General features: G+C 48.7%; 3 protein-coding genes across 10 annotated transcripts in view; all 3 read left to right on the plus strand.

Moving 5' to 3' along the window:
• Positions 1-65,215: 65,215 nt before the first annotated feature.
• Positions 65,216-66,843, plus strand: ID3 (inhibitor of DNA binding 3). Its single transcript, XM_082392319.1, has 3 exons — positions 65,216-65,603; positions 65,718-65,800; positions 66,351-66,843. Exons 1-2 carry the CDS (start codon positions 65,304-65,306, stop codon positions 65,775-65,777), a joined length of 360 nt encoding a protein of 119 aa, XP_082248445.1. The 5' UTR covers positions 65,216-65,303; the 3' UTR covers positions 65,778-65,800; positions 66,351-66,843.
• A 3,492-nt stretch (positions 66,844-70,335) lies between these two features.
• E2F2 (E2F transcription factor 2) lies at positions 70,336-106,494 on the plus strand. Of its 3 annotated transcripts, none has more exons than XM_082351147.1 (7): positions 70,336-86,345; positions 91,760-91,865; positions 93,473-93,686; positions 94,508-94,666; positions 96,536-96,650; positions 98,083-98,275; positions 103,262-106,494. In XM_082351147.1, exons 1-7 carry the CDS (start codon positions 86,094-86,096, stop codon positions 103,528-103,530), a joined length of 1,308 nt encoding a protein of 435 aa, XP_082207273.1. In that variant the 5' UTR covers positions 70,336-86,093; the 3' UTR covers positions 103,531-106,494. The 3 variants fall into 3 exon arrangements, with proteins under 3 accessions (XP_082207273.1, XP_082207272.1, XP_082207274.1); XM_082351146.1 differs by having other exon boundaries at positions 70,337-86,345; positions 93,473-93,692; XM_082351148.1 differs by lacking the exons at positions 70,336-86,345; positions 93,473-93,686.
• Positions 106,495-128,564: 22,070 nt separating this feature from the next.
• ASAP3 (ArfGAP with SH3 domain, ankyrin repeat and PH domain 3) overlaps positions 128,565-129,777 on the plus strand; it is a 46,543-nt gene continuing 45,330 nt past the window's right edge. For 5 of the 6 annotated variants that reach the window (XM_082367028.1, XM_082367030.1, XM_082367029.1 and 2 more), the window contains exon 1: positions 128,565-128,824. In XM_082367028.1, the coding sequence (XP_082223154.1) occupies positions 128,696-128,824 (129 nt within the window). In that variant the 5' untranslated portion in view covers positions 128,565-128,695. The remainder of the gene's footprint in view (positions 128,825-129,777) is intronic. The other variant, XM_082367032.1, reaches the window with a different exon arrangement.

The following is a 129,777-nucleotide window of genomic DNA, read 5'->3' on the forward strand; positions in this document are numbered from 1 at the left end:
TTCCCAAAAAACTTTGATTTTGTTATTAAGCCTTGTAGTACAAACCTGAAAAGCAAACAAAAAACTGGCAATAAACAACATGAAGTCTTCCCTTTGAGGGGGGGGCGGTGTGCAGGGCAGTGCTCAAGATTTGATTTTTAAAATCGTGTATCTCAAATTCGACCTCTCTCCCGAGTCCCGGACCCTCTCTCCAGAGTCCCCCGGACATTGCCACATGGCTACCCCTGGCCCCTCTAATGCAGAGCACCCCCAACCAAACTCATCATTGCCTCCCCTTCCCTTCCTCTCTTCCATTGTTTCCCACTTCCCTTCTTGGCTTCTCCAGGCCAGCAATCCTATCTTTTTTCTCTGTGCTCTCTGTGCATTGCTCAGGACCTGGCACTTAGTAGGTGCTCAATAAAAGTTTGCTCTCGCATGAATAAAATAATCAGCACCACCCAGTTACTCAAGTTTGATTGCTCTCCCCTCACATCCCACCTGCCAGCCACCCTGTTGAATGGAACCTGGAACTGTCTGGCTGGGGTCCACCCCTGCCGGAGCCCTGCAGCTGCAGCCTCGCCCTCCCACTCTCCCCTCCACTGTTGCAGTGGTCTCTCCCCTGCCTGTCTCCCCACCCCCTCTGGCTTTTCTCTGCCTGTCTGGTTCTACAGTGACTTCTCAAAAAAGCACATCTGATCTCATCATCCTCACCCTAAGAACGTGCTACCTATTCTGCTACAATAAAGTCCAGATCCCCCAGCCCCACACATGCAGCCCTTCAGGGTTTGGTCCCAGCCCATCTCTCCAGCCTCGGCCTCATCCCTCTCGCTTCTCCAACTCTTCCAGCTCTAGTCACCCCAAACTACATGAGCAGTTTGACCCCATGGCCCAAAGGCAGGTCTGGGGTCAGCCTGGTTGGAGTTCATGCCCCAGTGGCAGAGCCTCTTCCAGCCTCAGTGTCCTCATCTGTAAAATGGGAATGATAATAACACCGACCTTGTAGGGTTGTTGTGGGGATTAAATGAGGTGGTGAAGGTAAAGCATTTGGAATAGGGCCTGGCCAAACGGCCAGTACTCAATTAATGTTAGTTTCATTTCACCCCCAGATCCCCAAGCACACACAAGTTTTGCTCCATGGGTTCATCTGTGGAGACTGTCCTTCCCCTGTCTCTCCACCAGGGGTGCTGCAACCCATTCCACAGCCCAGGGAGACCCGCTCCACCTGGGAAGCCTGCCCCAGGCCCCTCAAGTCCGCTTTAATCAGAACTTTCTTGCTCACAGAGCTTCTCACACTAGGATCCCTCTTGCCACCTCCCCCAGGGTGAATCCAACACCAAGTTATTTACCTCCCATACAGCTCTCACATCTCTCCCCTGGTCCACATCCCCAATGCCACCTCCCTTACACCAGCCACCCTTGTGCCCACCCTGCCCCTTCAGTGTTCTTCCACGAATGGACGGCTACCCTCACTGCCCCTCCCCTCAAACCCTTCATTGGCTCCCAAGCATGGTCCACCAGACCCTGTGGGCTCTGCTCTGTCCCCAACCACATAATATAGTCCATCTGTTCTGCACACTGGGTTCCAGCCACACTGGCCTCAGGAACGCTCTTCCCCCTCCCACCTCGGGCCTTTGCACATACTGTTTCTTCCACCTGGAACCTCTTTCCGCACCCCTTCACCTCCTATTAAACTCCTTCAGGTCCTCAGAGACACCTCTGACCCTCCCACCGCCACTGAATCAAGATCGCCCACGATATGCCTTCATAGCACTCTGTGCTTCCTCCTCTTACCCGTATCACAGTTCGTAATTGTATATTTGGGTGGCTATTTGATGAATATCTGCCTCTCTCACTTCCTTTGAAAGCTTCCTGAGAGCGGAGGCTGCCTTGTTCCATTGCGTCCCCAGTGGCCTGGCATATACCAGTGGAACGGCCGAATGGAGTTCGTCTGTCTCCTCGTGTCCCCTCTGCCCTCTTGTCAGGTTTCCAAGGGAAGGGCCATAATCCAGGTCCGTATTTCCAGACAGAACCACTACCCCACCTTGGCTTGGAACACCATAGGGGATCAGTAAATGTCCCATGGATGAACGGTTACATCTTTTTCTGGCCTTCCTAAGGTTGATATTTCAACTATGCTTAAAGAAACTATGGTGTGTTGTGATCAAATATTAACAATAATAATACCTACAGTGGGCATTGAATTGGCTGTCACTGCCCACTTATTCCCCAGTAGAGAATGTTCTTTGACCATAAACATCTCCGCAGGCCTTTGCAATTCACTTTCCCAGCCCTGATCAACCCCGTGGGATCAGCAGGGCAGTGTCACTATTTTCCCACTTTTACACAAGAAAAAAATGGAGGTTTAGGAAGATGAAATGGCCTGCCCAGAGGAGGCTGAGCTGGGGCCCGAATTCAGGCCTTCAGTGTCCATGCCCTGTGACTCTCCACTCCATGCCTCCCAAGCCTGACTTTAATCTCCATGTGGGCAGATTCCACATGCCATGGCCCCTCTATACCTGGGGCCTAGTGCAGGGCCTGGGCAGCAGGGAGAAGGTGTGCAATGGCTGTTGAATGAATGCATGAGTGAATGAATTCCTCCTTAGGTGCAGAGGCCAGATCTCAGGACACCCTTCCCCACTTCCAGGAGCCACTCAGAGATGCTTTCTGTCATCGGGGCTCCATATCAGAGCCCAGAGGTGGGGAAGAAAAAGGGCCCAGGCAAGAGGAAGAAGAGTCATGTACAGAAGCAGCTCCTGAGCACAGCACTCTACAGTCTGTAAAGCCCTCACACTCACTGCCTCTTGCTGAGATCTCAAGGGAGCTCTGCAAGCAGCATGGCAGAGCAAATGAACAAACAAAACAAACAAGAAAGAAAAGCTCTTTTTCCTCTTTGCAAAGCCTATGCGTGTTCCTTGTAAACACTTCAGAACTGTGCTGCCCGATGCAACAGACACTTACTACACGTGGTCATTTAGATTTAAATTAATTACAATTAAATAAAATTTAAAATTCAATTCTTCAGTCTCACTAGCCACATTTCAAGGGTCAGTAGCTACACGTGGCTAGTGGCTACCATATTGGACAGTGCAAATATAAAACATTTCCATCACCGCAGAAAGTTCTATTGGACAAAACTGACTTATGACATACAAATAAGCAAAAGGAAGGGGGAAAAAACAACCTGTAATTCCATTTCCCAAAGAAAACTACTGCTAACATTTTGGAGTGGATATTTCCAGTTTTCTCTATGGGTGGGCATTATATATATATTGTTTTTTTTGAAAATGAGTTAATACTGTACAGACTATTTTATGGCCTGTTTTTCTGCTTATCAAAGTACTATAAATATCTTTTCTATTACACCTTTTTAAACAGTAGCACAGTATTTATATGACTCCCATGATTTATTTACCCAATTCTCTATTTGCAAGTATTGGTATTGTCTTCCTTTTTCTTTTTAAACTATCAGGGCAGCTATTATTTATTTCTTTTAATAAAAATTTTTTTTTGTATGACAAGAGCTATTATTGATTGATTGATTGATTGGCCGCACCGAGCGGCTTGCAGGATCTTAGTTCCCCGACCTGGGATTGAACTCAGGCCACGTCAGTGAAAGCGCTGAGTCCTAACCACTGGACCACCAGGGAACTCCCAAACTATCTTTTATTTTGAAATAACTTCATTATTTTTGTAAAAGTAGTACATGCTCATTATAGAAAATTCAATGAAATACATAAATTACAAAGAAGAAAAAAAAACTCCCCAAATCATTCTACTCCAAAATAACTACATTTTCTTTCAACTTTTTCTTGTAAGATTTTTTCAAACACGCAGAAAGTTTGAAAAAGTAACACAATAAACACCCACACATGCACCACCCCAATTCGATAACTGAAACCACCCCATTTCAACATGTGGGAGCTGTCCCTCTAGACATCCTCCTGGAACTAAACACATACAAATGTGTGTATATAAGAATAACATACATGTTGTTTTGCAATCTGTTTTTTTTAAAATAAATTTATTTATTTATTTATTATTTATTTTTTGGCTGCATTGGGTCTCTGTTGCTGCGCGCAGCTTGCTCCAGTTGCGGCGAGCGGGGGCCACTCTTCGCTGCAGTGCGCAGGCCTCTCATTGTAGTGGTTTCTCCTGCTGCAGGGCTCGGGCTCTAGGCACGCAGGCTTCAGTAGCTGTGGCTTGTGGGCTCTAGAGCACAGGCTCAGTAGCCATGGTGCACGGGCCTAGCTGCTCCGCGGCATGTGGGATCTTCCCGGACCAGGGCTCGAACCCATGTCCCCTGCACTGGCAGGTGGATTCCCAACCACTGCGCCACCAGGGAAGCCCTGCAATCTGTTTTTAAAAAATTTTTTTCTTTTAATAATATATTGCAAATATCGTCTCAAGTTTCACGAAATATTCCTCCACAACCTCATGTTTATGGCCTCTTAGTATCCATTGTATGGATCTATCATAACTTTCATAACCAACCCCTATGGTTTGGACATTGGTGTTTCCAACTTTTCACTATGATGGAAAAAAAAAAGTTCAGTGAACTTCCCTGTGTCTTTTTGTCTTTGGGTGATAATTTCCTGAGGGTAAATTCCTAGACTGGAGATTCAGGAGCAAAAGGACCTGCCTTCCACAAGGTCCTGCCGATTTACATTTCCACCTGTGATGTTACCCACATCCTCACCAATATTTTTACTCTTAGGGCAATTGTGTGTTTACATTATACCATTTTCGTCTCTGCCTCTCTCTCCAGAGATGATCTTATTTTGAGCTCTCCTTTCTGTTTTGTTTGTTTGTTTTTTGTGGGTTGTTTTTTTTTTTTTTTCGCCACTCCGCACCTTGCAGGATCTTTTACTTCCCCGACCAGGGATGGAACCCGGGCCCACAGCAGTGAAAGAACCAAGTCTTAACCACTGGACCACCAGGGAATTCCTGGACTGTTTTTGAATTTCAGACCCTGGCACAATAGTCAGCACGTGACAGATGCTCAACAAATTCATGTTGAATATATGGTTTCTGCATCTCACCGAAGGAACCTAGGGAGGGCCATGACACAGAGAACACGGTGGAAATTCATCTTACTGGAAGTTGGGTTTTTAGGTTGGCACATAAATAAAATACCCCACAAAATGTTTGTTGAATGAGCAAATGCTTGAAAATCCTTTAGGAAGATGCCCAGTGGATACTAAAAAATAGCTTCTGAGTTATTCACACACTTTCATTCATTTAACATATATTTATTCAGCAGCCACTAGGAGCCAGGCACTGTTCTGGATAATACAGCAGAGGATGAAACAAAGTCTTTGCTTTTGTGGAGCTGACATTCTAGGGGTCAGACATACAATAAACAAATAAACAAGAAAATGCTTAATATGTCCGCTCAATAATGACGAGTGCTATGAAGAAAAGTCAAGCAGGAGAGGGGGCTTGAAAGTGGCAGAGGTGAGTGGGGGAGGACAGGGAGCTATTTTATGTAAGGTGGCCAGGGAAGGCCTCTTTATTGATGAGCAGAAGTGAGCCCTGTGGATGGATAAATGGGCCAGAGGGAAGGGAACAGCAAGTGCAAAGGCCCTGAGGTGCAGTTGTGCTTGGCTGCTCAAAGAACAGCAGGGATGCCAGGGTAGCTGAAGTGAGGGAGCAGAAAGCCAGAGGAGGTAAGGTGAAGAGGTGTGCACAGCTCAAGTAGGACCTTCTAGGTCTCGGTAAGGTGTTAAGATTTTCTTCAAGTGAGAAGGGAGCCACTGGAATGAAGTGATTTGACTCATGTTTTAAAAGATGATGCTGGCTATGATATGGAAAATGGAACATGGGGGGAGGGGCAAGGAAGGAAGCAGAGCCCCACTGGGAGGCTTTTACACAAAACCAGGCAGGAAAAAACAGTGCCTTGGACACAGGTAGTAGCTGTGGAGAGGGTCAGATTCTGGACATCTTTTTTTTTTTTTCCTTTGGCCACGCCACGTGGCTTTCAGCATCTTAGTTCCCCGACCAGGGATTAAACCTGGGCCCTGGCAGTGAAAGCACCGAGTCCTAACCACTGGACCACCAGGGAATTCCCTCTGGACATCTTTTGAAGGTAGGGCCGGGGTATTTGTGCTGAGTCAGATGTAGGTGTGATAGAGAGGAGTCAAGGATGACCCTCATTGTGGCCTGAGCAACGGGAAGGATGGAGTTGCTACTTGCTGAGACGAGAAGACCAACAGAGGGTCAGGTTTGAGGGTAAAAGTGAAGAGTTCCATTGTGCACATATGGAGTTTGAGTTTCTTGCTGAATATCTGAGTAGAGATATATGATTCTGGAGTTGAGTGGGAAGGTCTGGGCTGGAGAAACAAATCTATAGTCATTAGTATTTAAGAATGTATTTAAAGTCTCAGGAAGGATGAGGGCACCTGGAGAGTGAGCCAGAGGAGAGGAGAGGTCCAAGGGAACTCCAGCATGTGGATGTCGGGAAGATGAGGGAGAAGGAGACTGGAAAGGAATCCTCTGAGTTGGGAGGGGAACCAAGAGAGTGGGATCCAGGAGGATCCAGGAAGGATGTGTACAAGGAGGAGGGCTCGATCACCTGGTCAGATACTGCTGAGGAGGACACTGAAAACTGACCATTGCATTGGGCAGCAGGAGGTCATTGATAACCTTGACAAGAGCAGTTTCCATGGAGTGGTGGGGGTGAAAGCCCAACTAGAGTGAGTTCAAGAGAGAAAAGGAAAAGAGCAATACAGAGTGTCAATCTGGAAAACTCTTGGAGAAGTTTTACCGTAAAGGGAAGCAAAGAAAAGTGTGTGTGTGTTTGCAGGTGCGTATGTATGCTTAAGACCAGGAGAATTGCAGCATAGTTGTGTGTTGATGGGAATAACCAGTAGAAGGGGAGGAAACCCGACGCTGCAGGAGAAACAGGAGGAATTGCTGGATGTGTCCCGGCGTCAGCAAGAGGGACAGTGCAGAGCCCAAGTGGAGGGTGTAGTCTTAGAAGTACCCTCGAGGCATCCGTGCAACGGGGCAGAGGCAGAGAAAGGACACAGAGGACAGCAGGTGAGCGGAGGGTGAGGCAGGAGTCTGGGGAAGCCTCCTTCTGATTGCTTCTGTTTTTCCAGTGAAACAGGAAACAGGGTCATCCATCAGCTGACGGGGAATATGGGGGGTTCATTCTTCTGTGTTGTTACAGATAGCTGTGGCTTCCGCTGACCACCAGATGAAAAGGTTGGCTTGTATTTAGGGCCACACAGTATAAAAACCCTTTGAATGCCAGGATCACCCTGGGCATGGTGAGAGCTCACACTTTGCTGGATGTGGGGCAACTAGGACCAACTGGGGGACCAGGGCAGCTCACACTAGGTCATGTCCCCATGAAGGTGTGAGTGCTCATGGGATGGGATGGGAGTGTGACTCCGTAGCCGTGATTCCTGCACACTGCACTCTCTCTTCTCTCCTTCTACGTGTGTGTTTAAATGTAAGTTAAAGGCACTGTGGTGAGGACTCCGGCATAATGGCACAGCCGGAATCTCAGGCCTCCTGACTCCAGGCCAGTTTTCTCTCTGCCAAGCTGCTCCATCTCTCATCACATCAGTAGGGAACAGCAAAATTGCAGGGAGGAGAGTGACCAGGCTGAAAGGAGGAAGAGAGGGTCTAAATCAGGGAATCCTGGGACATCAGGGCAGGGTGGGTCCCCGCAGACCATCTGGTCCAGCACCCTTATTTTACAGCACCTTGATTTTATCTTATTTCTCAGCTCAGGCTGGAGAGGTTCAGTGACTCACCCCAGATCGTGCAGCAGGATCCCCACCACCCCCATCACTGCTCTCATCATCATCATCGCCATCAGCACCATTATCATCTTCATGGCAGCTAGCCTGCATCGATCAATCCCTGTGGCCAAGCTGCATCTCGCTTCATCCTCACAGCCTCTCTGAGGTGACCACTCTCATCCTTTCCATTTCACAGGTGGGGAAACATCACAGAGCAGGTAAGGAGCAAGCTGGGAGACCTTGCTCTCAACCACTCTAAAAATCTTGACCGGAGATCCCACATGGGGCCCAATAACCCTCAGATACAAGGCAGAAGGGGGCTCCCCTTGAAACCTGAAAGCAGTAAATTTAAGACCAATAAAGGGAAGTTTTGCTTTGCACAGAGGGGGTAGTGGCTAAAAATACTAGTGGCTACAAGAACTATTTAGATGAATTCATAGATAGTTGATCTTCACGCAGCAGTCAGAGTCATCTTTTAAAAACGTAAACAACACTTTACTTTCCAAAACCTCCCACTGCACTTGTAGTAAAACTTGGACTCTTCACGCTGGTGGTTTCCCCACCCTCCTCTCCTGCCCCTCACCTCCTTGCTCACTTGGCTCCAACCATGCTGCTCTCCTGGCAGTCTTTAGGACATGCCCTGCTCTTCCTGTCTTGGAGACTTTGCATGTACCCTTCCCTCCGCTGGGCTACTCTCCTCTCTGCTCTTTGCCTGGGTGGCTCTTTCTCACCCTCCACACCTCAGCCTAAATGTCATCTCTTTCAGGGGGCTTTCCCTGCATGACCACACAGCTGAGTCAGTGCCTGGTCACTCTGTCTTGTCACCCATGCTTTTCTTCCTTGCCCTTATTATAAGCCATAATAATTAATTGATTGATTGATTGACTGATTGATTAATTAATCAGCTTGTTTTGTGTCTGTCTCCTTCTGCTGGACAGTGAGCTCCATGAGGTCAGTGTCCTTGACTGTCTTTTCATCCCCACGTCCCCAGAACAGTTACCCTGCCAGCTTAGTGCCTAGCATGTGCTAACTATTTATTCAGCACTGACTGTGCTGGATATAGTCCTAAACCCTTTTGTATGAATTTACCCATTCAGTCCCCACACATCGACCCTGGAAAAGAGGTACTGTTAGTATCATCCTTATTTTATAGTTAAGGAAACTAAGGTACAGATTGGTTAGAAATTTACCCAAGGTTATAGCTAGTGAGTGGTAGAGAAGAGATTACAATTCAGGCAGGGGGGCTCCAGAGTCTACACTCTTAACCACAACTCTCTCCTCCTTCTCCAATATTTATTGAGAAGGTCATCAGTAGACAGTTGAAGAGTGAATGAATGAATGAATGAATGAGAAGCAAAGGGATTGGTACAAAGGGTCCTGGAATCAGATGGGTGTGGGATTGGGACCCAGCTCTGTCCTCTCTGAACTTGGGTCTCAGATTCTAACTCTATTAAGGAACAAAACCAGGGGCTTCCCTGGTGGCGCAGTGGTTAAGAATCCGCCTGCCAATTCAGGGGACATGGGTTCGAGCCCTGCTCTGGGAAGATCCCACGTGCCGCGGAGCAACTAAGCCCGTGCGCCACAACTACTGAGTCCACATGCCACAACTACTGAAGCCCGTGCACCTAGAGCCCGTGCTCCACAACAAGAGAAGCCACCACAATGAGAAGCCTGCGCACCACAACAAAGAGTAGCCCCTGCTCGCTGCAACTAGAGAAAGCCCATGTGCAGCAACGAAGATCCAACGTAGCCAAAAATAAATAAATAAATTAATTAATTTAAAAAAGAAAAGAAAAAGGAACAAAACCAAGAAACTCCCTGAGAATGCCTCAAAGCAATAAGAAAAAACAACAAAACAACCTAATAGAAAAGTGGGCAAAAGGCTTGAACATGCAGTTCACTGAAAAAGAAACCAGGATGGAAAATAAACAAATGAAAAGATGCTACATCTTATTAGGGAAATGCAAATGATGACTGACATATTGGGCACCGTGAAGATGTCTGGTGTTGGCGAGGACCTGTTAGTAAGTGTTGGGGAAGACGTGGAGCCACTGGAACTCTCATCCTCTGTGGCAGCAGGAGGGGAGAGTGTTCATGGGTATAAGCACTTTGGAAAACAACTTGGCACCACTTGTAAAGTTAAACATGGACATACCTGGATGACCCACAATTTCAATCTCAGATATGTAGCTTAGAGAAACTCCCACATGTGTGCACCAAGAGACAGGTAAAAGAATGATCACGGCAGCCTTAGTAGTTATAGCAAAAAACTAGGAACAACCTACATGGTCATTGACTGGAGAATGGATAAAGAAGCTGAGGTCTAATTTAGACGATGGAGTACAAGACTGCTGAGAAAATGAATGAATGTCAGCTAAAATGCAAAATCATGTATGTATTTTAGAAACCTAGTGATGTGTGAAAAAAAATCAAGCCAAAGAGGCATATCTATGCATCATATTATTTACATAAAAGTAAAAAAGCCAACAAAACAATATGTTGTGTAGGATCCATTCCCATAGGGTGACAGTATTTTTTTTTCCAAAGCAAGTGAATGGTGATCACAAAATTCAGGATTGTGTTGAACTCTGGAGAAAGGCAAGGAAGAGAATTGGGGAAGCACGTAGCTGGCTTCAACGGTGCTGGTAAAGTTCTAGTGCCCAAGTTGGGGCAGTAGGTTCATAGTTGTTTGTCTTCATAAACCAGACGTTCATCACACATTTTTTTGTATTCACGAAATATTACATAATAAAGGCTTCTTAACTTCTGCAGTTTTCAGGGCTGTTGTAAGAATCAAATCGGAATGTGGATAGAGTGGCTTCATTCATTCAACAAGCATCCACCATATACCAGTCATCCTCTTGGAAGACACAAAAAATGAGAACATGACCCAGTTGGGAGGAAGTAGCTCAAGATCAGAGCAGTGCAGAGCACCAGCTTTGGTGGTAGGGAGACTTGGGTGCAAATCCCAACTTTGCTATTTACTAGCTGTGTGACCTTGGGTAACATACCCAGCCTCCCTCCTCCTCAGTTTTCTCATCAATGTCAGGAATAACAGTCATGGGATGCTATAAGGCTTAGATAAAGCTTTAAAGATAACTGGCTCGCCATGATAAAAGCATTTAGTAAGAGCTCAGTCAATGTTGCTGTTTGTGCAACATGCTGAGGAGGTGGGGTGGAGAGGAGGGTGTCAGTCTGCCCACGTGAGTGCTGAATGGGAGGAGAAGGAGTTTGGATTGAACACTTAAGGCTCAGAGGGATCACTGAAGTTTTGAGGCAAGGCAGGGACAAGATTTGTGTCTCAGAAAGATCCCCCTGGCTAAAGCGAGGGGTAAGACCTGAGCCAGGAAGCCTGTTTAAGAGGCTGTTAAAATAATCCAGGTGAGAGATTATAGAGTCCTGAACTAGGGGGTGTGGAGTGCACAGGGACAGGAGGGCTGGAAAGAAAGGGATGGATTCTAGAGCTATTGGGGAGATAAAATGGATTGGACTGAAGACTGTATTTGGGGGCAAAGGAGCAGAAATCACATGCAACAATATCTAGGTGTGATGCCCTGAGACAGGGAGCCGAGAAGGAGAAGCAGGTTGGAGGGGAGAGCAGGAGGATGAGTTCGGAGTTGGTTTAGTTGAGTTGGGGTGCTTGGGAGTCACTAAGTGGAGATGTCTAGGAGGTGCTGTATTTACACACTGGGAGCTCAGGGCAGAGGTGAGCTTGGAGAAGGTAACTAGGAGTGAGTGAGGTTGTCTATCTAGAAAGGTAATGGAGGGCGTGCAGCAGGCTGAGTTGCCCACATTCCCAGGGGCAGGAGGAGGAGGAGCTGCTAAGGGGGGAGGAGGAAATAGGACTGTGAGGTCTCCTTGAAGCTGAGGGAGGTTCTCACCTTGAAGGAGGAGGGGGTGGCCTGCCCCAGAGTCACAGAGAGACTGAGAAGAGGCCACCAGATCTGGCCATAACGAGTTGTCAATGCCCTGGGCAGGAACATTTTGTCGCATTGTGGGGACTGAACTTGGAGAAGCTTTTCTCAATGTTCCCAGAGTGAATTATGGCCCCTTTAATGCTCCCCCTACAGCTCCTGTCTATCCTGCTCACCCCTTAGGTCTCACTCATCATATTTGTTCAATGTCTGTTCCTGGTTGGTTGTAAACTCAGGAGCAACCACCAGGAATTGTGCTAAACATGCTATTTCATTTGAGCCTCGTTTCAGTTTCAAGAAATCTGTATTATTTTCATCCCCACTTAGCAAACTGAGGCTCACCTGAAGGCCCTGAGAGTGGGGTGGACTTACTTGGCTAAGATCGGGGCCAGGTTCCATCCCTAACTCATGGGTGGCAGACAGGAAAATAAACTCATAGCATCTGAACCTCCAATACCTGAACTCGGTGGTTCTCAAACTTTAGCCTGCATGCAAAACACCAGAGACTGGTGTGAATTCGCAGATTCTTAGGCCGCAAACTGCAGAGATTCTGATTCAGCAGGTGCGAAGCAGTGTCTGGGGACCTATTTTATTAACCAGCACCCCAGGTGATTCCCATGCAGGTGACGGAGGGCCACCCTTGAGGAAACATTAACCCAGTGGTATGCTGCACACATGGTCCAAATTCAGGCAGCAGAGTGGTCCTGGACCCCGAAGCTACTGGTTTCTGGCAATCGGTTAGGGCTCTGGGCTGCAGCTGGGAGCGAGCTGGGGCTGGGGGAGGCAGAGGGTGGTAATAAAGAAACAACAGGAAGCTCAGCTTTTATTAGCCCTGGGTAGTCGCAGCTGCAGGTGAGTAATCTGATTTCTGCGGCGTCCTGTTTTCTCTGCTGCCTGGCGGTTCCTCGACACCCACTCACCTGCCACCAGCCACGGGAGAAAGGGCTGGTGGGAGGGAGGATGGGCGTGGGGCTCCGCCTGCTTGCGTCCCTCGCCCGCGCCCACACGGGCGCACCCGCTGCGCCGTGCCCACCGGCCACGCACCTGGCGCGCGTGCTGCGGGGCGGCGGTGGGGGGGGGGGCGGGGACACCCACTCGCGGCCCTGCCGCCCCCCCAACCCCGGTTGCGCCCCCTGACTCCGGGCGCGCTCCCCCGTCAGAAGGCCTGGTGCTGTCTCCCAGCTCCGCCGCTGACTGCTGAGCCTCAGTTGCCACCTCTGTAAAATGGGAGAATGCCCACCTCCCAGTGTCAGGCTGGTGAGATGGGGAAGAGACGTGAACGTTATAAACTCTAAAGCGCTGTACAATGCGGAGGCGTCAGGAGGAACCTAAGAGAGGCAAATCTAACTGCTCTGGGCCTCAGTGTCCTCATTTGTGAAATAGGTATGATTAACCCTTCTTCATGAGCAGATAATGCTCACGAAGTGCCTAGACCACGGTACACAGTGAGGGCAGCAGCTATCGTTGGGGTCAGCATCTCTTACTGCCCAATCCAGAGGCAGGCATTCCCTCCTCTCACTCAGGTACTCTGGGCTTCCTTGGTTCTCAGCCCCTATCTGGGAAATGGGGAGGATGGGGGAGGCTCGGATGGGAAAAGTCTGAGGATCTGAGAGAGTCAGGCGCTTGCCCAGGCCTGGGGATTGGTTCCATCCCTAACTCTCTGAATCAAATTTTCCATCTGTAAAATGGGGTTGATAACGTCCTCCCTAACGGTCCACCGAGATGTAAAGACGAAATGAGAAAATAAACCTGGAAACACTTGTAAATTGTGAAGTGCTGTCCACATGCAAAAAAAAATTTTATAATTTTGTCCTACAGGGTCAAGGGTTGGTCAAGAACCAAACCAGATTCAGCCAGTGAGTTACCGAGCGTCCCCTCGAGAAAGGCCACTGGACTTTACCTTCGCTCATGGAGCCCACCTTGTCATGCCACACTGGCACAAAGGTGGGGAGGGAGATCCTACCATCAGGGGGTTCAGGGTCCAGTTAGCCAGAGGTAAAAGTGTTGTGGAAGCACAGAGGAGAGAGGAACGGGTGAGGCAGGGAAGGGGTGACAAGGAGGAGGACTTCCCGGAGGAGTCAGCCTTGAGAGGACTCTTTGAGGGATGGTTGTGGTTCCCATGAGGAGAAGGGGAGGTGTATTCCAGGCAGAGACAAATTCCAGCAGAGAAATCCAGGGATGAGAAAGTGTGTAGTGTGTTCAGGGAAAGGGCATGAAATGTGGCTGAAGACCAGGGCGGGAAGGAGGGAGGAGTTCAGATGAAAGCAAACTGGGCGGGGCTTCCAGTGGCTCCCTAGGGAGCTCAGACTCTGTCCTGAGGTTGATGGGGACGCATGCAGGCTTCGAAGCAGGGGAACCATGTGGTCAGGTGTGGGTTCTAGAAAGATCACTGTGGTAGCTGCAGAGAATGGATAAAGGCAAGAAGAGGGAATAGAAGACAGACTGAAGCTGTGGCTTTGAGTTGAAGGTGGCCTGAACCAAGGCAATGGCAAGGGACAGATGGGCGAGAACTTTCTGAAACAGAACAGCAGTACTTACAGTAAAATGATTTGAGGGAGAGAAGGTAAAGGTGACTGAATTTTCTTTCTCTGGAGCTTGAGATGGTTGGGGACAAATTAATTGTGATGGGGAACCCAGGAAGGGAGCAGGGTGAGGTCATCTTTGAGGTATGGGTCAGACATCCATTTCTTCAAGGACTGTCTGTGCTAAACCCCCAGATGTGGGAGTAGATAAGACCCAACATCTTCCAGGGAGAGGCTAGAGAGAAGAGAATATTAGTCAGGAATCTTTTCATTATAAGTGACAGAACTCAATTCAAACTAGGTTAAAAAAAATTTTTTTTAAGGAGAAAGAGAGAGATTAAGAATCTAGTGGCTCTGTTTTCTTGGAGTTTCAAGGGAGTGTCAACTTCAGGCATTGCTGGATCCGGGATTCCTGATAATGTCATTGGATTATCTCCCCACCACCTCCATCCATCTATTCTGTGTGTTTCTGCCTTTCTTTAAGAATGGGCTTTCTTCTCTTTCTCTCCCATGGCAGACGGGCCCTCTCCAGTCCCAGGAAAGATACTCACATGTTCACATTCCATCAGCTCACACTTCAGAAGGAGAAAGCCTATGGTCCCCACTAGCTGCATCGACAGTCCCGGGGGGCCCTTAACGGACCAGCCTGCATCACACATCCAAGCCCAACCCAACCATTGTATCAAGGAGAATGGGGCCCGGTGATTGGTCTACTTGCCTTTCCCAGTGGGTAGGAACCTGTTTGGACACCCCACCAGCCCGCAGGTTTGAGGCCAGAACCCTGGGGAACACCAACATTTCCAGGTTGGACATAACTTGGGAAGGAAACTGAGGAGTCTGAGAGAGGTTCTGGGAGAAGTAAGGTCTTCAAGGGAGGAGAGAAGTTCTACAAGGAAGCAATGGGCAAAGGCTAATTCTGGAAGGGGTGACAGGCTCCCACGGTTCTGGGCTCCAACAATCCACCCTCCCCCGGAGTGGAAAAAGGCTGTGGGCCCTGATGGACCAGTACAGATTCTACCACTGCCCCCAGCAGAGCCCATTTCCCTATCTGTGAAATGAGGAAACTGACAGAACACCCACCCCATAGGACGAGTGAGAGGTACAAGCAAGATGGCACTGAGAAATGCTTACCCCAATGCCTGGCACATGCTAAATGCTCAATAATTGGTAGCTACTTATTGGGCTGGTGGAAGAAATAGTTAGTAGTGGCAGTGGTCCTAGTACCCAGAAGCCTGCTACCCTGATAGGGTAGAAAGTTTAGCTCATACATTCAGCACCACTGAGGCCTCATTCATTTACCCATTCAACAGTCCTTAACGGAGCACCTGCGGTATACCAGCCGCCATGCCAGACACAGCAGATGTCAAGGAGGCTAGAACACAGGCGTCTGAGGCAGCATGGGATATGATGTGATGGCGAGTAGCTACCATGCGGGGTGATAAGTGCCGCAGGGACTGGGCTGTGAGAGCCGGAGAAACGCGGTCCATATGGAGGCACTGGGGCAGCCCCACAGGAAGGCAACATCTGAGGTGGGTCCAAAAGAAAACTGATGAGGACAAAAAAGCTGACATTCTGTGCACGTCACAACGGGTCAGGTGCTGGGTGTCCTGAGTATTTCCACATACGAGGTGAGGACTGCTGTCCCCATTTCATGGATGAGGCAGTAGGGGCCCAGAAGGGTTAGGTGGCTTGCTCAAAGTCACAACGTTTATAAGTGGGGGCACCAGGGCTGGCCTGACCCCACCGGATGAGTTTACCAGGTGGAGAAGAGAGGAGGGGCAGGATGGCGGGCAGAGAGAGAAAGAAAACATGACCCAGCCTCTGGGACGGGGAGAGGGAGCCAGGGGTCCCACACTGGGAAAGCCCTCACCCGAGGACAAGGAAAGATGGGAGAGTAGGACACGGAAAGATGGGAGCCGTGACCTCCAGCAAGCTCTGTGCCTCCTGGAACCTCAGTCTCCTTATCTGTACAATGGGGATGAGCAAGTCTAGTATCTCCATCCCCATTTTACAGATGAGGAAACAGAGATTAGATCAAAGCCTTCTGGCTGCGGAGCTCACGGGCCGGGGCCACAGCACTGTGGCATTGCTGCTACCAGTGCAGATGAGGCGTGAAAGTTCGCTGCAAACCCTCCTCTCTGTCTCAAGGCTGGTAGCCACAAGCAGCACCCCAAGAGAAGCAGGAGCCTCCATGGGAGCAGCCCTCAGGGCAACCCAGAAAACAGTCCTGTGCTCCTATTCAGAAATTCAGTCTCTTAAAGACCTTCGAGAAAATTTCATTCATGCACTGGGGAGAATGCATGCAACTTGCAGATGCAGAAACTGAGCCCAGAAAGAGGGGAGCATCTTGTTCAAGGTCACACAATGAGCTGTGGTAGAGATCCATCCAGAGTGCAGCTCGCCTGGCACCTGGTTCTGTGCCCTTTCTCCATTCCGCACTCCACTCCTTACCAATGACCTCTCACCTTGCCTCTGCGATAGCAATCTCTACCGGTCCTTAACAGTTAATATGGACCAGGCACTTCACCTTTCTTTATCTCTCGTCCTCCAAGCCACCCTGTGGAGTGTTATCCAGGGCAGCCATAAGGTCTAGAAACAGAGGCAAATATACATACACAATATATGGTTCATTGATTGTATATTAGAAAACATGTCAAATAATGATCAATGCATCAGGACTTCCCTAGTGGCGCAGTGGTTAAGAATCCACCTGCCAATGCAGGTGACACAGGTTCGATTCCTAGTCCGGGAAGATCCCACATGCTGCAGAGCAACTAAGCCCGTGTGCCACAACTACGGAGCCTGCGCTCTAGAGCCTGCGAGCCACAGCTACTGAGCCCCCCTGCCACAACTACTGAAGCCCGCGTGCCTAGAGCCCATGCTCCGCAACAAGGGAAGCCACCGCAATGAGAAGCCCACACACTGCAACAAAGAGTAGCCCCGACCTGTCGCAACTAGAGAAAGCCCACGTGCAGCAACAAAGACCCAACACAGCCAAAAATAAAAAATAATAATAAATTTAAAAAAAATAATCAATGCATCTAGACTTTATAACCACCCTATAAATTGTGCAATCCTGTCTTACAGATGAGAAAACGGGGGTTCAGAGATGTGAGAAGTCTGCCTCAGGGACTCACAGCTAGGAAGTGACAACGTGGGGATTAGTATCCAAGCATCTCTGACTCCAAAGCCAGAGTCCCCACCCCAAGCTGCTGTTGGATAAGAGATGGAGGGACCTGCAAAGGGAGGTGAGGAGTGATGACAGAAGGCTCTGATCCCCAGCGATGAGGGAGGTAACAGTTATTGTAGTGGCTAAACGTTAGGCCCCTGCAGTCAGGCTGCCTGGGTTTGAATCCTGCTCTGTCCTCAGGCAAGTCATTGGTCCTCTCTGAGCCTCAATTTCCTCATCTGTATAATGGGGATGGTAATAATGGGCTCACCTCATTGGTTCATTGGGAGGGTTAGATTAGAAGAGTGTGTGGCACATGGCGAGCATGGTGGAAGTGTTGCCTCTTATTTGCTGGCATCTTGTATGGCATTTTGCAGTGACTGCCTTGTCTACCAGCAGTACTGCTTTTATAACAACTGTGGGTTCTGGAGCTGGCCGCCTGGGCTCTGCCACTTGCTAGCAGGGTGCTCTAGAGCTTAAAGGGAGATTTAGGGTGGGGCTCGTGAAGTTTAAGCCTCAGGTCTCTCACTTGCATGACCTTATACCTCATTTTATATTCATAATTTTATATTCTTTTCCTTAAAGGGACCCCACAATATTGTGTAAGCTCTACTGACATCCTGCGAAATGTGGATCTGCCCCTGTGTGTGCAATGCATTTGGCCTCTCCGTGTACCTCAGTTTTCGCATGTCTTTAGTGAGGAAAGTGTTATTGTGCTGATTAAATGAATGAATATGTGTAGAATGCTTTAAAAGCGCCTGGCACATAGGAAATGCCCAATAACTATTGACCTCTTAAGTGAATCTCCAGCTAGTGAATATGCTAAGTGCTAGTAAATGTGCTAAATGCTTAATCCTGGCCATGTTATTTAATGATGTTTAATCTTCACAACAACCCCTCCCATTTTACAGGTGAGAAAACAGAGGCTCAGAGAAATGAGGTCACAGAGCTTGGAAGCTAAAGGGATCTGACTCGAGAGCCTTGCCTGGAACTGCTGCCCCACCACCTCCCTGTTTAGGATGGACCCCAGCCCCCTGGCAGCTGAACCGGGAGGACCCAGGTCCCACCTCAGGCAGGCACTGTCTGCCAGGCTCTGATCACCCGAAGGAGGGTAATAGGCTCCCCCAAGTCCAGCTGGGCCCGGGCCCTGCCACACCTAGTACCATCGTCCCGCCTGCCCCCTAGAGCTTCCTCTTGAGCCCCCGTCACCAGAGGCGCTGGCCCAGGTGGGGCCGAGGCCAACGGGTGACAATGACCGATTTAGAAAGTAAAGTTGCTTCTCAAACAAATAAGAAAGAAGAGGAAAGAAAGAAATGGCCTGCCCGCTTCCTGCCCCACTCTCTCTCCCAGCACCTGGGGCCCAGCTGCAGGGTTTTCACTGCTTGTTTTTTCATCCTGCCTCTCTAGGAGCCTCTTCTTAAAGCCCCAGGTTCCCTGCCCATGGGTGGCAGGATGATTGTGGAGCCAATGGAAATAAGCACCCTCCATGATTGTCGTATTGTTATTGTCTCGAGTATTGTTTTGGACAACAATACCAATAATCATAACAATTTGGGTTTCCTGCAGTTGGGAGAAGGGGGGATTACCAGCTTGCACTTGGGAGCGGCCATCCTGGCTCTGAGATTTCTGAGGTGTGAAGGCCTGGCCAGGTCATTCCTTCTCTCTGGGCGTCAGTTTCCTTGTCTGTAAAGTGGGGATGGGGTCGTGGTGAGGGCTGGATGAGGCAAGCATGAGCACGGAAAGCACAGGCACGCCCCGGTGGGGTGGCAGCTACTCAGTCAGTTACTATGAAAGCCAGGATCACGCAGGAACACAATTTTAAGAGCTTCTGCAGGTGGGGTTGGAAAGCTCAGTGGACTGGGAGGTAAAATAATCCTAAAGCCCTTGGTATGTTCTAGCCAATGTTTTGTGGTTTTTTTTTTTTTTAATCTTATTTACTTATTTATTTATTTTTGGCTGCGTTGGGTCTTCGTTGCTGCGTGCGGGCTTTCTCTAGTTGTGGCTCGCGGGCTCTAGAGCGCAGGCTCAGTAGTTGTGGCGCACGGGCTTAGTTGCCCCGTGGCATGTGGGATCTTCCCAGAGCACAGCTCGAACCTGTGTCCCCTGCATTGGCAGGCGGATTCTTAACCACTGTGCCACCAGGAAAGCCCCTAGCCGATATTTTAAGTGCTTTTACATAGAGTAACTCATTTCATCCTTAGCACAACCAAATGAAGTAGATACTATGTCGTCCCTATTTTACAGATGAGGAAACTTAGATCCAGAAAAATGACTTGCTTGAGGTCAACACATCCGGTAGGTGCAGAGCCAGGATGAGCTCAGCCTGTCTGGATCCAGAATCAGTGCTCTGAGCTGCATACACTGCCTTGGGGGCAGGTCTGGCTCTGTAGGGTCTGATTTGCTGTGTGGACTTGTGACCGTGGACAAGTCCTTTGCCTTCTCAGCCTCAGTTCTTGATCTGCAGAGTGAGCAGCCTGTAATACCTGCCTACAGGTATCAGACCATCCTAAGGGAGTGTTGTAGCCAGATTTAGTGACAATGTAGAGAAAGACAATGAATGAATATACCAGAGGCTCAGGAAGCCATGGCTGTCGCTGCCATAATTATTATTAGTTTTAGAGTCACGAGCAAGCGCCAGCCTGGAGGATGCTGAGGACCCTGCCCAGCTCTGAAAATCTAAGTCCTGTGGTTGCAGCTGGGGAGCGACTCCAGGAGGCACCTGGTGAGAGGTGGCTCCACCCGTTGGGTCTAGTGGGGCTAAAAAAATCCCTGAGGCTGCCACCGTGCAATCTGCCAGTCACCTGCCCCAGTTAATGGCAAACTCTTCCACCCTGCTTCCCTGCCCCACCCCTACCTCCCACGAGCTGTGCAGCTCTGGAGAAATCACTAGACCTCTCTGAGACAGGAAAAGGACATGACCTACATGAGAGATAACGTAGACAGAGTGCTTAGCATAGCGCCTGACATGGAGTCACGAAGAGGCAACGAGAACCAAAATTTGGAGGCCGACCTATGTTCCAGTCCTGGCCGTTTCCTGCTGTGTGACCTTGGGCAAGTTTCTTAAGACTCTCTGAGCCTGGAAAAGGATTAGCACAGCACCCAACACACAGTAGTTGCTTAACTAACGACTGTGGTTGGCTGTGACCATTTCTTGTACTTTCTAAGGATGTCCAGAGGCCCTCAAAGATTCTGGGGGCCGAATGTTCTCTCTAGTGCTGGATTTCTCTGTTTGTCCCTCCAGAACTGTCATCTGCCCATCTCCATCTGTTCTGTGCCTGGTAGGTGACCTTTGTGGGTGGTATCAACGGCCTCCTTTGCCCTCTGGCTTCTGGTTGGGTGGGGCAGGAGGGCAGAGGCAGGTGGACAGCGAGGACAGCTTATTTATCCCCCCAGCCCCTTCCTTCAGGGTTCGCACAGGCTGTCTGGGTCCCTCACCCAAAGGCTACAGCTCCTGTCAGCGGCCCTGTGCATACATGTCTGGCCCTGGGTCCAGGTAAGCTCTCCCTCCCCACCCTTCAGGCCACGGGTGCTAACAGCCCCACCTTGTTGCCAGCCCCGGGATATGGCGCCACCCCTCCTGGTTTCCCTGCATCCTGCCCACGTCTTTGTTAATAGACCCTTGATTAAACTCTCTTCAAATTACTCAATTTGAGTGCACCATCTGTTTCCTGCCAGGGCCCTGATCATGTGTGACTTGTACCCTGAGGTATTCATCTAGGACTCCAGGTATGGTAGAATAATAAAAATTCACGTGGTTTTCACGTACTGGTATTTATCCACTCAATTATTTTTTGCTGAGTATCTGTTGTGTCCCAGGCTCTGTGCAGGGAGCCAGGGGCAAAGATGACCAAGATAGAGTCCCTGACCTCAAGGAGCCCAGGGGCTAGTCAGGGAGACACATACCTTAACAGACAACCACAATATTTGCTAAAAGCCATAATAGAGGCATGGACGAACCCTGCGGCAAGGCAGAAGGGAAGCTGTCACGCTCGGAGAGGCTGGGAAGACTGCACCGCGGAAGAACTTTTGAGCAGCATCTTTTTAAAAAATTTAATAACATTTTATTTAACCCAACATTTCAAAATATCGACATATAATATTATCAATTAAAATCGATAGAAAAATTCTAGAGTTTTTTACATCTTTTTCTGAGTCTTCCAAATCCGATGTGTGTTTTACATTTACGGTGCATCTCAGTTCAGCCTGGCCCCATTTCAGGGCTCAGTAGCCCCGTGTGGCTAGTTTGGAGCAACATCTCATTCAATCCTCACAACAGCTCTGGGAGCTAAGTGGTGCTGTTTCTCCCATTTTGCAGACAAGGAAGCAGAGACTCAGAGGAGTATCTTGCCCAGAGTCACCGTTACTCCCTGGTGGGGCAGGATTTGAACCTGCATCTGTGTATCTCCAACGCCTGTCTCTTCGTGCTGCCTGTTCTGTCTCTGAACCAACCCCTTCTCCCCAGAGTGAAGCAGCTGACGAGGGCTGAAGTCAAAACTTTAACTGAAGTCCTCTGACCCCAAATCCTGCAATGTTTCTACCTCAGCTGATTCCAGGGGACAGATTAGGGGGAAGTAATAACCCTCTAAAATGGGTTCTGACCCCTATTCTTCTAGGTCCTTGAGAAGGCATGGGGGTAGGGTGGCAGAAGAGAACTGAGGACTTCTGGTAAGTTGATAAATTCTTTTTTTGGGGGGAGGGGGTTGTTAAGTGGTGGAAGGCAGGGGCTGCAGGGGATGGGGAGGGCCATGGTGGCAACTAGACTAGGCACACTGGAAAGTGGCTGCAGGTGATCCTGGTATCTTTGCCAACGCCATGGTCAGCACTTCCTTCCGAGCCCAAACACTGGATTATCCAGAAATGCTCACTCCTGGAGCCTAGGGATGTAGGTAGAGTTCACAGTGAATTCTTCACCATCATTTTCACACTGATGCTTGGGAAATTATAATGGGATGATAAAGGTAAGACATTCTGGTGGGCAGCTTACCCCAGGCTCTCGTGGGAAGATTCTCAGACCCACATTCATGCCTTGGAGGGGAAACCAGAGCCATGGAAGAATGGCCGGAAGCAAGGGGAGTTCCCTGGCATGTCCAGGGTGTGTGTTTGGTGACTCCAGAGATGTTGTGTGATGTTAAGAATAATGATCAGTAGCTGAGTATTCCTGACCTATTTATTATTTTTTTTAAAAAAATAAATTTATTTATTTTTATTTTTGGCTGCATTGGGTCTTCGTTGTTGCACGCGGGCTTTCTCTAGTTGCGGCGAGCGGGGGCTACTCTTGGTTGCCGTGCGAGGGCTTCTCATTGCGGTGGCTTCTCTTGCTGCGGAGCACGAGCTCTAAGCGTGCGGGCTTCAGTAGCTGTGGCCCATGGGCTTTGTTGCTCCGCAGCATGTGGGATCTTCCCGGACCAGGGCTCAAACTTGTGTCCCCTGCATTGGCAGGCAGGTTCTTAACCACTGTGCCACCAGGGAAGCCCCTGACCTATTTATTATTCATCAATTATCCATCCACCCAGAGAATCATCCACCCAACCACCCATTCACGGTCCTGTATGCCTATCCATGCATCCATCTCTCAATTCCTTCATTCCTTCACCCACCATTCATTCATTCTTCCCCCATCCTGTCACCTACCCGTCTATCACCATCAACTCTGCACCCAACCCTGTGCTGAATGCTCGACGTGCAACAGTGAGTAAGACGCAGGCCTTCCTTCAGGCCTGGTGAGCAGACAGCACTTAGTCTAAGCAAGGGAGCAAGTGTGGTGATGGAGGGTTCTAGGAGCTCCAAGGAGGAAATGCCCAACTGTGACCAAGAGTCAGGAAGGCTGCCTGAGGAAGGAACACCCAAGCTGGTCTTGAAAGAGGAACAGGGGCCTGTAAAGCCAGATGAAGGAAGCCTGGCTGATGAGATGGTCAGTGATGCGGGCTGGCCAGTGACACAAAAGAACCTGCAACAGAAGCTGGTGGGAGGAAATGAAGGAGGACTGGCCTTGAGCCAAGGTTTCATCCCAGGCTCTCACAAGTGGCTTAAAAATGGTAACAACACAGAAGTCCATCCCAACCTTACCTGGCCTGGCCTTCTCTTAGCACAGAGTCTGGGATGTCAGACCCAGAAGACCTAGAGAGCATCTAAGTTATTCCCCTTATTGTATCAGAGAAACTGATGTGCCAAAGTCACATAGAGAGTGTGGAGGTCCCCAAGCCCAGGTCTCTAACTCCAGTACATTCTGGGGTTCTTTCCATTAGACTCTAGACCCCAACTCCCCCCACACTCAACAAACTCTGGAGTCTAAACCCTTACACCCCCTCAGTGCCTGGCACGGTGTTGGGCCCAGAGAAAGGGAGCTTCCCTATTGCCACTGGACTCCTGCCCTGTCCCCACAAATAATCAGATTGGTAGAGCTCACTCATGCTCTTCCCATTGCTTCATTTAATTCCCACAACAGTCCCTGGGGACTGGAATTGCTCCTCCTTTTTACAGATGGGGGAAAGGAAGTCTCAGAGAGGGCAAGGGGCTCGCCCAGCATCACGCAGCTCAAACACAGCAGAGCCAGCAACCCGACTCCCCGTCCTGTACCTGATCCAGGACACCAGGCGATACCTCACGTGGTCTTGAATGTTCTGGCCCCCGGCTGATCCTGTGCCATTGAAGTGAGGGGCTGTGGATACATGGGTCCAGCACGGACAGAAACAAAACCCAGGGGAGGGGCTGGGATCCTGGAGAGGAAACCTCGGAGATTGTTTTCACCTGTAACCTGCTCTGCCCCACCCAGCAATGGAAAATGTGTGTCAGAGGAAGCTGCCGGCTGGGGACAGGGTAGGTGTGCGTGGGTGACAGCTTGTGGAGGGGCACCTCGGGGGGCAGGATGTGCCGAGGCTGAGGGGCAAGGTCAGGTGTGCAGAGTGGAGTTCGGGTTCTGCCCCCTGCACCCTGCCCACTGCCTTTTTCTCTCTGGTTCTCACTTTCTTTCTCATGCTCTCAGAACTAACGGTAAGACTTTCACTTCCAGAAGGATGGGCAGACTGTCCTATGAAAGCTGTCCCCAAGCTCTACCTCCCAGATCTCCTTGGCTACTACTAATTCTCTGCTCCATAGTTCGTGCAACAAGCATTTATTGAGCACCTGCTGTGTGCTCAGATGCAGGGATGCAGAATGGCTTCTTCCCCAACCTGAGAAGTACACAATTCGGTGGAGACACAAACATGACGAGACAGGCGCAAGACCCAGGTGACACAATCCAGCAGGGGGCCAGGGCGGCGGTCGGGGAGGTTTTCTGGAGGATAGCACGCCAAGCATAAGGGAGGTGATATTAACCATCCTTTCATGTGCTTCCTACAAGCCAGATTAAAGGGCTAAGTCTTTAGAGGCTTTTGTACCTTTCCATCCTCAAACAAACCTATGAGATAGGGAGTGCTAGTAGTCCCATTTTATAGGTGAGGAAATTGAGGCATTGAGGTAAGAATTTACGCAAGGTCTCACTGCTAGAAGCTAGGAAACGGCAGAGCCAGGATTCAAAACCAGGTAGTCTGTTCTTAACTGCTCCACCAAGGAAAGGAAGAGGGAGCAGGTGTTGGGGGCAGATGGGGAGGTGTGGACGGAGTAACAAGAGGAAAGGCCCAAAGAGGAGATGGTGTGTTGGCGCTGAGAGGGGAGGGGAAGGTGCTGAGTGCTGGGGCTGGGGAGCAGCCAGGGCCCGACAAGAAGTCCCCAAAGCCTTGCCCGGGGCACTGGGGAGCTATGGACAAGTTTTGAGCAAGGGAGTGACATGGACATGATTGCTCGAAAAAGATTCCCTCCTTTAAAGTGGTGATCAGGGCTGAAATGGACAAAAGTGAAATGTGATTTATTTCAATGTTTTGTTAGTTTCCTAAGGCTACTGTAACACCGTACCACAAACCAGGTGGCTTACGATAACAGAAATTTATTCTCTCTCACTGTTCTGCAGGTTAGAGGACTGAAATCAAGGCGTTGTCGGAGCCATGTTGTCTGAGACTCTGGGTAGAATCCTTTCTTGTCTCTTCCTAGCTTCTGGTGGTGGCCGTCAGTCCGTGGCATTCTGTGGTTTTCAGCTGCATCACTCTAATCTCAGCCTCTGTCATCACATGGCGTTCTCCCTGTGCATCTCCTCTTCTTGTAAAGACACCAGTTATATTAGATTAAGGGCCAACCCTATTCCTGCATGATCTCATCTTATATTTGCAACAAACTTATTCCCAAATAAGGTCACATTCTGAAGTACTGAGGGTTAGTACTTCAATGTGTCTTTTGGGGGGACACAATTCAACCCATAACAGATGTCATTAAAGTGCTTGTCCTATAGATAAATCTCAGATTTGAAAAAATCTTAGGCAGATTGCATGTCCCACTTTGAGATTCAGAAAATATGGCCTCAGCGTATCTGTCCCCCACACTAATACTTTGCCCTAGTGAGTACTAAATAAATGTTTGAGAAATATTGACTTGTGGTCCCATAAGGCCCTCAGGTCTTTCCTTAACAACTTAGAGAAATAGAATAAAAGTCCCCAGAGAACCAAGTCAAGCTGCCCTCTGTCCTGGATTCCTGATGAGCAGCTGCTCTACTGACCTGGGCACCTCCTTCCCCTCCTGCCTGGGCACCAGCTTGGGGAATAGCCAGTCCTGAGAAGGAGAGAAGAGGCCTGAGCCTCTTTCCCCCCTGGATTAAACAGAACTCACTGTTCTCAGTCCTCTCCCTTGCTTCCCCATCCCAACAGGCTCAGATTGCTCCATTCAGACCAGCGTCCATGCTCTATCCCTGCCTCCTCCATTTGGTTCAGGCCTTTGCCTTAACCACTGGGACTATGGCCCGAGTCTTCAGACTGATTTCCCTGCCGCCAGCAGCCAATCAGGTCATCCTAAACATGAATCTGATGACTTCTCTCACTGCCATAAAACCTTCAATGGCTCCCTATTGTTCTCAGAATAAAGTCCAGATCTCTCAGCCTAACATTTCAGGCCTTGTCCAAGTTGGTCACCATGTTGCTCTCCAGCTTGTTTTTCACTCTTTCCCTACATATGCTCTGTCTTGCAGGGAGTGAAGTTTCCAGAATTTCCATTTAAAGAGAGTGGTGGGGTGCATTCTGGTTGGAAGGGGATACAGCAGGGAGCTTGTCTTAAAGTTGTCTTCATAAGCAGGAACACCTGAGCATGGCTGTGCTGCCCTCTTTTCTGCATCTGCTCCTTGGCATATGCTGTTCCTTCTACATGGAATGCTCTCTCCAAATCTCTATTTTCCAACATCTGACTCAAAGGACATCTTCACCCTGATCATATAACCAAAAGGGTACCTCCCCGCTCCAAACATAGAGCATTTTGGTTGAACTTCTTTCTGAAGTTTATTCCAGTCCATATTGTATTGACCTGAGGATGCACCTCCCTTCCCTTAGAGCCAGGTCCTAGTCCCAGGCCTGCAGCTGAATGGCAGGAAGAGCAGGTGAGAAAAGTGCCAGAACGTTGACCTGGCTGCTAATACCCTTTGCCAGCGTCTTGCTTGGTGGCCTTGGGCAAGTCTCTTTCCCTCTGTGGGCCTCAGTTTCCTCTCTGTAGAGTGGGACGTGGGGAAAGACATCTAAGCAGGGTGAAAGCATGAGCTAAGTTTTTCCCTCCACCCCAGGTCTGGCCAAACCTTGGTCCTGTAAACAAGAGCTTCTGGGGCCCTTTATTTTTACATTAATTTGCATACATTTGCATAAGTGCTATAAGAGGCACTGACTACGTTTCATTCATAGAGAGAATTGAGACCGGCATCTAATTGATGTCCAGGGATGGAAAAGACTCACTAGCTCATGGTTTCATCCAAATTTTAGCAGTCAGAGTCTTTACTAATTAAACCTCCAACCCCTCTTTTTACAGATGAGTAACTGAGGCTCAGAAAGGGAAAGCGAGGAGCCCAAGGTCACAGAGCGAGAGAGGAGCAGCCGGGTCCGCCCAGGCCTCCCACTGTGTGCCAGGAGACTGTACTAGGCACCTCAAATTTCTCACCATGCAGGGTGGAAGAAGGTGCAAGGAGGGCTTAGTGTTCTTTCTAGGCCCTTCCCTGCACCCCAGAATAACAAAGCCTGCTGGCTTGGCAGCCTCTGCAACCACCACAGGAAACCAAATTGTAGTAGAAAGTCAGATGGGAGTGGAAAATCCTCTCAGAGATGTTAGATCGTTGCTTTCACCTGTTCTAAAAATAACCTGGTTTATTAGAGATGGATAGATGACAAGATAACCCACAAGTTCTTCCATGGAGGCCAGGGAGACGAGAGAGTGTGATGCTGTTTGAACGGAAAGGGAGCTGGGAGGTGCTGCAGGGGGTTGATGTGCTGGCTGGACCCATGGAACTCAGTATTCAGCCACTGTCAATACAGGGCCGGCGGCAGGGCAGGTACTGCGCTAGGCTGTAGGAACACCATGAGTGGGACGCAGACATGGGACGCTGCCTTCAAGAGATCGAGTCAAATGATGGGGGAGCCAGGTCACAAAATTGGACAAATAAAATCATTGCAAATTGGGATAAGTGCTATGAGGGAATGAGCAGTGCTGAGATGAAGACTAACGGAGAGACCAGGACGGGCAGGGAGGCCTCTGGAAGGAGGGGACATTTAAACTGTGACCAAGAGAGGGAGAAGGAGCCAGCCCAGCGAAGAATGGAGGGAAGGGCATCTCAAGAGAGAGCAGCATGCGCAAAAGCCCGAAGGTGGGAAGGCGCTCGGTGGTTCAAGAAACTGGAAGGCCAGTGCAGGGGGAAAGAGGGGAAAAGGGCTGTAGCCTTGCAGGAGGAGCTTGGAAGGGAGCAGGGCAAGACCTGTGCTGGCTTTGAGAATCTGCTTGGGCTTATGGATTAGATTCGAGGTCAATGGGAAGCTCCTGAAGCAAGGCTTTCAGCAGTGTACTCATGGGGCATGGCTTGCCTTTGAAGAAGCTTGCTCTTGCCTGCTGTGTGGGGTAATGATGGAGGGGGCTAGTGGCAAGAAGACCAACGGACATGGTATCCAGATAGGAGTGCCAGTGGCTTGGACTAAGATGGGAAAGGAAAAACAGAGAGAGCTAGATGGATTCAAAATATGTTTTGGAAATAAACTTCCCAGAAGCTGCAGATGGATTGGATCGGGGGTGGGGTGGAGGGAAGAGAGGAAGAGGGCACTGGAGGGCACACCCGGGTCTCTGGCCTGAGCACCTGGTGGGTGGCAGTGCCATTTCCTGAGGTGGGGAACCGTGCAGGTAGGAGGGGCAGGGGTGGGAACCTGGTTCGGGGCATGTGGGTTTGAGGCATTTGCAGATTGCCAGGAGGCAGTTCCAGAGGCCCTAGCAGTCTCAGGTCATCTGATGAAGCAGACAGTGGGTCCTTCCATCGTTGAGGAAGTCTGAACAGTGAGCTCCAGGGGACCAGGGACAAGCTCTGGGTGGTTTTGTACCTCCGGCACCTAGGAAACTGCCTTGCGCATAGTAGGTGCTCAAGGAGAAGTGGTGTATGAATGGAGCTGGACCACCAGCTGGGTGAATTGGCTCATGACATGATGAGTGCTTAATAAATATTTCAGGAATTCTTTGACTCCTCTTCTCTCACCCCCACCCCCATCCAGTCAGTCAAAGATTCCTGCAGATGTGACTTTCTTAGTGTTTCCCAAACCAGTCCTAATTCAGACCCTCAGCATTTAACAACATTAATGGCGACCTTTTTTTTTTTCATCATCCACAGTCATTTATTGATATCCAACTATATACATATGGCACATTTGAGGCACTAATAGAGAGAAGGAAATGCCCACCTACCCCTTGAAATGGAAATAATCGGAGGTGGGTTACACCATCTTTTGGAGAAAGATAGACCTAAAGGATTTTGTAGAAATAAAATTTTAGGGCAACATGAATGATTTTTTTGAAAAAATCCTAGGGCTGATTCATTTTTGCCATAGAAATATTAATTTAACATAAAGATTTATTTTATTTTTTGTGTGTGTGTGACCTTTAACTGAGTGCCTACTGTGTGCCAGGCCCTGTGCTAGGCCCTTTATGAGTATATTATTCTCATCTAACCTTCCCCCATTTGACTTCCCACGGCACTACTACACTAACATGCTGTGTAATCTCCCTGCCTTCAGGCTCCACCCTCCAATCCATCCGCCATACTTCAACCAGGGCGGTATGAGAAGAATCAAAATCTGATCTGTCCTCCTCCACTTAAAATCTTCTCATCGTCTACAGGATCATGACCCATCGCCTCCACGTAGCTTACAGTACCCTGAGTTCCAGCTCTGCCTCATCTCCCACTGTGCCTCGTCTGAGTCTCCACTCACCGTTCCCTGGAGCATCCAATGCTGTTTCTTGCCTCCGTCCCTTTGCTGGAGTTGTGCCCTCCTCCAGGACTGCCCTTCCTGGTGCTGGTTCTTCCACACTCACCATTTAAGGCTCAGCTCTTCATACCGTCCTACACTCCAGTACCAGCTGGATTGGGACCCCTCAGGCCACCTCTTCTCCACTCTGTGTTGGCTTCATCGGCACCTATACATCATAAGAACTTTTTTTTCATATAATTTCTCTTTCAATGTACAGGATTATTTCCAACTTGCCAGGTCTGGTGGTTCCTTAGTCACAATTGAACATGAAACAACTGGGCAGCTTTTCCTGATAGTCCGGGGCAAGAGCAGTAGTCAGAGATTCTGCTCTTCCCCTGGGTCAGCTTTGATGGGAATGAGTCGCTATGTCTGGAGAATATGTACGTGCCAGTAGAAAAGGGTCCAGGATCCTCATCCCTTACAAATCCCAGGCCCCAGTACTTTATTCTCCCCCAGTGCATTCCCATCCTGGTCCTTCCTTGCTCGCTCCCAGACAGTGGGGGACTGAACCCTCATGTCCAGTTGGGGGTTCTCACTCCACTGGGCAGGGGTCTGTGACTAGATGGTCAGAGCATGGGCCAGCCCCACCAGCCCCTCAGACAGCGCAGTGTGGACGAGCCAGTGCCATTGCAGGGGGCTCAGTCCCTGGAAGCGAGAGCACACCACGGCCGCGCGGAAATGCACCTCCACTGCCCGGTGGGATATGTGGCCACTGCTCTCCACGAGCAGCTCCAGCACCTCGGGGTTCAGGGTCGGCCCCAACTTCGTGCAAATGGCCTTGGCGGGACTGATGGTCCCTGATCCTGCACCGTCCCGGACAGACAGACACAACCGCGTGGAGAACAGATGCCTGACCAGCTACTCACCCAGCATCACTGTCCCTTCTGCTTTGGCTACAGCAGTTCCACTCAGGGACAGGGCTCCTGACGTTCTGGGTGAAATGCAGTCCCCATAATAACTTCTACTTCTTGAGACTTACTATGTGACAGGTACTGTCCTAGGTGCTTTACAAATATTAAATAATTTAATCCTCACAACAATCTTACGAGGTGGGTAATTATTCCCCCCATTTTACAGATTTAGGAAACTGAGGCCCAGAGAGAGTAAGTGACTTGCATACAGCCACACAGCCAGTAAGTGGCAGAGCCAAGCAGGATGGCTCCAAAGCCACATTCTTGACTGTTTTATTCAAATGCTTCAACCAATTGTCTGATGCATGTCTGTCTGCTTGTCTGTCTCACTTAGAACTGGGTCTTGTTGCTCCTTATCTTCAATGCTGGCACACAGTAGGTGTTCAACCAAGCCTTCTAGAACAGGAGCCAGTTTGTAACCTTCCTACTTTGGATAGGGGAGGCCGAGGGGAGGAAATGCTTTTCATTTTATGGTGTTTGGCAATCATCTATCCTACATGATCACATCCATTTTCACAACACTGCTGGGCGTGGATTATTAGACTCACCTGTCAAATGAGGACGCAGAAGCCCAGAGAGGCTACAGAATTTGCCTAAGAAGTCACCCAGCTAAGAGTTGGCGGACATGGACATAAACCCCAAACTCTTGACTCCAAGCTCAGTGCTCATTCCACACATGAGAAATGGGGCCAGGGGAGACGTTGCTGAACCCAAACCCAGTCCAAGGGGCATGGAGGCCCTGCTGAGTCAGTGGTCATTAATCACTCCCTCCCCAAGCATGGGGGAGCCTTTGGGGACAGAGGCCTGCTTCCCGTCCTTTCAGCCCTCAGGGACTGACACCTCTTTAGGGCAGGAAACTCTTCCTTGTCACAAAGCTCTAGCTTCCCCCTCTCCCCCCACCCCAGGCCACTCCCCTCCCTATCCCCCTCGAGGGTCCTGGTAAAAGCATCCGCTTGTCAGTGTAAATCTGCAGGGTTCAGACCAGCAGCTGGAGATGGATGGGCAGGAAGCAGTAACAATGGATGAAAGACCCTCTGTGCCCAGGTGGGTGGGGGAGGGAGAAGCAGGAAACAGAAGCCTCCCTCCTATGGAGGCCAGGAGCGGCTGGCTGGCCGGCTGGCGGGAGGCCTGGGATGCCAGAACCTGCGGGGTTTATTTGGATTCCCCAAGGATCCAAGCTGGGAGCCCTTCGCAAACATCAGACCAGCTCATCTCCATGGGGTGCCAGGTCCAGGATGTGTGTGACCAGAATGTTGCTTTCATGCATCACTGTTTGTCCCCTGGGGCCTAGCACTGGGCCAGCTACACAGTAGGGGCTTGTTTGTTGAATGAAGAAATTAATCTGGCACTACTAATAACTGAAGAGTTAAGTTTTACATTTATTCTCTTTTTTTAAAGAAAATTAGAAGGATCCACCATTATCCCTCTCCCCCTTCAGAGATGTTGCACATACTCTTCCCTCTGCTTTTTGCAAGGTTGGTCCTTCTCATCCTCTAGTTGCAGCCCTAAAAAGCTCTTCAATGAAGTTTTAGGACCAGCTTCAACCCTGCCCCCAGCTAAGGTAACCCCCAATCCCTTGCCCCCTTTAGCCCAGCACCCCAACGATTTCCTTCATGGCACTTATTGTAATTAGAAATCTTCCCACTTAATATATAGCCTTATTTTTTAATTTCCTGTCTCTCCCACCAGAATGTAAGCTCCAAAAGGGCTTTTTGTTCATTGTTGTATCCCCAGGGCCGGTTACTTAGAAGATGCTCCATAAATAGTTGGTAAATAGATAAAGAGATGAACAACTGAATCCCTGCAATAATGTCATTCACACCCGATGCTCTGCAATCTGCTTCCTTGAAGAGAACAAAAGAGTCTTGCTCTTGCACTGACAATTCTAAAGCCCCAAACCCCAGTGAGTGGCTAGTTCCCAGGTCAATAATTGTGATGATCACAAATCATTTTAGGGCTTTGCTTCCCCTACAGCAATTTTTGAGGTTCGTCAAAATCTGGGTGTGCACGTTGAGGGGGGGTTTGGGGGGGTGGTAGAGAGGTTAGATGTAGGAACGCCCACCATCTGTCCAGCGTGCTGCTGTGGATCCTGGGGTGGACAGGGCTGGTTCCATCAAATCCATCCATTTCAAAGATGGAAAAACCAAGGCCTAGAAATGGCAAGCCCACATACACACATCAATCCAGAGCTTTGGCAGCAGAGAGCTCAATAGAGCTGCAGATGTGCTGAGTCCTGAGATATGTTCATTCATTGAACAAGTATTTATTGAGCACCTATTATGTGTCTGGCACTGTGCTAGGAACTGGGGATTAGGCAATGACTAAAGGCAGTGGGACTCAAAGGAATTAAGTAAAAGGCCCCGACCACCCGACACAGAACTACTTCAGTGACCCCAAAAAGCAAGTCCTGCTTGGCCAGGTGCAAGAGCTGGGTGTGGGACAGGGAAGAACTACAGAGTCTTCGGAAGCAGAGAGAGAGAGGCCTGACCTGGGGCTGGACAAGGAGAATCCGAAATGGAGGGAGGTGCTGACTATGACTAAAGAGCCAGCTCAGCCGGGCAGGGGGCAGGTGGTCGACCCTCTCAGGCACTCGCTGTTGCCAGCCGGGTTGCGTTGGTGCCCAGAAATGCACTGCCTTCACGTAAAGCAGTTATGCTGTCTCACCACTGTGGGACCCAATCAAGAGAGAAGGCCGAAGGCCATTCATTCACTCAGGAGACTCATATCTTAATATAAGATATGCCAGACCCTGTGCTGAACCCTGGAGCTGCCGAGCTGAAGGAGACATAGTCTCATCCCTAAAAGTCCTCAGCACTGGTGGGGGCACACAGACACGCAGACAGGCCATTCCAGTCCCGAGGTTCTGGCCACCTCAAGACAGCACAGGTCAGCAAGGAAATCCATTAGTGGTGCTTTCCCGACTCCGTCTTCTGTCTACACCAGCGATATCAGGGATGATTAAGAACCTCGGGAGACCAGACAGCCCTGGGACTGGACTCAGCTCCACCTCTAGGTCAACACATGACCAGAAGCAAGTGACTTCATGTTTCTGAACCTTAGTTCCCTCATCTGTAAAATGGGAATAATAATAGTACCAGCTTGAGCGGTGCTGTAAGAATTTGATGAAATCAGCTACAAAGCTCTTGGCATACAAGTGCTTAAGAAATGGTAAGCCAAACGCAGGCTTCTCTTTTGGGTAGAAATTCTGTGCACTCAAATAGCCTGTGGCTTGTTGTCACAGTTACCACTATTCACAATCCAACAAGCTCCAGGCATGGATGGGGGGTCAGTCAGTTGTGCAACAAACATGTATGGGGGACTGGCTCTATGCCTGGCCCAGGGGAGCAAACGTGAATGAGAGCCAGCCCTGACTCAGGAGCTACTCGCCATCCAGGGAAGAGGAGCACATATGGTAGCACGCTTGTAACGAAACGTGATTCATATTATTATAGATACGATCTGAGGCTCAGCAGACAGTTCTCTGAGATGGCCTCATTTACACCTCACAATCGTTCTTTACAAGGTACGTGTTGTTATCCCCATTTCACTGATGAGCAAACTGAGGCTTGGAGAGGCCAATTCACCTGCCCAGGGTCACATAAACTCTGTGCATCTGTCTCCAGAACCCTTGCTCTGTCCTCATAAGCACCCTGAACTCAGCAAATCCTGTTTCTCCAAAGTCCCATATGGGGACTTCCCTGGTGGTCCAGTGGCTAAGACTATGCTCCCAATGCAGGGGGCCCGGGTTTGATCCCTGGTCAGGGAACTAGATCCCGCATGCCACAACTAAGAGTTTGCATGCACAACTAAAGATCCTGCATGCCACAACTAAAAAAAGAAAAAGGATCCAACATGCCACAACGAACATCCCACGTGCTGCAACTAAGACCAGGTGCAGCTAAATAAATAAATAAATAAATATATTTTTAAAAACCCACAACATTGTAAATCACCTATACTCCAATACAAAATTTTTTTTTAAATTGAAAAAAAAAAACAAAGTCCCCTACAAATGTTGGCGCATTCAGTCAGTGAACACTTATTGCATCCCTGCCAGGTGCCAAGCCCAGTCCTAGGTACGTTGGGAGTGGAGATGAACAGGACAGGGTCCCTGCCCCCACCTCCAGCCAGCAAAGAGGTTGATTTGGGGCATGTTGGGGCTCTGTCCCCATGTCTTCTTGGTGACACTGCTAGGGGAAACTTTGGAACTGGTTCAGCTTTCCCTGCCATCACAGTGCTCATAGGGCTGCTGGGAAAGGCCGAGGGAGGGAGGCTGTGACGGTTTCAGGCCCCCAGGGCCACCATGTCCTCTCAGCCCGGCTCTGACTCACCACCCACACCTGCCTGCGGCCTCAGGCAGCCGTGTTGCTGGAAATAGACATGGGGCGAAGAGCAGGAGCTGCGGAGGGGGGCGGGGAGGGCAGGGTGGGGGCAAGGAGTAGGGGGCAGGGAGATAGCACCTGCCTGGTTCGCCCCAGGCACGTGGCTCCCATTCCCACTCTCCCCGCCAGGAAGCAGAGAAAGGTCATTCAATAGAGCCCACCCGAAATAGCCGGACTTGGGAATATTCCTGGGGGTTGAAGACCCCAGCCTACGGAAGGCTGTCCCAGGAACAGTGAGGATTCCACAGTGCTCGGTGGTTCTGAGCACTTGCTGTGTGCCAGGGATTGGCCTAAATAAGTGCTTTGCATGTCTTAATGATCTCATTGAACTCTCACAGCTCCCCGGGAGGTTGTACCATGATTAAGCCCATTTTACAGATGAGGAACTTGAGAATCAGAGAAGCAAAGTAACTTGCCTAAAACCACACAGGCCCTGTATTTGACAATGTGGACCCTCCTCAAGCTCCCCACCCAATCCCAGCTCAAATGGCTCATTCCATGTCAGATGTGCCAGCTCGGTTGCCATTTACCTTGCCTAAATCACATTGCCTTTTTGCCAAGGTAAGATCTCCCTTCTTACTGCTCTGGGAAGCAGAAATTAAACCATAATCCTCCTCTCTTCCCTACCTATCTCAACTCTGCTCAGCTTTCAGCCCAAGTCTGATCGTGTTGCCTTCCTGTCTGAAACCTGCAGTGGCTCCCCATTGCCCTCAAGATAGAGTGTATTCAAGGCCCTTTGTAAACTGGGCCCTGCCCATTTCTCTAGCTTCATAGCTCACCAATCTTTGCTGGGGCAGGTCAGGAGACCTCCCGGGGCTCTGTCCCTTGGTAGGCTGATAACACCTCTGTGCAGTGAGGAGAATGGAGGAGCTGATGCACGCAGAGCACCTAGGAGAGCACTTGGTGCATTGTTGGTGTTTAGTAAACCTTCCTGCCCCACTGCCAGCTCTTAGCCAGAGGCTGAGGCAGAGTCAGTGGTGAGTGAAACGGTCTCTGTTTGCAGCCAAGCTGGGGTCAAGGGCTTTGTGGTGAGCCAGCCAAGGACTGTCAGTACGGTTGGAATTCATCAGTTTGAGAAATTCTGAAAGGCTTCAGGGCAGCAGCAGTTGAAACTGGGGTAGGGGCGGGGGAGGTAAATGAACTGTTGATGAGAATGTAAAATGGTACAACCACTGTGGAAAACGGTATAGTGATTCTTCAAAAAATTAAAAATAGAAGTGCCATATGATCCAGCAATTCCACTTCTGGGTACATACCCCAAAGAATTGAAAGCAGGGTCTCAAAGAGATATCTGAACACCCATGTACATAGCAGCATTATGCACAATAACTAAACATGGAAGCAACTCAAATGTCCATCTATGGATGAATGGACAAACAAAATGTGGTCTATCCATATAATGGAATACTATTTAGCCTCATAAAGGAAGGAAATTCTGACACATGGTACAGCATGGAGGAACCGTGGAGGGCATTATGCTAAGTGAAATAAGTCATCACAAAAAGACAAATAACCATATGATTCCACTTACACGAGGAACTTAGAGGAGTTGACTAAATTCATAGAGACAGGGACTTCCTTGGTGGTGCAGTGATTAAGAATCTGCCTGCCAATGCAGGGGACACGGGTTCGATCCCTGGTCGGGGAAGATCCCACATGCTGCGGAGCAACTAAGCCCTTGCGCCACAACTACTGAAGCCCGCGCGCCTAGAGACTGTGCTCCGCAACAAGAGAAGCCACCGCAATAAGCCCGCGCACCGCAACGAAGAGTAGACCCTGCTCGCCGCAACTAGAGAAAGCCCGTGTGCAGCAACAAACACCCAACGCAGCCAAAAATAAATAAATTAAATAAATAAATTATAAAAAATAAAATAAAATAAATGAATTCATAGAGACAGAAAGTAGAATGGTGGTTGCCAGAGGCTGGGGTGAGGGGGAATGGGGAGTTATTGTTTAATGGGTACAGAGTTTCAGTTTTACAAAATGAAAAGTTATGGAAATGGATGGTAGTGAGAAGAGCAGATTATAAATATATTTAATGCCACTGAACTGTATACTTAAAAATGGTTAAGATGGTAAATTTTCTGTTTGTGTATTTTACCACAATAAAAAAATTGAGAAAAAAAGGCAAAGGAAACCAACTTTCATAGTAGGATCTTTTTTATCTTCACCACAATCTAGAAGGTAGATATACCCACTCTATAGAAAGGATAGAAAGGACAACTGAGGTCAGAAAGGTGAAGATTCACCAGGGTGTCAGGGAGAGAGCTGGATCTGGGACCAGGTCTGTCAGGACCCAAAGCCCATGCTCTTCCCTTGCCCGCACCCAGCGCCTGGGGGATGGAGAGCACTGCCTTAGAAGAGGAGGTCCTGGGGTCGGGGTGGGGATGGGGAATAAAGAGCTTGAATGGAGGCCTAAGGTTCCAGAACTCCTAGCAGGTGTGAGTGCAATGAGTGGAGGTGAAGAGCTGGGGTGAGGTCATCTGTGACAAGCAGAGAAGCCTGGACTTGAGCCTTCTCCCTCCCCCCACTTCCCAGATGAGGAAACTGAGGACCTGTGGCTCGCCCAGTCCTCCATAATGCAGTGGGCGGGTGGCCTGCTGGAGGGGGGCTGAGGGAAGAAAGGAGATGCAGGTTGGGCAGCAGCTGCCACCTCTCCCCGCTTGCCCGCCCACTGCCCACTCCTCCCAGGACCACTCCCCCACCCCCAGGCTTGGCCTGGTCGCCTGACTTACAGGTGGGAGTGACTCAGGCCCGGGGCCCACTCTGGTGGCCCTGGCCCCTGGGCCACAACGGAGCTCTGGGCCTCTCAGCTGTGATGTCAGGGCCCTTCCTTCCTCCCACATCTGCTTGAAAAGGTCACCTATTTTAAACTCTTCCTCACCCCACCCTGTCCCTCCCCCCAAAAGAGGTTGGGTTTTTCTAACCTGTGTCAACAGCTCAGTTCAGTACCCAAACATCTTTCTCTCCTGGTGCCCATCATCAGGGCCTCCACCAGAAAACACCAGCCCCAGCAGACTCCCCCAGGTAGGAGGAACCCACCCTAGCTGCTTTTAATTTGATAAAGAATTCCTGAGCATCTACTGCACGGCAAGCACTGTCCTCGGCCCCCAAGGATAGATCCCTGCCTTCCTGGAGCTTTCATTTTAATGGAGGCAGACAGACAACAAATGGATGAGTCAACAAATTCAGTAACAAGATAATTTCTAATGGTGACCAGTGCTATAAAGAAAATAAAACAGGCTGAGAAGTTAGTGACTTGAGTGGCTACTCCACACAGAGTGGTCAAGGAAGGCTTCTCTGAGGAGGTGACAGATTTGAGAAAGAGCATCCCAAGGAGAGAGAAGAGCAAGTGCAAAGGCCTTGAGGGGGGAATGGAAAGGTATGTTAGAGCAGGGGTTCTCCACATGGGTCCCCAACCAGCAGCATCCCCTGGGAACCAGTTAGAAATGTAAGTTCTTGGGACCTACTCCAGACCTACTAAAAACCTTTAAGGGTGGACCCTAGCAGGCTGAGTTTTTAATAAGTCCTCCAGGTGATTCTGATGCACCTTAAAATTTGAGGGTCACTGCATTGGTGCTCAGGAAGAAAGTCTTGTGGCTGGAGTGTGGTGGCAGGGAGAGGGGTATCCCCTGATCCTTGGCCTCATTCTAGCCCATCCATTCACTGCCTTGCCTCCTCCTGGCCTCACCATCCTGGCCCACTCAAGGCAAAGCTGAAAGCCCTCCCAAAGCTTCTCGTTGCCCTCTGGCTGAAATTAAAACCTCTCAGCTGGGCTTATGAGACCCCTCAAGATTTGCCCTCACCTACCTCTCCAGCCTCATCCCTCACCCTTCTCCCTTTCAAATCTTACGCTCCTAAATAACAGATGTTCCTGAACTCCTCCAAACATTCTGTTCTTTTTGTCTAGAATACTATTTCTCCACTTCTTCAGCTGGCTAATTTTCACCCCTCCTTCAAAACACAACTCCCTCCTTCAGGAAGTCCTCCCTGATTGCCTAGTTAGGGTGCCCGACCCCACGTCTCTGCCTCCACACCAACCAGCCCCCATGCTTCCCCATCATTGTGTTCATCACGTAGGTTTGACATTATCTGAGGGAAGAAAGGTTGTTTTTACTTTTATTTTTATTTCCAGTTCTATTGAGATACAATTAACATATAACATTGTATTAGATTAAGGTATACAACATAATGATTTGTGTATGTACGTGTTGTGAAATGATCGCCACAGTAAGTTTAGTTAACATCCATCGCCTCACATAGTTACAAATTTATTTTTTCTTGTGATGAGAACTTTTAAGAGCTGCTTACTGTCCTAGCAACTTTCAAAGATACAATACAGTAAACTTCAGCCACCAAGCTGCACATTACATCCCCAGAACTTATTTCTCTTATAACTGGAAGTTTGTACCTTTTGACCACCTTCATTCAATTTCCCCCCACCCCCAGGTTGTTTTTTAAATGAATTCTTTTCTATTTAATTACACAGGTAATACATAGTAGTACATGAACATGTACTTATTATAAAATTTTCAAACATACAGATACAGTGAAAGATCTCCTCTTGGATGCCCGTTTGCTGTCCATTCATACATTTTTGGGTGCATTGCGCACATACGTATAGGTGTACAGACATTAAAGGTTCATTTTGAGGTTTTTTTCATTTGTAAATGGAATCATATGGGTAAGAATTGTTCAGTAACTTGTTTTCTTTACTTAACAGTGTCTTGGAGGTCATCTATGTCAGAACATGGAGACCTACCTTACTGTTTTTAACTACCATATAATATTCCAAAATATGACTGTACTGTCTTTTTTTAGCCGTTCCCTAAATGTATTAATCATGTTTTAAATTTTCTGTGTTTTATGATGCTTTCACATTCTAGAGCCTTGCTAATCCTGGATAGATTGCTCCTCACAGGGCTAGCAATTTCCTAGGTATCAATAGTAAACAACTTGCCCGAGAACACCTCTTTTATATACAAACCAACCAATTCAAAACCCATATCCCCAATCACCTCTTCTATCTAACTCTCACACATCAAGTCAATATTTTCCCTGCCCTAAATCACCCCAGGGCCAGGTACTGGACACCCAGGAACCACTCCTATAGCCCAGAGATTACTAACATTCAAACTAGCAATCCTAAGTGGTTCAAACTTGCCCACCCTACCTTGCCCATTCCTTCCCAGGGGAACCACAATAAAGGCTCTGGGCCACGATCTCACTTGCTTCTTCTGCTTCCTGACTGACCCTGGTGCTTCCTCATGTAGCCTTATGTGGTGTGGTGTGCCCCCCCATCTCTTTGGAACTGTAAGTCATAAAACTTCTTTCAGTGGCATTGGCCTTACTGTTGTCATGCAATCACCTCTATAAATTAACCCCAGGTACAATAAAAACACAGAATGATGGACATTTAGAGGTTTTCAATTTTCCACTGTTACAGAAAAAGATGCAGTGATCATCTTGCATATGCCTCTTTGTACATATGTGTATTTCTTTAGCCAGTGGAACAGACAGGTGTTAATTACCTAATTTTACTCACTGACCTCCATGGGCGATGCCCCTCCCAAGCAGAGCCCCTGATCCCTTCACCTTGTCAGTTTCATAACTATTGAATCACAGAATGAATGAGACTCCTCCTCAGGGATGGTCCCTGGAATGGTTTGGTAAGCACCAAAGAAGCTCTGTGGTATAAAACATCTTCTCCATCCACCCTGTCTCCTGAATCTCCTCCCGTGTGAACCTTAGCATTACCTGGTCAAGGGAGATTTCCCTTGGGAAGTCGAACACAGCCAGAAAGTCAGTGCGAGCTCTGTCAGAACCATGCCACAAGGAAAGAACACGGGGAGCTTCTGGGTTAGTCAATATCTGGAGATTTGTGGGGAGTGGCCCTCGGAAAGTGTATGGAAGCTCCACGCCTGTTCCCACACATCTTGTCCTACTCAAGTCTTCTATCTGGCTGTTCCTGAGTTATATCCTTTTATAATAAACTGGTAACCTATTAGTAACATTGGCCCTGCCCACTGGAAAGCAATGGGCTTCCTGGAGCTTCGTTGCTGGGACTCCCTTCTTCAGCCTACATAGGGCTGCCCCATTCAAACATGCCTGGCTTCCAAGCTCTGGTGACACTGGTCTAGGCTGCGGCTGTGCTTTGCATCTCTTTGGCTTTTAAGATATTGAAATATACCCCCATTTCCCATATAACTCTAAAGACTTCATTAAAACATCTTTTTTAAGAAAGAAAGAGGGAATTCCCTGGTGGTCCAGTGGTTAGGACTCTGCCCTTCCACTGCAGGAGGCCCGGGTTTGATCCCTGGTCAGGGAACTAAGATCCCACAAGCCAAGCAGTGAGGCCAAAAAAAAAAAAAAAAGGAAGAAAGAAACTGGTTTTACAGTCAGAAGATCTGGACAAGTCACTCTACCCCTCTGAGTCTTGGTTTCCTCACCTCCCAGAGTGACTGTCAGAATACATGTAATACATATAATAATATAATAATGTATATAAAGCCCCTCATTAGTAGATGTGCTAAAAACAAAACAGGCTGTGTCTTCTCCATTTGCCCCTCCAGATTGGCTCTCCCTTTTCCACCTGGGGAAGCATCTGGGCTTCTCTGCTCTCTGGAATTGGCCAGTGGAAGCACCGGCAGAAGACTGGTGTCTAAAGGGAGAGAGAGGAGTCAGGTATTTATTGTCCTCGCTCCCTTTGCCCTGCTGGGCTGGGTTGACTGTGTTGAGTTTGTCTACCTAAGGTCACAGCTCCTTTCCTGTAGCTACAGTCTCCCCACTCCTTCCCTTCACCCCTTCAGGGCTGTTGCTAGTCCCTAGGTGCCCATCCAACCCTTACCCCTGCCAACCCTTTCAGAGATTAAGGCCCTTTATTAAACTCTCTCCAGGTGCCCCTTCCAGGGGGCCATCTGCTTCCTGCTGGAACCTTGACTGATGCGAGGAACCACTTTCCCTGCAGGTGCTCTCCCTGCCTGTCCTGCACCCCGCTGCAGAAAGAAGGTCCCTGTATCCCAAAGGATAGACCAGTTTTGAGGAAGTCTTCAGAGGAGTGAGACCCCAGTTGGGAGAGGAGGCCTGGGAGGGGAGTCTCTGCAGAGCTGACACTTGTCTATCCAACTCCCTTCTACCAGGCCCAGTGTCCAGGGTCTGGGACCCTGACTCACGCTAGTAAACCCACCCAGGACCAGCCAGTATACCCCAAACCAGCATATTCATTGATCCTGAGAGAGATACAGGCTGAGTGGCAAGAATCCTGAGGTCAGCTGGTCAGAAGGTTCTCTTTCAGGAATCAGTAGTGATAATAAGAGTGACCAGATACTGAGCACCTACTATGTGTCTAGGCACTGTGCTAGAACTTTCATTCATTCATTCATTCAGCAAATACTTATTAAGGGTCTACTATATGCTGGGTACCATTCTAAGCCGTGGGGATATGGCCATGAACACAACAGATAAGAACACTGCCCTCGGGCTTCCCTGGTGGCGCAGTGGTTAAGAATCCGCCCGCCAATGCAGGAGACATGGGTTTGAGCCCTGGTCAGGGAAGATCCCACATGCCGCGGAGCAACTAAGCCTGTAAGCCACAGCTACTGAGCCTGCGTTCTAGAGCCCACAAGCCACAACTACTGAGCCCACGTGCCACAACTTCTGAAGCCCGCGCACCTAGAGCCCATGCTCCCAACAAGAGGAGCCACCACAATGAGAAGCCCTTGCACCGCAACGAAGAGTAGCCCCCACTCACCGCAACTAGAGAAAAGCCCGCATGCAGCAATGAAAACCCAACGCAGCCAAAAATAAATAAATAAAGTAAAATAAATAAATGTATTAAAAAAAAAAAAGAACACTGCCCTCTTGGAGCCCTAGGAGAAGAACATCTGTGATCCTAGTTTGTCCTTGAATAAGGCTATTGAGGTCCAGAAACTTGCCAAAGGCACTCAGCTGGTAAATGGCTGAGCCAAGATCTGAACCCAGGCTTCCCAGCAGGAATCATCATCTTAGAAAACTACAGGAGGATGGGGGGACAGCTTGGGAAGAGCCAAACCCAACTCTCTGGAGTGAGAGGACCTGGGAGGAGGATGTCTTGAGCTCGGGGGAGGGGCTGCGAGGCTCCCATCTGTATTCCAGATGCCTGCTGTGACTAAAATATAGGATCCGGGGCCCAGGGTGACACAGCCTGGGAAGGATGCTCTGCGAAACGATGCTCATACTTATTACTTCTTTGTAATTTCCTTCTTGATGTAAAATTTGTGAGTCACGGTCTCAGAACCTGTCTAGGTTTCATAATCCACACAGATGATTGCAGACACTATCGTGTCTCCTGCCAGAACATTTTCGACAGTCATTTCTCCCCCCTCCCCCCCCCCATTTGGGACATCAGGGATTTATTTTGGAAGGTTGGTGGGAGCAAGGCAGAGAAAGGTAAGCACAGGACATTATGGGCCACTCAAGGGGCAGTCGTGCCAAAGGTCTGGTCAGAGTTTCGTCTCCCCAAACACAAGCAGACATCCATTTCATTGAGCACCTACTGTGGGCAGACAGTTGATTAAGCAAAGTTGGGCAGTGGTTAAAACCAGACCCTGGATTGACTGGATTCAAGTTCCAGCTCTACCACTTTCTGGCTGTGTGACTTCAGGCAAGTCAGTTTACCTCTCTGAGCCTCAGTTTCCTTATGGGTAAAATGTTAGAAATAATAGTGCCTCCCTGACAGGGTTGCTATGAGAATGAAGCAACACATCTAAATGCTTAGAAGAGGACACAGCACGTTGTGAGTGTGCGAAAACGGTTAACAGTCATTACCATCATCAAACACAAGTAGAGAAACACACATGTGACATGTTCACATCACATTTGCATATGTATAATAATAATGCAATTGTGATACAGATGGATACTCATGGTAGGCAGTTTCATCCCTCACATGCGCTCTTCAGCACTGACACCGCACCCTTGCTTAGCATGAATTCGCTAGGTCCTCACCTCTTTGAGGTCTCAGTTCAAATATCGCCTCTTTAGAGGATCCTCTCCAACTGCCCAATCTAATCAGAAAGGTGCTCTGTCTCTACCTTGTCATCCTTTTTATTTTCATCGTAGAACTTACCATTCTCTGACACATTCCTGTTGTCATTTGTTTATTTACTTATGCTCATGCCTCTCCCATAAAAATGTAAGTTTCCATGAGGGTGGGAGCGTGACATCCTGGTCCCTTCTCAATTTTTCAAAGCCAAGTACAATGCCTGGCACATAGTAGGCACTGAAAAAACATTTGTTCAGGGAATTCCCTGGTGGTCCAGTGGTTAGGACTTGGTGCTTTCACTGCCAGGGCTGGGTTTGATCCCTGGTCAGGGAACTAAGACCCCGCAAGACGTGCTGCCAAAAAAAAAAAAAAAATTGTTCAAAGAACAACTAATAAATTTGCTCTTCCCTTTACCCCTCTTTAGGCACCATGTATCTCCTTTTTACAGAGGAAGGTAATGGAGGCTCAGGGAGACAAGATGATTGGTGGTTTAGCCTCAAGCTTGCCTGTCTTAGTCACTGAGCGGCCTCACTTTGCATCTGAGCTGTGTCCCAGAGAGTGACGGGATGAGGTGGTGATTGTCAGATGTGGCAACCAGAGCTGTCTGCCCTCCATCCCACTCCTGGTACCACATGATGTAGAAACAGCATCTGGCTTGTAACAGGTGACCCGGTTCCCAATTCTATCGCCGACTTGTTGGGTGACCATGCATGGGCTGTTTCTCCTCGCTTGGCCTCAGCCTCCCATCTAGAAAATGAAAGTGGTAGAATAGATCAGAGGGTTTTTTAAAAACTGAGATATAACTCACATACCACAGAAGATCAAAGGTTTTTCAACTTTCTTTTCTCGCAGAATCTTTTTTTCCGAACTTAAATTTTATATGAAGTCCCAATATGTAAACAAGACAAAAAGTGGGGCTGTTCTGAGGAGTGGAGGGGGTGGCCTGAAAAGGTACCCTGCTTAGTGTACCCCTTGTTTCCACCACGCTCCCCCCCTACCCTCAGTGGTCCCTGAGGCACTTCTGCAGAATCCCAGGGCTTGGAGGAACCCAGTTTGAAAACCACTGGACAAGAGTCACTCTTTAGGGTCCCTCCCAAGATGCAGGAACCCTGGGGAAGAAGGAGGGGCTCATGCTCTCCCAACTTGCAGATGGGAGTTGTTCCTTGAGCTGCAGTCCAGCTGCCTCCCCAGGGTCATGAGAAAGAAGGCAAGGGCAGGCTCGGGGCGCAGGAAGTGGAGCCGGCCAGCTGGGAGGCAGTGACAGGCGCGGGTACCATGGCCTCCTGGATGGGCTGATGACATCACAACCCCAGGAAGCAGCTGCCCGAGAGGCCCTCGCTGTCCCTCAGACCTCCGCTGGGAAAATCAGCCACCAGCTGTTGTAGTCCTCTTCTCACTCCCTTGCTCTTCTGGGTTGTCCCCTCCTGAACCATCATTTTCAGCACAGCAGACACTTCCTCTCATTGACGACCTACTATGTGCCAGAACTGCACTTTTGGAACCCTTCACGGAACAGCTCATAATTGCATACATTCCCTTATATCATTTAATCCAATCATCACATCAACATTATGAAGTAGAGACCAGTACCATGGCCATTTTACAGACGGTGAAACTGAGGCTCAGAGGGGCAAAACAGATGGCACAAGTTTACCCAGCTAGTAAACGCCAGAGCCAGGATTTGAACCTGGCTTTGTCTGACTCCGTCTGTGCTCTTGTCATGCATTATCACAATGTCAGATTCAGAGCCAAACAATGCCAGGTGCAGAATCTTCAGGCATGGCAAGGTGAGATTGTAAATTTCAAACCCAGTTTATTTATTTTTTTTAATAAATTTATTTATTTATTTATATTTATTTTTGGCTGTGTTGGGTCTTCGTTTCTGTGCGGGGGCTTCCTCCAGTTGCGGAGAGCGGGGGCCACTCTTCATCGCGGTGCGCGGGCCTCTCACCGTCGCGGCCTCTCTTGTTGCGGAGCACAGGCTCCAGACGCGCAGGCTCAGTAGTTGTGGCTCACGGGCTTAGTCGCTCCGCGGCATGTGGGATCTTCCCAGACCAGGGCTCGAACCCGTGTCCCCTGCATTGGCAGGCAGATTCTTAACCACTGCGCCACCAGGGAAGCCCAACCCAGTTTATTTTATTAATGGTTTTTCCTGGACTGTTATTCAGGCCGAGTCTTAGGATGCATGGAAAGGGCTTAGCACACTCCCTGGCACCCTATAGATGTTAGCTATCACTATGACTGTCCACATTTTACAAAGAAGGAAACTGAGGCTCAGAGGAGCAGAGTCCATTAATTAAGACCATAGAACAGGTAGGTGCCAAAGCCAGGTATACAAGACCCCAAAGTCAAAGCTGTTTCTCTCAAGCCCTGAATTTCTTAGCCAGGATTCTTCTCTTGCTCCACCCCTATTATTCTCCTGGGGCTGCTGTAACAAACTTTGTAGCTTAAAACAGCAGAAATTTATTCTCTCACAGTTCTGGAGACTAGCAGCCCAGAATCAAGGTGTCAGCAGGGCTAGTTCCTTCCGGAGGCTCAGAGGGAGAATCCATTCCATGCCTCTCTTCTGGCTTGTGATGGCTGACCGCAGTCCTTAGTGTTCCTCGGCTTTGGGCTTCACGACACCAGTCTCTGCCTCTGTCTTCACTCGGCCTTCTTCTCTCTGCCTCAAATCTTGCTTTCCTTTCTCCTATAAGGATACCAGTCCTTGGATTTAGGGCCCACCCTGAATGCAGGAGGAGCTCATTTTGGCATCCTTACCTTAATTACATCTGTAAATACTCTATTTCCAAATAAGCCACATTCACAGATACTTGGGGTTAGAACTTAGACATATCTTTTTAAATTTTTTTTTATTTTTTATAAATTTATTTATTTATTTTTGGCTGCGTTGGGTCTTCATTTCTGTGCGCGAGGTTTCTCTAGTTGTGGCAACCGGGGGCTACTCTTCCCTATGGTGCATGGGCTCCTCATTGCGGTGGCTCCTCTTGTTGCGGAACACTGGCTGTAGCGCTCAGGCTTCAGTAGCTGTGGCACGTGGGCTCAGTAGTTGCGGCTTGCAGGCTCTAGAGCACAGGCTCAGTAGTTGTGGCGCATGGGCTTAGTTGCTCCGTGGCATGTGGGATCTTCCCCAACCAGGGATCGAACCCCTGTCCCCTGCATTGTCAGGCGGATTCTTAACCACTGCGCCACCAGGGAAGCCCCTATCTTTTTAAAGGCATAATTCAACCCACCCTGTCGCCACCACCACCCCAGTTCAGCAAATCTTCACGGAGCATGAACCATGTGCCAGCCAGGCACACAGAAGGCATACTGCATTAATGCTGCCAACAGTCTAGTGGGAGAGGCAGACAGGCACAGATAACAGCAGGATGGTTTTTAAACTATGTGTAGAAATAAAGCATATGGACCCATAAAAGAGAGCAAGTAGTAGCATCTGGGATGGGGTAAAGTAGAGAGCATGGTGTGTCCTATCAATGAGTAGCTGTTTATTAAGCACTTGCTATGTGCAAGATACTTTAGGGAAAAAAATATGTATGTGAAAGAAAAACAATACAGAGTAGGAGAATGAACCTGAACGTTAGCTTTGGAGGCAGAAAGACCTCAAATGCAGGCTTTAACCCGTCTGTGCCTCAATTTCCTCATTTCTAAAATGGGAATACTAATAGCATTTGCCTCAAAGAGTTATTATTAGGTTGAAGTGAAACCACCCAAGCATTCAGTCAACAAGTATTTATTGAATATTTTCTCTGTGCCAGGCACAAAATGTGCAGGAAGGGGCTAGCCTGGCACCAAGAAAGCATTTAATAAATGCCAGTTCTCATCCTCTTTCCCCTGATTCACAAGTTAGGTAAAAGTTCAGGACAGAAATACAAGAGACGTCAAAAGCAGGACAGGCTAAAAGCCAAGTAGAGAGCATGAGACCTGTGTGTTTAGGAATAGTGACAACATGGCCAGATAGCTCTGAAAATACCTCCTGGGGGAAGTGGGCTTTTGAGTCAGACATCAGAGACAAGAAGAAGAGGAGGGATGACACCATGTAGCAATGGTGGTGTGAACATATGATTGGGGTGAGGAAATTTATTGGCAAGAAGTGTAGGTTTGGCCCAGATGGTGACCTTTTCTGCAGGATTCTAGGGAGCAACTGAAGCATCATGAAGGGTAGAACTTTTCTATATTTCAAACAAAAAAATCAAGGGTAAGCACAGATGAGAATGTACTTAACCATATCACAAGCATTTGCATTTCTTTAAATTTTGCTCCAACTTTGGTATCACTTTTTATGCAGGCCTTTTCCTATAAGAAATAGTTCCATATGTTTCTACTACATTTAACTTGTCAGATTTTCCTATTCACAAAGCTCCTTGAAGGCAGGGGCTGGATCTTAGCACCAGTACGTCCCAGGGCTTGGTATATAGTAAGCGTTCAATAAGCATTTCATTGAATGAATAAATTACTTTTATATTTTTGTTTTACATAAGAGCATGATATTTTGAATGGTGTGCTATAATTCATGCTTCCTGGACAAGTATAATATTGTTAGCACAATCCCCAAGCCAGGTAGGATTGTTTAGTTGGAGACAGTTATCGGAATGATCAGCCCAGAATGTAGTAGGACAGAGTCATACAGAGACATTGCTAAACTAAACTTATGAACTCCCAGGCTGTGCTGTAAACCCATTAGGCTGTGTTGCTTTAAACTCGGGGTCAGCCAACCAAAGGTGGATGCAAAAGACTTTAAACAAGCCTGCAGCTTGAGACTTGAAATAGAACAGAAAGGGAATTCACAGGACTCAACCTTGTCTTCTGGCTGGAGCCCTTGAGACCTGAGGATGCTGGCTGGGCTAACTCTGTTGAGATAAGAAACGGCAGCTTCTTTAAGGTTTATTTTGTTTTTGGAGCCACCAGATCCAGTGGGCGGATCATGCCTTGAAATAGAAGCATCTCGAAAGGCCTGTGAATCATTTCTTAGCGCCAGCCTGCGAGGTTTCATATCCTGTTCTCGGAGTTACCTTGGGTGTTGTGTGCGTGCATGTGTGTGTATTGTTTTCAGGGGTGTTTGCTTAGGATTTGGTTTTGAAACTTTTACTTTCTTTTAATAGCTTTTTTTTTTTAAGCTGGAGGAATTTTTCAAATGGCTTTTGCGAGAAAGTTCAAACCGTGGAATGACTAAGTCTCTGGAAGAATTTGGACTTTGTAAGGGGAATTTGTATCTGGTATGAATCACCCAGGCACTGATCTCTGCAGCTAGAAGATCTTTTGGAAGGCTTTTAGGTCAACCCCCTCATTGCACACATGGGGAAACTGAGGCTGGGGGAGGGAAAGGGGTTCAGCTAAGGTCACACACAGTGTCAGTGGAAGTGATGGGACCAGAACGCAGGTCTGACTCCTGAAGCCAGCTTCGGCTTTGCGAGAGGCTCTCAAGCACCCAGTCTACATTTAGGTGGGCACATCTTCAAGATCTGTAAAGGAACAGAAAGATAAAGACGGTTCTGAGGAGGCAGAATTCACCCAGTATAGGCATAGAAGGATGGGGAAAGGAATCTATGGAAGTATCTTAGATGCATTACCTCATTTAATCCTCCCCAGATCCTATTAGAGCAAGAGTTCCCATCCAGGGTTGACTGTGCCCCCAGGAGACACTGGGCAAGGTTTAGAGACATTGTCATTAGGAGGGGAGGTTGCTACCAGCCTCTCATGGGTAGAGGCCAGGGATACAGCTTAACATCCTACAATGGACAAGACAGCCCTCACAACAAAGAATTATCTGGCCCCAAATGTCAGTAGTGCCAGAGCTGAGAAACTCTGTTATTTGGAGGGCACTCTTCTATAATACAACCCAATTTAACAGACAAGAAAGCTGAGCCTCAGAATGTACAGCCATTCACTAAGTATGTGGTCCGGGGAAAATTACTTAACCTCTCTGTGCCTCAGTTTCCTCATCTATAATATAAAATAGAGATAACAGTACTTCTGTCAATGGTTGTTATGATGATTAAACAAACTAATATTTGTAAAGTACTTAGAACAGTGCCTTAACATCTATTAAGTATTGTATGAGTATTTGCTAAAAATAATAAAATAAAAATAAATAAACAAACTTGTCCAAAATACACAGAAAATAAGTGAAAGAATTGTGGTGAAATCCTGAAGACATTTAAGGGTATGGGAACTAGAAGATGGGAGACCTTCTGGGGGTGTAGGGCCCTGAGAACAGGTGAGTCATGTGGCCATCCACGTGGCAACCTACATCTCCCTGGCCGCGAGGTTTTCCTTCTCAGACACTGCTACCTGAAATGCAACTTCATCGTTTTATGCAGAAGTGATATGCACTGTTAAACATGAATAGTTTTGGCAAGTCTGACACGGTAAGCCAAAGCAGTCATCAGTAATTGTTCAGGACAAATTAGTTTAGCTCCCTCCCAGCAAGTCAGGCTACTGCCCGCCTTGGGACTCCTAACCATCAGTCATGCCCACAACAGCCAGCACCACCTCGAACAGGCCTCCAGCCCGGACCAACTCTGTGCCCTGTCCCACCTTGCACCCCACTTCAGGGCCTGCTACTGATCCTCCCACCTGCGGCTCCGATGGCCGCTTTACCCAGCCAGGGGCCTAGTCCTTGCTTTTCTGCTTTGACCCTCTAACCCTGTCCACAATCAGGAATCAGATGGCTCCACTGGCTGCTGACACCTGCTAACTCTCTGAGTGTTCACCATGCACATCCTCCAAGACCTAGCTGCTCTCTCAGCGAGCCGTGGGCTCTGGGAAGGAAACCAGGCAGAGGAGTGTTATGAGAGCAGACAGAGGAAAAGCCAAAGCAAGAACCCCCCACATCTCCCCTCTGCTGAGCCCACCTGACAAGCCTATTCCTTATAACAATCGATGGCATTTCTTTTTTTTTTTTTAAGAATCAATTTTATTTATTTATTTTTTGGCTGCGTTGGGTCTTCGCTGCTGCGTGTGGGCTTTTCTCTAGTTGCAGCGAGCGGGGGCTACTCTTCGTTGCGGTGCGCGGGCTTCTCCTTGCGGTGGCTTCTCTTGTTGCGGAGCACGGGCTCTAGGTGATCAGGCTTCAGTAGTTGTGGCTCACGGGTTCAGGAGTTGTTAGGTGCCATTTCTTGAGCATCTTAAGCTAAGTGTCTTACATACTTACAACAGCCCTTGCCTGCTGTGCCCCACTCCCCCATCCCCAGAGACCTAAGAGAACCCCCCCCATATAAACTGTATTAGTTGCCTCTTATTGCTATAACAAATTACTACAATTTAGTGGCTTAAAATGACACAAATTTATTATCTTACAGTTCTGTAGATTAGAAGCTCGACAAAGATCTCACTGGGACAAAATCAAGGTGTCTACAGGGCTGTGTTTCTTTCTGGAGGCTCTAGAGGAGCATCCATTTCTTTGCTTTTTCCAGCTTCTAGAGGCTGCTGACATTCCTTGTTCTGTGACCTCTTCCTCCATTTTCAAAGCAAGCAACATGACACCTCTCTGACCCTACTTCCATTGTTACATCTCTGACTCTCTTCTTCTGTCTCCCTCTTCCACTTTTTAAGGACCCTTGTGATTACATTGGACGCCATAAAAAATCCAGGACAACCTCCCTAATTTAAGATCAGCTGATTAACAACCTTAACTCCATCTGCAAACTTGACTCCCACTTGCCATGTAATGTAACATATTCACATAACATATTCATGTTCCAGGGATTAGGAGGTGGATGCCTTCTTTTTTTATTGAAGTATAGTTGATTTACAATGTTGTGTTAATTTCTGCTATACAGCAAAGTGATTCAGTTATACATATATACACATTCTTTTTTTTATATTCTTTTCCATTATGGTTTATCATAAGATACTCAATATAGTTTTCTGTGCTATACAGTAGGACCTTATTGTTTATCCATTCCATATATAATAGCTTACATCTGCTAATCCCAGCCTCCCAATCCACCCCTCCTCCAACCCCCGCCCCCTTGGCAACCCCAAGTCTGTTCTCTATATCTGTGTCTGTTTCTATTTCGTAGATAAGTTCATTTGTGTCATATTATAGATTCCACGTATAAGTGATATCATATGGTATTTGTCTTTCTTGTTCTTACTTCACTTAGTATGATAATCTCTAGTCGCACCCACATTGCTGCAAATGTCATTATTTTGTTCTTTTTTTATGGCTGAGTAGTATTCCATTGTATATATATACCACATCTTCTTGATCCATTCATCTGTCGATGGATATTTAGGTTGTTTCCATGTCTTGGCTATTGCGAATAGTGCTGCTATGAACATAGGGGTGCATGTACCTTTTTGGATTAGAGTTTTGTCTGGATATATGCCCAGGAGTGGGATTGCTGGATCATATGGTAACTCAATTTTTAGTTTTCTGAGGAACCTCAATACTGTTCCACAGTGGCTACACTAACTTACATTCCCACCGACAGTGTAGGAGGGTTCCCTTTTCTAGGATGTGGATACCTTCGAAGCGGCCATTAATCTGTCTACCACATTAACCAACAGGGAGTGGTGGAGACCATGACTACCCAGAGAGTACACATCCCTTCTACAGGGGGCACTTACTCAGCCCCAGATGATCTCATCATTCATGCATGAATAGAGGTTCAGTGTGGCTGGATCTGCCAATATTTCAAGCTGGAAAATTAGATTTTTCAGGTGAAGTTTTCCAATTTTGAAATCACTGGGCAGGCCAAAAAATTTTTTTTGTGGGCTAGATTTGGCCTGAGGCCACCCAGGTGTGACCTCTGAATTCAGCTCCACCCGGTCAACCGTGATGAGATGAAGAGATGTTCTCTGGCATTTACAGGCTCTGCAGGCTCTGGGGGATGAGGAACCAGCTGGGTCTGGAGGTGGGAGGGAACGTGGTCAGGAGCATAGCAGATACTGCAGCGGGTGCCTCGGGGGAAAGTTTAGAGGGAGAAGGGACCAACCATTTCCCTAAGAGACCAACCATCACCTGCAGGAAGCAGTGGTGCATCAAAGGGTACAGGAAATCAGACAGAGGCAGACCTGAAGAAATCAACCAGGCTGAGGTAGGCTTTATGCCTTGTGGCTTCAGAACAAATCAAGCAGACCCTTTCTAATTTCAAAAGGTATCAGTTCTTCCCTTCCCCCTGAAGGCACTAGCGATACTGGCTGGCTGTGTGGAGACCGGTGGGCTGGGGCATGGCAGGGGTGGGGTGAGGAGGAGGCTTTTCATGAAAGATTTTTGAATTTTGAACCAGGTGAAAGTGCTACCTATTTAAAACATTGACGTGAAATCCTTTTATTCATTTAAAAATATTTTAAACTACAATAGTTTACGTTAAAGGTAAAAACATGAATGCAGCTGTCATGGAGACCCTACTGCACTTTCGTGAAGATGGGATGTGTGACCTCACTGCAGGAGGAAATGGAAATGTGAATAAATGTTAATAAATTTGGCCAATTACTTTGGATCCATAGTCTTTTTAAATTTGTAATTAATTTATTTATTTTTGGTTGTGTTGGGTCTTCGTTGCTGATCGCGGGCTTTCTCTAGTTGTGGCAAGCGGGGGCTACTCTTCACTGAGGTGTGCGGGATTCTCATTGCGGTGGCTTCTCTTGCTGCGGAGCACGGGCTCTAGGTGCGCAGGCTTCAGTAGTTGTGGCATGCAGGCTCAGCAGTTGTGGCTCGCGGGCTCTAGATAGCAGGCTCAGTAGTTGTGGCGCACGGACTTAGTTGCTCCGCGGCATGTGGGATCTTCCCAGACCAGGGATCGAACCCGTGTCCCCTGCATTGGCAGGCGGATTCCTAACCACTGCGCCACCAGGTAAGTCCCCTGGATCCATCATCTTAACTGCTGCTTTTCCTTATCCTCACACACCGGGACTCAGTAAATCAGACTGGTGTCTTAAGTTCTATTCTATTGCATTCTGAATGGCAAAAAGCTAAGACTCTAGAGTCAGTCAGCTTGCCCCTTCCACACTGGTGACCTTGAGTCAATGTGCTTAACCTCTCTGAGCCTCAGTTTCCACATCTGTAAAATGGGGGTAATAATACCAATTTCATGGGTTGTTATGAAGATTAATGAGTGAATGCCTGTAAAGCACTTGAAACAGCACAAAGTCAGTGTCCAAAAATACTGACTCTTATTATTAACTATTTTTACTATTCTCTTTTAACCTTGTTTATTTTGAGTGGGGCAATTATTAAAACCATAACAACTTAAGACATGTAATGTAGGTGATCTAAAATGAAGTGAATTTAACCTCTGGTCCCCCAAATTCTTACAACCACACTCTCAAGGGAATATCATTGTCTCCATTTCATAGATAAGGAAACTGAGGCCTGGAGAACGTAAGCAAGTTGCTCAAGGACATTGAGTTTGGACAGAGAGAAGATAGAGGCTTGAACCAGGATATCAAGATTCCAGTTCCCACGACTTTCAATTCAAGCTTGTCCTATGGTGTGATTATATGGTGTGATCATAAAATAACAGGGCTGAGTGGGGCAGTTGGATTTCAGTTTGTTAGTTTGGTTTGGGGACAGCCCCTCCCCTGTCATAGCCCCCGATCCAGTAGATTCTAAGGTGGGGGTCAGGTCAGGTCTCTGGCTCACATTCTGGCCTCAGCTTTGGAGCCAAGTTCCTCTCTCCCCTGGGAGGGATACAGGGTTGGGGAAGGGGTGTCAGAGCATGGGGGTTGCCGTGGATGACCCCGGCCCAGCTGCTGCCTGAGCTTTCTCACGAAGGAGGCTCTCCCAGTGTCCCAAATCCACCCCAGGCCCTCTGCTGCCTCCCCCCTGACCCTCGTCATCTAAGGAGCAGTTGTTGCAGCTTGAAAACATGTCTGGCACCAAACATGGGAGTTAAATGCCCTGGAAAGATGGAGGGCACTGCCCAAGCCAACTTCAGGAAGTGGGAGTGCCCACCGATCAAGAGCACAGCCTTGTAGGTTTCAAACCTGGCTTTTCCACTTCCTAGCTGAGTAGCCGTGGGATTCACCTTTCTGAGGTTTCCACATATGTGAAATGGGATAGCCATAGTATCTATCGCAAATGTTTTTGGGATGCTTTTCTTTTTTAAAAGCGCTTTATTGAGGTATAATTTATATACCATAATATTTACCTGCTTTAAGTATACAATTAAGTGATTATTAGCATATTTAAAGAATTGCACAATCATCACCACATCAGTCTTAGAATATTTTCATCACCCCTCCAAAAAAACCCCTGTACCCATTAGCAGCCACTCCCCTTTCTCTTTTCAGCCTTAGGCAACCACTAATCTACATTCTATCTCTATAAATTTACCTTTTCTGGAAATTTCATGTAAATGGAATTATACAATATGTGGTCCTTTGTGCCTTGCTCCTTCCACTTAGTCTAATATTTTTGAGGTCCATCTATGGATTGTATACATCAGTAGTTTGTTCCTTTTTTTTTTTTTTTTTTGGGCCACGCCACATCGCTTGCGGGATCTTAGTTCCCAGACCAGAAATTGAACTCAGACCCAAGACAGTGAAAGCACTGAGTCCTAACCACTGAACTGCCAGGGAATTCCCTAGTTTGTTCCTTTTTATTGATGAATAATATTCCATCATATGACAATACTACATTTTATTTATGCATTCATCAGATAGACATTTGGGTTGTTTCCAGTTTGGGGCTACAATGAACAATGCTGCTATGACTATCCCCCTACAAGGTTTTGAGTAGACATATATTTTCACTTCTCTTGGGTAAATACCTAGAAGAATTGCTAAGTCATATGGTCAATTTATATTTAACTTTTTAAGAAACTGCCAAACAGTGTTTCAAAGTTTTACATTCCCATCAGTAATGTATGAGGATTTGTTGAGAGAATTAAATGAGATAATTAACATGAAATGCTTAGCATTGTGCCTGAATCTTCAATAAATGATAGCTAGTATTAATAGAGGTCTTAATAGAATCAGCTGTAGTGCTAGAAACCACAGTACTGCTGCCTCCTTCCCTGAAAAGAAAGTGGATCTCCAAGAGGCAGTCACTCTGCAGTATTAATGCCCACATCCTATATGCTCTTAGCCTGGCATTCAAGGCTCTCCACACCCCCACCTCCATCTACCTGTCCAATCTTGGCCAGCATTCACTTTACCCTCTAGCTTCTGCCCAGCCAAGCTGATCAGCACCTCTGCTCATACCATTCTCTGCCCTCTCCCCCCTGCCTTCCTCCTGCCTTCTCTTTGAGTATTAAAATCCCACTTGGCTTTCAAGACTCAACTCAGGTGTCCTTTCCTCTCCAAGGTCTATCTTGACTTTCTAACTAAGTAGACCAGTGCTGTCTACGGGCTGTTGAACACCTGAAATGTGGCTAGTCTGAACTAAGGTGTGCTGAATTATAAAATATACACCAGATTTTGAGGGCTTAGTATGAAAATAATATAAAATTAATAGTTTTTTTGTATTAATTACATGTTCAAATAGTATTTGGGGTATATGGGTTAGGTAAAATACATTATTGAAATTAATTTCACTTGTTCTCACTTTTTAAAAATGTAGCTTCTAGAAAACCTTAAATTACACATGTGGCTCACGTCTGCGGCTAAAGTCTAGTTCTACTGGACAGCATTGGTAAAGAGCATCAACATCCTAACAGCTGCTATTTATTGAGCACCTAATTTCTTACACTGTTGTATCTGTTATCTGACATAATGCTCAGCGCAATCTTGTGGGGTTGATATTATGAATATCTCCTTTTTACAGATAAGGATACAGAGGGAGGGCGTGACCTCCCCCAAAGTCACACAGCTGGACACTAGCAGACTCAGGATTCAAATCCAAGTTGTCTGCCTCCAAAGCCCATAGTCTTCCATCGAATTTTGCTGCACAGACTACTAAAGCACCAAGGGCTTTGGGGGTCTCCTGGGGTGCCTTTGGCTGGAATTAGAACAGCTCTGCATGGTAATGAATCATGCTAATCAGAAACTCTGACTGAATGCTTGCCTTTCATAAATACAAAATGAGAAAGCAGATTAATTAATATAAACAATGCATTTGGAATAAATCAGATCTTGGGATCTGTGGGTGTAGTAAAAGGTGGAAGACCACTGATCTAAATATCTCATTTGGCAGGTGGGGAACCTGATGCCCAAAAAGGAGAAGATTTGTCCAGGGTTGTCAGCGAGTGGGAGAGCCAAATGCAAAAGCCCGGTTTCTAGGCTCCCAGGCTGTGTCTTGCATGTACCTCACTGTCTTTACATGGAAGGCCCCTGCCCCCAGCCACCTGGAAGCCTTTTGTCTTGAAGCAGCCCCCTTCCTCTCCCAAGTCTGTCCCAAAGACTAGAGAGGAGGGGGCCAGGAGACCCAACCCATTTCCCATCAGGGTCCCAAGGCCACCATCCGGTCCTGGGCCAGGAATTCCTTTCACAGACTGAATTAAACTGAGCCGAAAATAATGCTGAACCCTTGGAAGCCTCCAAGAGCTCCTATTCCTACTCCACCTGGGTCCAGCAGGCCAGGCCTCCCCAAATCTCCTCTCTGCCATCTTCTGGGCTCCCCCAGACTTCCCCTGCCAGCTCCCATCTCCACTCACACGTGTGTAGGGAGAGGGATGTATAAACAGACTGCCCACATCCCTGTTCCCTCTTCCCAGCCTCTCCAAACAGGCAGGAGAAAGGGCGACCAGAGACGTACTAAACCCAGCACCATTCCTATGAGCCAACCCAGGAGGGACCTAGCCAGAGGCACAGAGAAGGAGCCGCCAAGAAACAGAGAAACAGGGACACAAAGGGGCAGAGAGTGTGTCCAAGACAAAGAGAAGAGAAAGGATGGATGTTTAGATCAAGAGAAAGGCACGGAGCGAGAGACGAAGAGACGAGAAATAAGAAAAAGTGAAAAAGGAGGCGGAGATTAAAAAGGGACGCCTGAAAAGGAAAATTAGAATAAGGGAAAGTAGAGAGAAGATAGAGAAACTAGAATTTGAGGGAGAGATCGAAGGAGCAGGGGCGCGATGGGGGAGAGTAGGAGGGGGGACAAGGAGAGCGCGAGGGGAGACGCGCAGCGATCTGAGGTGCCCTGGCCGCGGGGGTCCCGGGGGGCGGGCCCTCCTCCCGGCGCCTCTCCCCGCCGCGGCGGTCCGAGCAGCCACATTCCTCCGGGTTTCCCACACACTTGCCATCAAAGAGCCCCAAAGCCCCGGCTTTTCCCGCGCCCCTCCCCCACCAGGGCCGGAGAAACTATTTTTCACCCCCTCCTGGTCTTTAATCTGTTGTGGGGAAAGAAAGCGGCTTTTGTTGGGCAAGGGGCTGCGCGGAGGGCCGGGCGGGGGCGCCGGCGATTGTGTGTCCCGCAGCTGCGCGCCTGGGGCCGCCGGGGTGGGGCCTACGGGGCCCGGGGCCGGAGCGCGGGCGCGGAGGGCCCGGAGGTCGAGCCGGGCAGGGGTGGGGCGCAGGGGCGCGGGCGCGGGCGCGGACGGCCTGGGCAGGACGACGGGCCGGAGTGGGGGCAGCTGGGTCGCGGGGTGCGGGCGGGAGGGTCGCAGGGGCTGAGGGGGTGGAGAAAAAGGCCACCCGGGCGCGCAAGCCCATTGTCCTCTTGGCCGTGTTCTGCACCAGGGCCGGAGATTGGGGGAAGATGGACACTCGTTGAAAGGGCAGATGGGGAGAAGGCTGCACACCCGGAGGAGGTCGTATACTCAGGCAGGGGGCCACGAGAACTCTGGGAGACACACCACACATTTAAGCAACAATCAGGGAGACACACACACACACACACACACACACACTCTCACTCTCACCAGGGACACAGACACACAACCCTCAGGAAGGGTCCCACAGCCAGAGAGAGGCCAACAACACACAGGGAGGAACACACATTCAGAGAACAACCCACTTACTCAGACACACACACACACACACACACACACACACAGCCTAACGCCATAAAGCTCTGTTGAACAAAATGGTTTTCCGATATGAATTTCCTTCTCCTTCCAACCCCAATTTCTCCTTAAGACAGGCCCCCATTCTCCAGCATTTGCTTCCTTTCTCCCTCCAGTTGGTAGCCTGGCTCATGCTTCAAAGCACAAGCTCTGGACTCAGGCAACCCTGCTCTGCCTCCCAACAGCTGTGTGACCTTGGGCAAGTCACCTCACCACTCTGAGCTTCAATCCATACGAGAGTTGAGAGAGATAATATAAAGATGCCTGACTCGTTGTTGGCACTTGGCAAAAGTTATCCCTTATGAGCCTGCTGATGCGTAGGCTGCTGTAATGATGACAGTCAAGGGCGGCTTTGGCCGGCAGGAGGCTCTCTCTGAGCTGCAGCCTCTGCCTCTGCTTTCTGGCACCCCTGCATTTCCACCTCAGTGCCCCATTGGGCGTGGGGGAGACTTTTCCTCTCTGACAGGGTCAGCTCTCTCTGCAGGCGGGATCCCTCCCTTACCTACCCTCGCAGCTTTTGAACTGCTGCTGGGATCTAGGCCAACACAAGACAATATCTGAGCAGGGTGAATGTTGCTTTTCAAGGCCTTTTTTTTTTGCCTTCATCTTTTCTTGCCTTGGATTCCATCATCTTTCTAAAGCCTTTCCTGAACCCCATTAGTGGGAGCCCAAATCCAACTGTCAGCCTCTGTCTGCGACAAAGAACATCCCCTAAGTGGTCTCCCAAAAGTGATTACTGGGGTGGAACTTAATTCAGTACATCTTTACTAATTGCCCACTCTGTGCCAGGCACTGTGAGGGATACTGAGACCAGGAAGACAGATATGACATGATTACAAAGCAGGTGAGCTATAAGCCCCATATGGTGGTTGGAAGTGTTCAATGAAACCATGAATGAAAGTGCTTTGGAAATAGCAAAACCTCTGCAACATATTCTTTGCCTTTTGCTATTTGTTAAATCAGAGTTAAACTCCTACATAACTTACTGATGCTCTCCAAAGTCTAGAAGTTCCAAACTTTTCTTAACAGGGAAATGAGGTTGTCCCTGTCTGTCCTCATTAGCCTAGAAATGCTAGGGTGAGGAAACTAGTCCTTGTGTGTCTAGGCGCTGTGTGCAGTTTGAATGTTTGTCTCCATCCTTGTATGCATCAATGTTTGAGTCACAGGCTTGAGTTCAAATTTTGATTATTGTAGTTTTGTGCCTGCTAGCTCTGTGGACAGATCTCTTTGACCTCAGTACCTTTGTCACGATATCTACCCCCAAAGACTCTAGAGAAGATTATATAAGACAGAATTTATAAAGCAGCAGCACAAGATAGGTTCTCAGAAAACAAACTCTCTTCCTACTTTCCTGTGGTTGTCCACCCACACACACCCCAGATGCCAAGCCAGCCCCTGGACATCCCATGGTCACTGCCTACCTGCTGACATAAGGGGTTAGTTAACTTCAGGGTGGTATGGCTGGACCAAGCTAGGCTGGCTTTGGGTTGAAAGAAGGAGAGAGGGAGGAAACTCAACTCCCAAGTTGACTCCTAAAAACAGGAGTAGTCAGCCTGCACTTTGTTTAAGAATAAACATCCCTGAAAGCATGGACAGGAAGGTTTTTTAGGGGGGAAAAAAAGCTTCACATTTCCAAGAAATTTCCAATGCTCTCTGAGTCTCTCTACTTAGAAGACATTTCCTAATACCTTAGTGTCTGTCTTCCAACCTAATGCATGCCCCCCCTTGCTTTTCTCTATACGGTGGAATAAAACCCTCTCAGGTCCAAACTACCTTCCTAGGAGGTCCCTTGAAAGGGCAGAAGGAAAAGCATAAACACAGAAGGATAGAAGTTTTGAGACAGGCAGACCTGGGTGCAAATCTTGGATCTGCAACTTATTAGCATGATGACCGTGGGCAAGCACATTAACCTCTCTGAGCCTCAGTCTCCTGGTGCGTAAAATGGGTCAATGAGATAATGTATGAGAAGGCAAGTGGGACTTGGCAAATAGTTAAGATTCAATGAAGGATGATGATGATGGTGGTGGCGGTGGCAGTGGCGGCACCAAGTCCTTTGAACTGTAGAGTAGCTCATCTTGGAGGCCCCTGAAATCCCCATTCCTATAAGGACTCATGCCTTAGATCCAGATGTTCCATAGTCCCCTTCGCAGTATTTCACATGTTCCTGAGACCAGACTCAGCAGGAACCATTAAGCTCGCTTGGTACCACCTATCTCACTCACCAGGGGCTACATCACATCATAGCACATGAAAATAACTAATTGGTTCCTACGGCACTTTCCATCCCTTGTCCTCTTGATCCTCCCAGCTGTAAATAAGGTCGGTGGATATTATTTTTCACCCCATTTTACAAGGAGACAACTGAGGCAGAGGGAAGAATAAGTAGTCCATCCAAGGGTTTGAGCCTTGATTCTGAATTCCCCATGCTCTTCTTGTATCACATGAGTCTCAAGCAGTAGTTTGAGGTCTAGCCTTGCTTGGGGGAGGAGAAGGGGTATGTTCTAAGTGTATGGCTGGGACGTCCTCCGCACACCTTTACATGTACTTTGTGAGCAAACAGGTACGCATTAAAAAATGCAGCATCTGGGGATGTCCTGAGACTACAGCAGACCACCCTAATGCTAAGGAGAGTTAGAGGGCAGAATGGACAGGAAGCCAAATGAGGGGGAGGTCTGGGTCCTGACTACAGGTCAGCAACTGACATCCAGAGTAACCTTGGGCAAGATTTGGAAGTTCCCTTGATCCCCACTTTCAACATTAATGGCAAAAAATAGAAAGGTAGACAAATAGATAGAAGCTCAGTTTAGGCAAAAAGACATCTGCAATTCTCATCATCATTACTTTGGCTTTGAAATCGACAGCTCAGAGACCCCCGACCACTTTTCAAAATTTTAAAGAAAAAGCAGTATAACTTAATAGTTCTGCCAACTCTTAAAAAAATCAGAGAGCACAACACTGACTTTTTTTTCCTTTTCTTCTTTTTTTTTTTTTTTTTTTTTTATTTTGGCAAAGAAAGATTCAGTTCCTGGAAATGCTTACAAAATGATTCCTGACACTGGGAGGAGATAGTTAAAAAAAGAAGAAGACGAAAACTTATAAACATATATAGATAAAGGCAAAAGGTGGCAAGAAAGAGAATAAACAAAAGAAAGAAAAGAAAGAACTAAAAGAGATAGAAGGAAAAAAGACTTTAAAGGGCCCCAATTCAAGGAACGTTATCAAGTTCTCAGCATCTGCAATTCACAAGCCGCTTGCGGGTCGGGGCGGCGCAGACCCCTCCCCTTTCTCGGGTGTCGGACGCTCATTGGTGGGGACGGCAGTCGCCGGCCGGTGACTGCCCGAGGAAAGGTTGCCTGGGACACGCATCCCTGTGTGAACGCATGACGTCCCACCCTGGCGCCAGGCTGTCTGGGGCTGAGTCTTAGATCAACACAGCTGTGGGACCGGGACCCACAGCTGGGCAAAGGAGCGGATTCCTCAACAAAAAATAGGATTGTGAGAAAAGTTCTGAAACAAAAACAGCGCAGACAAAAGCCTTAATGACATCCTTTCATAAAAATAAAAAATGCAAGAGGGGGGAAAAAGCTGGTAAAAGGAGCAGAACTGGGAACAGAAAGTTCAGAGGCATTTGGAATAAGAGACTGAGGCCCCACCACCGCTAAACAAGTTGCAGAAGGCCTGAGCTAGCCCTCCAGTCCGCTGTTGGGAAAAAGAAGTCTTTTGGGCTCAAACTTTATTCAGTGTTCTCAACCGTAACCCATTTCTTTCAGAATTAGAATCTTACATTGGAGAGTACCCTTAGAAGTCATTTGTTCCTCCCTCCCTCAATTTTACAGAAAATGAAGCCCAGGAAGGAAAGAACTTCTTCCAAGGCCACATTGCAAGTTACTGACATGACCAGGACAGAATTCTGCTTGCTGATCCCGGCATCCCTCTCCTGCCTATGTCACCCAGCTCATGGGCATTTCAGCCTGAAAGCATCTGGGGAGATAATGTGAAGGTGCTTTGCAAATGGCTGCACAAGCCTGAGGCAGCAGTGGGTAGTAATGGGGGAGGGAAAAGGAGAGAGAGGAATCTGTGTGGTCCTGTGAACTGAGCACAGACCACTCAACCGGCCACTTGCTGGGTCCTCGGGCACCAAGGAGACTAATGGATGTGAGGGAGAGAGTATGTCAAGCGCCTTGCAGAGAAGAGACGTTTAGTAATTATTTGTTGAAGGAATGAGGTAGGTCTAGTTAGCTCCATTTTATAAACTGGAAAATTGAGGCACAGAGGTGACTTACCCAAAGTTCACATTATTAGTAAAAAAGGATGGGAATTTGAACATAAATCTGCGTAGCTCTGAAGGCCATGATATTTTCCAGAACCTGGGCTTGACTATTTTTCACAAACCACAGAAGTCTGCGTGACAGAAAAGTGTTTTCTATTTGGTCATTCAGGAGTCCGCATAGCCACCATATTCCCTTCCCAAGACCAAATAGCTGGCATGCTCTTCACTTGACATCTGTAGCCTATATAGACTGATCTGTCCATTCATGGGATATTTTCTTATACCAAAGAGGCTGTCCTGGAAAACATTTATATTTCAGGAAGAAGTCTTTCGACTCTTTCTTGGGACACAGAGTCCTGTGGTATGACAGCAAAGAACAAGGATTCAGGGCTGGCTCTACCATTACTTGTGGTGTGACCTTGGAAATATTTTATAACTCCTTTCTGTACCCTTTACCATCCCACACCTGCCTGTCCAAATTTCATAAAGCATTAGGCTTCTAGAGCTGGAAAGGATTTTAAATAATCACTTAGCACCATTTCCCCATTTTGTTCACAAGGCAACTAAGGCCAAGGTACCTGGTCTTGTTCAAGATCACATGACAAATTATTGGGAAGGCTGGTATGTTCAATCTAGGACTCCTAATTCCCAGTCCAGTGTCCTTTTTACTATGACTATTTTGAGACTGTCCTAGCTCTGAGCTCCCATTGTCCTGTTAATCAGTGCCACATACTATAGAACTCTTAATTGTTTCCTGTGTTAATCTTGTCTCCCCAAATTGTGAGATTCTTGAGAGCAGGAGCCACTGTTTTATGTGAAGCGACTCCATAAATATTTACCAACTGACTGATTAAGGAAGCAACCATTGGGGGATCCCACCTGGCCAGTTCCATGATGGAAACCAGCATTCTGAGGCTGCAGATTCCCAAAAGTCCTTGGAAATGACAAGATGACAAGCAAAGAATACTGAATGCAATGTCCCGTTGCGATACGGGGCTTACTTGCCTGTCCCGTGGTCCCTTTCCTGGGCTCTCAGATAGAGCTGGTGCCATTTCAGCAAGGCTAAGAATAATCCAGTCCAGGTGGCCTGCCCTTCCATAGCAGAGGGATAGACAATAGTGATGAAATTACCAAACTATTGTTTTCCGCATAGAGGTGTGTGGAGAATGGGGGAAGGGAGAAGTGAGAGTTAAAAGAGATTTGCTGACCTAACGGGAGCTCCTAAAAAGGTTATTTAGAAATCATCCCTTCTGCACCCCAATTCAAAACCCTGTCCAAAATTCTAATCAAACTCGCTTCCAAAATATAACTGGGCATATATTTGGCTCCTTATGGAGTGCATGGGGCCCGAGAATGGGAGCTCTCTTCCTTCTCCATGCAAAAAGCACGATTCAGGCTGCTTTCTTCTTTTTTTTTTTTCTTTCCCCCTGTTGCTCAAATAAATAGTGTTCTTTGCTCAAACCCCCTTCCCCTCCTCCTTCTGCAATCTCAGCGCCTAGCCCAAATCTGTTTTCTTCATTGTAACCTCAGCTTCACCGCAATTAATTTTTTTCCCCTCTGGTCACAAGATAATTCCTGACGCCAGTGAGTCTGGAGGTCAGACGAACAGCAAATTGGGGAACAAGGCGGCACTAATTCCTTACAAGTTTCCCTTGAAAAATCTTTTGCTTACCAAAAAAAAAAAAAGCTTCTTTGCTGTTCGGGGATTTACGACCTCGGAGGACTGTGAGTTCGAAGTTCGAACCAGTGTTGGGCTGTGGGTGGACTGGCAGGGGGCAGGGGAGCTCTCTAAGATCTGGGGCGCTGCCAGGAAAAGGCAAATTCTTAAAGTTAATGGTTTTAAGAGATTTTTTAAATCCTTTCTGGCAAAGAGGCCCGCCTCTCCTCTGTATCAGCGCTTCCTCATTCTTTGAATCCGCGGCTCCGCGGTATTCGGCGTCAGACCCGCCAGAGGAAGCCTGTTTGCAATTTACCCGGGCTGTGAACGCCCAGGGTCGACGGAGGCGGGGCCAAGGCGGGCTGTTTTGCATAAAGGGGCGTGTCTTCCAGGCGGGCTCTATAACTGCGGACCTCCGTGAGAGCGCGCGTTGCTAGCTGCTCAAGAGATTCTTTGGGTTTTTGGTTCTTTCGGCACTTCCAACCTCATTCCTCAATATGAAGGCGCTGAGCCCGGTTCGCGGCTGCTACGAGGCGGTGTGCTGCCTGTCGGAACGCAGCCTGGCCATCGCGCGGGGCCGCGGCAAGAGCCCGGCAGCTGAGGAGCCGCTGAGCCTGCTTGACGACATGAACCACTGCTACTCGCGTCTGCGGGAACTGGTACCCGGAGTCCCGCGAGGCACTCAGCTTAGCCAGGTGGAAATCCTGCAGCGCGTCATCGACTACATCCTCGACCTGCAGGTGGTTCTGGCCGAGCCCGCTCCTGGACCCCCAGACGGCCCGCATCTTCCCATCCAGGTGCGCGTGGGCGTGCTTGGAGCAGGGGCGGGGCTGAGCTCCAGGGCTGGGATGCTGCGGGACCCCTAGAACTTCCTAGCGCCGTGCGTAACTCTCCCGTTTTCCTTCTCTAAGACAGCCGAGCTTGCTCCGGAACTTGTGATCTCCAACGACCAAAGGAGCTTCTGCCACTGACCTGGACGTCCTGGTGCCGCCAGGTGAGTATACACGCCTTCTCCCGGGGGCGGGGAAGAGGGGCAGCTGGTGCTTAAACGGCAAATCCTGGAGTTGGTAGGCCTTTTAAGGGATTCCCGCGCTCCCTTGGTTTAGGGAAACCGAGTCCAGAGAGGTGAAAGTGACTTGACCGTGGTCACATCAAATGAATGACGGAACCAATTCCCATCCAGTGTTCGTTTCAACCTTAAACACACGGTGTCCCTGCCTTCCCTAGTGGCCAAAGACGCGAGAAAGGCGCGGGTCCGACTAAATAAAATAGCCAGTCTGTTTGTAGCTTGGAGTCCTTAAAGGATCCGTGTTTTCCTCAGTCCCCTCCCAGCTAGTGTTAATTCCAAGAGGGAGGGATGGTGCAAGCTCCGCCTGTGGTCCTTTGGCGCCAACTGGGTGGGGGCAGCGAGGGGCGCGGAGTTATCAGCTGGAGGGTAGAGACCAAGTTTCCTCCTTGGCGCCGGCCAGTCTGCGGCCGGCCCCCGCCTCGGCGCGCTCGGCGGAAACTGACGGCTCCCTGGTCTTCTTTCCTCCCCCGCCCAGAACGCAGGTGTTGGCGCCCGTTCCGCCTGGGACCCGGGACCCTCTACGGCCGGAAGCCCGAGGGCATGGATGGGCCCCAACCTCGCCCTGCCCACTTGACTTCCCCAAACCCCTGCCTCGAGGCTGGACCTGCGCCCGGGAGCGAAGGACTGTGAACTTGGGTGGCCTAAAGAGCCAGAGCTAGCTCTGGGCACCAGCTGGGCAACCTCCCCCAGCCCTCACCCCACCCCCAAGTTTAAAGACTGTCTTTCAGTGTGTGGAGGTGTATGGGGGGCGGGGCTGGCTGCTCTCCAAACTCTGGCAAGGCAGCGGTAGAGCTGGTCTTCTGGTCTCCTTGGAGAAAGGCTCTGTTGCCCTGATTATGAACTCTATAATAGAGTATTTAGCTTTTGTACCTTTTTTGCAGGAAGGTGACTTTCTGTAACCATGCGATGTATATTAAACTTTTTATAAAAGTTAACATTTTGCATAATAAACGGTTTTTAAACACTTATGTAATTTGATTCCTTAAGTGCTAACACTCTTTCTCACAAGACTGAATTTAGGGGGACTAAATGTCTTGGAGCTTGGGAAAAGCAAACTTGCTTATTATTCCCTTAAAAGAGAGATGGGAGAATACCCAGCTAAGGCTGGGGAGGGGGGGGAGCCCCACATCCATTGGGTGCAAAGAAGAGCCTTGTCCTGTCTCATTTAACAAGTGAGGGAAGACTGGAGAAGGGAAGTGACTGGCGCAAGCTCACCCAGCAAGTTGGGGGCTCAGGATAGAAATCGGGTCTCCTGAGTCTCAGTTCTTAGGTACTTTGAGAGCTGTTTTGCTAACTAGCAGATGGCTGTCCTCTTCAATGCCATTAATTATTCATGATGTCTTTCTAGCAGAGGATGTGGAAGAGAAGCCTCACCTGGTGCCCAGGCAGGGTTGGTGGTTGATAGACCCATTTCAGAATTGAATAAATGGATCATTGGGCTTGGTTTCATTTCCCTCTTCACATTCTGTTTTAATTTTCTCTTGGGCTTTCAAAGTTGGAGAAAATAGGAGAGGGGTCTCTTCCTTCAAATCCTCAGCCACTCTGATCAGAAGGATTTTGGTGCTGGTTGGGAAATATGGGAACAAATCCCTCTACCACCAGGTAGTTGAAGACTCTGAGCCTAGACTGGGAATTTGAGGAAGAGTCCCTACAGCCCTTATTTCTGGTATATCCTTCTCATAACATCTCCATTGGGAGCCTATTCTGTAAGCATCTTTAGCTTTATTTCAGAAATGGACAAATTGAGGCTCATGGGTAATGGGTTGGAGCCAGGTTCACACAACCCCTGGAGAGGCAGAGATGGGATTTTAACCTTAACTGCAGTGACTGTGATTGTAGTGGACAGGAGCAGGGTCTGAGACCGGCTATTCCAGGGAGCCAGGCCTGAGAGGCAGAGGGCAAGACCCCCAAACCATGCCATCCTCCTTTGCCCCCACCTGGCATTTCCCCAGGTGGGTTCTACCAGGCACCTGGCCTCACTAGATTCCTGTTTATGATATGATCTCATATGTGTGTTGGCCACTGGCATGAGTTACTTCAATATTTCATAACAAACAGGTCACGTCATCACCCACCTTCATGCCTTAACCCTGGTGAGCTTTCAGGGGCGAACAGGGGCACGTGGAGAGGAGGCAACCTTTGTCTCTGCAAACCACCCTCCTAGCTGACCAGTGTTCTTAACCTGTTTCCTGGTCTTCTCAGATGATCTGATGTAAGGTATGAATGCTCTCTTCAGAAGATACACACACACAAACACACACACTTTGCAGAGCAATAGCATACCTCCAATGCCCTGGGAAGCCCTCAGACCCCATGTGAGGAACTCTTACTTCAAACCAAGTAAGCACAAGACCTAGGCTGGGTCTACCTTGGATCATTTGTTCCGTGTCCCCTGCTGGCTCTGGAGTCAGCCACACAAGGGTGCAAATCCTTGTCTGCCACATACTAGCAGTTTGACTGCAAGCTAGCAACTGCGTCTATTCAGCCTCAGTTTCCACATCTGTATGAGACTGCTGATATTGAGAAAAGAGTTCTGAGGCACCCGGCCCCACATTACACCATTAATTGCAGTAAAGCCAGGCACTCAACGTCCTGTGCCCTTTCTGCCACAGTATGCTGCTTCCTGCTCGGAAGTTGCGGGACTGTGGAAGGCTAGGAAGAGCTGAATCGCTCATCTGCCATGTGCGCTTGAGCAAGACATCTCACCTCTCCAAGCCTCTCTCCTCCCTTGCTCAGCAGCTGGTGGTTCTTGTACTGCTGCCTCCCTGGACAGAGATAATGGTGGGAAAGTTCTTTGAAATGCATCACACACCTACAAGGTATTATTAAGCTAATTCCAAGGAAATTGCCTGTAAGGTCCTCCGAGACTGAGCTGGTCAGGTGGCTGGGACAAAAGCTGAAACCAGCACACCAATTCATTAGTCATTAGGGAGTGAAAGCAATTTGGCCCTAGGTGAGAAAACTCAGGATAGTTGTCTTCTGTCGTAAACACCTATCAAATGCCTACCAGGTGCCAGGCTCTATTTTATCTTAATTTTTTCTAATCCTCACCACAACCCAGCAAAGTGGGTATCATTATTCCCATTTTACAGAGGAAACAGATTCAGAGAGGCTGATTAACTTGATCCAGGTCACAAAGCAAGGAAGTGCCACAACAAGGCACCATCCAGCACCATCTAGCTTCGAAGTCCATGTTCCTACCTCTACTCCAGGCCAATTTTTTCCCCTCACCGTTCCCTTTACCTGGCACATATTTGGTCCCCAGTAAGTGCTTGCTGAATGAAAGACCTAAGCCCACCCCAGGTCTCCCTCTTATTTGTGAAATGGGATGATGGTACTCCCTTTGCAGGTCTGTGGTTCGGATTAAAAATAACATGCGTAAAGCATCTACCAGGCTCCCTGAAAATACAAGATTCACTATTAACTGAGTCTTACAGTTCACTACTGCATCAGCTCTGAAAAACGGACTTTTGGAAGGGATTCTTACTGTGTAAATAAAAAAACAGGTTCAGAACAGGCGAAGTAACTTGCCCGTGGCCACACGGCTCCTAAGTAACAAAGCAGGGATTCAAATTCATGCCTGTGACACCGGAGATGGTGCCCTTTCCGAGAAGGCCAGTTACAGCTCTCCTTAGCTGTGGATGTGCCGGACAACCGTCAATAATCTGGCTTCCCGGTCTCATCGCCTCTCACGGCTACCACTCTTCTCCATTCCCCAGGCGACATCCTAAATCCTTTCCGCTCTCTCTTTCTCGCAGAACTGCGCCTCCGGGTCGGCTCTGCCCGCTCCCTGCTCTCCTGAGAGAGGCGTTCCCCGCAGCCTCTTCTCTGCGCCGGGGCAGGGGCGGAGCCTCGGCCCACGTGGCCTAGAGCCCGGATGGGCGGAGCCTAGCTGGCCCCGCCCCAGGCCCGGCGACCCGCGCTCCCCCCGCGGGCCCTGGGGGCCGCTCGCAGGTGTTCGCTGGCGCCCGGATGTCTGAGCTCTGGCTCCGCTCTGGCTCCGGCTCTCTCCGCAGCCTGCGGGCGGGGCTCCCAGCCCATCCGGAGCCTCGCGGCGCCCCAGCCACTCTGCCAGCAGCGCGGCCTCCCGGTTCCCAGCCTCCCGGCCGGGGGGGGGCCCCCCACCCAGCGGAGTTGCTGACCCGACTGCTCTCCCGCTGCCCCCAGCTGCGCTCGGGCCGCTGCAGCCTCGGCGCGCCCCCACCCTGCTTCCTGCCTCGGCAGCTTTGCCCGGGCCGGGCGGCCGCCCTGGATCGCACCCCGTTCCTTCCTTCCTTCATTCTTTCAGGCAACTCGCATTCCTCGAGCGCCTGCGACGTGCCCCGCACAAGGCCTTTCCGACCTTCCGAGTGTGGCCCCAGGCCCACCGGGGTCCTCCGGGAAGCCTGTGCCCTCCGCCAAGCCTCTGCCCTCCGCCCAGTCTCCCTCCCCACCCCGCCCGACTCTCCTCCCTGTCCTATTTCACTTAGAGTTTAGCATTTAATTGTTCTCTGATTATTTCTGCTGTTAAGGGTCAGTCAGTGGCAAGGTCAGGGGGTCACTTTGTGACCGAAATCAGGGGTCAGTCTGAAAGTAGAGTGAGGGGTCAGAGTGTGGCCAGAATTGGGGTTCAGCCAGACTGGCAAGGTTTGGAGATAGTGTGGGTAGAAGTTGGCAGCCGGCAGTCTGTGGCTGGGCTTAATAGACAGGGTGTGAGGGTTAGTCTGAATAGCATCAGCGGCCAAGGCTAGTGAGTCAGTCTTTGGGTAGAGTCAGTGGACAGTCTGGATCAGGGTAGTAGGTCACCCAGAGACCAGGATTTAGGGGTTGCCTTTGGTATAAGGGGAAGCCAGATAAGGGGAAGGGGGCGCTGTAGCTCTCTGAACTAGGATTCATATCCCTCCATGGCTGGGGGCTGACCATAGCCTCTCCCTGCATCACCCAGGCTGTGGAGCTGCCCTTCCATCTGGGACACTCCCTGTCCTCAGCTCCACCCTGCTCCTACCTTGTGCCAGAGCCTGGAGGCAAAACCCTCATTGGGCCAGACCATGGTCAGACTGGCAGTAACACTGGCCGTGGCAGGGAGGCCTTGGGCTTCCAAGGGATCCGGCCTTGGAGCCACCCGTGTTTAACAGGTAAGTTGATGCTCTTCCCTGTACCTTTCTGTCATTTGTTCATAAACCTAAAGGCCGTCAGGGATGGAAGGACCCTTAGAGGTCACACATGTGGCCCAAGAGGGGAAGGAGCCTGCCCAGGGACACACAGTAAATTCGTGGTCAAGACAGAACTTGAGGGAATTCCCTGGCGGTCCAGTGGTTAGGACTCAGCACTTTCACTGCCGTGACCCAGGTTCAATCCCTGGTTGGGGAACTAATGTCCTGCAAGCATGGCCAAAAAAAAAAAAAAAAGACAGGACTCGAACCCATGCCTCCTAACTTTGTATCTAGGAAACTTCGTGTGATACTCTGCCTCCCCAGAGCAAGGACTGTTATTCCCACTTTAGAGATGGGGCAGCTGAGGCCCTGAGAGGCTTCAGGAATCACACAGCTCTCACAGAGGGACTGCCAGGGGCTGGTGGACTGCACAGCCCCCCACCTGAGGATCTGGAAATGTGAAGTCAGGGAATGGTGACTCCCTAAAGCATTGTGTCCTTGTCATTGCCACCCAGCCCCCTCCCTCGCGCCCTCATTCGGAGCAAATGAAACAAGGGTGGCCAAGTGAAGCCAGGGAGGAGAGAGAACACTTTTTAAGAACTGCTGGGGAAAAGCTTAGCTGGGTTCTTATGGAAACATATGGAACTCATTACCCTAAGTCGAGGTGGTCGCTGGCCAGCTGGCAGTTGGTCGGTTTGGGGCTAAAAGTGTGTGTTGTGTGGCAATGAGGGTACCCAAGGCAGACTCCCCAGAATAACCTGCCCGCTCACCGATCCAGGTTCTTCCTGAACCTGGTTTTGTTTCCAGTCTATGCCGTTTTTAGCATTAAAAAAAAAAAAAAAAAAAGGTTTCAAGACACTGGGTACTTGGCCACTGTAGGTTCTGGGGGGAGGAGACAAGTACTTAGGGACCGTCAAGACAGACAGTCCCCTGCACCACCACTCACGCACGTCTCTTCCCCATCAGGGCCCTTGGCAGTTTTTGCGTTGGGTCCAGATGCATGAAGGGTTGATCCCAGCTTCCATCCAGGGTTCATCCAGGTGGGCCCTGAGGGGCCTAAACGTTGGTCCTGACTCCTGTTCATCACGTTTCCCTCGGCAAGTTTGACTCCACGTTCAAAGACAGCAGCAAGAAAGTGTTCAAAAGAGGCCATTCACTAGTATACAGCATTTTAGTCTATGTGGTAATGCGAGACCGGGGGACTGCCTCCGTTTCACCCCTGTGAGGCTCACAGATATTAAGGGACCTGCCAAAGGTCCCTGGAGTAAGTGTCAGAGCCCAGGTCTCCAACATAGCTTCCACATCCAGTCCTGTTGATGTCTGCAGTTTTAGATTTTATTTAATTTTATATATTTTTTGGTCGTGCCGCACGGCTTGCAGGATCTTAGTTCCCCAGCCAGGGACTGAACCCGAGCCACAGCAGTGAAAGCACCGAGTCCTAACCACTGGACCGCCAGGGAATTCCCTGCAGTTCTTTTCACTTTGTACAAACCAATGGTCACACAGAATTGGCCTCAGCCAGACCCCACAGCCCTCCCGTACTTTCTGTGAGTTTGGGAATCAGATGCTGGCTGAAATCCCAGCTTTGTCATGTGTCAGCTATGCCATCACAGGTAAGTTATTTACCCTCTCAGAGCCTTAGATGGCTGCTGTGATGATTAAAGCAGACGACATATGTAAAGCGCCTGGCACTTGGTAGGCCGTGGGTGACGCCATCCGCAGAGCTTGGTGGGCATGGTTGTCAGATTCCTCACATAATTCCTCCCTCATCTTTCCAGATGGCAGTATTGTTGGCATAATCCAATCCCAGCATCTCAGCACTGCCTGTCTAGCATGTGTGCTCTTCAGGGGCCTTTCACACACACACAGGAGTATCTGATCAGCCCGACAGCTTGGTGCCTTGAGGAATAGTGCAGGGACTTAAAAAGCAGGGCCGCAGTCCAGCATCTCCACTCCCAGGCTCTGCCACCTTGGACAAACTCCTTTACCTCTCTGAGCCTCAGAGAACCAGCACAGGGCCACCACAGAGTCCCACTGAGTATTTAGTGAGGAACTGAAGGTAAAGCACTGAGAAGGCTGCCAGCAAATGGAGGCACTCAGTAAGTCACAGTTGGAGTTAGGAATAGTCCCGTTTCACAGATGGAAACTGGAGTCCCAGAAGGGGTAAGCAACTCATCCAATGTCATAGGGAAAGAACCCCTCACAAACCTAGAGATTAAAAACCAGATCTTCACACTCCCAATCCGTGCCCAGCTACTCCTTTCTCATTATTGGGATTTGTAATTATTTCATGACAAATGTGTTTTCAGCTGGTGGAAGGACAGAGCTTTAGACCCAGGCTCAGCCTGATCCAGAGCCAGCTTACTCATGAAAGCACCCCTTTTTAGAAGAGAATGGGGGTTGGGGTTTGGGGTAGGAAGGACATGACCCAGAGGCCAGAGGACCTGGAGGCTGAACGTGGCATATTTACGGGTATGAGCAGGAGCTTTGTGATCAGACAGACCTGTCTCTGCCACTTCTTAGCTGTGTGACCACCTCTGTGAGCCTCAGTTTTTCATCTGAAGCTCCCAATAGTACCTCTTTCATAGGGTTGTTGTAGGAGTTAAATAAGACAACAGAGATAGAGTACCTGGCACAGATGAGATGCTTGAAATTGGCAGCCCTTATAATTTTACCAAGATCTAGTGGAGCGGGAACCACCTGCTTCTTTGTCGTCATCCTCATCTGTGAATCTTCTTGGATTTTTTTTTTTTTTTTTTTTTTTGGCCCTGCCACGCAGCATGTGGGATCTTAGTTCCCTGACCAGGGATCTAACCCGCACCCCCCTGCCTTGGAAGCATGGAGTTTTAACCACTGGACCGCCAGGGAAGTCCTTGTGAATCTTTTTGTAAACTTTTGATTGAACATAACAATATTTGGCTACTGAAATGCCTGTGAGTGCCTGTAGTCCCCCACTAGCAGTGTGAACTTGGACAAATTCCTTAGCTTCCTTCATCCTCAGTGTCTGCACCTATAAAATGGGGATAATAAAAGTCCCTACTTTGTGAGGATTAAATTAGTTAACACATAGCACTCTCCGTCTAATGCTTGGCACATAATAGGAACCCCCCAAATGCTAGCTGTCATTCCTTATCTTAGCATACCATGTGAAGTGTGTTCTCATACATTCTATAGCCATCTGTGCTTTTATATAGAATCGTAATGTCTCAATTTTTAAAAAATAAAATTGACATTTCAGGAAGAAGTACAGATAAATCATATGGTTTTGTGAGACCCAGAGCCCAGCCAACTTCGCACACAGCCACCTCCACACAACTTCACACACCTCATGTGCGTGTACACACACACATACGTGAAGACACACACACGCACACTGTGAAGAAGGGCATGCTATGCTGTGCTGCTTTCTCTTACCTTGGAGAGCTGCCTGCACCTCCCTCCCACTCACTGTGCTCTGTGGAGGGAGACAAGAAGCTGTGCTCACCTCTCAGCAGGAGATTTCCTTGGCAAAACTGACCTGGGAGGAAGCCCTGGCTCTAGCTCGTAACCTGAGTATCAGAGCCCAGGTCTCAGTCCTCGTTCTCTCCCCTCCTTGCTGTGCACTAGCTTCACCTCTCTGAGCTTTGGCTTCTCATCCGTGAAGGGGGGCTAACCGTTTCTACCTTTCAGGGTTGCTGTGAGGATTAGAGAAATGCACAAAAAGTGCCTGGCACGTAGTCATTGCTCCATAAGTGAGAGTTCTTCAAAGCCTGGCTGGTTTTTTAACTCGGTAAGAGGTAGCTTTTTTATATTCTTTAATAAAACAGGATTATGGTCTTTGTGCCTTATATAATTAATACACTTTATTGCTTTTTATTGCTTTTTTTTTTCTTTATTGCTTTTAAAACACATCTGTTAATCCAATAAAGGTGGTTTTCCTCCTAAAATTATTTTCTTTCCTCTTTTATTCATATTTTACAATGTCTGGGCAAGTCATTGGAGCCCACTGAGCCTCAGTTTCCTTATCTCTAAAATGGGAAGAATGCCTTCCTTATGAGGTGGTTTTGAGAATTCAGTGAGATGGTGCATGTAAAAGTGGTTTTTGTACATTGTAAAGTCCAGCAAGTGTAAGAGATTATTTTTTGCACCCCCCTTTCCCTCTCACTAGGCTGAATTCCTCAAAGACAGGAGGGAGTTTTATTTACCTTTGTATCCCCTGCATTGAATGTGTAGCAGTGAATTTAATAAAAACAGTAATGGTGATAAGAACTTTCATTTCCTGAATACTTACTCTGTGCAAGACTCTGGGCTAAGTGCATCGTAATGGAAGGATGAGTGATAAACATTTAAAAGTTTTTGATTCCCTCTGCTGATTATTTATTTATTTATTTTTTAAAATATGTATTTATTTATTTATTTGGTTGCACCGGGTCTTAGTTGTGGCAGGTGGGCTCTTTAGTTGCAGCACGTGGGCTCCTTAGTTGCAGCATGCGAACTCTTAGTTGCGTCATGCAGGTAGGATCTAGTTCCCTGACCAGGGATCGAACTCGGGCCCCCTGCATTGGGAGCACAGAGTCCCATCTACTGCACCACCAGGGAAGTCCCTCTGCTGATTATTTAAAGGTGAAAGGATTGTTTTACTTTTCCCTTGAGCAAGTTCTGTCTTCCATTCTGCAGGCATATTATTTTTATTTTGGGGTCTTATACATTGGTTGGCCAATCCAGTTGAATAACCATAATAGCAATCTTTAGTTTCCTTATCTGTAAAATGGGGCTAACGATCAACTTAACCTCATTTAAACGTGTCCCATAAGTGACAGTAACTTTCCCTTACTCCTTCCTTTCTTCTCCACCTAGACACACCCTTTCCTTGGAGAAGAAGCTGGTGACAGGACAGGGTGATTAAACTGGGTGGCAGAGAGCTGAGTCCCTTCAGTTCTCTGTGCTTTTTTTTTTTTGGCTGTTCCCCGAGGCTTGTGGGATCTTAGTTCCCCCACTGGGGATCAAACCCGTGTCCTCAGCAGTGAAAAGCACGGAGTCCTAACCACTGGACCGCCAGGGAATTCCCTCTCTGTGCTTTTGTTTCTTTTGTTAATCAGGGTGGCAGATCTTTCTGGAATAACTCCCTGATTCTGAGACCCTCCGTGTCCCGCCTCCTAAATAATCTCCCTTTTCTGCCATAGCTCCAAAGATTCAGCTCACCCAAATGCCACATGCCCCCTATGATCATGTGCTGTATATTACAAGTACCTTTAAGTCCTGGAAGGCAGAGTTGTGTGTTCAGGGTTTGATTTCTATTTTTCCAAGCATTTTCTTATCATCATTTCATCTCATCCTTGATAAACCTTTCAAAGTCCCCAAGTCACATGGGGCAGCTAGGGCCCAGAGAGGAGGAGGGCCTTGGTTAAGGCCACAGAGTGAGTGACAGAGCTGGTCCTATGACCCGGATATGCTATGAGCCCGTCTGAGCTCAGGTCCTCTCTGAGCATCTTGACACCAGGCTTTGTGCTTAATGCTTTCTCACAGTAATTTTATAAAGCAGGTGCTGCCCCCACTTTCTAGATGAGGAAACTGAGACTCAGGCAGGTAAAATAACTTGTCCAAGTCAGAATCATGATATAATCAGGGCTGACTCCAAAATGTGTGCTTTTTATTGAACACCCTGTGGCCTCTGCAGCTTTGCTGTTTTGGAGCCTGAAAGATGGCCTCTCCCAAGTCTTTGCAGCAGTAGTGTTGTACCCTACAGCAAGGAGTGATTGCCAAGGCTGACCCCCATGCCCCAGTCTCTCAGCCCCAGTAGCCGGGGTCAGGGGATGCACAGAGCGGGGCACACAAGGACCCTGCTGCAGCAGTGATCTGCATGGAGGGCCCCCCCATCCCTAAAGCCCATTGTCTCCCCAGGAGACAATACAGATAAAGGACCCAGTCTAGTGCTCTGCCGGCATTAATCTGTAACCATGGAAATCCCTAGGGAGACAATTTCAAAGCCCTCCCTGCCACCCTTCACCCTGCAGCTGTGGCTCCAGGAGCCCAGCCTCCAGCAGAAGGGGCACTCCTGATAATCACCACCCCCCACCACTGCCACCACCAAGTGGGACACAGCTGGGCTCTCCCCAACATACATCCTCTCAGAACTGGTGTTGGCAAAGGGGCCTTGGATGCGTTTAAGGCCTAAACCTTATTTCTTTTGTAAGAAAGTTAGTTCTGTGAGGTTCTGCACTGGTGAGATGTCATTGATTACAGGGTTGGGCACAGGGAAAGTAAGGTGTCAGCGAAATTCTTAACCATGGAACCAGGGCCTGGGAAGGTATTAGGTCTTCAGCGCATGATTTCCCCCTGGTGGCCAGTTGCTGCAATTGTCAGCTTCGGCTCTCAAGAGGAGCAAAAATTATTACCTCTTTTTCCTTGGTATCTAGTGTGTTCCAGACGCCCACACGCAGGTCTAATCCTCACAGCCACTTTGAGATGTGGGTGTTCTTATCCTACTTATACATGCTGAAGCCAAGGCTTTCAGACGACATCCAGAAGGAAGGAAAGGTAGCAGAGTGGTTGAGAGGGTGAACCCAGACTGCCCTCGCTCAAAACCTGCTCCACCATCACCAGCCCTGTGATCTTGGGAAAAGTACCTAAACTCTCTGAGTCTCAGTTTCTCTTTAGCTACTCCTGGCCTCAGTTCTATCACCTGTAAAATGGGGCTAATTGTGGCTTCTTCTTAGGGCTATGGTACCACTTCATGGTAACTGAAGTGGATTTGGGGTATGAATATACTTGATTTGCTACTATTTGCATCATTTTTATCTGCATTTTGGGGGAGGAATGATCATGGGGGCAGAGGGGTGGGCAGAGGGATACTTCTCCTCTCTCCATAAACCAGGAATAGGAGATACCTGAGAATTCTGACCCTGGTGACCTCTTTGGCTTGCAGAGTCACAGAGCCTCTGACAGTGGCCAAGTGGCCTCTCAACTATTCCAAAAATCTTTCACTGAGTTCAGTTCAGTAAGCAATTCTTGGGCTTCTATTCCACGATGGGCACTGGGCTGGATACAGGGGTGTGAAGATAAAGAAGACAAGGAGTGACTTAAATCTGGTGGGGAAGGACAGAACAGAAAAACAATTACAATATGAAATGATGACAGATTGAGATTCCTAACAGGAGGTGGGGGGCAGGGATCAGAGTCAGCTTCTGAGAAATGGGTGCTGTAAGCTATCACCACCCATACTCATACTGTGGCCAATACCACTTGGACTCCAAAGACTGGATGTCTTGCTTATTTCAAAATACTTCTGAGTCTTATTTTTTTATGTTAATAATTGATCTGGATTCTTGATGTTGCTGTCCCAGGCTTCAATTCTGTTCAACTAAAGAGTTAAAATACACCCATTTAAAAATTTTTTTTATTTTATATTGGAGCATAGTTAATTAACAATGTTGTGTTAGTTTTAGGTGTACAGCAAAGTGGTTCAGTTTTACATATACATGTATCTATTCTTTTTCAAATTCTTTTCCCATTTAGGTTATTACAGAATATTGAGCATCGTTCCCTGTGCTATACAGTAGATCCTTGTTGGTTATCTATTTTAAATATATCACTGTGTACATGTCAATCCCAGACTCCCAATCTATCCCGCCCCCTGGTTACCACCTTCCTTCCTGGTAACCATAAGTTCATTCTGTAAGTCTGTGAGTCTGTTTCTGTCTTGTAAATAAGTTCATTTGTATCTTTTTTTTAGATTCCACATGCAAGCAATATCATATTTGTCTTTGTCTGACTTACTTCACTTAGTATGATAATCTCCAGGTCCACCCATGTTGCTGCAAATGGCATTATTTCATTCTTTTTAATGGAGGAGTAATATTCAGTTGTATATATGTACCACATCCTCTTTATCCATTCATCTGTCAATGGAAAGTACACCCATTTTTACCAAGCATTGTTTGAGATCACATGTGCATATGGGGTATACAGCATTCTCAATGAGCTGTGTATCTGAGAAACTTGTGTCTGAGAGCAGACCTCTTTTTTTCCTGGTAGAAGAGGTGGAGAGAAGCATCCCAAGCAGAGAGAATACTGTGGGCTTACAGGGAGAGCAGGGATGTCAGAAGGGTTGTCGGAAAAAGTGTGTTTTATGAGAGCCTAAGGTCCCTGTGTGAAGGAGGCTGAAGATCAGAGGGGCTGGCAGGGGGTGGGGTGATCAGGCCATGCTGGGAGCTATTTGCAACACCATAAGCAAATGTGTGTTTTAAAGAGTTCCTTGGGGGACTTCCCCGGTGGTCCAGTGGTAAAGAATCTGCCTTACAATGCAGGGGATGTGGGTTCGATCCCTGGTCAGGGAACTAAGATCCCACTTGCAATGGGGCAACTAAGCCCGCGTGCCACAACTACTGAGCTCACTCACCTCAGCTAGAGAGCCCCCATGCCTCAAACTACAGAGCCCACACGCTCTGGAACCTGCGCGCCACAGCTGGAGAAGAGAAAACCCGCCGCCACAATTAGAGAGAAGCCCACGTGCAGCATCAAAATATCCCGCATGCATCAATGGAGATCCCGCGTGCTGCAACTAAGACCCGACGCAGCCAAAAATAAATAAATAAATAAATAATAAATAAATCTTAAAAAAACCCTAAAGAGTTCCTTCGGGAAAAGGAATAAATTGATAATCCCATGAATTGTAGGTTGTGCTTCCCCAAGCTCCTCTGGGCACCTCTACAGGGACCTAAATCCGATTGTCCTCCTCCAATGAGACCCACGAGACTCAACATCTGTGAAAAGCATCTACAGGGTCTGGAAACATCTGGAAAGAATTTGGCCAATCTGGTAGCCCTGGCCTTCCCAGCGGGGCTGCATCTTTCACATTCTTTTTCTCCTCCCTAAGTCCGTAGGGGGTTAACTTGTTAATAGATAGCCTCGCAGGCTTTTGGCAGGTACTGGAGTTCACCGCTAGATGGCAGCCTTAACCCTTCAACCCCACCAGCTTCCACCCAAAGGCCAGAGAGAAGGGAAAATGAACTAACAAATATGAAGGATGTGCAACCACCCTTTCAGGTGCTCGTCATCACCTCCATTTTATAGATGAGAAAACTAAGCCTCTAGAAGGTGAAGCCACCAGTCCAAAGTCACACAGATAGGTGGGCATAGTGGAACTTAGCCTCTCTAAGCTTCAGTTTCCTCATCTGTAAGATGAAACCGACCCACACGGGCAACACTAATCAACTTTCTGTCTCTATAGGTTTGCCTATTCTAGACATCTCACATAAATGTAATAATATAATATGTAGCCTTTTGTGTCTCGTTTCTTTCACTTAGCATGATGTTTTCAAGACTCGACCACATTGTAGCAGGTATCAGTACTTCATTTCTTTTTTGCTTTGTTTTGTTTTAATTAATTAATTAGGCTGCGTGGGGTCTTAGTCACAGCACGCAGAATCTTTGTTGCGGCATGCAGGCTCTTTAGTTGTGCGTGTGGGCTTAGTTGCCCAACGGCATGTAGGAATCTTAGTTCCCCAACCAGGGATCGAACCCACATCCCCTGCATTGGAAGGCAGATTCTTAACCACTGGACCACCAGGGAAGTCCCCTTCATTTCTTTTTATGACTGAATAATATCCCTCTGTATGGATATACCACATTTCTTTAAACAGTCATCAGTTGATGGACATTTGGGTTGTTTCCAGGTTTTGCTTATTATGAATAATGCTGCTATGAAAACATTTGTCATTAGTTCTCTTGGGAATATATCTAGGAGTGGAATTCCTGGGTCATATGGTAACTCTGTGTATAACTTTTTGAGGAACTGCCAAACTGTTTTCCAACGTTGCTACACCAATTTACATTCCCACCAGCAATATATGAGGGCTCCAATTTCTACATGTCCTGGCCAATACTTGTTATTGTCATTCTTTTTGATTATAGCCATTCTAGTATGTGTGAATCTTGTTGTGGGTTTTTTTTTTTTTTTTCTTTTGGCCGCTCCACACGGCATGCAGAATCTTAGTTCCCTGATCAGGGATCAAACCCATGCCCCCTGCCGTGGAAGTGCGGAGTCCTCACCACTGGACCACCAGGGAAGTCCCTCTTGTTGTGGCTTTGATTTTCACTTCTTAATGTCTAATGATATTGGGCACATTTTTATGTGCTTATTGGCCTCTGTATATCTTCTTTGGAGAATTGTCCATTCAAATCCTTTATCTTCTCAATACATTTTGGTAATATGCCAAACGTGTGCGCACACACACACACACAGCACATTCTCGTACCATCCCGGATTTACTTCAACTATCACAACAACTCTATGAGGAAGCCATGATTTGCCCCACTTCTCAGGTGAAGAAACTGAGGCTCAGAGTAGTGCAATGATATGCCCAAGAGCCCACAGCTTACGGAGTGTCAGGGCCCAGAGTTTTACTTACTTAACAAACATTCATATAGTATTTACTATGTGCCAGTCTATGAACCTGTGAACCTCACATTCCAACAGTTTTCCAGTGAAAGGATCATTATCAATAGCAGAACTTCCCTGAAGCAGCAACTTATTTCTTTTTTAAAAAAAATAACTTTTTCTCTCCAATTACCAAAGTAACACATTTTAGAATAGTTGGAAAAGACTTTACAGAGAAGCACAAATATGATGGAGCAGAGATTTTTTTCCCTCTTCCTTCCCACAGCTCTGATTTGGCTTCTGTCTGATTTTGGATTTATGTGAACAGATAACACACTGGGGAGCCCCAGAACGGGAGGTCTGTGCCTTCAGGAAGTTTCTGTCAAGCATTTTGTATTTTGAAAAGTAGGGCTTTGAGTAGAGGGAATCAGAGGCATTTTTCAGGAGAAGATATACCAGGGATGAGGTACACCAGCTGCGATGGAAGTTTGCTTTGGTTTGGGGGCTTTTCTAGGGCTTTTGGGCCTGGCTGGAACAGGGCTTTCTCCTTTACCAACTGTACGGTCTCATTTAATGTCCCCCGTGCCTCAGCTTCCTCATCTGGAAAATGGGACTAAGCATCCCTAACTTATCTAGTTGTGGGCACACTCTTCCCACCCCCAACGACGCCTGCAGCACTGGAACTCCGGGTTCACTGGCAGAACATACCCTCCTTCAGTGGGGTTGGTTCTGGGGCTCAGTTCTTTGCTCAGAATGGCTCAGTGCCTTGGGAGATAGAGATCTGAGTTCAGATCCTGGTTTCCTCTTTAACCAACCCTTGCTCAAATCCCCTACATGTTTGAGCCTCAGTTTCCTTATTGTACCTACGTTGTAGGATAGTTGGGAGGTTTCAATATAATAACGCATGTAAAGTGCCTGTCTGGTGCTTTACACTGAGGAAGTGTTCAGGAAACGTGAGCTCTTAACACCATCATCACTTACTGCAGACCTACTGTGTGCCCGGCACTCTCAGGGAGGAGGGCATGAAGGTGAAAACACAGCATGGGTCGTGTTCCCAAGGACTTTGAAGATGTCTGACTTCAGACTCTTTGTTCCTGTCACTCCACCATTTGAGTTGGGCCTTGAAGGGCGGGTCAGATTTGTCACATGGGGTTGGGAGGGAGGAGAGGCCTTGTGGATATGGAGCCATGGATGCCAAGCCTGGGAAATGGGAGCGTGTAGGGCGTGAAGGGAAAACTGCAAGTATTTTAATTCAGTTCCATGTGAGGGCCTCTCCAGTCCATCTCACACAAATCTCAGTGAAAATATATTAAATACCTGCTATGCGCCCCTCTGAGGACTTTGTATCCAATCCCTTATTGAATCTTCATGGTAAATGCAAAGGTCACTTTTGCCATTCCCATTTCAAAGATGAGTAATTTGAGGCTCAGAGAGATCCAGCAACCTGACTTAAGAGCCCTACACTAGGAATGGATGTGGCAGGAATTCACGTTCAGGGTGACCCAGTGCAGATCTGCATCTCACACCTCTGGCAGGAATTAGTTCCCAGGCAGTGAAACTCTAAAGCCAGCCCCAGCTGCCCGGTTCTCAACCACGGAGAGCTGGCTCACGGCCCCCTTGCCGGCTCCCTTCTTTCATCCCAGCCCCACCCTGCCACCCCCATTTCCCTTTCTGGCCCTGGGGCCCTGCTCCTTCCCCAAACCTACTCGGCCACAATTCCTTCCAGGTTCCCTCATCTGTAAAATGGGGTTAATAATCGTGCCTGTCCCACAGGGGTGACGTGAGGATCAGAGGAGATGCCCAAGTGTTTGGAGCCCAGCACACAGTAGGTTCTGTAAATATTAACGATCGTCATCACCATCATCCTCTTAATGATATCCCTGAAGTCCTGTGACATTGGCCAAGTGGAAGCATTATCGGTATTTGATGGTTGAGGAAATTGATGTTGAGAGGTAGAGCAGCAGCCTGTCCAGCGGCGCTCAGATGGCAGGTGGGGGGTGGGACTTGAATCTGGGCCTGCTGAGCCTCTGACTTCAGATCTCATTAACTTCTGCCACTCTTTGCTGGGAAGATGAGTGAATCATTTAATCTATTTATTTCCCATCTTCAGCATGCCACGCCAGGCCCTAGATGCTGAGGGGCATTCAGAGAGAGATACCACCTGGTCCCTTGAGAGAGCTTAGAACCCAACAGATAAACAAGGCATGAAAACAAAGCCTTGTTTTTTGAGGCAGAACACACGAAGGGTCTAAAGAGGGAGAGAGGCACTCTGACTGGGAGAGGGGAGGCGGGCAGGGAAGGCTTCCTGGAGGAGGTGATGTTTAAACTAGGCTATGAAACTTTTTCCCGTGTGGCCGCTGAGGAAAGAAGTCACCAGAGACACCATCAGCTGTGTGGGCAGGGCAGCAGCGCCTGGAGGCCTGTCACCAGGCTCTTCAAGGTGCAACAGAGCCTATGAGTTGAAGGTGAATGAAGGTTGTCATGATAAGTGTTTTCCAAAAACTTGTTGTAGACGATGGCTGTGAGAAAACCACTGGGAGCACAACTGCATGTAATAAGCGTATAGGGACTTGCAGATGAAAGTTCAAGTCCTTGGCTGTGGTGTTTAAAAATTCTTCATTGCCTGAAAGGTGTGGCATACAGTATTTTGGAAAGAAAAATGAAGAATTGGTCAAGAAGACATGAATTGAAGCAAATGATGAAAATTAATATTTTAGTGAACACTGATCACCTCACAAGAAGTTATGTAGAAAAATACATGTTCAAATGGTTTTAATTGCTGGGCAATAAAGTCTGTTTTCTTTCAAATAAAATAATAATAGTAATAAATAAATAAACTGGGCCACGAAAGACCAGTGAAATGTGTAGACAGGAGTAAAGGGGTCTGTGTACTGGAGATAAGGCCAGAGATGTAACCACAGCTGCCATTTCTTGGGGTTCCTTATGAACCACACTCTGTGCTGAGTGCTTTACATGCATTATCTCATGAGATTTCCCCACAACCTTATGAAGTGAGTGGTAAGGGATAAGAAAACCAAGCTCAGAGAGTTTACAAAACTTCCCTGGGGTCACACAGTAAAGTGGCCAGGCCTGTGTTTGAACCCAGGGCTGTCTACTTCAAGGTCTGGGCTCTTCACCACTATGCATTATTGCCACCTCATCCTCCAGATCTGAGGATCAGGTGTTAAGCTGGGGACTGACTCTGGAAGTGCTCTGAATGCCAGGCTCAGCCTTGCATAAAAATCACACAGCACCAGGCAGGAATCAGCAGACCTGGAATTAAGAAGTAGCTTTTAGCAGCTCTGCCACCCACTAGCCAAGGTCACTTCTCTGAGCCTTGACCTCTCTAAACTGGAGAGATGAGGAATGTAAATGGATTATCGGCAATGAGGGAGGGAAGACCTGTGACAAAAGGATTGTTGAGGAGAAACCTGGAGATGTTCAAATATTTACTGAGTGTTGGGCTCTGGGAATACAACTGTGAACAAATCAGAACTGTGCACTCTGGACCCCCACCCAAGCCTGCAAGGGGCACAGCTTGGGAGAGCAGGGGAGGAGCCTCTTATTGGAACAAGCAAGGGCTCAGGACGGGGCCTGTCCCAGACTGAACTGCCAGATCTCAAATCAGCGAATCTCTCTGTGTGACCCTGGGCAAGTTACCTAGCCTCTCAGACTGTCCATCTTTACCACGAAGATCATCATTCCTCTTCTGACGACTGTTGGATCAAATTAAATAAGACGTAATCATCTCCAGAGTGCTAAGCATACTGTGGGCACTCAGTTGATGTTAGTATCCCCCTATGAAGAGGTATAAACGTTAGGCTCCGTCCCTCAGCCCCTTTGCCAAGAAAGAGAACAGTTTCCTGGCTTTCATTTTAGCGGGGGGGGGGAAAGGGTATAAATACCTATATGTTATCGTTGGCTGAGCTATAATGCAAACTAGCAAAAGGTCTGTGGCCTGGGCAACGTACTGCTGGGTCTGGGCTCAGGTCAAGACTCCGCGCCAAAATGTTCCCCCCACCCCCAGGGAATTCGGGCCCAGGCCTCAGCTCTGTGAGGGAACCACCCTCCCAGTCTGTTTCTCTGGCTGTCAGCGCGGGCGGGCGCCGGGCGACAGCAGCTGTGGCGTCCCCTTTAAGCATCCAGCTCGTGTTGCAATCACCGCCTCGGGGACGGGTCCTTCCGGGGGGTGGAGCCTGTGCCTGTTGCAGCGACCAACCGAAGCGCGGCATTTTCCGCGGGAGATCCGAATTTCGCGGCACGCAGTTTCGCGCTAAAAAAAAAAAAAAAAAACAGAAAAAAAAAAAAGCAGAGAAAAGCTCAAGGACTCGAGAGCGAGGCGAGAGGGAGTCGGTGCAATCGGTCCCCCTCCCCCGTCCGAGCGCATCGCGTTTCTGCGGAGCCCGTGGGCATCCCAGAGACCCCTCTCGAAGCGGGCCAGACCCCAGGCGCCGAAACCTTAGGGGGCGCGGGGCCCTTGCTGGTCGCAGCAGCCCTCGCGGCGGGGCATCCCCTGGCCGTGCCGCCGCCGCCGCCGGCGGCGCGGGGCGATCTCCAAGCGGCGATCTCCAAGCACTGCCCGGCTCGGCGGCGGGCCAGGAGGGGAGGGTCCGGCCTTGCCCGGCCTCCGCGCCATGCCGCGGGCCGTGTGAGCCGCCGCGGGCTCCGAAGCCCGCAGGTGCCGGCGGGCGCGCCAGGCCCGGCTGGGGAGGGGGTCGCTGCGCTCGCCATGCTGCGAGGGCCGCGGGCCCTGGCTCCGGCCGCGGGGCCGCCCCCCAAGGGTCTGCCCACGATGAGCCCCACGGAGCTGTGGCCGCCCGGCCTCAGCAGCCCTCAGCTCTGCCCGGCCACCACCACCTACTACACCCAGCTGTACCCGCAGACTGTGCCTCCCGCTGCGGCGCCGGGCACCTGCCTCGACGCCACCCCCCACGGACCGGAGGGCCAAGCTGTGCGATGCGTGCCTGCTGGCCGGCTGCCGGTAATGCTGGGGACCCCCCCCCGCCCCCGCACCGCTTCCCTCTCTGCTTTTACGGGTGTGGGAAAGGCGGGCGGGACGCCTGGGAGCTAGTCTGAGTGAGGCAGGTCGAGTCTGGGGAGGGAGAAGGGGAGCTTTCAGCTTCCAGAACAACCCATTGCCCCAATATCTAAGTAGAAGAGCCTTTCATTTTCAGACTTGGGATGAAATAACCTCATCCACTGGGGTGGAATGGAATGAGCGCTGGATCAGGAGTGTGGAGACCCAACGCCCTACCCCCAGTGCACCCTGTGACCTTGGGGAAGTCTACGGAGTCAATTTGCTGTCATTCATTCATTCTTTCATTCATTGTTTGGCGCAGAAACCAGTACTGGGCACCTGCTATTGTCCAAGCACAGAACTGAGCCTGGGGATACCATGGGAGCTTTAAAATAGGGGGAGGTCTCTCAGGTCCAGTTTGGCTGAGACTCCTAATTTTCCATCCAGCCAACTCTTTCCCAGTTTTCTGCCCTAGGTCCTCCCCCAGGCCCAGTCTTCTGTCCCAGACAGCCAGTAGCAGGTGCAAGGTGGGGGCAGCCCTCTGAGGTTCCTGTTCAGATTGACTGTTCTTTTCTCAAAGCCGCAGGACCGTTGCCAGGGAGGGCCCAAAATGTGGTGGCACCAGGCACAGGGTGTGTTTTTTGGGAGTGGAATTCCTGGAGCCCATGAGAATCGAAACAACCATAGGGTGGGGTGGAGTGGGAAGAGCCCTGGGAGGTGGGGGTGATAGTTAGGGAGCCTGATTTCTGGTCCTGATTGCCGCTAATTCACTGCATGTCCTTGGACAAGTCTTGGCCCTGGTCTGAGCCATTTCCTTGTCTTGAAAATGTGTGTGTGCACGAAGTAGCTGTGGGACTAACTAATCTCAAGTCTCTTCCAGGTCCTGGGTTTTGGAAGCAGGATCCAGGAAGGGGAGATGGGGATGTTGTAGGTTGGCTTTGTTGTGAGTGGTGAGTTAAGTTCAAGTACAGGGAGAAGACCACCCCCTCTGCCCTAGAGGCACTGATCTGACCTGTGTCAATCAGCAGGCTTGGCCTCCAGCCATTGCTGGCTGCAGGCAGAGCCCCACTCCCTGCTACTGGAATCCTGCTTTGTCAATGCTCAAGGCTTTAAACTTTCAGAACCCCTTCCTGTACATTATTTCCAACTAGGAGGAAGGTGGCAGGACTGCTATTCCTATTTTACAAGTCAAGCAGCCAAAGATAACCGGGAGTTTTTACCGATCTTTAGTTCAGCATTTTACAGTCTAAAATAGTTTTGTACCCTATGAAGTAGATGGTTTTAGTAGCTCCATGTTGCAGGGGGAAACTGAGGCTCAGAGAGGGGATGTGAACTGTCCAAGATCATATAGGGAGATAATGACCCACAAGGCAGGTTATCATTAGTCTCTTCTCTGCAGCCTTGACTTTCCCCAGTACCACCTGATTTAGGAGCTGGGTACCCCCAGGGAGGGCGCTCAGTGGTGGGCCCAGTCTCTCCTCTGGCCAGCTGCTTTCAGGAGACCCGGCAGAGTTTCAGTAACAGCTGTGGTTTTGAACTGCTTCCCTCCCAGAGGAGCTGAGTGCATCTGTCTGTACCTCCCTCCCGGAGGGGCTCAGTGATCACAGCAAGAATGGCTCTTTTACTGAATGCCTCTCGTGTGCCAGGCACTGCTTGGCACTCTTCACATTCCTTATCTTGGTCAAGATGCCAAGATGCCCGGGATGAGGCATCTTACAGATGAGGAACCTGAGCAGAGACGTGAAGTCACTTGTCCAAGTCCTAAGCCAAGACGTGGGAGCATCTCTTTGCATCAGACCACCCTAAAGGCCTCTGGGGCCCAGAGCCCCCTTTCCTGTCAGTCCCCGGCTGCCCTGTGCCCCAAAACCCGGTGGGCAGGCCTTGGCCCCCTGCTTACTCATTTTAACAGGGTGTGACCTGGAGCAGCTCCAAACCCAACCCTGGGTGTGGCCACTTGCTTTGTGCCCAGGCTGCAAAGTGCAGGGTGAGCAGGATTTGTTGGGGAACTGCTGTTTAAAGGGACCTTAGGCACTGCCCAGGGACGGCGACCAAGATCAACGGCAGAATGAAGGCGGGAACCCAGGTCTCCTCATTCCCTGACTAGAGCTCTTTCCGCCACCTCTGGAGGAGGCGTGGGTGGGATGCTCCGGCCCCAGCCGGGCACACGGCCTCACCCTGTGTCATTCCTGCAGGAACCTGTGAAGAGGGTGGGATTCTGCAGAGTTCTCCTTTTCTTTTCATTTGTCTGTCTTTTCCAAATTTCCTCTGAGAACCAGGGAAGAAAATGAACATTTTAATGAACAACCGTACAAGGTGGGTCAGATGAGGAAATGTAGGCTTAGGGAGGCAAGGCAGCGAGTCCCTCCCAGGCCGCCGCGAGGCAGAGCGGGGATCTGGAAGCAAGGCTCTCAACTCCTTCCACTGGCTCCTACCCCCACCGTCTAACTTAGGGCTTGGGGCTTAGGAGAGACCTGGCTCCACTCCCTGTGTGATTTCCGGCAAGTCACTTCCCCGCCTCTGAGCCCCGTTTACCTCACCTGGCTGCCTGCAAGGGGGTGGTGTCTGGGGTCTCTGGCCCTCTCACTTCTAGAGCTGCCTGAGGAAGGAGCTTCGTTCTTCTCCCTCGGGGTTGGCATGGTGGGCTTGAATCTTAACCAGGCCTTTAAGAAACAGCCAAAGGGGCTGCCTAAGAGGGTCAGGTTGGAGCCGAGCTGGCCTTTGCCCTCAGCACATCCCCGATGCTTTTCAGCTCAGCCCTGAACCTCCCCCTCGCTGGTGGCCCTGGTGCATTAGTGATCGCAGCTCCCCCGCGTGAGCAAGCGCTTTGCTGCCCCCTCACTGAATCCTCCAGGAGGGAGGAGCAGAGCAGCCCCCTTTTACAGGTGCAGCTCAAGAGGTCAGCGGACTTGCCCAGCTCACCCAGCCTGGATGGGAACCCAGGCGGCTCTGACTCCAAGGCCTGTGCTCAGCCTCTCCTTGGTCCTTGTCCTCCTGGGCTTGTCCTCTGCCACTTCTGTTCTGCAGGCTCAGGCCCATCCATGATGAGCTGACTTTTCTCTGGGCAGTGCTCAGAGGTGTCAGAGAGATGTCCTCAGGTGGGGGACAGTTTGCTGCTTAGGGACCCTGAGAGTGTAGGATAAGAGTGAAGGAGAGGAAGAAAAGGGAGGGGGCCAGTGTGTGTGTGTCTGTGTGAAGTAAAATGATGGGGGCAGGTAGACATAACCAGGCCTTGGCTCAAATTTCAGCAAGTTCTGGGGCAACGTGTGCGGGATGGCGCTGAACAGCCTGATACCTGGTTTTGGAGTCAGACAGACCTGGGTTCAAACTCTGGCTTTGCTCTTTGTCTGTGTGGCCTTGGGCACGTGGCTTAACCTCTATGAGTCTCCATTTCTCATCCACCAAGAGAGAGTGCAGTACTGAGTTAGGACTGATGAGCATGTGATAGGCCCTGCGCAGGTTCTCTGTTCAAGGTCCTCCCCTCCTCCCCACTCTGCAGGTAGTGAGGTTCTTCCTGGTGTGTTCTGTGAACTCAGCAGGGGCTGGCTTCCGTCAGGTGAGGGAAGTGAGTGGGGCTGGGGAGACTCTGGGCTGCCACCTCTGCCTCAGGTAGAACTCAGCCTGACTTCCCTTCCTCTCCTTGTCCTGGGCTCACCAGGTCTCAGTTGCTTCAGCTGTAAAATGGGTATTCGTGGCGTTGGGAAGATTCAGTGAGGTGATGAACATTGGGGCTTGGTCTAGGGCCGGTGGAAGGTCTCAGTGAATGATTAGGACTTTTCCTCTAAACAAGATGGGACTAGAGCAGGTCACTTTCCCTAGAATCTAGCATCTCACCGGCTGGGAAGTTAGAAAAGGAATATTTTCCAGAAGGACTTAAAGAGGAATGAGCAGGGAGATGCGGTGTTTGGATCATGTCCAGGCCTGGGTGGAGGTGGAGGAGAGGATCCTCTTATCCAGGCTCCTCCAACCGAGGAGCAGGGCTCCTCAAATCAGTCCAGGAAGACTTCCTGGAGGAGGCACGAGAAGGGGGAAGGGAGCTGACAGCAGGAAGAGCCATCACCACCTCCCACGCATGTCAGCCCACCTGTGCTCAGCAGCAGTTAGAAGTCTCAGCCCTGCCGAGCATGACCTCACCATCAAAAGTTAAAATAGACCTCTCTGTCCCAACTAAGGTAGGGGTGTCTGGGTGACTGGAGGAAGGGAAGAAGAAGGAAATGGGCTCAGTGACCCCCAGAATAGTTTGTCTAGGAAGAGGCCGAGTTTGGATTTTAGGGAAGGGACTCTGCATTTCCTGAACGCCTACTGAGTGCTGAGCCACAGGTTGAGTGCTTTACAAAAGTTATCTCCTTGAATCCTTACAACAGCCCCTGGCAGGTATTTTCTACCCCCTTTTACAGAGGAGGAAACTGAGGCTCCTAGATGTGGAGCATTTCCTCAAGTCACACAGCGAGCCCGTGAAGGAGCAGGGAGACTCACGCCTGGATCTCTGACCTGTGTCCCAGTGCCCCAGCCCTGCCTCTGCCCAGCCCTAACAAGGAGGGAGGCCCCTTCCGGGCCAGCCCAGCTTCTGGGCGTAATTGAGGCCGGGTGGCAGTGGAGTGGAGAGGAGCAGATGGGTCTGTGGTTTGATTTCCCCAGCAGGTGTTTCCCAAGCTTGGCGGGAACAGGGAGGGGGAGCAGGGGGACCTCAGCTGCTTGTCCTTAAGACACAGGGGAAGGATTCATTGTCTGCCCCTCTCGGCAAAGAAAGAATGGCAAATAGAGTCTATTCAGGAGGCCCTGGGGCCCTTGAGCTGGAGCCCAAACAGGGGGGTGGGGGATGTTTGCACTGCTTCCCGATGTGGACACCTCCCTGGGGTGTGGCACTGAGCCAGGAAGTCCCCTGGGCCTGGGCGGATGCCCAGCCCCGCCCTGATAAGGGCCAGCTGTGAGGCTGTGATGGGCACTCAGTCTGGCTGAGCCAGCTGCTTCTGCAGTGGAGGTGCGGGGGCTCTCCCCAGCCTGGTGTGCTTTAGGCCCTCCCCTCTCCTTCCTCCCTGTATCATCCTGGGGGAGGGGGGTAGAGAGGCGGGTGTCGGGTCCAGTTATTGAGGAACCCTGTATTAAAACCCAGACTGGCTTTGGTAGCCTCAAGCGCCTGGGCCTCGGAAGGTGGGAGTGTTGTGTGCCCCTCAGAAATAGGACTTCCTTCCCCTGAAAGCTCATTTTTCAGGTCACTGATATTTCCTTACCAGGTCCAGTGATTTTTTTCACCCAGGACTGGTGGCAAATTGAGGCAGGCGGTGGCTGCTGGTGGCCTCAGTGCTTCGGCCCCAAGTCGGGGAAAAGCTAAAGGACGAATGATTCTCAAACTCTGCCTCTCTCCCCTCTCTCTCCCCAAGGCCAAAAGGAAGCTGGACCTGGAGGGGATCGGGAGGCCTGTGGTCCCTGAATTCCGGACTCCCAAGCGGAAGTGCATTAGAGTGGATGGCCTCCCCAGCCCCAAAAGTAAGCCACGCCGATGGGGTATCTAAGGGCAGGCTCAGGAGACTGGAGATGGGGTGGGGTGGGCAGGGGCAGAGGGCAGCAGCCCTGCCCAAATCACCGGGGCTAATATTTGTAGCACACTTTCTGGTTTACACAGCAGTTTCCTGTGCCTTCTCACTGGATCCTGCCAGGCAGGTGGATTATCCCCCTTTTACTGATGAGGCAACTGGAGACTCAGAGTTTCAGTGACTTACCCAAGGTCACACTGCTCGTCAGTGGAGTCAGGACCAGAGCCCAGTTTCTGCCTCTTGATATTTTCAGTCAATATTCTGGTTTGGGAGGGAGTTTAAGCAACTGTGTTAGGGAGGAATTCTAATTTGGGGGGAAAGAGACCTAATAAAGAAGGTATGTTATTGGGTGGTAAGCTTGAGGGTCTAGTCAGGACTCTGTTCTGACCTGACTGGTCACTCCTCTTCTGTGAATCTTAGCTGTCTCATCTGTAAAGCAAGGCACAGCTAGATCAGGAATAGCAAGAAAGTTTCGTCTCCAACGGATTAGTAGAGGCTGCCCAGAGCTCTTTATTGAAGGATCCCAAGTGCACTATCAGTTAGTAATATCTGCCATGAATGCAAAAATTGACAACGCTGTCTGTGTGCCAAATACTTGCTGTCTATCTATTAAGGGGTTCTAAAGTCCCCTTCTAGAGGAATCTGAGACTCTCTAAAATTCAGCTTCCAGAACTAGTTTAGCCATTAACTTGCTATATGACTTGCAAGTCACTAGATTGCAAAAGTCTTCTTGTGGTTTAAGATGCTGCAGCTGAGATGTGGTCTTGTGACATCGACCTCATTAAGAAAGGGACCTTTTTCATGAACCTGCCACATGTGACATAATAGGACTGATTCCTCTCAGATAATCATTGCATGACACATAGAAAGAAAGAGCAAGTCTGTATGTCAGTGCTGTATGTCAATTATATCTCAATAAAACTGGAAGGGAAGGAAAAAACAAGTCTATAAACATGTTCTTGTCATTCCCTCCCTACCCTAATTCCAAATTCCTGACATAACTGGCATGATAGGGTAAAGGTTAGGAAGGGAGACTCTGGAGCCAGACTGCCTGGATTTAAGTCCCAGCTTTGCCACTTTCTAGCTGAGTGAATTGAGCAAGTTACTTAATCTGTCTGTGCCTCAGTATTCTCACCTGTAAAATGGGGATGGTTATACAACAAACTTATAGGGTGCTGTTAAGGATTAAATTTGTTGTATATGGAAAGTGCTTAGAACAGTGAGCTGCACACAGTAAGCATTGGTTGTTGTTAGTGGTGGTGGCGGTATGGCTGCCCTGAGCTTTGGTGGAAAGGTGCGAACCAAGAGTTAGAATATTTGGTTTCCAGCCCCGACGCTGCCCCCGATTGTGAAACCTTAAGCAAGTCACTTTGCCTCTCTAGTTATCAGATTCCCTGTTTGAACAATGGTGGTGAATGACCCCCCTCCCTCCCAGTGCTCTGTAAACTGGAAAGTGGGTGCTTACATGGAGGGTGTAAACTGGAAAGTGGGTCCAGGTCAATGGAGGAAGTTCCCCAGGGGGCCCTCTCTGAGCAGTGGCTGAGCCCCTTTCCTCGTCAGCCCCCAAGTCGCCTGGGGAGAAGACTCGCTATGACACGTCGCTGGGGCTGCTCACCAAGAAATTCATTTACCTCCTGAGCGAGTCTGAGGATGGGGTCCTGGACCTTAACTGGGCGGCTGAGGTGCTGGACGTGCAGAAGCGGCGCATCTACGACATAACCAATGTGCTGGAGGGCATCCAGCTCATCCGCAAGAAGGCCAAGAACAACATCCAGTGGGTGTGAGTGCCTGGGCTGGGGCCGATGGCACCAATGAGTGCGCGTGCTGTGGGCGGAGCCAGGGGCAATATCCTGAGGTTGTGAACCTAGGGGGCGGGCCTGAGAGCAACATCCAATGGGCACAAGTGCTGGCGGGGGAAATCAAGGGCAACATCCAGTAAGCTTACACCCTGCGGGTGGAGCCAATGTATTTAAGAGGGGGATGGAAGAGCAGGTGTATATGCTGAAGTAGTATTAGGAGAGCATGGCAGGGTCAGAGAATGATTTATAGGACGTGTAAAGGCTAAGAGGACCCCAGATCCTCTTTAGTCAGGGGTCTCAATATTGCCCTCTTCTAACTTAGGAAAGTCCTCTGGGATCTGCGCAGTAGTAACCCAGACTCCTTCCAGCTGAGATACAAGTACTACAGACTCCGTTCCTCACTTCTGTAAGGTCTTAAAGAACAGACCTGCACCCCCTAGCATGAACTCTAAGAGAACGCAGGCAGAGAAGTCAGGAGTGAGGTCACTCCAGCTCCCTGCCATTTGGGGGAGTAGGGTGGGTAGAGTTGAAAGCTCCCCAAAAGTGGTGTCAGGCCCTGACTTGTTTCTTTTCCCTAGCCCAACCCCCAAACATCAAGTTCCAATCCCTGGCAGCTCCCTGGGAGCTAGGCAGGACCACTGATTTGTACAAGCCAGGAGGCACCATCATAGACCATGTGAATGGCCTCTTCCTGGAGTTTTGCCCACACCGTCTGTGCAGCTTTGCACAGCAGCCCTGGGGTTGGGGTCCCTGGATGTAGACTGAGACTGACACTGGGGGACTGCTCTGTCCCCAGAGGCAGAGGACTGTTTGAAGACCCCACCCGGCCTGGGAAGCAGCAGCAGCTGGGGCAGGAGCTGAAGGAGCTAATGAGCATGGAGCAGGCCTTGGACCAGCTCATCCAGAGCTGCTCTCTGAACTTCAAGCACCTGACGGAGGACAAGGCCAACAAGAGATATCCTCTTTGGTTGGGGGGAAGGGGTCCGGGAGCAGGGGGCCTGTTGCCTGCTCATAACTACCCAGAGTTGAGGCAGTACCTCCCTGCAGGGATTGATCCACCCTAGGGGTCTGGCATATCTGTGTCTTCCTTCCTCAGTGGCTTTTCCTCTTGGGTCTCTTTTTTTTTTTTTTTTTTTTTAATTTATTTATTTATTTTTGACTGTGTTGGGTCTTCGTTTCTGTGCGAGGGCTTTCTCTAGTTGCGGCGAGCGGGGGCCACTCTTCATCGCGGTGCGCGGGCCTCTCACTATCGCGGCCTCTGTTGTTGCGGAGCACAGGCTCCAGACGCACAGGCTCCAGATGCGCAGGCTCAGTAGTTGTGGCCCACGGGCCCAGCTGCTCCGCGGCATGTGGGATCTTCCCAGACCAGGGCTCGAACCCGTGTCCCCTGCATTGGCAGGCAGATTCTCAACCACTGCGCCAGCAGGGAAGTCCACCTCTTGGGTCTCTTGAAGTTACTTTCTCATTATAAAAATAAGACAAGTACATTTCTGTAAATCTGGAAAATGGAGAAAAGAAAAAAGAGCTGCCACCCTAACACAGCCATCATTCCTTAGCTATACACAGGGTGTGTGTTATTTAAATACTGTGTGTACCTGCTGTACACAACGTTTTATATTCTGCTTTTCTCCACTTAGTATACTACCATAGGTGGTTTTTATGTTGTTACATATCCTTCCTAACTATTTGGTTGATCCACATGAAATTGCTGATATTGGACCTTTTTTTTTTTTTCCTATAAAAACAGCAGTTTCATATGGTTTAACGTCATATATATTTTTGTTTGTTTTTTTTTGTTTTGCCACACCGCACAGCTTGCAGGATCTTACTTCCCCGACCAGGGATCGAACCCGTGCCTCCTGCAGTGGAAGTGCAGAGTCCTAACCACTGGACCGCCAGGGAATATTTAAATGGTTTGAGAATGTCCTACTCAGACCACTATGGTTTGTTGATAAGGCCTAGAATGGGCATTTAGATCAATTCTAGATTTCTGTTTTATAAAGCGACATTGTGATGAGTATCTTTATTTATTTTTATTTTTTTATTTTTTGGCTGCATTGGGTCTTTGTTGCGGTGCCCGGGCTTCTCATTGCAGTGGCTTCTCTTGTTGCAGAGCACAGGCTCTAAGCATGCGGGCTTCAGTAGTTGCAGCACATGGGCTCAGTAGTTGTGGCACGTGGGCTCAGTAGTTGCGGCACTCGGGCTCTAGGGTGTGCAGGCTCCAGTAGTTGTGGCACACGGGCCCAGTTGCTCTGCAGCATGTGGGATCTTCCCGGACCAGGGCTCGAACCCGTGTCCCCTGCATTGGCAGAAAGATTCTTAACCACTGTGCCAACAGGGAAGTCCCAAATATCTTCATAGATAGAAACTTTTCCCAGGTTTTTTACTTATTTCCCTAGGTTAGATTCCTAGGATTGAAACAATGAGGTCAGAGAGCATAGACTTTGCATATGGCTTTACATATACTTTTTCCAAATGGTTGGACCATCTAATTGGTATTTGGATCTGACCTTGTATTTCTGGAAGGATAGTAGGCATTGTGAGAAATAAAAAGAAATAAGACATGTCTTCCTGACCTCTCAGAGCTAAAAATCTAGCTTGGCAGATGAAGCCTTTATGTAAAAAGCTGATATAAGGCAGCATTTTTTTTAATGATTCATACCCCCATTTCTAAAGGGGTCCAAGGTAGCTTATGAGATTAAAAGAACAGGTTACAGTTTTGGGGTGTTCAGAGTCTTTGAGAGGCGGGTTAGATCCCTTCCGGGCAGGCTGGGAGTTTTAATTTTGACCAGACAGTCACTTCTCTTGACTCTCCTGCCCCTACACTGGCCTACGTGACTTACCAGGACATCCGTGCTGTGGGCAACTTTAAGGAGCAGACGGTGATCGCTGTCAAGGCCCCTCCGCAGACGAGACTGGAAGTGCCTGACAGGAGCGAGGTGAGAGGGGAAGCATTTAGTGGAGAGCAGGGTTAGGAACATTCCAGACAGCTCTGCAGGTTCCGTTCCTGGCACTGCCTAGTCCCAAGCTTCCCTGGTCCATGCTGGTGGCCATGGCAAGACTGATGGTCTCCGAGCTGGGGCAGAAGTGGCGGAAGCTGGAAAGGGTATCAGGCATTAGGTACCAGCCTGAGAAAACCTCTGTTCCTGGTTCTTCTCCGCATCCCACCAGCCCCTGCGTTCCCATGCGCACGCACACGTGCACTCACACACAGCAGTGTCAGTACTCACAGCAATCCTTCCATGTTAACCTAGTTTAAAGACCAGAATTCTTACACTCCCTATGAGGCTGTCTGTGCTCTGACCTCACCCACCTCCTCTCACATGCTGACCCCGTTCTGTCTTTACTTCAGCCACACTGACCTGCCTGCCGTTTCCCCACCACACTAAGCTCGACCTCAGTACAAGACCTTCTCACACGCTATTCCCTCCAGCCGAAATGCTCTTCCCTCTCTCTGCCTGGTTTACTGCTATTCATCCTACAGGTCGCAACTTGAACATCACCTCCTCAAGAAGCCTTCCCTGATTACTTCCAGACTTCATAACCACGTGTTCTTTTCCATCGCACTTAACCTCCATTTGCCGGGATATATTGGTGATTACATAATTATGTTCTGCTTCATCTGTTAGAGTGTAACCTCCACAAAGCCGTGTTCCACCCATGTGGTACCCCCAGCCCAGAGTCTGATAAGGGCTCCAGAAATAATTTGTTTAGTGGACAAACATTAAGCTATATAAGGCCCGTAGGGGCAGGCAGAGGGACTGCCTGGGCGCAGGTGTAGACACCTGAATGCGATCGGCAGCAGCATGTGCGTTGCCGGTTGTGGCTCAAGCTGCGGGTACGAGGTAAGCAGGAGGCAAGGGCAGGAAAGCCAAGTATCGGTCTCTTGGTTACAAATAACAGAAAGCCAAGTCCAACTGGCTTAAGTGAGGGGGACCCGGGGGGAACCAAGTGACAGGTCCAGGGGGAGATTTGGGGATTGCTGGCAAGGCTGGATGCAGAGGCTCAAACCGTGTCGTAAAGTCGGCCTCACACTCTCCATCTCACTCTGCCATTTTCTGTGCCAACTCCGTTCCCAGGTGGGCTCTCCCCTTGCCGTGGCAAAGATAGCTTTTATGATACCAGCTCAGGCCTGAGAGTGGGGGAGGAGTGATTTCCCAAAGGAAAATCAAGGCACTCTCCCTAAAAGAAGGGGGTCTCGGGGCCAGGCAGATGTCTACCACAGACCACGTGGGGCAGGTCCAGCACCCAGCTCAGGAGCCGAGCGTGCTTATATGGACGGTGGGAGCCTCATGTGTCCGTCCATACCCACTGAGCCATGAGTAAGTCCAGCTGCCCAGAGCCATGACCTGGCTTCTCTTCCTTCTCCAGGAGAACCTGCAGATATATCTGAAGAGCACGCAGGGCCCCATCGAAGTCTACCTGTGCCCAGAAGAGGTGCAGGAGCCCAACAGTCCTGCCAAGGAGCCCCTCCCCTCCACCTCCGCCCTCAGTCCCAGCCCTGACGCCACCCAGCCCAGCAGCAGCATCAACCCTGGAATCACGGAATCCACGGCATCCTCAGGTGAGACCCTCTGTCCAGAGGGACAAGGGATGCCGAGAGGGACCAGCCTTAGAGTTTCCCTCTTCCGTGTCAGCATTTGTTGGGTACCTACCTTCTACCCAGCAGCAGGGGATACAGTCCTTCACCCACACATGTGTGCATTGCCCTTTACACTTTATAAAGCACATGCACGTTCCTTGTCTCAGTGCGGAGATTGTTGCTGCTCTGGGCAGAGGGGCGCCTGGGTTTGAATCCCACCTCTTCCACTTACCAGCTGTATGATCTTGGACAAGTTACTTTACCTCTCTTTGCCTTAATTTCCTCATCTGTAATTTGGGCATAGTATCTACTTCATAGTTTGTGAACATTAAATGAGTTAATATAGGTAAAGCATTTAGCACGGTGCCTGGCAATAACTGTTAGCTATTATTATCATTATTACGGCCACTGCCACTAGTACTGCTACTTCTGTAACAGCTCCTAACGGCAGAGCTCCTGACACTCAATAAGCCCGTAGTAAATGGAAACTATAGATTTTCTGAGGAAGGCTCAGCACTTTCTTAGGAGATAATAACTAAGGTGTTTTAACCACGGCTGTGTACCAGGTACATCCATTATCACATTACTCCTCACAGCGGTTCTTGAGGTAGGTTTTATTGTTCCCAGTTTAGAGATAGATAAACTGAAACAGAGGTGATGTGAGCTGCCCAAGGCCTCCTAGCTGGGAGGCAGCAGAGCTGTGTCTTGAACCTTGGTCTCCACACTCTAGCCCAGGGCTCTCTCCACGAGGCACAGAACAAATCAAGGAAGGACGGTGGCTGGGAGGTGGGTGGTAGAGCTAAAAGCTGTCTATGCCTGGCAGGAAGTAGTATGAGGCCGTTGCCAAGGAGGAAAGAGGTGGGAGAGTCCCCGAGGTCTCCCCAGGGAGACTGGGAGTTGGGCAGGAGTAGAAATGGGAGCCTATGAAGGCCCCTCCCCCAGAATGTTTTTTGCCCTTTACTGAGATCAGGTTAGATCGGTAGGATCCTTCGAGGCCATGTAGGCCAGTGTTCCGCTTTTGTTTTCTTAGCAGCAGAATTCCCCTAAGTAGAACGCTAGTGTTTAAACAAATGCAGAGCTAGAACTGGTCTGGTGGAAGAGACTTTTTGTGTGTGTGGTGGTGGAGGCAGGTATCCACAGAACCCAGATTGGATTCCATTTCTTTAACTCAAGGGTTAATAAAACTATTGCCTGCAGGCCAAATCTGGCCTGTTTTTATATGACCCATGAGCTAAGAATGGTTTTCACATTTTTAAAGAGTTGGGGGCTCGGCGTAGGGCAAGTGACTGTGTGACAGAGACCGTACGTGTCCTGCAAAGCCTAAAATACTATCTAGCCCTTTACAGAAGTTTGTTGACCCCTGATTTAACTCAACACTTCATTTTACACATGAATAAACTGAGGCCCAGAGAGGGCAAGTAACTTTCCTAAGGTCACACAGCAAGTTAGTGGCAGAGCTCAGACAAGAGCCCAGACTCCCAGTTCTTCTCTAGCGATCTCTCCTGTGTTCCAGCCTGGTCCCAGGACCAGGGCTCTCCCTGAACCGACCATCTGTCCCTTTGGGAACCTCCCAGTCCCTATCTCCCAGTCCAGACCTGTGCCCCACCCTGTTCTCCCTCCTCCTCCCGCGCTCTGCTTTCTCGCTCCACTGTCAACATGTGCACGGCTCTCCAGAGTTAGAACCTTCAGTTGTCATCTGAGACCTTGGGCAGAGGTGGAGGACCCTACCGCATAAGCAAGGACAAGGATTTTACCTCAGTTGTACAAGTCAAGAGGCTGAGGCCCGAAAAGCTTAGATAGAGGCTTACGGAACAGTAGATGGAGGGGCCAGCCCAGAAGTCAGCTCTGTGCCAGGGCCCATGCCCTTGCTGCCCCTCTTCACCCTTGCCACGTGGTCTCTTAGTGATGTCCCTGCTGAAAAGAGCAGGAGGAAGTTTTCTAGAAGGTGTACACACACACACATGCACTCGCACGTGCTCCACGTTCTGGCCTGAAGCAGGGTCATTCTGAGATACAAGCACCAAGGGCCTGGTCCAAAGAGGAGGCCACTACAGTCTTAGGACCCACGTTCCCGTCCTAGTTCTGGCGCCACCAGGGGAATCATTCTTGCTTGGGGACCTCGTTTCCCTCATCTGTAATGGGACGAATCTGAACCTGAGTCATTGAACATCCCTCTGGGCTGTGACTTTCTGACTTAAACCTACATGTGGCTGAGGGCACAGGAGCTGAAGCTGGGACACTCGGGTGTGAGTCTGCATCTCACCTCCTATGATGGGGTGACTGTGGGGGAGTCACTTTAACCCCTCCGAGCCTCTGTTCCCACGTCTCCAAAAAGGGGGACACTAAAACTCCCTCGTGATTATTGGGTGCGTTTCAGGTGATGATACAGCGTGAATGTGACTTTTTAAAAGCTTATGTGAACTGGACACCTATTATGTGTGGGATTGGAGATATTTAAGTGAATATGAGCCATTCAGGGTGCAGTGGAGGCACAGATGTTACAAAGAGCAGTTCTCTTCTGGATGTGATAAACAGTGAGACAGAGAAAGAGGGAGAGAGAGAGGATGGATGGATGGATGGGTGGGAGGGGTCGGACCTGAGGTAGAGGCTCTCACATGTGATAGCTCAGTTACTGCTTCCACAACTCAGGGTGGTGGGTCCTTATTTTTCCTGCTGGGAAAACTGAGGTGCCAGGTCCTGTAGCTGGTGAGGGGCTGAGGACTGAGCCCCCAACCTCTTCCTCACTCCCAAGCCAGGCCTTGTACTCTAACACGCGCAGGCCTCTGCAATGTGCTAAACAAACATTTGATTTTTTTTCATTCAAATACTACATTTAATTGGCTTCTTTGAGCTTCAGTTTCCTCATCTGTAAATAGACATAACAACAGTGCCTCCCCCTGGGGCTTCTGGAGTGTCCAAATAGGTGAAACAGGCCTGTCCTTGAGATCAGAGCTGACAGAGTAAGCCCTTGGGAAATGGGAGCTATTTTTGTTTTTAAGAAGGGCAGCCTGCAGACCAGCTGTTCTTTATCTGCACTTACCATTTAAGCCTCTCAACAACCCGAGGCAGGTATAATCATCATCCCCATTTTAGGGGTGAGGAAACGGAGACCTATGAACGTTGTCACTTGCCCAAAGTTACACAGCTAGCTCAAGGTTGATCAGGTGGTCTGGCACACTGACATGGTTGTATTTTCAAAGCAATGCTTGGTTGGTAAGGAACGACTCAGATGGTGAGATTCTGGGCATCAGGGTATATTTGGCAGGGGATTTCCGGTGCCCTGCTCCGCATGCCTGCGTAGGGAATCACGTCCTTACCTCTAAATGGAAATGAGCTGGTGTGCTGAAGAGTAGGTGATGGCCGGTGTGTCTGGAGAGGTGAGTGTCAGCTATGGGAGGGAGGCGGGAGAAGCAGCAGAAAGGGAGGCCGGGACCAAGTCACGCCAGGCCTGCTCAGTCCTGGTGGGAACTTGGATTTTATTCTAAGCCACATTTTTTTTTTGGCTGCGCCACTTGGCACGTGGGATCTTATTCCCCGACCAGGGATCGAACCCGTGCCCCCTGCATTGGAAGCGCGGGGTCTTAACCACTGGACCGCCAGGGAAGTCCCTCTAAGCCATTTTTAAGTCAGAGCACAGACTGCAAGGGCCAAGAGTTGAAGCAAGGTGACTGGTGAGAAGACTTCTGCAGGGGCCTGGGGGAGAGGAAGGGGCGAGCCACAGATCACAGCAGCGGGACTGAAGAGAGATGGGCAGCTTAGAGGGTTGATTTGGTTGTGGAGGTGACTGAACTTGCTGCTGGGTCGGGTGCGGGGAAATGGCAGGATTACAGGTGATTCTTGGGCCTTCTGGCCTAAGCAGCTGAGTGGGCGGGGGTTCATTAAATACAGTGGGGGAAGACTCAGGTTTGGGGGAAGACCGGGAGTTTGGTTTTGACATGCTGAGTTCTGACCTAGTGTAGCCATCAAGTAGAGATGTAGCAGGAGCCCAGAGCCGGTGGGTGGGGTCTGTGCCAGAGGCATCCATTTGGGAGCAGTAGATCTGGAGACGGATTTAAAGCCATGGGGCCGGCTGAGATCACCTGGCGAGGAGTGCAGCCAGAGGAGAGAAGAATCGGAGGATGGAGCCCCTGGGCTTCAGGGTTTAGAAGTTGAGAAGAGGAAGAGGATCCAGGAAAGGAGACCAAGAAGAAGCAGCCAAAGAGGTAGGAAGAAAACCAGGAGAATCTAGTACCAATGACTGCATCAGATTCTGCTGGATGTCACATGGGATGAGGCCAGAGAGCTGACCCCTGGGTTTAGCAACATTTAGCGCTGGTTCAGACAGACCCCAGGTCGGAGTGGGTTGAAGCGTGAATAGTGGTGGGGAAGTAGGGAGTGAGCACGGGTAACTCTTAAGAAACTTCACTGTGAAAGGGAGCAGTACAGTGGGCTGGTAATTGGAGAGAGTCGTGAGGTCAGGGGAGGATGCTCTTTAAAGATCAGAGCTATTAGGGACTTCCCTGGCGGTCCCGTGGTTAAGACTACGCGCTTCCAACGCAAGGGGCGTGGGTTCGATCCCTGGTCGGGGAACTAAGATCCCTCATGCTGCGTGGTGCGGCCAAAAAAACATAATAAAGATAAGAGTTATTAGAGGATGTCTGTGTGTTGACAGGAATGATCTAGGAGAGTGAGAGGAATTGATGATGCAGGAAAAAGAGACAGTGACTTCAGGGGCCAGGACCTTGATGGTGAAAGGGGGTAGGGTGACTGCAGAAGCTGGGGGTGGGTGTGGAGACAGGAGAGGGGAGGGGAGAGAGTGTGGGTGAAGGAGGGAGGCTGCTGGAGCTGGGGCGGGAAAGGGCAGGGTGTCCTGTGCTGTCAGGCGTGAGCCAGGGTAGGAGAGACCAGAGGCTGTTTTTGTTCTCGGAGGTCTGACCAGAGGCTTTCGGGCACCAGCATCAGGCATGACCCTTGTCGATTTGTCTCCAGCACCAGCGCTGATGTCCCAGCAGGTCCTGCCGCCACTCCCGCCGTCCCTTGTCCCGCTGGAGGCCACCGACAGCATGCTGGAGCCGTCACACCCACTCCTGCAGCAGACCGAAGACCAGCTCCTGTCCCCGACACCGCCGTGCGGCTCCCCTCTGATCAGCTTCTCCCCGCCCTTGGACCAGGACGACTACCTGTGGGGCCTGGACGGCGGGGAGGGCATCAGTGACCTCTTCGACACCTATGACCTTGGGGACCTGCTGATTAACTGAATGGCCCCTGCCTGCCCCCCGGCAACCCCGCCAGTCTCCACCTCCTCACAGGCAGACTGACAGGCCCTCTGCCTGCACAGGATGTGACACGAGGTGCTGCCCTCAGGGTATGGGGGTCCCCCCTTTTCCTTTCCTACCTACCACCTGCCGGCCAACACTGTCGGGGGAACGTGGAGGATACGGGGGAGGAGCCTGTCAGGGGTTGGATCCTGTCCTTCTTCATGGAAACTGGGCCTGGGAAGACCCAGCCAGTCTTCTGACCTCTGACCTCTCATGTGAAGGGCCACAGGGGAGGTGACCAGGTCCAAGGAGAGGCCCTGCAACTGCCTTTAGAGGGGCAATTAGGACCCTCTGTTTATCAAGAAGCACTTAATGCCTTTGTATTTATTTCAGGTTGAGTTTTGTTTGTTTGCCTTCCCTGAGTTTTAGCAGGGAGGTTGTTCTAGTTCCTAGGAAGACGTCTCCTCAGACAGGTCCAAGGGCAGGCCGGGGCTTGCAGGGGCCCAGGCCAACTCCCTGACTCCCCCCAGCAGTGGGGACTGGGCCTCAGGGGCCATCCAGTCTGCTGGAATGCCAGTTGCACTTCAGCCTCCTAATTCTCTCGAGCGGGGGCTGCAGGATTCCTGGTCTCCTCTGTCCCAGAATTGGTTCCAGGGAGTCAGCCGAGAAGAGGTCCCGGGGAAACTGGGGCACGAACGTGGAAGCAGCTGTCCGCTGCTGTGGGCACCTTTCCTCCGTTGTTGCCTCTTGCTGGGACAGGGGCTGTTTTACACTGAGGACCTGGGCGGCAGAGACAGCCCCACTATGGACAAGGGTACGAATGAACTAAGAAACTGCCAGAAAGCACCTCTGCTGGTAGCTGCTGGTATCATCCTCCCCTTCCCTGGAAAGATTTTTTTTTGCCGCATCTGTTGAAGGGGGTGATTCTTTAAGGACCTCCCCTTCCCCCAAGCTGTCACAGAGACCCCCAGGGACAGAAGTGACCACGGCTTGATGGCATGTTGGCTCCTTTTGTCACAGGATGCTGCAGGGGTGACAGGGAAGAGTCTTCATTGCAGACCAGACGTTGGCAGCTAATGGGGAGACGGGCTCATGTTACCTCTTCAGGCTTGGGGTCCTAAGAAGGTCTTTTGACTTCACCGCATCCCCCAGAGGCTTGACCATCCCACATTGTCCCCGTAGCCCAGCTGGGTATGGGGCAGTCAACTCTCCTCCCCCTCCCAACTTGGGGTTGGGGGGGGGCTCTGGACTGAGCCAAGGCTGTGCCTTCCTGAGAGAGGCAGCCGGGGGTGGTGGTCTGAGAGACCCACCGCCCACCCTCAGGGAGCTAGGTTTCCTCAGGGGCTCAGCTGGGCAGCACTTTTATTTTTTTAAGTTTGTAGCATTAAGTTGGTTTCAAATATGAAGTTGGCTCCATGAGATTGCTCCTGAGCTGACCTACTGGCTTCTGAAGTTTGGAAGGCGGGCTTCTTTGGGGGTGGGGTCCAATGTGAGCTAATGCCCAGCTGGGGACAGTCAGGCCTTGTCATTTGCTCAACTTCCTGGGTCCCCAAGTTAGTGCCCTCTCAGGAATGGTCACAGATACCCTGCTCTATAAACAGGGCTAGTTTTTTATGCTTTACAGAGGTGACTTTGGTCTCTGTTCTCTAAATACTCACAGGGGTCTCATCAGAAGGCAGTTTTGAAGCCCAGCATGCCTAGGGCCAAGGGACCACCTTGGCCCTTGGGTGGGGGGAAGGGGTGCTGCCTGGGATCTGGTTTGGGGCGGGTGGGGCTGGAGATGGCATAGCTGTTGTGAGCTCTCTGCTGGGCCGCCATCTAGCCATGCGCCATATCTGAGGACAGAGCTGTCTGACTTCCATGCCTTGGGCTCTCTCTAGAGCTTTCTCCTAGAATTAAATCATAGAAAAGGGAAATGAATTTAATAGTGAAGTCCAGCCAGAATTGAAGCTCATCCCCAAAGCCCAGCCAAAGGGCTGGACAGAGAGGCTGTCCCTTGGACCCATGACCTATATCCAGAGCAGCTGGCACTCCCGCCGTCCTGTCCCCTCCACACCTGTCCCCGCCCAGCGGCGGGACCACCCAGGCCAAGCCTCAGGCTTGGTGTAGGAAACAAGCTTGTGCCTCTTTCTTTCCGGTGATGCCTGAAACCTCCCAAGTTCCGTCAAGTACTTTAAGAAACATTTTGAGTGGAATTCCCTTCAGGGCCCAGGTAAACTTTAAAACCAGGGTAGAAGAAAAGCCAGTTTCTTTCTGAGATAAATTATTTCTGCCAGGAAATTTCCCAGCCACTCTGGCAGCCCCCCACCCCACCCCTGTCACTCGTGTCCCCAGGGGCATCAAAGGCTCAGGGACTCCCGGGAACCCAGTAGCATTAAATTGTTCAGTAGAGTTGGAGATTCAAAGAGATTTCTTAAAACCAGAGTAGCATCTCTCCTCCACAGCCACGCTGTGGTCTGAGCAGTGCGGCTACAGGGAAGAAGAGGGGGATGGCGGAGCGTGTTAAAACTGGCTGTAGTGTGGTTTTGACTTTATTTCCTCTTTCCAGGTGTTCAGCCTCAGTTCTGCGCCGTGTTTAGTTTTTAGTGAAAGAGTTTGGGTGCTCCTGCGTCCAAGCATTGTGTGGCTTAAAGCACTTGAAGTGAAAGACTTTTGGGGTTGTTTGCAAGCAGCTTTCTGGTTCTCATCACTGTGTCCTGAGGTCCCCACCTCATCCTAGGACCCTAGCCTACCATGGGGACCCTCGGTGAGCAGAAGCCCAGCCAGCCTGCTGGCTCCTGGGTAAGTGCTGAAGCCTTGTATGTGGCACATGTGTCTAGAGGGACCCTGGTCTCTGTGCTGGGATTCCATTCGGGTCACTCACCTCTGGCCGGGTTTCTGGTTTTGCCCTGCGTCCTGCCTTGACGAGCACCATGTAAACCTCCACGTGTTGTGATGATTGGGCATTAAATGACAAACCTGGGCCCCTTGTCTCTGTTGTGCTTTCTGAAGGTCATTACCAAGTGTGGGTCTGGTCCTCCCAGGTCGGGGGTGGAGACGGTTCTGACCGACTGGCTGATCTATCCCCAGAAACAGCCTCCCTTCCCCACGTGGGCTTAGGACCATGCCTGAAATCTCACCAATAAGACCCTGAAGTTAGCAGCACCCAGATCTAAAATGTGAGCCCCTGCCCTGTGTCTGCCTCCATCACTGCTCACCTGAGCAATTTCAGTAGCTTCCTTAATATTCTCACTGCTACCCATTCTTCTCCACCCCATCCTCTATATCGGTGGTTCTCAAAGTATGGCCCTCAAACCAGCATTCCCTGGGAACTTGTGAGAAATGCATATTCTCAGGCCCCACACCAGACCTTCTGAATAAGAAACTCAGGGGATGGGACCCAGAATCTGTGTCTTAATGAGCCCTCCAGGTGATTCTAGTGCAGGTGACGTTTGAGAACCATGACCCCACTAATCCAGAGAGATCCTTCTAAAACAGCTCTCATCACGTCACTCCCCTTCTTAATGGATGGCTTCTCTCTGCCCTCAGGATGAAGTGCCCTTTCACTTGGTGTGAACGTCCATTTCTAACCTTGCAACTGGCTTAGCCTACCTTTCCAGCCTCACTGGCCACTCCTTCCCACCACCCATAGCCACACTGGACTTCTTTGTCAGTTCCTGAAAACAACATGTTTTCCCCCTTCTCTGCAATTCACATGGGCAGGCTCCTGCTTATTCTTTTTTTTAATATATTTATTTATTTGGCTGAGTTGGGTCTTGGTTGCTGCGCACGGGCTTTCTCTAGTTGCGGCGAGTGGGGGCTACTCTTCACGGGCTTCTCGTTGCAGTGGCTTCTCATGTTGCGGAGCATGGGCTCTAGGCGTGTGGGCTTCAGTAGTTGTGGCTCACGGGCTCTAGAGCGCAGGCTCAGTAGTTGTGGCGCATGGGCTTAGTTGCTCCGCGGCATGTGGGATCTTCCTGGACCAGGGCTCAAACCCGTCTCCCCTGCATTGGCAGGTGGATTCTTAACCACTGCGCCACCAGGGAAGCCCTCCTGCTTATTCTTCAAGGCCCAGTTCAGTTTTTTTGTAGAGTTTTTCCTTGACACTAATGTTTAGCCATTAATACTTTGTACACGGATATGGCCATTTATGGGTTATTGAATACCTACTGTGTGCTAGGAACTGGGGAGATAGAGATAAATAAGAATAGTCCCCATCCTCAGTATGCTCACAAGACACAGACACGTAAAAATATAATTACAGGGCTTCCCTGGCGGTCCAGTGGTTAAGACTCCATGCTTCTACTGCAGGGGGCTTGGGTTCAGTCCCTGGTTGGGGAACTAAAGATCCTGCATGCCGTGCAGCATGACCAAAAAAAATTACAAATGATGTGTCAGTTGCAATAATATACATTATAAGAGTTGGGAGGGGCAGTCATTAGGGAAGGCTTCCTGGAGGAGGTGATGCCCAAATTATGTCTTAACAGATACATAAGAGTAGCCTGGAGTTAGGGTAAATGAGGGATGGGAGACTTCCTTCCAAGCAGAGCAATCAATACCTTCTGTCCTGCCATCCAGCAGACAAGGGTGGCATCACAGAGCACTGCCTGCTGCCCCAACTCTGCCAATTTGGAGCTCTTGCCCTGTGAAAGCCTGCTGAGCCAAAGTGGTTGACACAGACCTTAAGGGCAGTGGGATCGGGAGACTAGGTCTGGGGGTCCTGTTAGGCCACAGGGGACTGATTAATGAGGAGCGTCTTGAACTTGACACCAAGATGTCAGTTTACATGGAGGGCATGAAGACAATCTCATCCACGTAAGCAAAGCAAGGGCTGAGGTTTGAGACATTAGCATAGACAAAGGAACAAAAAAGATGCCATTTTTTAAGCCTTCACATGTGTCTGGACACAGCAGTGTGCTCAATCCTTCACACATGATAATTTCATTTAATGTTCACTTTATGAAGTCAGTGTTATTATTATCACCACTTTATAGATGAGGAAACACTCAGTTTGAATAAGTTCCCAGGTAACCCTTGTACTTTGCTAGTAGGGATGTAAGATGGTACAAGCTATTTTTGAAATTTGGCAGTTTCTCAAAAATATAAAAGTACCGTAGGACCCAGTAAATTCCACTCCTAGGTGTCTGCTCAAGGGAAATGAAAACGTGTCCATGCAAAGACAAGACTTGCACATGAATGTTCATAGCAGCATAATTCATAATAGCCCAAATGGGAACTATCTAAATATCAACCGGTGAAGAGAGAAAATATTTGATCTAGACAAAGGAATAGTATTCAGCCACAAAAAGGAATGAAGTACTGATGCAATATGGATGAGATTGTCTTCAAAAACAATACGCTAAGTGAAAGAAGCTAGTCACAAAAGAGCACCTATTGTTAATTCCATTTGTATGAAATGTCCAGAATAGGCAAATCTGTAGAGACAAAAAGTAAACTGGTGGTTGCCTAAGACTGGAGGTGGGAATGAGATGAACTGTAAATGGGCACGAGGGCTCTTCTGAATAGAAATGCAAAAATCCTCAACAAAATACTAGCAAACCAAATTTATCAACATATAAATAAGGATTATATACCATGGGATTTATCCCAGGAAGGCAAGGTTGGTTTAAAATCTGAAAATCAGTTAATGGAATACACCATATCAATAGAATAAAGGTCGAAAATGATCATCTCTATAGGTGCAGAAAAAAACATTTAACTAAATTCCACACCCCTTCATGATTAAAAAAAAAAAAAAACAACTCAGCACACTAGGAATAGAAGGAAACTTTCTCAATCTGATAAAAAACATCTATGAAGAACCCACAGCTAGCACCAGACTTCATTGTGAAATACTGAATGCATTTTCCCATAGATCAGAAACAAGACAAGGATGTCTACTCCCTCCATTTCTATTCAACATCGTACTGGAAGTTCTAGCCAGGATGATTAGGCAAGAAAATAAAAGGCACCCAGATTGGAAAGAAGAAAAACTAGCTTTATTTGCAGATAACATGATCTTGTGTATAGAAAATCCTAAGGAATCCATTAAAAAATATAAAACTAATAAATGAGTTCAGTAAGGTTGTAGGATACAAAATCAGCATACAAAAATAAGTTATATTTCTATACACTAGTAGTGTACAATGCAAAAAACAAAATTAAGAAAGCAATTTCATTTAGAATAGCATCAAGAATAATGAAATACTTGGGAATAAATATAATAAAAGCAGTACAAAACTTATGTTCTGAAAATTACAAAGCATTGTTGACAGAAATTAAAGAATATCTAAATAAGTAAAAAGACATCTCATGTTAATGGATTGGAAGACTTAATATTGTTAAGATGGCAATATTCCCTAAATTGATTTATAAATTCAACCCAGGCTCCATCAAAATTCTAGCTGGTTTCTTGGCAGAAATCAATAAGCTGATCCTAAAATTAACATGGAAATCCAAGGGACCCAGAATAGCCAAAACAATCTCAAAAAAGAAAAAAAACAGCGTTGGAGGACTCACACTTCCCAATTTCAAGGCTTATTACAAAGCTACAGTAGTCAATATAAGCATAAGGATAGACATATAGATGAATGGAATAGAATTTAGTGTCCAGAAATAAGCCCTCACATTCACAGTCAATTGATTGTTGCCAAGGATGCCAAGACAACTCATTGGGGAAAGAATAATTTTTTCAACAAACGGTTCTGGGACAACTGGATATCCATATGCAAAGGAATGAAGTTGAACCCCTAACACATACCATCTACAAAATTTAACTCAAAGACTTAAATATAAGGGCTAAAACTATAAAATGCCTAGAAAAAAGCATAGGCATAAATCTTCATGGCCTTGGATTAGGCAATAATTTCTTAGATATGACACCAGAAGCACAAGCAACAAAATAAAAAAAATAGACAAATTTGACTTTATCAAACTTTAGAACTTTTTTTGTTGAAAAGGATATCATCAAGAAAGTGAAAAGACAACCTACAGGATGGGAGAAAATATTTGTAAATCATATATCTAATTAGGGACTTGTATCCAGAATATAGAATGAACTCTTACAACTTAATAATAAATATATATATCACCAAACTAAAAAAAAACTGTACAAAGGATACGAATAGACTTTTCTCCAAAGAAGATATACGAATGGCCATTAAGTGCATGAAAAGATTCACAACATCATTAACCACCCTTCAGGGAGATGCACATCAAAACTAAGAGATACCTCATACCTACTAGGATGGCAATAATAAAAAAGACAGATAATAACAAAGCTCCAGTGAGGATGTGGAGAAATTGGAACTCTTGTACACTGCTAGTGGGAATGTAAAATACTACAACCACTTTGGGAAAAAGTTTGGCAGTTCCTCAAAAGTTTAAACATCAAACCACCATGCAACCGAAGTAATTCCACCCCATATATACCCAAGAGAATTGAAAATATATTCACACAAAAACTTGTGCACAAATGTTCATTGCAGCATTATTCGTAATAATCCAAGAGTGCAACAACTCAAATGTCTATCAATTGATGAATGGATAAATAAAATATAGTATATTCATATAGTAATGGAACATTATTTAGCAAATAAAAAGACATGAACTACTGATATATGCTACAACATGAATGAACCTTGAAAACATGCTAAATGAAAGAAGCCAGACACAAATGACAACATAGGATATTATTTCATTTATATGAAATGTCCAGAGTAGGCCTATCTAGAGACTGAAAGTAGATTAGTGGTTGCTTAAGGCTTTGGAGGAAGGAGGAAGAGGAATGACTGCTAATGTACAGGGGTTTGAGAAGGGGCAATGGAAATATTCTAAAATCGGTGTGGTGATGATTGCACAACTCCATGAATACCCTAAAAACCGCTGAATTGTATACTTTAAGTAGTTGAATTGTATGGTATATGAATTATATCTCAATAAATCTATTGTTTTACAAGTGGACATAGGGACATGAAAATTTATGGTAATATTTGTAGTTACTTGATACAATTTCTAGATATCAATGCACTGTACACCCGAAATAGGTGAAATTTAGATTATGTAAAATATACCTCAATAAAGTTGTTTAAAAAAAAAAGAGTTCCCAGATAACACAGCCAATGAGAGGCAGAGCTGAAAATGTATGTGAAAGGGAAAATTTTCTAGAAAATAATAAATTTACCCAAACTGGCTCAAGAAGAAATACAAATCGTTAACTAGCTTGAATGGGCATTCAGGAGTTTCTGACTCCAAATGATACCAGAGCCAGATGGAGTTTACAAGTTTTATTAAACCTTAATCTTGAACTTACACATTTTTCAGAGAATGAGAAACAAAAGTCATTTAATGTGTTTCATGAGGCTAGGATAACCTTGATCCCCAAACCAGACAAGGACAATGCAAGAAAAGAAAATGCCAGAGGAATTCTCTCAAACGTAGAGACACAAATCCTAAATACATATTAGCCAGTTAAATATAGCCTTGCAAAATAAAAATAAATCACAGCCAACTTGGATTGACCCCAGGCATGCAAACACGTTGTCAGCACATTTGCTGCAAAACTCCAAGCTTTTCTTATGTGTAGAATATGAGCTAGAAATGCTACTTTTTTTGGAAGTTTTCCTAGGAATCTGTTCCTCGTTTATTTATTCAGCAAACATATTTAGGTGCCTATTAAGTGCTGGGTGCTGTTCTGACACCACGCATAACACAAACTCCTGCCCTCAAAAATGGAAAGAAAGCAATCTATGCAATCCCCATGTTAACAAACTAAAGGAAAAACCCATGTAATCATCTCCATAGATACAGGAAAAGCACTGGAAAAATTCAACACTCATTTATGATTTTTAGAAACCCGATAGGTAAATCAGAATACACAGTAATTACTATTCCACAGCAAATATCATACTTAAGAGTAAAACCTTAGAAACAAGACCAGGACACCTACAACTCAACATCATGCTGGTGATCCTGGACAAAGCAATAGGACAAGAGGGAGAAAAAAGCCCAGATCTGACGGCTCAAAACCCATGCAATTAACTACAGTGTACTCTGCCAGGGTGCCAGGGTAGGGTCATAACTACTGCTAATTCCTTGTCAAGAGTGTTGACCTGCTTTAGGAGTTGGCTTCCTCTTTCCATGAATGGACAAGGCCTGGCAGGTGTGTGTCTGCACACAGAACTCTTAAGGTGACTGAGGTTCTAGATTAGAGCAGGGATAGAAGCCCAGACCTCTCAGGGGGTTCTAAAGGAGAATTTCTGATGGAGCTTAGCAGTATGACAATACTATTTTGTTATGTATATTCATATATTTCATTTGCCTCTTGATCCTTCCATCAATCCTGGGAGAGAGAACAGGTAATAAAACTGAAATTTGGAAAGTTTAAGATACTTAGAACCACAAAAAGAACTGGAAGGGATTTTCACTTATTTGTTTTACAAACATTTTTTGAGCACCTACTATGTGCCTGCATCTGCTAGGTGCTAGGGAAACCATGGCCCCTGCTGCCTTCATGGAGCTTACAGCCTATTCTAATTCAAATCACATATTTTATAGGTTGGTACATCTATTTAAAGAAACACTTCTGAGCCTCTATGTTCTAGGCCAGTGGATCACAAACTTTAGCACACATCAGAATCACATGGAGGGCTAATTAAAGCACAAATTACTGGGCCCCATCTCCAGAGTTTCTGAGTCAGTAGGTCAGGGGTGGGACCTAAAAATGTGCATTTCTGACAAGCTCCAAGGTAATGCTGAGGCTGCTGGTCAGGGGGGACACTACTTTGAGAACCATTGCACTAGTAACGTGCCCACACTGGGTTTCAGGCATTACACAATATAAAAAAGAAAGAAAACTTCCTACCCGTGAGAAGCTTACAGCTCCATGGGGTTTGTTTGTTTGTTTACTCCTAATTTATCCCTCCCCACCTCCCTTTCCCCTTTGGTAACCATAAGTTTGTTTTCTATATCTGTGAGTCTGTTTCTGTTTTGTGTATAGATTCATTTGTACTATCTTTTAGATTCCACATATAAGTGATATCATATAATATTTGTCTTTGTCTGACTTACTTCACTAAGTATAATATTCTCTAGGTCCATCCATGTTGCTGCAAATGGCAATATTTCATTCTTTTTTATGGCTGAGTAATATTCCATTGTGCGTATATACCACATCTTCTTAAACCAATAATCTGTTGATGGGCACTTGGGTTGTTTCCATGTCTTGGCTATTGTGAATAGTGCTGCTATGAACATTGGGGTGCATGTTTCTTTTTGAATTAGAGTTTTCATCTTTTCCAGATATATGCCCAGGAATGGGATTGCTGGATCATATGGTAGCTCTATTTTTAGTTTTTTAAGGAACCTCCACACTGTTCTCCATCGTGGCTTTACCAAGTTATATTCCCACCAACAGTGTAGGAGGGTTTCCTTTTCTCCACACCCTCTCCAGCATTTATTATTTGTAGACTTTTTGATGATGACCATTCTGACCAGTGTGAGGTGATATCTCACTGTGGGTTTGATTTGCATTTCTCTAATTAGTGATGTTGAGCATCTTTTCATGCGCCTGATGGCCATCCGTATGTCTTCTTTGGAGAAAAGTCTATTTAGGTCTTCTGCCCGTTTTTTAAATTGGGTTGTTTGGGTTTTTTTTATATTAAGTTGTATGAGCTGTTTGTATATTTTGGATATTAACCCCTTGTCAGTCACATCTTTTGCAAGTATTTTCTCCCATTGCATAGGTTGTCTTTTTGTTTTGTTGATAGTTTCCTTTGCTGTGCAAAAGTTTTTAAGTTTGATTAGGTTCCATTTGTTTGTTTTTGCTTTTATTTATTTTGCCTTGGGAGACTGATGTAAGAAAATATTGCTATGATTTATGTCCGAGAATGTTTGCCTATGTTCTCTTCTAGGAGTTTTATGGTATCATGTGTCTCTCTCTCTCTCTCTCTCTCTCCCTCTCTCTCTCTCTCTCTCTCTCTATATATATATATATATGTATATATATATATATATATATATATTTTTTTTTTTTTTTTTTTTTTTTTTTTTGGCTGCGTCGGGTCTTAGTTGCAGCACGCGGGATCTTCATTGAGGCATGCAGGATCTCTCGTTGCAGAGCGTGTGCTCTTCGTTGCGACATGTGGGCTTCTCTCTAGTTATGGCGTGAGGGTTTTTTTCTCTCTCTAGTTGTGGTGCGTGGGTCCAGAGCGTATGGGCTCTGTAGGGTGCAGCACGCAGGCTCTCTTGTTGAGGCACATGAGCTCAGTAGTTGTGGCGCACGGGCTTATTTGCCCCACGGCATGTGGGATCTTAGTTCCCTGACCAGGGATTGAACCCACGTCCCCTGCATTGAAAGGTGGATGCTTTACCACTGGACCACCAAGGAAGTCCCATATTTAGCTCTTTAAACCATTTTGAGTTTATTTTTGTATATCGTGTGAGGGAGTGTTCTAATTTCATTGATTTACATGTAGCTGTCCAGCTTTCCCAACACCACTTGCTGAAGAGACTGTCTTTTCTCCATTGTATATTTTTGCCTCCTTTGTTGCAGACTGATTGATCATAGGTGTATGGGTTTATTTCTGGCCTCTCTATTCTGTTCCAATGATCTATGTGTCTGTTTTTGTGCCAATACCATGCTGGTTTATTTTGTTTGTTTGTTTCTTTTTTAAGTATAGCTGATCTACAGTGTAGTGTTAGTTTCAGGTGTACAAAAAAGTGATTCAGTTATGTGTATATATTGAGCATCTTTTCATGTAGCTTTTGGCCATAATACCAAGCTGTTTTGATTACTGTAGCTTTGTAGTATAGTCTGAAGACTGGAAAGGTTATGCCTCCAGCTTTGTTCTTTTTCCTCAGGATTGCTTTGGCAGTTCTGGGTCCTTTGTGGTTCCATATAAATTTTAGGATTATTTGTTCTAATTCTGTGGCAAATGTCATAGGTATTTTGATAGAGATTGCATTAAATCTTTAAATTGCTCTGGGTAGTATTAATATTTATCAATATTAATTCTTCCAACACAAGAGCATGGGATGTCTTTCCATTTCTTTGAATCATCTTCAATATCCCTTATCAATGTTTTATAGTTTTCACAACTCCATGGGTTTTAATAGGCATTCACTCACTCACTCATTCATTTGTTCATCAAACCAGGGCTTTGCATTCATAATATTGTGTAGTTTTCAGGAAAACCCTATGTGCTGAATATTTTTATTAGCCCCATTTTACAAATGAGGAAACTGAGACTTAGGAGAGGTTAGGTAATGTGCACACAGTTACACAGTAAGTGACAGAACCCAGGCTGCAGGTCCCCAAGAGTCCTTACTCTTAACCTCCAGTTAAACTGGACATAAGTAATTTAATGTGTGTTCTAAATGCTACCATTAAGGAGGCAATAGAGTGTTTTGGGAACCTAGATGGACCCATCTATGGAAGAATGAGCTCAGAGAGGGCATGGTGGGATGGACCTGAATAGGACATTTGCCAAAGCAAAGAGGGGGGGAAAGGCTGCAGAGCAAGCAGAAGGAACCACTTTGGAAAAGGCCAGGTGGCCCTATGGTTAGGGTATAAAGAACAGAATGTCCCAGTAAATGCCGATTCACTGGTCTCAGGCTCATGCCAATCCTCAAGTGACCACAGAGGAGAGTGACCAGCAGGGTGCTCATCTGTTGGCCAGGGGCTGTGTTGACCCAATCAAGGCCACATACCCTCCTGGTGTACGCGTGTGCAGATGTGCGTGTGTGTGTGTGTGTGTGTTCCTTCAAAGGAATCACAGATCACCAGGCAGGTTATTTTCCCAGCATGGGGACCACTGCCCTCTGGTGGCCACTCTGCCAAAAGCCGAAATTGGGAAAACAACTCTCCCTATGGAGACCATTCAGGACCGGTTTTGTTTTATCTCCCCAAAACCTTATAGAGTAGGTATTATTATCCCCAGTGAGGCTCAGGGAGATGAAGTTACTTGCCTGAGGTCACACAGCTAGATGTAGTAGACAGGATTGTGACTAGGGTGAGGCAAGGGAGAAAATGGGATGGGACTGGAATCTGGTCAACTGAACTCCAAGACTCATGGTCTTAACCATCATGTGCCCAGTCTCCTGACTGGCCTTGTGGGGGTTGCATTCTGACCTTGGACGTTTCCTGTGTGTGTACAATGCTAGATGCTGGGGAAACAGACACAGCCCTTTGCCCATGAAGATCAAGACTTCTGTCCGACAAATGTAAGTCGGGAGAAGATGCTCTGCTCCAGGAGCAGCAAAAGAAGCATGGTTGTGTGTGTGTGTGTGTGTGTGGTTGTGTGTGTGTGTGTGTGTGAGTGTGTGTGTTTGGCATCCTAAGGGAACAGGTCCTCAGGGAAGCTTGAAGGCAATGTCCCAGCCACAAGGAGTCTTCTTCTCCAGGCAGTGCATCCCCTGAGCCAAGCCAGTGGGCACCAGGCTGGCTCCTTGGACGTGCTGGGGAAGCATTTGTTGGATAAATGCCCATGAACTTAGAACACAGTTGATCTGCAGTCCGTTGTGATGATACACATGATTGTTATTGTACTGTGTGGTCACTAGTCATGGAAGGAAAATGCTCCCCAGTGTGAAGGTAATTAGCATTCCTTTGACCCAGACATATGCAACTTGGCTATTTTAGCTCTTCTCATTTTGCCAACATTTTTCATCAGGGTCCAAGTCAGTAGTTTTCCCTAAAACTAACTCACAAGTTTTTATTGAACACCGACTAGGAAGCCAAATACAGGGAGAGGGAAATTATAGACATAGAGCTCTATGCCATTTACTCAGTACCAGAAAGGTGCATAGCACTGTCCTAAGCCTGTTACTCCTTACGTCAACCCAGTGGGGTAGGGAGGGCATCCAAATGCATGGAATCCTTTTAGAGGTGAGCGAGCAGCTTGGAGAGAGCAAGGGATGTATCCAAAGTCATGCAATGAAAGGCAGAGCTGAGCTCCAAGTCTAGCCTCATGCCATCACCTCAACTTCCATGCTTGTGGTCCTTGAAGTGTGTTCCCCAGACCAACAGCATCAGGGTCACCTGGGCACTTGTTAGAAATGCAGATTACCAGGTCCCACTGCAGATCTACTCAATCTGAAATTCTGGATGTTGGGCCCTGAAGCCTGTATTTTAACAAGCCCTCCAGGTGATTCTGATGCACACTCAAGTGTGAGAACCACAGGCCGTTGCTACAGTAGTCTCTGTACTTCAGCTGCCCACAGTCAGATGGGGACCAACCCAAACCGGGACATACACAAATAACTCCAGTCCAGACATTCTGTAATAGTGTCAGAGGAGGGAGAGTCGTTCTGGGGGTTCTGAAGAGGTTTCATGGAAAAGATGAGATTTGAACTTGGCGATGATGAATGGAAGGACTTTAATGATCATAACTGGAAGAAAAGGCCTTTCAGGTAGAGCAGAGGCAAGGAGACCAGAAAGTGCCTGTTCACAAATGGGATGGAGGCCAGTTCATGAAAGGCCTTGCCTGCCAGGCTGAGAAGTCTGGCCCTTTTCCTGGAGGCAGTGGGAGCCATGTAGGTTTTTGAGCACAGGTGTGCTCATGGCTCGAAGTCCCAGTATGTCATTGCCCAACACTTGTTTTCTTACTTATCACTGTGGTAGACAGAGTAATGGCCTTCCAAAGATGTCCATGTCCTAATCCCCAGAGCCTATGAATATGTTATATTACATAGCAAGGGGAATTTATAATCACAGATAGAATTAAGGTTGCTAATCAGCTGACCTTGGGATGGAGAGAGTATCCTGGATTATCTAGGTGGGCCCAATGGAATCACAAGATTCGTTATATGTGAAAAAGGAAGGAGAGTCAGTGTCAGAGTCAGTGAGAGATTTCAAGGTGCTAAACTGCTGGCTTTGAAGATGGAGGAAGGGGCCACGACCAGGAAGGTAGACAGCCTCTAGAAGCTGGAAAAGCAAGGAAATGGATTTTTCCCTAGAGCTTCCAGAAGGAACACAGTCCATCCAACATCTTGATTTTAGCCCAGCAACCCATTTCAGACTTCCAACCTCCAGAGCTATAAGATAGACCTCCAAAAAATCATAAGGAGTTTTCTTTTCTTCAACCAAAGGTGAATGAAAAGAGCTATGACTGCTTTCTGAGTGCTTACGGCGTTGTGTACTTTATGAGCATGCTCTCCTTTAATCCTCACAACAACCCCATGAGACAGGCACTATTCTCTCCATTTTCCATTGGAGAAATGGAGGCTTGCCCACGCTAATAAGGAGCACAGCCAGGATGGAAACGCAGGCCTGTCTCCAAAGGTTGTCCCCACTAGGCTTGAGAAAAGACTTTGCATGATAGTCTCTGCTCCAAGTTGCCTGGATGGGCTTCAGCCAAAGGTGCTGGGGCCCTTCCTGTCTGGAGCAGGGGCAGAGGCTTGGAAGACTGGCTATCCTCCCCCTCCAATGAGGAAGTTGGTGAAGACAACTTGGACTTAGTTATCCAGCCCGGCTTGAATCTGCTTTCATCTAGGCCGGGACATAGACGCACAGGCACTGGACACCGGTTTACAGCCACATTCCCTGCGTTTGTCCCCTGGTTCCATCACTTGAGTACTGGTAACCTTGGGTAAGTCCCTTACTGCTCCTATCTTAGTTTCCTATTCTACAAAATGGGTATAATAACAGTACCTACCTATGAGAGCATTCTATGAGTTATTGTATGTAATGGGCTTAGAAAAGTACCTACACTGAGTAAATCTGATAACTGATATTATTTTCATTTTTATTTCATATCTGGGAAACCCACCCCATCTCAGGCACCCTTCTCAGAAACAATGGTGGTGGCGGGCTGTGCAGATGGATTCACGTACATACCCTTTTTTTAAATATATAAATTTATTTATTTTACTTATTTATTTTTGGCTGCATTGGGTCTTCGTTGCTGCGCACGGGCTTTCTCTAGTAGCGGCGAGCAGGGGCTACTCTTCGTTGTGGTGTGCAGGCTTCTCATTGCAGTGGCTTCTCTTGTTGCAGAGCATGGGCTCTAAGCGTGTGGGCTTCAGTAGTTGTGGCACGTGGGCTCAGTAGTTGTGGCGCATGGGCTTAGTTGCTCCGTAGCATGTGGGATCTTCCCAGACCAGGGCTTGAACCCGTGTCCCCTGCATTGGCAGGCGGATTCTAAACCACTGTGCCACCAGGGAAGCCCACGTACATACCCTTTTAATATGAATATTTCTGTGTGTTCACCAAATATCTCCTTAGGAATTTTAAACCTCTTATGGGTTTGTGAACCATTTGGGAATCCGATGACAGCTACAGATCTTTGTAAATCTGATCAGTCCACACTTCTCTGCAAATTGCCCCTATAGGTGCCCTGCAGTCTATATTTGTACTCATGGTGTAGGCAGCTCCCACAGCTCCCAGGGAGCCTGGCCCACCCTAGTGGACACTCAGTGTTACTGTGCCCAGCCTTCCAGCTGGGCCGGCTGTGCACTGCTCCCCTCTAGGGGGCGCCATGATGTAGACTGCAATTCACAGTCAAGTGTGCAGCAGGGAGGCTTGGGAGCTTCTTCTGAGGCAGGCTGGGGCCATCCAACTCTCTCTCAAGGGAATTTAAGAGTTGAGATTCTGAGATTAGTCTCTGCTGGTGGCTTGAACTGAGGATATGCAAACAAAGACCATTTGGCCCTGAAGAGTAGCTTCCTTTGGCTCTTGGGTACTTTCCAGTTCCTGGGGGATCTTTGGGTAGGAAACATCTTGCGCAACTTGAGGTCACAGGGTCATATAGCTCTCGTTCTAGCGAAGGGTAGATAGGGGTGGGTCTTTATACACAGGGAGTGAGGGGGAAGCAAGGAAACAAAGTGAGACATGATGAGGAAGCACAGGGGTACCAAAGGCAAGGGTACCAAACCATCTCAGGGTATCAGGGGAGGCTTCCTGAGGCAGTGACATCTGTGACATCTGAGTTATGAGAATGAATAGGAGGTCAGCAGGCAAAGAAGCTGGAAAAGTAATGCAGGCAGAAGGAACAGGCTGTGCATGAGAAGAGAGGTAACCTCAGGAACTGGGCTGAGGTTGGTTTTCTTCTCCTGAGAGAGGATTGGAGAGGCAGATGGGGCTAGGTGGGGAAGGGGCTTGTGGCCACGCAAAGGAGCATGGGCTTGATCCTAAGGGGGAGGTGGAGCCCCTCATTGTATCCACTTCCCTTGGCGGTCCTCATTTTCACTTCTTCTGGTCTCTGGTCATCTCGTCCATGACATGAAACATGAACTCTCCACTCCCTGGAGGTGAGCCTAGAACCTACCACCAGAAGGTAGATTATGGATAAAGCAGGGATTTTTTAAAAAAATAAATTTATTTATATATTTTATTTTATTTATTTGGCTGCATTGGGTCTCCGTTGCTGCGTGCAGGCTTTCTCTAGTTGTGGCGAGCGGGGGCCACGCTTCGTTGCAGTGTGCAGGCTTCTCATTGCGGTGGCTTCTCTTGTTGCCGAGCACGGGCTCTAGGAGCGCGGGCTTCAGTAGTTGTGGCACATGGGCTCAGTAGTTGTGGCACACGAGCTCTAGAGTGCAGGCTCAGTAGTTGTGGCGCACGGGCTTAGTTGCTCCGCGGTGTATGGGATCTTCCCAGACCAGGGCTCGAACCCGTGTCCCCTGCATTAGCAGGCAGATTCTTAACCACTGTGCCACCAGGGAAGGCCCTGAAGCAGGGATTTTGACCGCAAATAAGCCTGGATTCTAAACCTGCCCCTGCCACTCACTGGTCATGTAACTTTGGGCATCAGTAAAATGGGGGTTAATAACACCTACTGGATTGATCAAATATTTATTGCAGGCCTTCTAGGCACCAGACATGGGAATGGACAATAACTAACACATATTGAGCTAAGACATATACTGTATGCCAGGAACTACTGCTAAATCCTGTACATCCGTTAGCTCACTTAATCATTTCTATAACCCTTTGAGGGAGGCACCATTATTCCCCCATTTTGCAGATGAGGAAACTGAGGCTCACAGAGATCAAGCTATTTACCCAAGGTTGATGGCAAAGCCAGGATTCAAACCCAGGCAGTCTGGCTCCAAAGCCTAGGCACATAACCTGGTTCCCCACAAAGCCCTAATCAGGACAAAGTAGCTCCTACTCTCACAGAACTTACATTCTAATGGAGGGAGCAAACAATAAACCAATAAGAAAAGCAGCATGTGAAAAAGTACAAGTATTAAAAGGTGCTCAATAGGGAAAAATAGAGCAGGGTAAGTGTGATCGAGAGTGTGCGGAAGAGGCAGGAGACTGCAGTTTTAAAGAGGATGGTCAGGTGGTGACAGTTAAGCTAAGACTTGAAAAAAAGAGAGGGAGTTGGCCATGTGGATATCCAGGGGAAGAGCATTCTAGGCAGGAGGAGCAGCCAGTGCAAAGGTCCTGAGGCAGGAGTGTGCCTAGTGCATTCAAGGAACAAGGATGTCAGTGTGACTGGAACAGAGGTGGAGAACATGGGGAAGAGTGGATGAGGTCAGAGAGTGACAGATTATATAGGGCTTGCAGGCCATGCAAGGACTTGGCTTTTAGTCTGGGTGAAATGAGGAGCCATTAGAGGGTTTTGAGGTGTGAAACTACATAATCTGACATGACATATTTTTAAATTTTATTTATTTATTTTATTTTTGGCTGCATTGGGTCTTTGTTGCTGCATGCAGACTTTCTCTAGTTGCAGCGAGCGGGGGCTACTCTTCTTTGCGGTGCACGGGCTTCTCATTGTGGTGGCTTCTCTTTTTGTGGAGCATGGGTTCTAGGTGCACAGGCTTCAGTAGTTGCAGCGCATGGGGTCTAGAGCGCAGGCTCAGTAGTTGTGGCACACGGGCTTAGTTGCTCCATGGCATGTGGGATCTTCCCCAACCATGGCTCAAACCCATGTCCCCTGCGTTGGCAGGTGGATTCTTAACCACAGTGCCACCAGGGAAGCCCCTGACATGACATTTCAAAGGCTCACTTGCTGCTCTGTTGAGAATAGCCTGTAGAGGAGCAAAGGGTGGAAGCAGAGAGACCAATCAGAAGGCACCCGAAGGAATGCAGGCAAGAGATGATGTGGCTTGGATCAGTGATGTGGGGTGGTGGATTCTGAATCTATTTGGGGGAAGAGCCAACAGATCTCCTGATGTGGGGAAAGAGGTTTGGGAAGGGAAATCAGGAGCTCAGCTTTGAACATATTAAGTTCAAGATGCCCTATTAGATTTCCCGGTGGGAGTGTCAAGGAGGTGGTGGGATATGGGAGTCTGGAGTTCAGGGGAGAGGTCCAGGCTGGAGTTATAAGTTTGGGAATCATCAGGATCTAAATGGTATTTAAAGCCATGGGACTGGATGAGATCATCAAGGGAGTGAGCATGGAGGTAGGGGAGTAGAAGACCAAGGACTGCGTCCTCAGTGTTAAGAAATCACAAAGAACAGGAAGAACCAGAAAGGGAGATCAAGAAGGAGGCATCAGTGAGGGAGGAAGAAAATCAAAATAGTGTGGTGTCCTGGGGGCCAAGTGAAGAAAGTGTAGCATGGAGGAAGCTGCTGGGAGGCCAAGCGTGGTGAGAACTGAGCAGTGATTATTGGGTTCAGGACCGTGGTGGTCTCTGGTGACCTTGATGAGAGCAGTTTCAGTGGTTAGTGGGAGCAGAAGCCTGATCAGTGGTAGTTTAAGAGAATATCAGAGTACAGGCATGGACTCCTTCCTAAACTCCTACTGCTCTGCCCACTGGCTCCTTGGAGCTGCCTCCAGGGCCACTCTGAGTTCATTTCTCACCCTCCCCGCTGCTCAGTCCCAGCAACATCCTGGATTCTCCTCTTGACAGATGGCAGTTTGCCCATGACCCAAAATGAAGCAAAACAATCCAATGATGCCGGTGAACAATTGTCCAAGCAGCTGCTCCTGACTCTATACTACTGGTTGCAGGCAGAAATAAAGAGAAACTATCTTAAGAGGTTCTATTTTAAAAGTTATGAAGCGGGGCTTCCCTGGAGGTGCAGTGGTTAAGAATCCACCTGCCAATGCAGGGAACACGGGTTCAAGCCTTGGTCCGCGAAGATCCCACATGCTGCGGAGCAACTAAGCCCATGCACCACAACTACTGAGCCCGCACGCCACAACTACTGAAGCCCGCGTGCCTAGAGCCCGTGCTCCGCAACAAGAGAAGCCACTGCAATGAGAAGCCACGCACCGCAACGAAGAGTAGCCCCCGCTCGCCACAACGAGAGAAACCCCACGAACAGCAATGAAGACCCAACACAGTCAAAAATAAATTAATTAAATAAATAAATTAAAAAATAATAATAATAAAAATAAATAAATGTTATGAAGCTAAAAGAGAGTATTTGCATTAGGTACATCAAACACTGGGATTCTTACATTTTTATCCTCTGTCTATTTTAACCCAATATAAACATAATCTTGGGCATGACGTGATATCAAACATCTATAGATTACTTAAAGATTACCCCAACCTGGAAATTTAGGGAAAATTTCACTGTAATTGAATTGTTCACATAATATTTAAATAAAAGCAAAATGTTATTTTACTGAAAAGAAAAATATCAGAAGAAAGGAATTCGATACTGTAAATATAGTGACGACTTTTCAAGGACTTCTGAAAGGGGAGCAGAGAAATGGGGCAGTAGCTGGAGGGAGGAGTTAGAATTCAAGAGGAATTGTTTTAATTATGGGAGACATTACAGTATGTGTCCACACTGATGGGAACGGACTTTTCTGTACTGTCTTTTTCTTTGCTCATTCTGTCCCAACTCCCTCAGATCCTTCAGGGCTCAGCTCAGGCTCCATTCTTCTCTGAAGCTGCCCCATCTTCCCTGAGCCAGACAGGGAAAGGACTCTTTTCCCCTCCCCACCCCTAATTCCCGTAGCACCTTGTTAAGGGCATTTATAATTTGCATTGTATGATTATTTGGGTACAAGTTTCCTGAGAACTGCTCCATATCTTGCACACCTTTGTATCCAAAGCCTCCCCACTTGTCATTTTCCACTCAGGAATACACCTAGAACTGCTTGATAAATGTTTATTGAGTGAACAAGTGAATTCCAGGGAGATGGATTTGCACTGGCTGGTCCAGGGACCTAGAAACAGCAATTTTATAAGTAGTGTGTCTCAAATTCTTTCCTTGAAATAGCCTTCGTAAAGTGAATGTTTATGTAGGATGGTCTGGGGAAATAACTAGAAGCAACTGAAATTTTCTTGAAGGCACATGTTTTCTCTGAAAATTCCTAAAACTTTTGCAACCTACCCTGATATAGCTCTGGGTTTATCTTATTTCCAAATAATACTGTAATTTACTTACCATTTATTATTCAGTTTCTCCCAGAAGTCTTGAAATAAAAATTATGCTTCAGAAAGTGGCCCGCCCTCAGCAGTATGTGTCTCTTGGTTTGAGTATCTGATAGAGGATATGACACTGAAGAAGTTGCTTTACAAAATATTAATAATTTGTTAGCCTGCAAGATATTACGATAGTATTCTGCCTCTGGTTGGTGGCATGTTTTAATTATAGAAGAGAATATATGGAACATGTATATCTGCTTATAAGAGGCAATATTTTCTAGTTAGGTAGCATAGTTTGGTGATTAATAATAAAACAAAAGCTTTGGAGTCATGCAGACTTTGGTTGAAATCTTGGTTATATTTTCATTCTGACTTTATACAAATTAACCCCTCTAAGCCTTGGTTTTCCCGCCTATAACACAGAGATGGGAAGAATAATGTTCCCCGACTCCTTGGGTTGCTGTGGATATTGAGTGAGCTATTGCTTGTATAGCCCTTGGCACTGTGACTAGTACATATTAAGTGCTCAATAAATAAATAAGTGAGCCAGAGACCCAGACCAGCAAACAGGTGATTACAGTTCTCAGTGAGAAGTGCTGGGGCAGGGGATACCGGGTCCTGTGGGAGTTCCAAGAAGGACATTGGGGAAGGCTTCCTGGAGGAATTGACATCCAATATGAGCAGCTGAAAGGAGGTCGGGGAGTGTTATGGGCTGAAGGAAGAATAATGAGAGAGCTTGGCTCATGGCAGGAAAGGAGGGGTGAGAGGTAAGGAAGAAAATGAAAACGGCAGGAGCAAAAGATCATGCAGGACCAGGTAGCCATGAAAAAAGTTTGTCTTTCATCCAGAGAGCAATGGGGGCCATTGAAGAGTTCTAACCAGGGGAGCAACAGATCAGATATGCAAGACTGGGCACAGAGAGACTGGTGAGGAGGTCAGAGGTAGTGTGGCCTGGACTGGGGTTGGCCAGGAGCTGGAGAAGGTGGCTGTATTTGTGAGACATTCAGGAGGTAGTGATAATGATTGAGTGTAGGTTGGTGGAAGGAGATGGGGAGGATGATCGTCAGGGAGTGCACAGTGGTGCCTTCCACCAAGACAGGGACAGAGAAGGAGCTGGGACCAGAAGTGAGGTACAAGATGCCCAGTTCGGTTTTGGACATATAGACTGTCTGTGAGATAGTCACATGAAACCATCCTATAAATGGTTGGATACATAGATCTTAAGCCTTGGAAAATGTGGTAGGCTCAGTAATGGCCCACAAAGATACCCAGGTCCTAATCCCTGGAACCTGTAAATGTTATCTTATATGGCAAAAGGAATTTTGCAGATGTGATAAATTTAAGGTTCCTGAGATGGGGAGATTATCCTGGATCATCTGGGTGGGCCAAAAATGTAACCATAAATGTGCTTATAATATGGAGATCAAGGGAGATTTGACCACAGAAAGGTAGGTAATGTGACACAGAAGCAAGATGCCCTTTAAGATGGAGGAACTTGGCCACAGGCCAAAGAATGCAAGGAATGCAGTTCTAGAAGCTGGAAAAGGTGAGGAAACAGATGCTCCCCTAGAGCATTTGGAGGGAGTGCGGCCCTGCTGATACCTTGACTTCAGTCCAGTGAAACTCACTTCAGACTTCTAACCTCCAGGATTGTAAGAGAATAAATGTGTTGTTTTAAGCCACCAAGTTTGCGTTGTTACAGGAGTCGAATATAGGAGACATCAACATCAATGGTGTAAAGAGAACTGGTGGAGTTGGATGAAGGTGTTCAGGAAGCCTGAGTAGAGTGAGAAGAGCAGAGGGTCCAGCATTTAAGATACACGCAGAGGAAGTGCACCTCAGAAAGGGCCCTAAGAAGGAGCAGTCAGAGAGGAGGAGGACCACCGAGGAAAATGGTCCTTTTTCAAAAAAATGAAATTACTGTTTGCCGTAGTTCGGGCTGAAAACAGGCTAGAGTGGGTTGAAGGGTGACTGAGGGGTGAACCAGAGTTGTATTTCACAGCCTATTGGTCCTGTCTCCTCCACCAGATTGTACACATTTTTTCCAACTTTCAATTCTATTCCACAAACAGTATAAATTCATTACCAAAACGTTAGGATAGACAGACTAGCTAAAAGAAGAAATTACTCATAACATCCTCAGCTGGTAATATTTTAGTGTATATCTTTTCAGGTTTTTTTTTTTTCCACTTAAACTACATAATCCTCTCAGTCACTTAGTGGGGTGAAATACCATTAGGCCATTTCAAGAGGTGGAAAATTCAGGCTTAGAGAAGCAAGCAATTTACTCAGCTGTACACAGCTGGTCAACAGCAGCACCAGGTTGGGGACTTAGACCTATCTGACTCCAAAGCCAATGTTCTTCACCGCAGTGCTTCCCTGATATTTTCCAGAGGACTTCGGGCTCCAGAACTAAATCTAAGTGGATTTTTATCCTGAACACCATCCCTCATCCACCCAAATATATAGGTGGTTCCCAAGAGGCAGAGGATAGTGGGTGGGGAGGAGGGGCAATCTTTAGCCTGGTGGGGTTGGTGAGCCAGGTTGAGGAGTGAAAGGCAGGAGACTGAGCCCAGGAAGAATGAAGGTGTGGGTGAGAAGGCCGGATAAGAGGGAGCCAGTTCCTGAGCGCCTATTGAGTACACGCACGTGTAAGGTTCCCTCCTCGTAACATCACAACCAAGTGGGCACTAGACTTCCCATTTTGCAGAGAAGAAAAATGAGGTTCCAAGAAGGGATATAATTTTCCCCAAATCACACAGCTATCCGAGGCGCCGAGCCACAAACACCCTGGAGGCGGGGCACACTATTTAGGGGAGGAGCGAAGGGGCCGTTGGACGGCCCTGGCTGGACGCTGAGCGGAGGCCGAGAGCGGGGTATGCGGAGCAAGGGAGGGGTGGGGCGACTCGGGGCGGAGCGGGGCACCGAGATCCTCCTCCCCCCACCCCGGGCTTGGGAGAGAGACGAGGGGCTGGGTGAGGGCGAAGCTGAAGGGGTGAGGTCATGAGGACTGGGAACTAATGGGTAGGAGAGGAAGACGCAAGGCGCATTAAGGAGGGATGCGGAGATACGGCACCGAGGCTTTGGGAGGCAGGGTGACTTCGGAGGCCCGGGAGCGGGACAAAGGGGCGGAGCCGTAGACGCGCCGAGAGGGAGGTAGCTTTAAGAAAGGGAGGCCAAAGGACCCTGCAGAGAGGCATGGGGCGGGACCGCGGAGCCGGGTGAGGGACCGAGGGCGGGGAAGTGAGCCAGGGGCGGAGCTCTCAGGGGCTGGGAGGCCAGAAGGCTGGGTCGATGGGCCGGGGGCGGGGCACTGAGCCAGGGGCGGAGCTCTCAGGGGCTGGGAGGCCAGGTGGCTGGGTCGATGGGGCGGGGGCGGGGCAGTGAGCCAGGGGCGGAGCTCTCAGGGGCTGGGAGGCCAGAAGGCTGGGTCGATGGGCCGGGGGCGGGGCACTGAGCCAGGGGCGGAGCTCTCAGGGGCTGGGAGGCCAGGTGGCTGGGTCGATGGGGCGGGGGCGGGGCAGTGAGCCAGGGGCGGAGCTCTCTGGGGATGGGAGGCCAGAGGGGTGGGCCGAGGAGCCGGGCGAGGGGCCCGGGGCGGGACTCTCAGGGCTGGGAGGCCCGCGAGGGCGGGAGGCGGGCGGTCCAGGCTAAGGTGGGGAGCGAGGCTGGAAGGCCGTGGGCGGGGCCGAGAAGCGGTCGGAGTGGGAAAGGTCTGGGCTCCCAGGACTAGAGGAGACGCGGCTGTGCGGGGCAAAAGCAGTCGGGGGCGGGGCGGCGCGGAGGGGGCGGGGCGGCGCGGAGGCCAGGACGGCGCCCGTGGCGGGCTGGGAGGCCGGCCCAGAGCACTGCGGCGAGCGCCCCCCGGGCCCCACTCCGGCAGCCCCGGCGACCCCACCACGCGCCCGCCATGCCCGAGCAGCTCAGCGTCGCCGAGTTCCTGGCCGTCACTGCAGAGGACCTCAGCTCCCCGGCCGGGGCTGCCGCCTTCGCCGCCAAGATGCCCCGGTGCCGCGGGGCAGCACTGGCGCGGGAGGAGGTGAGAGGGCCGAGGCGGGAGGGGTCTAGGGTCTCGGCAGGGCTTCGCCTTGACCTTCACAGGCGTGACCGGAGCTGCGATGGCCCTCCTTACCGCGCCCCAGAAACCTTCCCCCTCCCTAGAGCTGTGAGAACAGAGTGCATCTCAAACATCTGCGTCCTCACCGTCGAGTGTTTGGGGGAGGGCCCGAGGGACCATTTGGGGGTCCTCGAGGTCACCTCGACGACAGACTTCACAGGTCGAGGGACATACCCCTAGTGCTCTTCGTGACCTGCCGCGCCGTCGCTTGCAGGTTTGCTCAGCGCCTCACTGCATCTGTTTGGGTTTTCATCTTTGGAGCCCCACAAGTTCGCCCCCCAAGTCACTCCCCTTCTGGGAAGCAGACCTTCCAGCCTCAGTCCTGAACTTAACTTCTCCCTGGGAGCAGTGAGGCGCCCTCCCCCAGACTGCTGGTTCTGAGATTTGGCCGGTGTTTGTGGAATGAATGCGAATGAGAAGGCGCCAGGAGCCGGGGTTCACCTTGGCCAGGCTGTTCACAAGTTTACAGTCTCCTCTCCCCTCCCCTCTCCTCTTTGTCTTTTCCAGAAATGCATCCCAGGCCTTTTCTTTGGCCCTTGCAGGCTGCCCCACCCCGTTCCCCTGCTCATTGGAGTTAGTTCCTTTTCTCCAGACCCGCTGCAGTTTCCCCGGCCTCCTCTGCAGGAATATTCTAGGGCAGACACCCTGAGGCTTTGGGCCAAAGGAGAATAATGTGTTTTTGCAGCTCCCTTTCAGAAGATGCCCTGAATTGGGGTGGCATTTTGGACCTCAACAGCAGCTCTCACCTTCCATCCTTCACCATAAGAATATTGAGCACCTACTGCGTGGTAGATACAAAGATTTATAGTTCATAATACCCTGGGCCAATGTCTTGGGATACCTCTTCTTCTCCTCCTCTCCCCAGCAGTCTGAAC

The sequence above is a fragment of the Balaenoptera borealis genome, assembly GCF_965194805.1.
Source record: "Balaenoptera borealis genome assembly, chromosome: 1".
Classification (NCBI taxonomy): Eukaryota; Metazoa; Chordata; class Mammalia; order Artiodactyla; family Balaenopteridae; genus Balaenoptera; species Balaenoptera borealis.

Bases quoted from the DNA above. Each gene is read 5' to 3' on its own strand.
- ID3 (XM_082392319.1), top strand. From the start codon at position 65,304: ATGAAGGCGCTGAGCCCGGTTCGCGGCTGCTACGAGGCGGTGTGCTGC. The intron at 65,604-65,717 runs GTGCGCGTGGGC...TCCTTCTCTAAG, and splicing joins GCCCGCATCTTCCCATCCAG to ACAGCCGAGCTTGCTCCGGA.
- E2F2 (XM_082351146.1), top strand. From the start codon at position 86,094: ATGCTGCGAGGGCCGCGGGCCCTGGCTCCGGCCGCGGGGCCGCCCCCC. The intron at 91,866-93,472 runs GTAAGCCACGCC...TTTCCTCGTCAG, and splicing joins TGGCCTCCCCAGCCCCAAAA to CCCCCAAGTCGCCTGGGGAG. The intron at 98,276-103,261 runs GTGAGACCCTCT...ATTTGTCTCCAG, and splicing joins GGAATCCACGGCATCCTCAG to CACCAGCGCTGATGTCCCAG.